At 39.9% G+C, this 122642-nt stretch overlaps 8 protein-coding genes across 19 annotated transcripts in view; 5 read left to right on the top strand and 3 right to left on the bottom strand.

The window, feature by feature from the left end:
• The first annotated feature begins 4248 nt into the window (after positions 1 to 4248).
• On the top strand, positions 4249 to 10032 carry ttll9 (tubulin tyrosine ligase-like family, member 9). Of its 2 annotated transcripts, none has more exons than XM_063885871.1 (14): positions 4249 to 4409; positions 4868 to 4914; positions 5214 to 5306; positions 5391 to 5502; positions 5629 to 5814; positions 5913 to 5981; positions 6055 to 6145; positions 6268 to 6308; positions 6409 to 6496; positions 6862 to 6920; positions 7156 to 7352; positions 7948 to 8061; positions 8247 to 8371; positions 8587 to 10032. In XM_063885871.1, the coding sequence occupies exons 1-14, from the start codon at positions 4395 to 4397 to the stop codon at positions 8655 to 8657; spliced, it is 1308 nt and encodes a 435-aa protein (XP_063741941.1). In that variant the 5' UTR covers positions 4249 to 4394; the 3' UTR covers positions 8658 to 10032. The 2 variants fall into 2 exon arrangements, with proteins under 2 accessions (XP_063741941.1, XP_063741949.1); XM_063885879.1 differs by having other exon boundaries at positions 4868 to 5120.
• Positions 8914 to 13104, bottom strand: fam217ba (family with sequence similarity 217 member Ba). Its single transcript, XM_063885861.1, has 4 exons — positions 12331 to 13104; positions 12118 to 12217; positions 11920 to 11984; positions 8914 to 11817 (listed from the first exon to the last, which is right to left on the bottom strand). The coding sequence occupies exons 1-4, from the start codon at positions 12435 to 12437 to the stop codon at positions 10323 to 10325; spliced, it is 1767 nt and encodes a 588-aa protein (XP_063741931.1). The 5' UTR covers positions 12438 to 13104; the 3' UTR covers positions 8914 to 10322.
• On the top strand, positions 13071 to 15074 carry ppp1r3da (protein phosphatase 1, regulatory subunit 3Da). 4 transcript variants are annotated; one of them, XM_063885890.1, is made up of 2 exons: positions 13071 to 13299; positions 13576 to 15074. In XM_063885890.1, exon 2 carries the CDS (start codon positions 13616 to 13618, stop codon positions 14525 to 14527), a length of 912 nt encoding a protein of 303 aa, XP_063741960.1. In that variant the 5' UTR covers positions 13071 to 13299; positions 13576 to 13615; the 3' UTR covers positions 14528 to 15074. The 4 variants fall into 4 exon arrangements, with proteins under 4 accessions (XP_063741960.1, XP_063741984.1, XP_063741977.1 ...); XM_063885914.1 differs by having other exon boundaries at positions 13092 to 13272; positions 13588 to 15074; XM_063885907.1 differs by having other exon boundaries at positions 13092 to 13299; positions 13588 to 15074.
• A 1064-nt stretch (positions 15075 to 16138) lies between these two features.
• On the top strand, positions 16139 to 35666 carry sycp2 (synaptonemal complex protein 2). The gene is made up of 43 exons (XM_063889750.1): positions 16139 to 16162; positions 16287 to 16427; positions 16517 to 16648; positions 16742 to 16846; positions 16947 to 16971; positions 17243 to 17328; positions 17419 to 17513; positions 17608 to 17642; positions 17729 to 17871; positions 17997 to 18049; positions 18336 to 18381; positions 18541 to 18645; positions 18732 to 18792; positions 19048 to 19196; positions 19296 to 19370; positions 19659 to 19742; positions 20433 to 20547; positions 21439 to 21593; positions 21841 to 21904; positions 22009 to 22054; positions 22191 to 22270; positions 22407 to 22840; positions 22917 to 23044; positions 23123 to 23159; positions 23243 to 23313; positions 23407 to 23452; positions 23549 to 23592; positions 23709 to 23766; positions 24009 to 24174; positions 24321 to 24385; positions 24508 to 24696; positions 26017 to 26175; positions 26463 to 26616; positions 27269 to 27576; positions 28352 to 28639; positions 28803 to 28854; positions 29111 to 29230; positions 29893 to 30083; positions 30857 to 30951; positions 31258 to 31357; positions 31514 to 31572; positions 34955 to 35117; positions 35321 to 35666. Exons 1-43 carry the CDS (start codon positions 16139 to 16141, stop codon positions 35375 to 35377), a joined length of 4803 nt encoding a protein of 1600 aa, XP_063745820.1. The 3' UTR covers positions 35378 to 35666.
• A 109-nt stretch (positions 35667 to 35775) lies between these two features.
• phactr3a (phosphatase and actin regulator 3a) lies at positions 35776 to 65493 on the bottom strand. 2 transcript variants are annotated; one of them, XM_063885030.1, is made up of 13 exons: positions 65241 to 65493; positions 47740 to 47904; positions 47000 to 47167; positions 46282 to 46497; positions 44755 to 44983; positions 43604 to 43651; positions 43221 to 43468; positions 42210 to 42363; positions 37999 to 38054; positions 37532 to 37593; positions 37269 to 37409; positions 36904 to 36980; positions 35776 to 36433 (listed from the first exon to the last, which is right to left on the bottom strand). In XM_063885030.1, the coding sequence occupies exons 1-13, from the start codon at positions 65341 to 65343 to the stop codon at positions 36418 to 36420; spliced, it is 1683 nt and encodes a 560-aa protein (XP_063741100.1). In that variant the 5' UTR covers positions 65344 to 65493; the 3' UTR covers positions 35776 to 36417. The 2 variants fall into 2 exon arrangements, with proteins under 2 accessions (XP_063741100.1, XP_063741108.1); XM_063885038.1 differs by lacking the exon at positions 43604 to 43651.
• Positions 65494 to 66378: 885 nt separating this feature from the next.
• Positions 66379 to 73550, top strand: pigt (phosphatidylinositol glycan anchor biosynthesis, class T). The gene is made up of 11 exons (XM_063885017.1): positions 66379 to 66841; positions 67443 to 67620; positions 67738 to 67865; positions 68051 to 68151; positions 68349 to 68523; positions 68666 to 68763; positions 69655 to 69811; positions 70394 to 70594; positions 71431 to 71596; positions 71967 to 72050; positions 72129 to 73550. Exons 1-11 carry the CDS (start codon positions 66391 to 66393, stop codon positions 72376 to 72378), a joined length of 1989 nt encoding a protein of 662 aa, XP_063741087.1. The 5' UTR covers positions 66379 to 66390; the 3' UTR covers positions 72379 to 73550.
• Positions 73551 to 74104: 554 nt separating this feature from the next.
• wfdc2 (WAP four-disulfide core domain 2) lies at positions 74105 to 75555 on the bottom strand. 2 transcript variants are annotated; one of them, XM_063884995.1, is made up of 4 exons: positions 75366 to 75554; positions 75076 to 75219; positions 74789 to 74926; positions 74105 to 74704 (listed from the first exon to the last, which is right to left on the bottom strand). In XM_063884995.1, exons 1-4 carry the CDS (start codon positions 75463 to 75465, stop codon positions 74571 to 74573), a joined length of 516 nt encoding a protein of 171 aa, XP_063741065.1. In that variant the 5' UTR covers positions 75466 to 75554; the 3' UTR covers positions 74105 to 74570. The 2 variants fall into 2 exon arrangements, with proteins under 2 accessions (XP_063741065.1, XP_063741074.1); XM_063885004.1 differs by lacking the exon at positions 75076 to 75219 and having other exon boundaries at positions 75366 to 75555.
• A 30506-nt stretch (positions 75556 to 106061) lies between these two features.
• The window catches only part of LOC134871758 (TOX high mobility group box family member 2-like), a 70513-nt gene continuing 53932 nt past the window's right edge, over positions 106062 to 122642 (top strand). For 2 of the 6 annotated variants that reach the window (XM_063894649.1, XM_063894634.1), the window contains exon 1: positions 106062 to 106644. In XM_063894649.1, the coding sequence (XP_063750719.1) occupies positions 106540 to 106644 (105 nt within the window). In that variant the 5' untranslated portion in view covers positions 106062 to 106539. Of the gene's footprint in view, positions 106645 to 110591; positions 110753 to 114310; positions 114378 to 118493; positions 118616 to 122642 lie in introns of those variants that run through there. The other 4 variants (XM_063894665.1, XM_063894641.1, XM_063894684.1 and 1 more) reach the window with 4 other exon arrangements.

Genomic DNA, 122642 nt, shown 5'->3' with positions numbered 1-122642 from the left:
CATAATGCTATCAGAAATGTGACTGTGTGGTTTAGTGGTCACATGATGAATGCATGCTTTCAAGGTATCATCTTGTTTTTTTACTGCTAAGGAGGTCTGGTGAATCAGATGTTGAATTGAGAGCCCAAACGATCATGAATGGTTTTTCACGCTAATATAAATGTGATGTATAAATATAAAGTATGGTACACAATCTCCATGGTGTGTTGGTTTGGCATGATAATGGACCAAGGCAATAAAAATGGATGAGGCATGAAACCTTATAGCCAGCCTCTTTTCATTAGGTTTCCCTCACTTGAGTCTCATTGAATTATGTAACGAATTCAACTAATTAAATTGTTTAACTTTTGTTTATTATCAGTGCCCTAAAAATCCATTCTTGACCCACCAAGTTTCCCACCAGGAAACTTCCAAAATCCCTATAATATTTTCACAGAATTGTATTTCTTTTCCTTTGGTTTTCTCCCTGTTTAACCTCAAGAAGTCAGCCATATGGTACACATTTTAGCATACAGTATCCACTGTACAGTATGTCTACTTTCCGCCGCAGCAGTAGTAAACTCATCACAATGAATGATCTGCTTATTTGTGAGACATGAGGGAATGTAATACATTTCAGGAGGATTCCAACTGCCACTATGTCCTGTTATTGTTGGCCTCCTCATGTTTTATTAGAAAAGTTTTGGGTTTTGCAAAGCCTTGGGATTTGCAGCGTCATTACCCCTGGAGCTACAGAGGTAGCGAGCGCAGAAACAATAAACAGGTGGCATTAACATCTCAGAGGCTTTAGATATGTAAGCCTGTTAAAATGAACATGAGGAATTGTAATGTAAAATGGTTCCTCAAATCTGATAACAACAAATCTAGCACAGAAAGGAAGTGTAATTCAAATGTGATGCAAAACCATTGATACACAAAGGAATATAGACTAAAGCCACATTACCTGCTCTTTATTTGTGTCTTGAAGTCTTAAAACCGGGTGACATGTATTACCCTCTGTATCAGCAGGAAATACCTTATTGGCTGTGGCAATATATGACAAGTCATCATTGCTCCCAAATACTTAAAGAAACCAGCCTGAGGCCATTCATTTCCTGAAAAAGTGGATGTTTCTTCTACCATTTCACCATTCAAAGTTTTACCCTTACTTGCCTTTGCTTCCTGGACCTGAATATGTAACATACCAGACCTGTTTCCTCTGTATGTGAAGAGGGGCTTGAACAGGGTAGACTCTGCTAAAACTATCTATGGCTGAGCTCAACTTTCCACATATATGAACATCATTCCAAGGTGAGGATTATTGTTCTAAGTCTCAGAGATGCCTCCATTATGAGTAACAGCTGATGCCACAGATTTCCTGCTCTGTGGTTAATGTTGAGGAGCAATTGGTTCATCCACTGGGAAAAGTATGACCTGTGGGATGCCTAACAGTAAGTGGTGGTATTGAGATGTATGCAAGATCCCAACTGTGTCTTCATGAAGGCCTTCCAAAGAAAAATCTAGATTTAAAATGACAATCCAAATTGGATTATAGAGTTGGAATTTCATTTCAGATCTATAAAAAATACGGGCTACGGGTTTAAAAGAGTCAAACCCATGGGTTGATCCTCAAAACAATATCCATTCCAAGATACTGGTGATCATGGAGTTGTGTTTTCATGTTGCATAAGGACAAAAGTGTATGTGGTTAGCAAAAATGATACGCATAAAAGGTACAGCTACTTATAATATAAATTCTCTGAAGGAATGGCTGCCAAACCATAAACCATTGCAAAAACACGAATGCAAGAAATTGCTGAAAGGTTGACCCCTGATCGGCACCTATGGTTTAAACTATTATTAGGGCTTCAGAGACAGGGCTTAAGAAACAGGGTTTTGCGGTAGGCAGGGAGTGAAAACATTTGTAGTGCTTTGGTGATGATGTAAATGGAAACTACTGGCAATGCAAGCTAGCCCAAATGATAGGGGGTAAATGCTGTGATTTTGAGCTATATTCTGTTAAATGAGATCTGTAAATAAACATAGACTTTGAAAGTGGTTTGCTGCAATGTTTTTATCTGCAAAAAATAGAAATATTGAATACTATCAGCGAAAAAAGGTTTGGGCCATTAAGCACATGTCTTAGTTTGCATCTTCAAGCTCAAAATATTCTGGGCTTGTCTCATTGCATTTTTAGTGAGCTGAAGATAATTGGATTTGGGCAAATATCAATCTCAGCTATAAATCCCCAACTTACCACAGTTTGATATTTTGAATGACTGCTACAATCACATTCTTGTTTATTCTAACAAGCAATCATTAGACATGTACAACTGATCTAGAGGTGATGGAAACATTTATTAACATTTTTTGGGAGACTAAATTAACACATGTACATCTCATCTGCAGAAAACATCGTCAAAGGAAAGATGCCAGAGTATGCTTTTCTTGTCTGAGGCCCGCCCAAGCAGATGTTGATGAAGTTTGAAAGAAACTGTTGCCATCTTATAGCCAGCTGTTTTTGATATGAAACATATTAGCGTTGCCATATTTCACTAGATTTTCTTGTCTGTTCTTAAACTTTGCTATAGTTAGAAATAATACCAACATTCCAATATGACAGCACATAGAAAGTCAGTTCTTCTAACCATATGTTATGTTTTGTAACTGGTATAATTTGTGAAATGACACTAATTAAGTTCTTGATTTTATAGCTTATGTTCATGACAGGGAAGCTTTGGGACTAGGTTTTGACTCATCTACAGTAGTAGAGCAATCCTATCACACAGTGCTGAGAAGCCTGGCCTATATGTTCTTTCTGACTGACCCAAACAAATTCAATTTAAAGCCCCCTTTCCTCAAAACTGTCCTGATTATTTATGTCAGAGTCTAAAGAATGGTTGATTGTTTGGGTAGTGGAGGAGTGCTGAGAACGTTAAAAAGGCAATAGGCACATAGGAAACAATAATACAACCCATTTATTTGGCTTTGCACAGGAATCTCACTCAGGTATAAGCTGCTTTTACAGAATTGACATCATGAGGTTTAAAGCAATAAATGTAAGGTTTTGTTTTTTTAACTCGGTATGTCTATATATTGAGCTGTAATTAAGCTTCATCATTCAGAATTATGGAATAATCTCATACCCTGGCCTTTATCTCCAACGCACCAAGATGTTATCACATAACAACAACCAAAGGATCAAATTGTACATAATATTGTACAATTTAATTTCTTTAAAGAGTAGGGTAAAGACACACAAACATTTGATGCAATCTATCACACCAAGTCAAATGCATCGTATTTGTTAACCTACTTGGCAATAAACCTGATTCTGATTCTGATCAACCATTAGGTAATAAGTGGAGCTGGGTATGCAGGGCAGTGTGGTTCCTCAATATGTCATCAAGGGTCTTATAGAACCCTAAGAGATCAAAGGTCAAGCATGATCCATCTCTCTCTACTACATAATCTTTGTTTCATAATCCTCCTGCCTTGGTAAATTGTTAGGGTCATTAACTTGGCCAAAAGTTCAATGTTTGCAACATGAATCCAAAAATGTTGATGTTATCTTATTTTTCAATATTTAGTTATTTGAAAGCTATAATAGTTAGATAATTGTACATTTGTGTTGATTTGACGTTTACCATTTGATTATGTTGGTCAAATGATAAATGTATCACATATCGCATAAGCCAGTGGGAAAGCATTAACAAAGTGTTGATAGATAAAAGACTAAAAGATTGGCAATCAACAAGTTTTGGCCCATTTAGCACTCAACTCACAAATCAAAAACAACAAACAATCTGATAGCTGATATCTGTCTACATAATATATAAGTAAATAAGTTGATGTGATAATTGTGTTTATTAAGCATGTAAAAGGTGATGCTTAAATCATAACCTTCTACATGTTAAAACAATATAAGGACATATGCTACAAGAAGTTAGATGTGGTTTTGGCGCCACTAAGTGGTGAATTTATTGTAAAGTTGAGGAAAGATGAGGGGTGTTTGCTAATGGACTTTCTATTACTTAACGCAATACTTTTACTCTTAGGTCAAACTTCTGAGAATTATTTGTCTGACGGAAGACACACTGATTTATTTCAAACTATGATAACTCTCTTAGCCTTTTGAATAAACTTTCAAATTAATATAAATCATTTATTCCTAACCCCCCCTCTGATATGTGATGCGTGTTTGTCTATCATAGCAGGTCATCCTTTTGCTTTCTACAGTAAGCAAAGGAGGACTTGGACCCTCTGTCATTCCGTGATGGTTGCCATGACAACAATTGTCAAACACCGTTTGGACAAGCTAGCTTAACTGCTAACTAGATGTTACTTATCATTACTACTACGCATATTCTGGTAATATAAACGTAGTTTTCCAATATTTCACAACGTGCACCTCCATGTCAAAGTATAAGGTAAGTGTGTACGCTTTGTTGTGTTGTAGGCTTTTATTTTACTGATGTTACGCTAAGGTTAGCTATCATTTGTGTGGTTGATTCGTTGTTCGTGTCAACTAGCGTTAAAGAGAGTAACTGCGTATCCATAAATTAATGAAGAGTTATAGTAGTGATAGGACTTAAGACTCTACCTGTATGGAACAATTAGAAAGTAAGTAGTTAGGTAAGGCAAGGCAAGTTTATTTATATAGCACCTTTCAACACAAGGCAATTGAAAACATGAAAGACATTAAGAGCATTACGAAATAGGGCAGCATAAACACATTATAAAAAGGCATAATAAGTAAGTTATAAGCAAACCAGGAATTACTTATTAAAGTGTAGTTTGCAGCTTTAAAGTGTAACATTTTTTTTTTAATCACCCAATACCACCTGGATTAAATCTAAATATGTATTTGCTTTTTTCATTGTTGCAGACATCTGGATACAAAGGGACATATGATTATGGCAAAAGTGAGGAGCGGTGAGTGCTCTTCTTAAGTTGGCTGTCAATTATCACAGTGTATTCCGTTGTGCAATTGTACGGTATAGGCCTACTACACATCTTGATTTCAGAATACCATTATCCATCCCACATAGGAGAAATGTAGTTGAAGTAAATGGCACGGAAAGGAAAGACTGAAGTAAAACAAAAGTACCTCGAAATTATACGTTCTTACAGTAGTAATAGTGAGTAAATGTACCTAATTACATTCCTCCGGTGAACAATAAACAAACCTTGAAAGTACTGGTAACAGTGGCAATGTTACAATGTCACTTCAGGGAGGGAAGGAGTTGTGTGCGTTACAAGTGTGGCCTACTCAACACCATACAGGATGTCCTGCGCCAAAGACCCGGTTGGGTTGAAGTCAAAGAGTAAGGAGTTTTATTTTCACTGTCATTTTACCTCTTCTGTCATATTTGTTGTTTGAACATAGCATTTTTTTTTTTCTCTCACAGTGAAGGGGAGTGGGACTTCAACTGGTGTGATGTGGGCTGGCTGAGGGAGAATTTTGATCATTCATACATGGAGGAACATGTGAGGATAAACCACTTTCGCAATCATTATGAGGTGAGCCAGCTTCAGTCCAGCATGTTTTGAGACTATAAACTGTAGATTTCAACAGTAATATTCAATATTATTCATATCATCAAATGCCATGATGTCTTTTTCTGAGTTTCTGAGCTTTTGTTCCAGCTGACTCGCAAAAACCTCATGGTGAAAAATCTCAAAAGATACAGGAAGAATCTTGAAAGAGATGTTGGCCGCATAGAGGCATCCAAATGTGAATTCTTCCCTTGCACTTTTGCACTGCCAAGCGAATATCATCTGTTCGTAGAGGAATTCAAAAGAAGCCCCGGCAGTACCTGGATCATGAAGCCGGTAAGCTAAAGAAGGCCATAGATGAAATCCAGTGCAGTAAAAAATATCTTTATTATTATCAATTCACTATAAAAAAATTAACTAGCAATGTTATTTAGGTGGCAAAATCGCAAGGGAAAGGCATTTTTCTGTTCAGGAAACTGAAAGACATCATGGATTGGAAGAAGGTAATGTTTGTGTAAGTTAAATGACTACATGCACATTCTCATAATTCAGATTGACCATTTTCGGTTAACACAGGATGGCACCCGCTCAGAGGAACAGAAGGATGCAGCTCAAGTGGAAAGCTACGTGGCACAACGCTATGTAGAGAACCCTTACCTAATAAATGGTAATAAACTTAATGAAAAATCATTTTATTGTAAAACTAAAAAGACGTTAATTAACAAAGAATAAAAAATGGACAAGGAAAAGGGGATTTTGATTTATTTCCCCGCTTACTTCCCCCCACAGGCCGGAAATTTGATCTGAGGGTCTATGTGCTGGTCACGTCAGTAAGTACTGAACCTTGTAAATCACAATGTTGTATTGAAAACACTAATGTTGCTACATACAGTACGTGAATCAGTGTATGTGCATGTGTTTGTGTTTCAGTACGTTCCTTTGAAAGCCTGGCTGTATCGAGATGGCTTTGGCCGCTTTTCAAGCACCCGCTTCTCCCTCAGCAGTATTGATGACAAGTGTACCCTTTTTTCACTGTCATAAGAAAATGTTCTCCCTAATTTGAATGTGGTTTTTTTGTGATCAAATATTTACTTCTAATATGTATAAGGGAGAAGAAGCACCATGACAGTCATAAAAGGACCATTTGCTTTTCATTAAATCAATTCATTTTAATTTATATACACTTATGTTATATTGTTAGTCAACCCTTAGTTTTGAGCCTTTGTCTGATGACATATTCAAGCAAAGTCTGCTTTAAATAGCCGGGGTTTGACCCAATTTATGAGACAGTTATTCTTAATTTTGTCGCTTTAATCTATATCCCCATGGAAAGTGTTATTACGTCATAAAAGTTCCCAAATTTTTCTTAGCACCTCTCTTCAGATATGCACCTCACCAATGTGGCTGTACAGAAAACAGCACCAGACTATGATCCTGAAAAGGTTTGTGATTCAAGAACCTGAGAAAATTGGTACCAGAGAGTGTTATCTTGGTGTGTGTTTCCCTGTTTTAACTCTGCTAGATATTTCTATGGTTCAGCATCCATCTTTTCCGGGGATGCATGCATTTTGATTAATAAAATATTCTAGCTACATATTCATGTGATTTTTCTTGAAACATCTCTCCTTTAATAAATCCTCTCTTAATTCCGGCATTTCTTTATCAATCTTTAAATAGGGATGCAAATGGCAGCTGCAACAGCTTCGAAGATACCTCACCGCAAAGCATGGCAGAGAGATGATAGAAACCCTGTTCAAAGAGATGGATAACATCTTTGTCCGCAGTCTTCAAAGTGTCCAGAAAGTCATTATAAATGACAAACACTGCTTTGAGCTCTATGGATACGACATTCTACTGGATCAGAACCTCAAACCGTAAGTACTCCTTTGGTCATACAAAGTAAGCATGGCATCATCCTCACCTACACGGATTTGGAAAGTTAAAGCACGGACAAGCATAGACAAGCAAATAGGCCACACGTTGCATTGCTTTTTCTTGCAAAAACAAAGCAGTAAATCTTCTAGTGTTATATAAAATACCTCGTAAATCTGCAGAGCATGAAAAAAGAAAAGACAGATACGCAATAATCCTGCTGTAAATTATAAAACACACAAGTGACAGTATCACTCTCCAGTGAAACTACAGCCCCGGAGAAAATTAAGATACCACTTCAGCATTATCATTTTCTCTTGTTTTATTATATATAGACATGTCTTTGAGTTAAATGATTTTTTATTCTTTTTATTGTATTCTATAAACTACCGACAACATTTCTCTGTGTTGGAATCCAACAGACACTGGAATGGCTGCCATACATGTAGAAAAATTTGGAGTGGTCTCTTAATTTTTTTCTTAATCTTTTTCCGAACTCAAATTTTTTCATTTGAGTTCTCATGGATTGAGGTGATGTCTGCTCGAAATACTAAGTAAATGTTTTGGTGCATATTATCACCCTCTATCTTTTTGCAGGTGGTTAATAGAGGTGAATGCCTCTCCGTCACACACACCCAGTAGTCAAGAGGATTATGAGATGAAGTGCAGTCTGCTGGAAGACACTTTGAATGTTGTTGATATGGAGGGAAGGTAAAGGCCTCATCTCATTGTGTGTTTGTCTTTTTGTCATTCACATGAAGAGGCTCTGTCTCTCCATGCATTATAGACATCAATTTCTATTTTGTTATTTAGGATGAGACGGTAAGATATGTTCCTTTTGTTTCTTTTAACACACCAGTGCTGCTTTCTAATACATTTGGTTTGTTTACCTGCAGGCTCACTGGCAAGGAGAAAAGGGTGGGAGGCTATGATCTGATGTGGAATGATGGGCCCGTCTATAGAGAAGACGTCAATCTAGAAACATTTGGCAGTGCATGTTTCTCTGCCAACACACACCTAGGTAACCTGACTGTGCTGCCAATACAAATGTTACACACAACAAATGTCTCAATTTCCTACAGATGATAAAACATTTGCAAGGCATTCTGCAATTAGGACAATGGATTGCCAATGGATTGACATTAGACCAAATATTGGATCATGTTGAAAAGTCTTTGTTGCGTTTTTATTAAATACATATTAATGCTGCCATTATATACCTGTTGTTTGTTGCAGGGTGTGTGAATGACAGGGAGAAGCAGCTGCGGCGGCTCCTGAAACCATTTCCAGGCCAAAAAAGGATGTAACACACTCATCATTTGTATGCCCCGCCACTTTACCACCTGGTATGGGCCTGGAAGAGGACAGTCAAGTAAACACAAAGAGCTAAACAAAAACTCATGTTCATAAAAAGTTAACTCTGTGATGAACTGATCAGAGTCCCTCCAAAAAGGTTGACATTTAAGTGTGAAAATAAATTAAACTTGCCATAATTAAAGTTAAGTTAAGTTTGGGATTTTATGTCATCATGTGTTGCAAAGAATGGCCAGAGAATGAATATCCTTCGAGTGCAAAACATTTATTTCTATGCCTTACAAATAATTGCATTCAACATTGAGAAAATACATACCACAATCTTTCTGCGTGCGTGTCAGCATAATGTACACATTTATAATTACATCGCGCCTTGTAGCCTCTTATCTATGGCTTTGATACTTACATGAATATTAAGTAAAGAGGTGCAATCTGAATACGTATGGTGTTATTTACATTGATGTGGTGTTCCCATGGATCAAGTGCACGTGGTTAATCACAACAAACCGATAAGACAATCTAATGTAAACACAGTGACATACAGATTTCAAGTTTGCAGTGTGATATGTATAACATTACCATGTTACGGCATAACAGCGAGGACGGTGGATCACATTGACTCTCAGGGATGAGCAATGGTACAGCACAGTAGACATTAAGTTACATTCAGTTCTTTTTTTAAAATTGTTTTGTGCATGACAATGTAAACATAACAATGCTAATGATAAATACAAGTCAGCCACAACACTTTTCATAAATATAACTATGGTATATAAAATTTGGAAAAATATGCATTTACATTCGTAGCAAACATTACACTTTCTTCAATGTCAGAGAGCTCAGCTCTATGCAAAATACACTATATCATCATGGACTACAATTCAAGCTGTTGAACATGAGAAGCCCTTGTAACGAAAAATTCAAACCATTGCACAAATATGTCTGAAACAAATAACAACACAGCAGTACACCACCACTCAATGTGCCTCTTTCTTTTCAGCCAAAGATGCTTCAACCGCTGCGTCTTAAAACATGAGGCACCAAATTAAAGAAAAAAAATGCAACATCAATTAAAGTAAAAGCATTAAAAACAAATACATCCCTACATCACAGACTCCACTAGTTACCGCTATGGTTGCATTTGATGACTAAAATGTAATGATGTGTTAAACTTCACTATGGAATATTTAGGCTGACAGTTATCCTATGGTAGAGTAGTTGCTTATTTTATGCCTATTGAACATCAGTAGTATACTTAGAGATGGTGATGTGCAGTGCAGCAGAGGAACATTTACATAAAATATGTTATTTAGGAATCATAGTGGTGCTTTGAGTCATAATGAGCCATCTGTCTACACACAGTAAAACATTATGATTGTATACCTACTGTACATTTTGAATGAAATACAGCGTGTATAGTTCTGTTCGCTTTAACTATTTCTCTTTGAAATAAATTGTTTTTATCTCTTTTATAGCAGCTGAACCTTTTGTTAGTTTTGACCTTTATAAGGATATACACCACTGACTGGTTTAGACTGCTGTTCAACAGTTACAACATGTTAGTATAACACAGATTACACAGAAAGCAAGCATAGGTTCAAGCTCCTGTACCAAGTAAGCACTAGTAAATAAAGCACTATACTGTAGGTGTATAGGGGTTACTTCGCAACAAAGTGCACATTTTTTGTTTTGCCATTCTGCTTACTACTGATTGAGGGTTTGGAGAGAGGCTGCGGCTCTTTAGCAGCTCTTCTCATGGCAGTTTTAGAGGCCTGACTTACAGCCTCTGTCCTCTGCCAGTCCTTCTCTATTTTCTTGGAGGATGTGACCTCTCTCTTACTTGCCGCACAAACCTGTTTCTCTGCACCACCTGCTTTGCTGCCACCCGGCTCCTTTTTCACATCTGTCTCGGAGTTAGCTCTGACGCGGCTTTTCCTCACCTGGCCTCTGCTGTTCGGGTTAGTTCCAGGTTCCTGGGATTGCTTACGGGCGTTGCCTGCGGCCTGCATGTGTCGGAGATGACTCCTTCCACCTGAGGGGCTAACTGGGGTCTGTGCTCCTCCTCCCCCATTTCCTCCACCACCATTTCCTCCACTACCATTTCCCCCACCACCATTTCCTCCACTACCATTTCCTCCACCTTGTCCTCCAGGGCTCCTACCTTCCGTTGAGGTTGCTCTGGTCTCACTGCTGCTCCTTTTCGCAGGTGCTCCAGGTCTGGCTTTACGCTCAAGCAGTGGACTAAGCCTTGAGTGGCGTTGGTAAGCATAGGCTGAGCAGCTTCCATTGCACAATGGGTAGCGGATATGACAGTGAGGGCAAACCGGAAAGCGGGAGTGCTGTTGCTGGGCTGAGGCAGGTGAGGGGGGGTTGTTGACAGGTGTAAATGGGAAGGATCGCTGCCGCAGCCCTTTAGGGGAGTTGAGTCGGGATGGTGGAGCCGTGTGAGGCCTAGGTGGATGAGCAGTGGTGGCTGAGGGGAAGCCCTGTGGCCTTGGGCGGCTCCCAGGCACACGGCTGCTTTCTGCTTGTCCTGTTTGGATCTGGAGCCACTCCAGCTGCAGCAGCCTCTCCAAGTACTTCTCTAAGGTCCCTACAGGCTTAGGCCGAGGGGCACCACGGCCATCCGTATGAAGAAATACTGCCAGCTGTCTCAGGCTCCAGCTGTTAAAGGGAGGTGGCAGAAAGTCTGGGTAACTGTAGCTGGGTTTATCACTCTCATCTTCATCACCCATAGTGCCATGAGGTCCTGGGAAGTCCGGGGGAAAGTCATTTGTGTTGATGACCTCAGCCCGGAGGTTAAGGTGAGGAGGGGTGCAGGGGGTACAGGGAGAGGGCAGCACTGGCAGCCTCTCAGAGTCTGACAGATCACTCGCACTGTCAGTGTCTACATCTTTCTGGTTGTAGTGTCGCTGTAGCGCCTCAGGGGTGGGGGCTGGGGAGTGAGTTAGGGGGTGTGCTGGCATGTGTCGTAACCCTGATATTGGGGAGAGAGGCAGAGAGAGGGCTCGACGATTTTTCCCCATCCCCCCACGATTGTGGTGTAGCTCATTGCTGCACTGTGACATCCTTTGATTTTCGCGTTGCTCCTCTTTTCTGTGCACAGATAAATGTTTGCGGAGGACAGGTTTCACATCTCCTTCTGCTTCAGGGCTGTAAAGAGACAGGCGAAAGTTAGAGAAAGCTGTTGGGGATTTAGAGATTTGTACTTGAGGCACAGCATGCAGTATTAACCAAAACCCTCACCACACATACCTGGAGAGTTTGGTTGTATTGCGTGTAGTGCCAGATTTGACCCTGCCACATTTTGACTGTGTGACCTAGAAAACAATCATTATTAAAAAAAACGTTTTGTCTTTAATTGTATGAGTAAATATCCCAGAACGCATCTTATACGAGGACATTCATTTAAACATTATTTCTTTTTAATTGACCAGGATACCAATCACTCACCTTCTGCAATGTGGTCACTGTGTCCTTATCCTGACCTGGCCCTGGGAGGCCGTTTTTCATCTGGCCCACTGCTTTCTTCATCTTGTTACCTTTCTTTGAACTGTGGAAACATGATAGTGGTTTGTCAGATTCGCCTCTAACGTACGTATGTCTGAGAAAAAACAGAACACTTTTAGTTTAATCGTTAATGTGTCACTGTAAAATGAGGCCCACCTGGTTACTGGTGCGCTGTTTTCAGTATGTTTTACTCGAATCTTCTCTTTGGAGACGACGCGTTTCAGTGTCGTGGATGCTGTGCGCTCCTGCATGATGGGCCCCATGTTGCAGGTCGCCAGTGGGAATGTTGTTTTGAGTCCAGCACTATCAAATGAAACGGTAGCTAAAGAACCCAACCGACATCTCGGATCATACACTCTATTCTGAGGATGATGCTAAAAACACCCATTTTCTCGAAAGTGCTGCAATGCATCATGCGCAGATGTCGACAGCCAATGCAGGTTAAAGTCGTCCTTCTATTTGCCGTCGACTCGCCTCTCAGTTGAATTACAATTACAGCGACTGTTTTTAACGATGTGTTGTCAGCAGACGTGCCTCTTTTAAGACGGTCATCCTCCTCGCTATTAAAATTGCAAGACGGTCTAACAGCACATACGCTTTGTTTGGCTCGCCGTCCCAGTATCAGATAGGTTTGTTTACCTGCTGCTGACTGACTCCCCGCTTGAGTCGAACTGGGCAATACAGATGCATTGTGGGAGTTGGAGTGAAGTCATACTAGCCGCTCCATCTAACGAAACATATAAACGCTCTCTGAGGATAATGCTTACTATTGAAAAATAATGTGCAAGACAGCAGCGACCCAGTCAACGCTAGATTTGAAAAAAACTTGTTGAACCACTTCACAAAAATGTTCCTTCTGATCTGAAATTACTCAATGTCCCATGTAACGTCTGTGACGTTTTGGTCCGTGTGAAGCTTCCTGATAACTGCGCGCATATTAGCTGATCTCCATGGAGGGCACTCTATTGACATGCATGTACGTCTCATAGTTGGGAGACTTTAATCACTTATAGATCAGGTAACGTGACTGCAGCCAACAGCGGAGACTCGTGACGCACGGAGGAATGGGGGATCTAGGCTACACCCTGAAGCTAAAATGTAACTAACGCTTCATATCTTTATATGGTGAGGCGATGTCGTTGTCTTCTTTTATTAAACCACGTTAAGGCAGATTGAGTAAAGCGTCAACTGCACATAGAGAGAGAAATAGGCTGTAGGCATTCAGGCACGTACTCCCAGAGTACACGCCCACTATCTTCATGACATGTTAACAAAAACGGTTCTTGTCAGATTTGCAGCTCAAATTCAGTATTGTTACAATTTAGTCATTAGATCATGCTTTAGATAAGAGTGTGTTTTACGCATGAATGGGACATATTACTAATAAATAATGCTTCACAGTTTTTCTTTCAGGTGAGCAGGACAACAGTTGAAACAGAACATGCATAGAGGGTGGTTTATTGGACATGAGAGGATTCCCCTTTCACACGATGAGACTCCCAGCTCATCCAGCAGTGTATCAAGACCCTGCATTACTATCAACGTTACTGAAATGCTTCAAGCTGACAAGCCTAGTGCTGCAAAGAAGCCAATACCAATCCGGCCCCCGAGTCACAGAGTATCTCTGACAAAAGCACCAGAGCTTCAACGCAGTCTCTCCTGTGAACCCAGGCCTAAACCCATCATCAGACAGCGATCACACTCTCTGCCTTCCACTGCAGAGAAGAAGAAGCAATTCAGAAATGTTGGCGTACGGTTTGTTGACGCTCTGGGGCTTGACCTGGAGGACATAAAGCTTTTCAAATCTGGTGATGATCCATCTGTACCACATCATGTTGCCTTTAGATTGTTGATGGGTGCAGAGTTGGCCGATGGAAGGCATCTGGAGATATCTCTGCCATACTTAAAGCCGGTTTTTGCCCTGCAACCTGGTGACCAACAAGGATTCATGCATCGCCTCCATAAGCAAAAAGTGTGCCTGGAGAGAGTCTTGTGTTTTGAACTGTGTGTAATCGGAATCACCCAGGTTCTCAATATGGACTTTGAGAAAGCTGTCATAGCTCGTTATTCATTTACAGAGTGGAAGAGCAGCACAGAAACTAAAGCCTATTGGGTATCCACCAAGACCTGGGAAGGAGATGAGGGTAAACTCAGTTGTGATACTTTTCATTTCCACCTGCCTGTTCCTCCATTCCTTCAGCCGGGAGCAGTGTTACAGTTTGCCATTCAATACAAAGTCTGTAGGACTGAATATTGGGACAACAATAATGGGGAGAATTACAAGTTAGTGTGCCATAACTACAAGCTTAATGTGCCCAAAGAATGCGAGGATAGCATGGTGCACTTCATTTAGGGTGCAAAGGTACAAACTAGTTATTTAGAGCACTTTATGACTTTTGTGAGATAAACACATTATATATGAATAACTGCAGTGTGACATATAATGTTAATTTTGGAGACTAACGGGATATCTTTGAATCAAATGAGATTCAATACAAACTGTCAACTCTTGAAAAACGTAGTATGGTTGGACATTCAATGCACTACCTGAAGTGCCATTGTTTCACTCTTGGGATTTAAAAAAAAATATTGCACTCTATTATTTGATATTTCTAGCTGAATTTTAGTAAACAGAAGTGAAACCCACTTAGCAATACGTAAATATTCAGTTATTATGAAATGAAAGCATATCAGTCCACCATTATCTAGCTCGGTGTCTGACTTGGAGAATCGTTTTAAAAATGTATAAATTGCAGGAATTTTGTCTGCAAAAAAAATAATTACTCTATTCAGAGTTTATCTTGAAGTCACATGTTGTAAACCAAATGCCATAACCCTGCAATAGATGAATCAGAAATGAACGCATATTTTGTTTAACAATAAAGCACAATTCCACATAATGTTCAGCTTGTGTTGATATTGTTGATATTGTTATTATTTCCTGTAGTTTATTTTATGGTTAACATATTTTCACAGGTATACAGGAAGGCTACACAATTGAAGAATAGGCATACATCGTTTTGTTTATGTTTTTGTGACGGGTTTTTACATGTTATAAGTGTTGAATATATATGCTTAGATTTCAATGAAATATAAGTTTGGCAATTTAAATAATTCATTTTAGGAATTTATTAAAATATTAAATAATATTGTATTTTGCTGGATCAATAATAATTGTTAGACTAATATTAACAAACAGTGTTATTTGAGTACACTTTTACTACCAAATTAACATTATGTTTTATGAAAGGCAAGACACTAAAGATACATACTGGCCGAACTGCTCATGAAAACTGCTGGGTGACCTATCTCGCGCATGCGCAATTCCTGAAAATATTCGCGCGTTTTGCGATGGCGCTATCAAAATTGTAAAAAATATTATATAGATAGTCACCATGTCATGTTTCTCGGGGACATTTGACATCACGGTAAGTAACGTTACGAGATAAATCAAATCAAAGACTTTAATTATTCAGTGGCCGCTGGACGTTATCGATGGAAACGAGCGTTAACTCGGTGGTGTTATATTAGCTAGTAGCATTAGCAGCAGGTATCTTTAGATCATACTTTCCCTGAGCAAACTACGAGTCGTGTTGCCATTAGTTGGACAGTATGCGTCATAGTGGTATAGCTAATGGAAAACGTCTGTAAACAGTAGTTAAAAAGCTTAGGTTGGTTTACGTTACGACCATTGAACAAATGTCATAAGGTAAGCTAGTCAACCGTTAGCCAAGTTGCATTATCAGCTCGGTTGAGTTTCCAAAAACACTCGTTTTTAGCCGGTAATAGTGTTATTACTGTCCACCCAGTTCGATAGACTGACTAACTAGTTCAACAATACAGTTATGTAAAACAAGTCATATTGGCGTTTTAATCGACAGCTTGATGCTGTTGATGTATATTTACAGTGGTTCTGAAGACAGCAGAGGCCAAGTGGCAGTAAAGCTGTATCTCGGAAGGAAACATGGCACCGGTTCAGGACACTCAGGTGGGAAAGCATAACTTCAAAAGATCTTGCCAACATTCATATCATTTAACGCAATGTCACTTTAATAGTTGTTGTTGCATGTAGTGGTGTAAAGTAATCTGTGATGAACCCCTTTCATGTGCAGTTAGAGAAAGTCGTTGATGAGGTGTTGAAGAGTGGGCAGGTCCAAGCACTGGAAGTATTCTTACAAAGGAACATTTGTGAAGGGACCGTCATAAAATGTTCCCAACAGTTTCTCACCAAGTTGGATAAGCTTGTCACCAGGGTAAGATGCAGCCTAGCATACTCAACAACATGCCACAATGCTCTGTTGTCTGTATGTTCAATGCAACCACATCTATGTTGTTAATGTAGAGTTTGGATAAAAACGATTCAAAGTCAGCCAGTTTGGGTCTCACTATCCTCTACAAATGTGGGAAAAAGCTAAAACGACCTGGTGGTTGTCAAGGACTGTCAGGAATAATCGCTCAAGGCCTGATCAAAAAGATAAGTAAACAATTAAAACTCACAAACTCACACTGTTGGTGCTGTATAAGTTATGTTTTTAATCAGGTGTTAATTATACCTGTTTTTGTGCACATGGTGCAGTGGTTTGAGAAATGCAGGCAACTATGGATTAAGTGTGGCACACAGTGGGACGAGACCTTGTTCAACCTCTCTGAAGACTTCTTTGATGCCTTAATGGTGAGCTGATGTGTAACAGTAAAACACACTTATATCAGAACAATAAACCACTATTTATGTGTCCATAATGTTAAACTGATTTATTTTCTCCCTGTTGCAGGTGGTTCATCAAGCCTGCAAAGAGGGTACGCTTGTACATTTATTGTAAAATAATATTGTATTCCATCCTCAGTTTGTACATTGATAACATATCTGGTTTTGTCAGTTCATTAAGCTATGTGTAGAATATTGTACTTGAATTATTACATGTTTAGAAGGTTTATTATACATTTAAGGTATAATATTGAATCCACAGTATTCTAAAGTATACCCAACAACTTTCATCATGGTTAGTATATAACATATGTAGTTTTGTTTCCATTCACAGTATTGCTGTCCCCCTTGTTCTTTTTGCAGGAACATATCAAATCACAGGGTCCTTTCTTTACCCTGTTGGTCAATTGGCAGCAGACCCAAGAATTTACATCCTGATCCAAAAAGAGGTTTTTTCAATAACCAGTTATTTGGAATAGCATTAAAACTGTGGCTCAGGTATTTGCTCATAAATCAACTTGCTTACAATGTTCTAACAGGCAATACGCAAATTCAACTTAATTCTGGACAAGATCCCAGTGGAGTTTAAGAAAGAGAAGAAGATCCTAATGTCTCAGGAGGCCTCAGATATCATGTATGTATTGGGAGTTTCCTCATAGTAAGGTTCATTACTGCTCTTTTTTACTGTAACAGTCTCAAACGTTTGCTTGTTCATTACATTTCGACAGGATCAAGCTGGCTGGTCAGATATTGAAGGGAGGTGGTAAGTATGATTAATGCATAGTACCATCTCTGATCACCCGGACCATACATAGACACAAAAAATACAACACAGTTTGTCTTTGTCAGATTACGACCTGCAGACAGCCCTGATGGAGGCCTTGTGCAGAATGGCTACTCCTGGCCAGAGGAAGGAGCTGGCACATCGATGGTTCAGCATGGAGCATGTGGCCAGTGCTTTTGTCAAGATCCAGGATTCTGAGTTTGAGACGGTAAGAAAAGCAATTAATCAAATCACCTTTGACTCTCATTTGCATTTACAATCATAAGTGGGATTCATTTCTTATAATATTACAAGAGGAGGACTGCATTTTAATATAAGATTGTGTGATTTCAGGATTGCCGCAAGTTTCTGAACTTGGTGAATGGGATGCAGGGAGACGGGAGAAGGTATACAAATAGCTCAGTTACTCCAAACACCATTAGGGACAGGAATAATTTAATTGATCTGTTATTTCATATACTTAAGTCTCACACAATGTGAGAATGAAGAAGAAAATTATATCATTTACCCATAGAATAAGCCATTTTCCAATCCTGTGCCAGCTATTTTTGAACTTTAGCATTAATCTCTAAATACAAACAGTATTTGGAGGAACTTGACAGGACAAAGTGAGAAGAGACATGCAGTGACAAATGCACATATCTGAATAATAATGCTCTCTTTCCACTATAGAGTGTATTCCTATCCTTGTTTGGAGGTTTACCTGGACAATAATGAGGTCAGTATCACCACAATCAATAAAAGAAGAGAAAATAGTAATAACAGCACATTCCAGGCAAAGATATAAAACTAATCAAGAAACGTATCGACCTTTCATTTACAATTTAGTCCTAAGTGTCTTTACAGATATGTGGAAAGGTTATGCTTATGTTGTCAGCTGCTGATGCCTGCTGATGAGAAGCTTGAAGAATTTTGGATCGACTTCAACCTGGACAGCAACAGCGTTTCCTTTTACTTCTCTTTGGCTGATGAGGAAGCACAGGTACCTCACAATAATTCCATTTACAGAATCAACACTTAGTGTATATGTGTTAAAGCCTTACAGAAAGATGTGTCCTCTTTAAACAGGAGAGCCAGTGGGAAACAATTTGTATCAATGAGAATGAAGTCCAAAGCTACACTGTTAAAGGTAATCAAAGCACAAACAATACATATTTATTTACTTACCCAGATAGTCAATACAATTATTTAATATGGATTATGATATTCAATGTTCCCACACATACAGTAGATAGATAGACAAATTAACTTGATTGTTGAACCATAGCATTTTGATTCATGATGTAAATTGATAGGAACGAAATAAGCTTGATAGATTATTTAAAATCATTAAACTTCAGGAAGATAACATCAACTCTTGAGTATGTGTGTGTTTTTATTCCAGAGGGTGGCAGGAGCAAAATCCTGCATTTGAAGTTGTCAGAGGTGGTGGTCGTGGGTTCGGTGGAAGGCTCCAGTCTTACCATCCACTTCAGCTCCTCCCTGGACATCCTGCAGGCTGCTCGTACTGTCTATGGACACAGCAAGAACCAAGTAGGTCACAGCTTGTCTACTCCATCCAGCTTTCTTTGACTATAAAATACTAAATATGTATGTTTGCAGTATGTATTAACAAACATATTCTCCTTGCAGGGATTTGTGGGGAAGACAGGCATATCTGTAGTAAAGACTACAGTTAAAATACAAATGGAAGATAGCATCTCCCAGGTAAACAATCCTCTGTTATCACAATGCTGTGGATATACAGCTAAGATCTGGTCATTACAAATGCAGTGATGTGTTTAACTGGAGACGGCTTGTGCAGCTGCCTGTGGTCGAGGCTTTTGTGATCAGCGTAGTTAAAATCTTTATGATTCAATGTGTAAGTTGCATTAAGTTAGATGAACTTTTAAAGTCATCTGATATTGTATCAAAAAGAACTGGTAAAGTGCAAACCAGCATGACAGCTTTGAGGCATTTGGTTGTGTCTACATCTACATGCTGCTCTCCGTGCAGGTTGTTCCAGAGAGTCAGATGTCCTTTGGTGAAAGTGAGAAAAACACTGTTCCCTACCTATTGGCCCCAGCTGCACCTTTACAGGTGAAAAACATTTCTCCTCTAATGTATATCACTGAAGTGTACCTAAAATGACAATCGCCCTCAGTTCAGGGGGCTCATAAAGATGCAAAACCTGGATCTCCAGGTCTATTTGATTTTTGTGGTTAAAGTGTTAAAGAGTACAATTCCGTCCAATAGTTAATATATATATTTTTTTAAAATGTATTGGCCTAGGAAAATAAACAGATTTCTTGATAAAATTGAGGTTGGCCACTATGTTTTTTTGCCTTTAGAAGATTACTCACTATTGGGTTTTTTTGGGAGAATAAATGTAAGGATACTTAAGATGACAAATAGGATGTTAAGAGTAATTACAAATTATATTTAGACATGTTTTCTAACATCCTTAACTTTGGCCACAAAAAAAAAAACCATTACTCAAAAGTGTAAGTGTTGCTTGCGGTTGTGTTGTAATAATATGCAGAGCACCTTTGGATTTTCAGCTACTATCTGAAGATCCAAGGGATAACAACTATCAGTCAAGGCCAGTAGGGGGCGTAGAAAGAAAGGGAACCAATCCTTCGGCTAGCCAGTATCCTAGGCCTTGTGTTCATATTGATGGCAGTATTCCTTTAAGTGGAAAGGAATACCTTTTTTGTCTCTTTTGAACATTCTTTTGAATGTACCATTCACACAAATGAATCGCAGATACACTCAGATTTGTACTTCCAGATGGTGACTCCAACCAGGATGAGGATTTCAGAGTCTACCACCTTCATCAGCAGTGGAGCAGGAGGAAGTGTGCATCTTGCTAATTCCCGCTCTGCTGTCCTGTCATCAAGTACGTGTCAGAAGATATTGTCCAGAATTGCTGTCACATCCGTTGAGGGAATGGTCATGAAAAGTCTTGAAAGTTAAAAGTTTGCAATCGTTTTGTTTTTGATGAAAGCACAGTTAATAGTACAAGAGTAAACATTCATTTTGCATTATTTATCCTATACTAAATTTGCCATCACCTGTGTCTTATTACAGGGCTTTTTTGTTTAGCTTTTTCATGTCAAGGGCAAATTAGCAGTGACATGTGATCAAGGTTTTAAGATTTCCCTGCAGTTATGCATGAGACAGTCCTGATATACTGTATGTCCTCTTAGGTCACATCTAGGGATAGATGTTCAGGGTTTTTCTCGAAAAACATAGTATGAGGGCACTAACGTCCCTTCCGGCCAAAATTACGGCCCCGCCCACGTTCCGGTTGAACGAAGCAGAAAATAATGGTTTCTTCATGTTTTAAAACTGCTGAGTGATATATTGCACCTCAAACCACAAACAAATCCCGACTTACGCTTTCTTTACTTCCTCTACAAAAAATGGACAGTAAAATAAACAATCTAATTCAGAAATCACAGTTTGAGTGTAAGCCTGCTGCCTGCCACTCGTCCACTGGCAGACCCTCTGGACATCCATCCCCTATTTATTTGGAGCTCTGTAAAAACGAAGCCTTCTATGCCGTCTGACAGTCTATGTGACACAATTGTCATATTTTTTGAGTAATTATACAGTTTTTGACAAACAGAAAATACTGTTTTCTGGCATCACTTTAACATTTTACCAGGAAAATCGGCCTTTTGGTGCAGCGCCCCTGTTACCCGGTTTAGAAAAAACACTGACGTTGTTAATTCAAACAAAGCTTGTTTTATTCACTATTTCTTACTATTTTTCTACCTTTTAGACAATTCAGCCAAGGGTAAAGTGAAGCCGTCTCTGGAGATGGTTCGTTCGTGTGATAGGCAAGGTGAATCTTACCTCGGAGAGCTCTGGATGGCTGCTAAGACCTGCACTAATGGCACAACACCTAACAGCACAATAACAGCAACAGATGGCATGACAAAGCAGGTATGACACACCCTTAATATTCTCCATGCAAGCCCAAAATGTGATTTTATTTAATTTCTGTGCTACATCTCAGCAGAGCACAGCTTATGAAGAATAATGTTGGATTGGATATACACAAAAAAGTAAAGTCACCAAATTAATGTTTAAGGGTGTTGGTGCTAACCTGCTTTTCAAACAGAATTCATCTTCAACTATGGTGCAAACTATCATCACTCTCTTGCATATGTTGTCTTCACTTGTCCTACAGAACATACCACTGGCAAAAGCAGTGGAAATGGTTCTATCTGGACAGGGAGAAGAGCAGTCTCTGGGTATGAAACACTATACTGATCTAGCCTTTAGCTTAGCCAGGAAAAAAACACTATCATTGTTCTTCCAGGATTCTTAAACCCACCATTGATCTTTTTGCTTACAGATCCTAGTTTTGTTCCTGACAGCCAACCCAAACCTGGGAAAAGCATGTAAGAACTGTAATAGTCCTCCGCACTGTTTTTAACGAGTGTATGATGCTCCAATTGGTAATGTTGTGTATATTTGGGTTTATACAGTATGTTTGTATAAAGTGTTTATCTTAACTTTTATTTGTTTTAATTGCAGATCTCTTAACTGGAGCAAACTGTCCGTTTCTGAAATGCTAATGATGCCCACACAGAAAATCAACTCTCTGCCAAGACCTGGTAAGTCCTCAATTATCTCCAAGACACTGAATGTTTTGCATATTATAAGTTGGTATCACACATATTAGAGAGTAAAAAGTTGTCAAACCTTTTTTTGTATTTGAAGTATTTACATAAAATGATTTCTTCTCTTTAGAGTCTCGTTCAAGTTCGGTACAACATCAGGACCGCCCTTCCTCAGCTCAGAGGTCTTCGGTTTCAGACAAACACAGCCAAAAGCAGCTCCATAGTGAACTCACCCAGCGCTTGCAGCAGGTCCTCTGTGAGAGGAACCAAGATCCGGCACCACAGGAGCCTCGTGCAGCACAGAGGAAAGCGTCTGATATTAAAGATGACGCCAAAGGCAGGCGCACTGCAGACCCGAGTGCCACACCACTGTGTGGTCCCAGAGAGCAGCAGGCCCACAAAAATAGCCTGGCCAAACGGAAGCGCAAACACCAGATGTCCTTGCAGGAAGATGCCGCTCCAATCAAAGCTCCAGACAAGGCCTCCACAAGTAAAGCTCTGCAGAAGAGAGAACCATCGGACGTTAAGGATAAAACCAGTAACACCCTTTCAGGCAAAGAGAAGGTAATCATTCTGTGTACGCTTGCTGTTTGTTCTAATGTAGTGTATTGTGATTCTCACACCCACTGTCTCTATGCAGAGGGATGCAGAGGTCACAGGCAGCATGGTGAAGCTCATCTCTAGCCGTTATGAGATTACCACCAAACCTTCAGGAAAAGAAACTGCAGGAATGATCCCTAAGAGCTGGATCCCTCCTCTTGTCAACAGGTACATTCTTCCTTTTCTAATTAAATGAACAAATCACTGGCATAACGTTTCCACTTATGCAGTGTGTTTTTGTTACAGGCCTATCTTCAATATGAACTGGTTATCGGGTGCTAAAGTAAGTGGTCATTATTTCCTCAATGGTGAGGAGTTCCTTTAAGTGCTGCTTGATTTAATAAAGATGATCTCTATCTGCTGTAGAAGGAAAAGTCTGGAACTGTAAGCCTCATGAAGTCCCACAGCAAAACCATAACAGATTCTACACGTCAGAGGTAATTTGACTCAGTTCTAGAGATACTTTAAGTCATTTCAGTGGCTTTCAGTGTATTTGAGAATGTAATAATGCCTTTCTTTCTGTTGCACAGAAAGGATATTTTTGCATTCAACGTTGATGCACCATTGAGTGCTCGGGTAAAAATGATTAATGTTGACTATTTCATACCTTGAACCTGGATCTATTATATCTAGGCCACTCTTATTGTTAAAGTCCTTTTCACTGTTCTTTAGGGAAAGAAGAAATCCCTCTCCAGCACTTCTTTCATATCAAGCAGGTAGGTCTGCCAGATGAGAAGGGCCTCTTGACTGTCAAGAAATGCAACCGTTACCTTATGTTAAGGTTTCTTTTACTAAAAACATTCCAATTCATATTCCCAATATCGATTCACAGTGGCATCCAGGACTCATCAGCACTCAGCGCAACCAAGAAAGGAGAACCTGTGGCAAAAGTATACTTTCATTTTACTGTAGGATATTATATTAGCTATAAGAAGCTGTTGGTAGAGACACAACATGCTTGGTTTATTCATGATTGTATACTTTTCAAATGTTATGGCTTACACTTGTGGTTAGGGAAATTATAATGCGCAAAATTTAAATAAACCATTTGCCAGCCCATAAACGTCTTCCTCCCTGTCTCTCTCTCTCTCTTTATCATTCTCCCTCCCTTCGACTACCTTGTTTGTTGCAGCAGAAGCGGCACGTGAAGAAGCATCTGTTCAGTGACACCGACACAGACTATATCACCACAGATGTTAGCTGGCTCAAGGAATCCAACAGGAAACCCAAGCCCAAAGTTACCACATACTCCAGGCAGGCTCCTGTCAGGCCTAAAGCAGGGTCCCCTCACACTTCATGTAGGCCTTCACAGCCACACATTCATGCTGCTCTTAACTTGAAATTAAGACTGAAGTTTGATACATTTATTTTAAGACTTTGTATATGTTTTTCCACTTTCCACAATGAGTGTTTTCACATAAAAAAGGGTTTTCTTTCATTACAGATGAATCACCAGGATCACCCCTACCCTCTAAACAACCTGTCAAGGGCACTACCAAACTGAAAAAGGTAAGCCAGTGTTGTTTTGTAATCTTTAAAGGTACAGTGTGCAGGGTTTGGCAGCATCTAAGCATGTAATCATGTCATGCACTATCCATTTCAGCCACAGTGTGTCATTGTTGTTTAATCAGCAGAAGCCTGAGAGAGTGGAGCAGCCGAAAAAGACATCGAAGCCCGCAGCAGCAGCAGCAGCACCACCCCGCAGAGCTCATGCAGCAGACAGGAGGCCCAGGAGAACTGCAGCCATCTCTACCAAGAGCTACAGGGAGCCCGACACTGATGACAGCCAGTCAGAGTCAGAGAAACTTGCATCTCCCAAGGCAAAAGTATTTCCATATATATTACTTTAATTTCCATTTTCACATTAAGTACATACATTTCATCCTCTTTTGAAAGATAACGGAACAGATAATATCATTTTTTGTTCTGAGAATAATGCGTGTGACCTGATCAGAACATTTCACCTCCAAGTATTGTGGTAATACCAATTGCTGTTTTGGAATGTTGTTAGTTAAAGTAATGCTACAGAACAGTAGTATTAAACTTGTCAGGCATTTCAAAGGAGCCTATGTCTTAACTCCAAATAATACAACAATTAAGGAGCCCATCTTTTATCCATTCAAAGCGGTTACATCACTTGTTACGCAATAAAATTGACAAGACATGCCTTTCAATATTTTGTGTTTCATCTTTAACAAATACATGGTAGGTGTTACTTTTTAAAAGGAAAAAAGAGAGTAAGTTTTGTAGTAGTAGTTGTAGTGGTAGTAGGGATCCCACGTACACAAGCACCATCACCAGTAGCCATTGGGAGCCGACTCTTGTCTTGCACCTAATGTAAATGTATTTTATAAAGAAGGCAGTTAATTATAGAGCTGTTGCAAATAGACTGAATCATACTGTCTTTGTTCCCATAATAAAAGTACTCCTCCACTAATCATCTGGACAATGCTGAGAAAACCCACAATGCTGCCCAAGTCACTAAGAAAAAGACTGCCAGCAAACCCCCAACCGAAAGCTACACGAAGCCAGCCAGAAGCGAGTCGGTGTCGGAGTTCCTCTCACGGCAGCGACCCACTTCCAAAGAGGTCGTTGAGTTTGTGTCATGTTGTGATCAAGCACTATCTATTTTGCATGGCATAAAGCATCTGGCTGAATATATCAGAAATCATATCTATGTCTCCACATGCTCACTCTTTGTTTAATCTGACTTTGGTAATGACATATGTTACGATTTTCAGTGTTTTTTCATTTTAATAGAGCCCTAGCAAATCTATTTAGTGGCCATGTACAGTATAAGGTGGCATCTATCTATCTAAAGAAATGAAAAAGCCACATAAGCGCTGATAGTGAGCGCAGCTGGATGCAGCTGTTCTCCAGGCATCTTAAAGTGTTATTAGAGCTTGTGTTTTTGATAGAAAGTAACACACTGGCAGGAAAATAAGAAGGGCTAGAAACAATTAGTATTCTGGCAGACAATGGCCGAGAAATATACAGCCATGAGCAACTTTTTCTCAGCAATCCACACACACTCTACTTTCTGAGAACTGTAGAATATAACAATGTTAGCCTGATGGCGCTGTATTATAATAGACTGTTGCGGAACATTTTCCATTCCTTTCTGGGTTGTCTGCCAACAGAAACATATTGTAGGCCAGCAGGGGAAGGTGGAGAAGAGCCGTCTAGAGGTTCCAGAGGTGAAGAAGAGAAAGAACTCCTCCTCTGAACAATCCACAGATACACACCGCAGACCGGACAGCAACCACCAGTCGGGTCTGAAAAAGCCATCTGGTCTGAAGGTGGGAGCCCAGCCCTATTAGAGTCATTTCAGCTTGCTTTTTGAAAAGCATAAGGCTATATAAAAGAAACATGCTTGACTTTTTTCATCAATTGCTGGTAAAAACATTCCAACATGTTTCAACCCAAACTTAAAAACACATAGCTACGTATGTATAGCAAAAGGTGAAAAATAACAAGATGTAACTTGATGCTGGGAATAAGCCACAGTCTCGAACTTGAAATTTCAGTTTGGTTCAGAATGACTTTCATGCTTGTTGACATATAATAGAGACTCTTTACTTTTCAGGAGTTGCGGCCTAAGAATGTTCTTCCAGAAACTTTGAAGTTTAACAAGAAAAATGACGCCCTTGCCAAAGATCAGATGAATGGATTGAAGGATTCCTGGGCAGCCCGCCAGACCTCTTTCTGTCCGTCCCCTCCTCTAATCGAGAGGATGAGATGTAAGAGTGGAAAGTTACTCGCCAAAAGTTAGATACCAGTCATCAGTCTGCTTCATAGCGATTCAAATGATAGGCTAATTCCATCACAGCAGCCATATTTATATTACTGATACTTTTGGAACTTGTTTCCCATTAATCAAATATTGTATAACTGCGGAGTGTTTGGTTTTCACTTGGTGTAGCCACGCTGCATGTTTCTTTAACTAGCTAAGACCTTTTGAGATGATTCAGCTGGTGGGAGGCCAACCTTATTTCAGTAAAGTCCTCATGTGGTCTTAAAGTGAAGCCCTGTGGTCAAACAAAAAAGAGTAATCAGTTTCAATTTTAAGACCAGAAGGAAGATTTGAATATCTGAAGTTCTTTGAACATGCACAAAAAAATATTCCTCACTCAAAAATCTGATATGCTGCCTGCTTGGTTTCAGTCCTGAGATATTTTGTCTTAAGCTCCGAAAAATGCTGATTTAAGCGCCAGAGGAATTTTAACTTTTAGCTTAACAAGATTTAAAACGGTTACATAAATGACCGTATTGGTCTCCAACCTTTTAACTGTAAATTGATATGAAGGAAAGCATGTATATTGACCTTATAGTCTCTGTCCAACTTCTGAGGCCAGCTGCTTAAACATCTGTGCTTACTTTGGACCCTCACAGCTGCCGAGAGGTCAGCCCCAACCTTGGGTTTGACCTGCTCCCCTCTCCTCAGCCCGCGGGGATCCCCACTCCCTTCCTCCCCTGACCCTCCCTGCGAGGACACCCCCTCGCCAATCCTGCTGCAACCCAAACCTCGCTCTACACTCAGCACTAAGGGGAACTTCAGGCTCTCCTCTTTCTGCAGTGTGGAAAAGAAGCGCAGCTCATCCAAAACTCACTCCATCCAGTCTGTTCGCTCTCTCCCTACACTCGCCCCCAAAGGTCAAACCCCCGCTTCTGGTTTCCCCACTGGACTTTGTGCAGCCGAGGTAAAACAGCACCTCTCTGACACCTTATGGAGGTCACATGGACATGTATGGATTCTGGATGTCAAGATGAATTGTTTTATTGGCATAATACCACATCTATATATTTATATAAACAGTGTAGCAGAGAAAACGTAATATAATTCAATCTCAACTTAATTATCCTAAAGATGTTTAACTCCATCGTCATATTCATCAGTTGCAATGACTGCTGGAGTTTAATGGTGTTTAACATCTTGGAGTGATACAAAGACACACCTTCACACCACAAGGAAGTTATTTACATTACTTCACAGTCATGTGAGTTTCACGATTGAATGGAGGTGTGAATTACTACAAAGCTGGAGGCCTTCATAACCAGGAGTTGGAGTGTGTCTGTCTATGACCTAAGGATTGCCGGTTGAAATTCCCAGGCCAGCTGAGAGAATGTGGGCAGAGGACTGACAGCCGCTCTCGGGGGTGGATGTGTCTAACCATTATTCTGAAGTGGCTATTTAAGAGTTTCAACTTCCCCAGATAAATACAGGAAGTAATTAAGAGTCAAATGGTGGACTTGCACATGATGATCCGAATCTTAAAATGACCTCTTTAACTCCAGGCAGAGCAGATAATAGCACTGCAACACTTCATCTGTGCCTCTTAATGTGTTGCTGAAATGTCTTTCTCATTGTACTGTCCCTAATCTATGACAGCCACGGTGATTAGATACCCATACTTCTCCTTGTCCATCATTTCCTCATCACTTTCTGTCCCTCTTCACTACTTTATTTGTTTCCAGACAAGTCCAATCCAGCAGAGTCTACACTCAGTGCCTCCATCGCCTTTGTCTCCGTCCACTGAGCCCCTGTTGACATCCACCCTCCTCGAGCTAGAGAAGCCGTACATGTCCTCTCCTCCTCAGTCTCCAAACCCTGAAATCACCGTCAGCCGCAGCAGCCATTATGGCTTCAGAAAAATGTCTTCAGTATCCTGGGTTTCCAGCCAGTCGTCCACTAAGTCCTCAGACCTCCCCAGTCAAGTGAAGGAAAGCCCCAATGATGCCCTGTCTCTGTCTCATAAAACAGAGGTATGGCTTTACCACATTCTGTTTTATGATCACTTGATTCTAATATGATGGATACATGGACTCACTGATTAGATCAATGAAAGTCCACTCTCTGTTATTGTGATTTTTAAACAGCTTTAACCAGTTTAAGAAATGGCTATTGCATTACCGTCCTTCCTGACAGAAAACACCGTCTTCAGACCGAGAACAAAACTCTGAACATCTTCTTATCTCAGGTAAAAAACCTTTTGTGTTTAGCTTGTTGTTGGATTCCCCAGTTGCTACACATTAACCTCTCAGCTAGGTCTCCTCCACACATAAACAACGTTGTAATTTAGTATAAAACGACATCTAATTAAATAGTCGTTATGAGAATGTATTCCCTCTAATGGGGCTCCATGGTCAATTTAGAGCCTGCTTCAGAGGAAAGCCCTGTGTTCTGAAACAGTTGTATACCGGGTCATACGTTATAGCGGCTGGTTCTTGTTACAGGACCATGTCGCAAGCGCCACATCTCATCGTCGAGTATTTCTGAGGAAGATGAGAAGAAGAAAAGCAAGATGAGAGGGCAGCGCTCTCCTCGGATGAAACCAAGGAAGCTGTTCAAGTCCTGTAAGACGTATTCTTGACTGCCAGTTAACCGCTGTAAAGTAAATTAGTTAGGATAAACATTTCCCACATTTCATGGTAGAGAAACATTTATTAAGGAATCAGTAGCTCTTGTCCCTAGAATAGAAGTGCACATGCAAGCCTGAAAAGCATTAACCACTCAAAGTTATTTTTTTGAAACTTTGTGATTAAGTTGAGGCCTCTTGGCGATACACATACTTTCCTCACCAGACCTCAGTCAGGCGCAGAGCTGGAGGGTGCAGAGTAGTTTAAACCAAAAAGAATGTAGCCAAAGGATAATATTTTAAAAGGTTTCAAGGAAAGAATAAAAGAAGTATATCAGAAAGAAGAGTAGGACTGAAAAACAAAACTCATGAACACATACCCTAAATACTATTATTGGACTGTTACCCTGTGTTCACTAACACTTCCATACACAAACGTTTAGTTGTTTTAAAATAAGATATAATTCTTACATGTAAAATACATTTTTAGATATTATGGTATACACAATATAACAATAGAAGAGCAGACTAACAAGCTTTTGTTTTCAATGCCTTCCTTTTTGGTTTTTGAACAACACTCCTATTGCAACCTGTATAAATAATATATATATTTTTGTGGGGATGTTATCTCTAACCGATCAGTGTGTCTGTTACCCTCAGTCACTGGGATGTCTGCTGACACTGAGGTGAGCCACGTGATGTCTTCCTCCCACACGCTGAGCTCCAGTCACTGCTGGGAGGCTGAGGTGGGAGATGGAGACATGGATGAGGACTTCGAGTTACCTAAGCTTGCTATGAACAAGAGTAGCATGTTCCAGCAGTTCAGCAACGACCTGAAGAAGAAGTTCAAGGTTTGACGGACACACACACACACACACACACACACACACACACAGGTTTAAATAGTCAAAAGGGGAGAGAGAATGTGCTGTAGTAACTTCATTACTGACTTGTGCATTGTGTAGTTCCCCTTTTCCTGAAGGAATTTCAGAACAATAAACTAATAAAAATATACATATTTAATTAACCAGGTAAGGCCCATTGAAATGAACTTACAAGAAAGACCTGGCTGACAAAAACACACAGATGGAGACAGAATACACAAAACAAGACAAGAAATCAAATGAAAAGGAACATAAAAGTGAAAATATGGAACTTAAATTTCGAAAAGAGAAATTTAAAAGTAAACCAGGTACATTGAGAAACGTCTGAGGGGGGCGGAATAACTTATTCCAATTTCTATTCAGGCGTATGCGACAGAAAGCATAAAGAAATCCTGACAATGCAAAGAATGTTGTATAGCACTTTTCTGTGAGATAAAGACATAATTAGAGAATATGTTATAGTAGTGAGACAGAGCTTAACAATTGGTACTGAACCTCACGGAGGCATTATAAGCTGTGTGAACTGCATTAAGACCCTGAGCTGAGCCATGCAGATCTAAAAGATCTCCAAAGTCGGCAGCAACAAGTCCCTCTTTACCTTAAAAGAAAAAAGTATTTAACATAAATAAAAAAAGATGACTGTTTTAAAAAGCAGTGAGTAAGCTTTAAATATTTTCAAGCACTTCTCAGTTATCTCTTGTCAGCTCTGCTTTCTTAATCCTGAAATGTGTTTTGTTCAGAACCGTCACAACATGGTGGAGGTTTACAACACGCAGACTCTGAAGACCGTCCAGCAGCATGTCTCCTCCCTCAACAGGCAGGTCACCAAACACAGGTCAGTTCATATGTGCTTAGTGTTGGAAAACTAATATTTATATTCTCCGTTCATATTGGCTAATACATTATATAGAAGGCTAGTTGCCCATTGGTGTAGTTCTTAGGTAAAATAAGTACAGTTAGTATTGATTCCCCATAACAATTAAATATACTCTGTTACATACATAATGTAAGCATGTGTATTTTATGGGCTTTAAGTCTATAGTATTCTGCCTCCCTGCGGCCTGTAAACACAATGTATTTATGGTCTGTGTTACAATTTAGATTTCCACTCTCACTGGTTAATTCCCTCTCCTGTGTTCAGGACTCAGAGGCTGGAACAGGTTCAGAAGGTCCTGCTGGACGAGATCGGCAAACTGGAGAAGAATGACACTGTGCTTAAAAGCATGGAGAAAGACCTGACCGTATGTCCCTCTATCTTTCAGGGTTTCACTTTTTGGAGAAGGATGCTTAAAGAAATATTGACAAAAAAAACATCCAACTATTCTGTTTAATGAAATCGTCATTAATGATGACGTGTTCTTGATGTTGATCAGTGTTTGGTCTCTGTTCTCTCACAGATGTACTGGAAAAAGCAGGCTGTTGCTTTCCACTCTTACCAGGAGCGGGAAACCATGAGGTGAAAGTTAGGCCTCTCTTTGTGTGTGTGTGTGTGTGTGTGTGTATGTGTGTGTGTGTGTGTGTGTGTGTGTGTGTGTGAATTCTGAAAGACCCATGTTGTTAGCTTGATGCTGTCTTCCTGCCATACTGCTCGGTGCAGTTCCCACAGGCTTAAACCCAGATCTTTTTAAAAAGGTTGCCCAACACACTTGTTCATCCTGTGTAACGTGGATTTAAAAGCTTGGAAAACTAATTCTTCCTCATACTTATGAAACCAGTTTTTCTTCATATGACTAAGCTGAGCTCACTGATGTTTGTTCATCAAACTTTCCCCTGCCTATATCCAGCCTTGCACTGCTTCCCTGCCTTCTTGTTATTTCCAGATTTGTCACGGTCAAAACAAATGGAATTCACATAATATAAATTCATGGTGGCTTTGACAAAAGAATGGCAGCAAAAGTACTTTTTTGTGTTAACATGGAGCGACCCACGCTCATGAACAGATAATTTAGATTCAAACTAGGGTTGAACGATTAATGCATTTGCGATAATATCGCGATATGACAAAACGAGATATTCCAACCGCAAAGGCTGTGATTTGACTGGTCACGTGATCTGGTCACGTGACTGCGAGCCGAGCGAAGCCGAGCAGGCAGGGAAAGAAGTCAACGCTGCGCTTGAACCTGTTGCACAATGGCCTCAGGCTCGTCAGAAGAGTGCACGGCTCTAAGTTTGGTACCAAAGAGGGGCGGCACGTCAGTTGTGTGGAATTATTTGGGCTTTAAAAAGGAAGATGCTGCGCAACGTCAGGTATTGTGCAGAACGTGCCTCGCTACTGTTGCTACCTCACGAGGTTCACGATTGTAATCGCGATTGATTTATTGCTTGTGTTTGTTGAAAAATACATGAGAAGAGGACCTTGAAAAAATAATCGCATATTAAATCGCAATTGCAATAATGAGGAAAAAAATCGCAATTAGATTATTTTCCAAAATCGTTCAGCCCTAATTCAAACATCGTTTCACTGGACGAAATAGTATCAGAAATCCCTCAGTCTGACTTTGCTCATCATACTGAGTTGTATCCATGCATTGTTCCTCCTGTCCAGATAAGAGTCAAATATCAGTGGGGCAAAGTATATTTTTATGCCACCACCAAATTGTGATAAGTTCTTGGGCATTTAAAAAACTGTAGAATGATTTTTATCATTGGTCAAACTCTCAAATTATAGACTTTGACTGTATAGCTGAACACCAGAAATCAAAGAGGTTTTTTGAATTAAGTGTTAAAAGGCCATGGTTTAATTTACATTGTATTTGGTCACTACCACAAGCACATTTTGCTCATACATTCCAGTACACTTCTTTTTATCCAGCTACCTGTCTGTACATTTTAACCTGTTGTGCTTGCACCTCTTTTGGGAATTCTTTCCAGAATAAAGCGAGACATGCTCCACTAACCTCACTAACAGTAATACTTCCACATCCCAGTTAAACAAAGTCAGTCAAATGGACCCATGAGACCTTAAAATGTTAGACATGCACAGGTGGTAAGAAGAAGTTCTGCATATAGGTTAATCTCTTTTGGTGTTGAAAAATCAACTTGTGGGCACTCTACCGTTATGTTGCCAAATGTGAAGGACCTTAATGATCTAGCATGCCTAATGTCCCTGATTGGTCTCTCAGCTAGTTCTTACACCCACGTGGGCTCTGATTTATAGAACGGTGAGCAAAACAGAACCAGTCAGGGACAGAATCCTCAGCAGAGAGTGAGTGGACAAGTACAGAGGTACCTTTCAGCGAGGACGTAAACCCCAACTTATCCTGGCATTTCATCGTGTCCCTCTCTTAAGCAGTAACATGCTCATGAGTCCGTGCAACGAGATATGTATGATGGGATGTTGTGAAGTATCAGATGAAGTATTTGGGGACTTGTTACTTTGGTCAGCAAGAGGGAATCCAAAAGAGGCAACTTTTTTGGTTGAAGAGCACCTGTTGAGTGAGAAAGCATGCTGAGATGTCAAAGTAAACAATGTATGTGTAACACGGCTGAACACTGCATGTTTGGGCTGTTTTTTCAAAGGGGACCAGGTTCGATTTATCCATGTGGATGTCATACGATGGAATTGGTGCCAATGTTGTGTATTTTTGTAGTGAAAATCTCCTTCCATAATGTTAAGGTCTTGAAGATGAGTCGTTGCCTGTGGTTTTCAATACAATGATCCAACAAAAGAACTACGCACATGGTAATAAATGATTTGCTTGTAAAACGCTTTACAAGTCTTGATGGACTAGAACAAGTTGACATAGATCAAGCCATTTCATAAAAAGCCTTATTGAGAAGGTGTTGAAAAGGTCGTTTTTCCAGCGGACATGACGTCCCCAATACATACTATGTCTTTATCAAGATTCTCCCATACGATGCCCAAATGCCAGCTTAACAGTATGTGAAAATTGTAAAGGGTTACAGAAAAGGTGATGCCTCTGCATTTCCAACAAGGGTATACACCATTGTCAATAGGAGTCATAACATAGTTAATAACAAATACTGATTGCACACAATATTTTGTTTCCTACTTCTTCAAAAGACCTCACCATGTGTTTCCCTGAGTTCATTTCGACATTCTGTTCTCTAGGGAACATGCAAAAATTACGCCTCTTCTCTTCTAATGTGGCATACACTTGAATTGTGTGCTGAAAACGTTTAAGACCGCTCAACAAAGGCTCAGTTTTACTCTCGGAAATGCAACTCAGCATTTTTCACAGAGAACATGCCTCGCTCTCATGTGGTGAAACCTTTGTGGGATACTGCATAAATGAAACTGTGAAGGGCATGTCTGAATTGGATCAGACTGCCTTCTCCCACACAAAGACTTTAGTGTATAGCAGTCTATTAATCAGAATGATAGAAAGTGTATTTTTGCATCAATTTAAAATGTTAGGGGCCATGGTCTTTTATTTAGTCCCCCTCTGTATTTATCAATCGCACAAGTCCTTTTCCTACAACTTACCAGTACATGTGATTTTTATATCCTCCAATTAAGCTCCAGAGAGTCCTCAATTACATTTTACAATTTCTTGTGCTCTTGTGAGCTGGAGTCCTCAAAAGACGTTGTGCCAATTAATCAGCATGACGATTCCGAACACGCACTCCAAATAAGTTGTCCTACGCTTGGAGTTGCTGAGGCATATTCACATCCCAGGTTAAAAACGTCACGTCTAATATGCGCCCCATTGTGTTACACTTCTTTAAAAGATGTATAAATCATGAGATCAGGTGTCACAGGAAGAGTTTTCAGTCATAGTTTAACTTTCTTTATTGTTTTTTAAAAAAGAGCTTGTGTCACCTCTACCAGTCAACCTGTCTGCCCAATGATTTTTCGCTGAGTGGCCTTAATGGAGTTTTGCTTATGTCATTGTCTCATGTGTCAACTTGTCCCCTGTTTGTCCTGTCTGTCATATTCTGTTACCACCTCTGAATCGTTGCTGCTCTGCCTGCTATTCTCAGATGTGCCTGATAAGGAAAGACATGAAGTCAGTTCAGGACAGACTCCTCAGCGAGATGGTGAGTGGACACGACGCAGGGGGCCTTTCAGCGAGGAGTAAACCCCAACAGTCTGGCTTTTCATTCTGTGTCCTTCTCTCTGTCAGCAGTAACAACGCTCATTTGAAAGTCCGTGCAAACACTTGAGATAATTTATGACTCGGATGATGTTGTGTAAGGTATCAGATGAACTGTCTTCTTTGTGCTTGTTTACCTTTTTTCAGCAAGAGGGGGAGATCAGCAGTGTGAAGAGAGGCCTGCATGCTTTGTTTTTCCCCTGATGGAGCCACATGTTGAGCTGAAAAGCATCCTGCTGAAGGTCACTGTAAACAAGGTTGTGTATTACACCACGTCCTGTACACTGCGCTGTGTCAATCAGCCGTTTCATTTCAAAGTGTTGATTGCACCAGGTTCTGATTTTATTCCATGTGGATGTTTTCCATTTATTCTGACCTGGAAGCATTGTTGCTCAATGTTTGTTTTTATTGGTAAAGTTATGTTATTCTAATATTTATCACCTGATTAAATGTTTTAATCATTTTGTTGTTCTTGAAAGTGGTACGTTCTGCTCTGTGGTATTTTTAATACAAATTCCTGATATATTCATGTAGATAAGTTAACTACTGGAACAAATACAATTGTTAAATAAATAATTTGCTTTTAAATACCTCTTTAACACAATTCTTGATTGAGAATAAAACAGTTGGAAATAATGAGAATAAGCCATTTTTTATAAAAAAGACCTTGTATTCTGAAGACAAGTAGTGCTTACAAAGGTGTTTCTCTTTTCAGTGAAGACATTGACGTCCCATTCAGATTGACATACTGTATGTACAGTTGATATCAAATTCCTCCCCAATACGACCTCCCCCAGACTGCACAGTCTTTACACAGTCCAAGTGACACATTATTCATCAGTTAAGAAAAGGTGAAGCTGGTCACATGCACAACTTCCTCCCACTACACGGGTTCACACCGCCTTGTCAAAGGAGTCCATAAAATAGTACAAAAAAACAACACTGACTGAATGACACGATTGTTTTTTTCCTCCTCCGCTCTCATCCAGAGAGTCAGAGGCTCCACCAGTCTTCTTCCAACCAGCCAGCTTCCATGTGGCGACATTCAGTAGTCTCCAGGACACACTGCCGCAAACATTACCGTCATCTTCTCTTCCACATCCGTGCTGTCATACACATGATATGATAGTCCAGGGTGCTGGAAGAACGTTAAAGAACCGCTCAAGACAAAAAGGCTCCAGGCTCTTTGAACTGTCCAGGAAATAACAAGCTCAGCATTTCTTCACAGAAGAAAGACCTCGCTCTCACGGCCGGTGAAACCTGGAGAGATAAACATGCAAATAAACAGAGTGTGAAGGGGAGAAGTACAAATTGTGAGAACAGAGGGTGCCTTTCTCCCAGCACACAGCCAGCTATCATTGCAGCTATTAATCAGATCTGTGAGGCTATTTTTAGCACAATCATTAAATGTGTGTAGGGGCTGGTCACATTTTCGCATCCAGTCCCCCCTCTGGGTCACTTTACAACTCGCAGCAAAGACCCCTGCTTTCCTAACAAGCTTAGCCAAGGACGCCGTGATTCTCTTTTATCATTTCTCTCTGCTTGGCAATAGGAGCCCTCCAGAAGGACGATCACTCCAACTCCCCCCCTCCCCGTTTTACAACCCATCTATCTTTAGCTCCTCTTGATGAGCGGGGAGAGCTAAAAATAGACTGCTGTAGCCCAGAATAGATCATGCATGCATTTCCCAATCACGGACTACGCACAAACATATATTTCACAATACTGACCTTGTTAGGTGTTTGCTTGAGGCATGCACTTCCATCTCGGTGCTCTTGAACTCGTTCAGCTCCTTACGGATTGCAGCCTTCGGTAAAGAGAAGAGAGAAAACAACGGCAGGAGAAAAGGGATGATATTCAACAACATCTTAAGAAAACAGGTGGTTCGGTGTGGTAAGCTAAATAACAGCAACATGTCATAACAGTAATCTTGTTGATGGAATAAGTCAGAAGAATTTGAGAATTTTGTTATCACACTGATCTAAATAGTGATATTGATTAAGGGATTATTCCATGTTATTGTTGCAGGTCACTAGCTGTTATTTGTTTATTGTTACCAAGTATTCATTACTCTTTGTTCCACACAAATGCACACCTTGTCTGCTGCCGAGAGCCGGGTCCAGGGCTTGTCCGCTCTCCTGTCATAGTCCTGAGCTTTGGCCACCTCCACATAGTCACTGAATCGGATCAGAATCTTTCTGTCTCGAAGTTCGTCTACTGTAGGGCGCTGGTTTAGCTGAAACACAAGAAATTTGAAAAAACATTTAGAGCAAGCTGACAATAGAGTCCCTGTGTTTTACTGTCATCAGAAACGACATAGATATATAGGGAGAATACACACATCACACAATTTGGTACCTTTCTGTTTAGTCTCTGCTTGATCTCCCTCCTCTCCTCTTGCTCTGTCTGGTCATTTCTCTCTGGAAAATGAAATCAACAAAATAAAAAATGTCAATACATCAGTAAGTTAACAATTTACAACTATTCTAAACACAGCAGGGGATTAATTCATTTAAAAGATTAACAAACTCAATGCCCCTAATAAAATTAAAGTAGTGTAAAAAATATGTGAGTCATAGAAAGTTTGCATAGCTATGGTCTGCAAATGCAGTTCCTATAACAGGGCATTGTAGCAGTGGAGAGGAGATGTGCACCCATGCGTTCTCCTGCTCCTGAATAATGTACACCGGACAATCTGTGCGATCACGAATGCATCTTCTTGCCCTGTGTTTTTCATCAGGGCTTTTCCAATTACATGTAGTAAATATTATTATTCCGGGGCAGCAATGTAAGTTAGGAGACAGAAATTGAAGTGTTAAACTTACGTTTCAGGATGTTTCGACCCTCCAACTCCTCCACATTCGGTCTCTGGCTCAGCCTCCTGCGGAGAAACACCAAAACCACGTTTTGAACCATGTTTCCCTCCACAGCCCAGCTCCTCTCCCTCCCTAAACAGGCTGTAGCTTCTTCACTGTGCGCGTTCTCGAGAGGAATCCCCTATGTCTCCATCTTGCATCCAAACCCCGGCTGTGGTGCTTCGGCAGAGGCGTTCCCCACATCTGGAATAGTCAAGAACCGCTATTCTCCTGTTTGAGAATCCCCCACCAGATTACTTCTTGCTTTCAATATGCTGCATCTCAGTTGCAGCTGCCGTATTGCGATAAATGTACTCCGCAGCATCAGCAGCTCGGGCTCTCTACTATCCGACAGAGACTACAGGCGCTTTTCAAGTGAGTCGTGACGGGCTGCCGGCGCGAGACTCCCCTAGTTTCCCCGGTAACTGCATGCATAATGAGGGGGAGGAGGCGGTGCCTGGCAGGTTGCTACTCACGGCATCCCCAGCATCCTCCTGTGTACACTGGGCTACTGGCACATCATTTACCCATGTTGTTACTACAGCTCATTTTATTTCTGGTCACCCCAGTTCTTACAAAGAAAGAAATTATCTTTTTTCAACGGAATGAAATATGTGATAAGCTATTTTATGGTCTGATCTTCTTTATTCTAATGTCTATATTAAGACTTTCAGATCAAACTTACACTACATTAATATCAGGCTGTTAGGTTCCTTCACCATCAAAGCATCCAAAAGGTCTCCAAATCAAATGTTTTCCCCGGAGTCCCCAGTGCGTGTGAACTATTCATATTTGTATAAATAATAAATGTAAGCAGCACAACAGGGCTCAGCCCGACAGCATGTGGCACACCCCACACAGCACACCTCCAGGAAGGAAAGGACAAAGAGGGCAGAATGCCGCCACTCAGCAGGACTCTCTTGATGCCTTCACCCAAGATAACACCTGACACTTTGTTGATCTGTCCTGTGAAAGATCAAAGTTAGGTCACACAGACTGAGACCTGGACACCCCAAGGCACGTGGCCCAATGCGTGTATCACTGGCGTGATGGGCACTGAAAAGCTAATTCAGTAATGTTAGCATCCAAACCCTGTCAAAGTTGAATTTGAAATTCAAAACCAAATTGATGTAACAACAGACACCTCTATCAAAACAGAAAATGCATCAGTACTAAACTGCATTATGTATAAGCTTTTAAGATTTGTTTTCAACATCACAACATTGGCAGAGGAAAGAGAGCAGGCTGTACAGACACACAATTATACTTGTCAATCTATACGTTAATGAGTACAAGAGCAATCAGTTCTGTGTTAATTAATACACGTGTGACCAGACATCCCAGAATAGCACGAGAAACAAAGCAATATGTTGACTCCCCTCTGAGAAATAAGATAAAAAATGTAGCACAAACAGAGGGTGGTCTAGAGCAATTTCAGTGTTTTCCTCGTGATCAGTAAGCAGGTGTTTGATCCATGTCTTTCTTCTTGCTTTTTTCTCAGGGAGGTTCCCCTTTTTATTATAGCAGTTCTCAATCAAATCAGCCACATTTTATGCTTCTATCATAAAACTTCATGAGGTGGGGAACAGCTCAACACAACGACTCTTTCGCTTCACGACTCTCCACTAAACTAACCAATAGACAAAGTGTTTCCAGAGCTCTTACAGTATTACATTTCAAACAGATGACACGGAAAATCACTTTTAAAGCCCCAGTGGATACAACCAGCCAATGTATTATTGACCTGACCACCGAGTTGCTAAGCAACAACACTTGGTATCCTTGAGACAATAGCATCTCCTCGCAGAAAATCTCGCTTCTCCCTAGCAACAGACTAATGGGGAGTTCAGGACTGCACACAGAGCTGTATGTGCTTTACAGAGAGTCTAAGGCTATTTTTAGCAACAGACCACCTCTATGCCGCGAGCTGAATAAATCAGAGATCGCTGCGAATACTAAACACTATTTTGGTCACATAGTCATATGGCCTTTGTCAGACACATGAATCAAAAACCTTATCACTCTTCTGCTCTTGGGTGACAGAAGATGGTTTATTATACAGAACCCACTGCTTTCCACATTTGGGTGAAGGATATGATTTCATAATACGATTTTGAAAGGTATCCCCAATGATGACGCTTAAACGCCTGTTGGCATGAGGGTTTCCATTTCCCACTCAGGATGTTTGCTACAAAATGAGTAAGAAAAGAAAATCCAACCCTATCCGCCAAAGGAAGGATGAAAAATTCAAACAAAGGAACTGAGAAAAACGAGTGGGTGGCAGAGGCTCTCAGGCTGTCCTTTTATTTCAGCTGCAATGAGATAAAATTGGCCATTTCCAGTGTTCTTCCTTAAGTACTGTAGCAGCCCCCCCAGGCCCCACCACCCCCGGTATTTCTGCTGGTATAAGTCCCTGACAACACATTGTGGAGAGAAAGGTGTGCATGGGGAGATGCATTATTGAACAGTGTCAGGAGCTAAGAATAGAAACAGCAGAGTGCGGCTGCCGCACAATCGCCTAAAGATAGAAAGGTCATCTGTCATTGATACAATGGACAGACAAGGTGTGATTATTCGCCATAATACCTGATGGCATTTTCTGCTTGATCGGCAAGAAATGCAACAGTAGGTCTTCATTGCGAGATGCAGACAGGACGCAAAAAAGAGCGGCAGAATCTATTGTGGAAGTTACCTTGAGCAAATCCAGAGGAGTGTGTGATAGATTGTTTTGTGACTCAGTATGAATGCCCAGGGGAAATTAGATTTTTCCTCCTCCGTACCATTTTGAGCTATTTTTAGCCAGGAATTCCTCCCAAAGTGGTGCAATATGCCTTTAATGTATGCATATACTGTACAGTAGGATGGAAAGGCATTTTCTTGCATAATTCTGATACTGTTTTAAATAATATTTAAATGTACATTTTTAAGATCGATAGTGCTTTACAGATAACAACAACAGACACAGCTTCAAACTTGGAACGGCTGCCAGAACACCTTTTACATGTACATACATTTAACACAGCCTCAGAGTCAGGATGAAGCACACAAATGTAGCTGCTTCTAAAGTCCTTTTATGTCCTCATACGACCATCATTTTTCTGTATTATTCTAAAATCAAAAACAGCTATTTATCAAGAAAATGGGTTCATGATCAAGTGAACCTGTTGCTGTGTAAAACCATCTTTATGTAACCAGCAGCTTCTCTCACTGCTGTGCTACAAGTGGAACTTCTCTGTCTTCAAAACAAAGACCCTGTTACCATAATGCACGTTGTGCTCCACCCTCATCCTTTATACAAGCAGTTTGTTGTGAACACTTATACATTTCACAAATAACCAAAACATTTTCTTCCAGTGAATCCAAGAATAGAACTGAGAAGCAGTATTCAAGGTTGTCTCACAGACAGATGATACATCTTGTTCTTAAGAAAGTGTGGGTGGTATTTGTGCCTGTTTGCCAGTTTCTGCACAGCAGGTTATGTAACGCTCTGGTTGGCCCCAGTTTGATATGCCGGTGTTAAAAAACGTAGACCTTGTGATACATTCACTTTTGATGTCACTATTTTCCCATTAAGTTCCGCAGTTGTGTTAGTAAAGCCAGTTATTCTATAAATATCCTGGCGGGGGAGCACAGGTACAAACATCTGCAGTTCTTCTTGCAGGGAGATTTCCTGGAAGCAGCGCCTAGAAGCAGATGCTTTTGACATCATCCAGAAATTTACTCACAGTCGATTCACATGTGGCCAGCTACTAGTTTGACTAGATATATCATTCCCCCCCCATTGGGATTTTTGTCAGTTATAGTGGTTAAGTTTTTTTGGGGGAATATAATAGTATGAGGATTGGACCTGAGCGTTACACTCAAACAGTCCTCAGAGCAGCAGCAGATTACACAAAATAAATCAAGTCAGGGCAAAACAATCAGATAATCCTTTTAAAACAGATTTTCTATCTCTCCTCCTCCTACTGGTTGTTCAAATAAACTGGTGCAATTAAGCATACAGGTTACCCTGCAAAGCATTGCCTACATCTGTCATGGGATTGCATCGTTACACCTCCAGGTGCAGCAATATATTATTTAGACAAGGACGAAGAGAAATTCTCGGACTGATATCTTTGTAAAGTTTAATATTTATAACACTTATACTCAGATGGCAACGCAGAAAAAGTTTCCTTTCTTACTTGGCAAGTTTCATCTCAATCTGCTGGCGTATTTCCTGGCGCTCCTGGTCACTCCTGGCTGGGAAGATATTCCTGTCTTCCAACTCCTGCTTGCTGGGCCTGTTTCGTAGTTTGACAGCCAGCAACTCCTTCCTTAGCCTGCGAGGAAGTGTGCCTGCAACCACACAAGCAAAAATCAACACACAGAAAATACTTACTTATTAAGACCCTTTTTAGGCTCTACTAAGAGTCCCCATGCTTGTGTTCAGTTGAATATATTCAATTTATGGAACGTCTATTAGGTTTGCTCTGTATTGCAGCAAACTTGATTTAAAATGACAAATGATCACATCAATTAATATCTATCGTGCTGTACAAATTGTAGCCCCTTCATCTGTAACTGCTAAAGCTGGATTAGCAAATGAGAAAACCAGGCTACTGTCCCACTCAAATATTAAATTATAAATGATGATCAGTATGTTTAAGCACTATATCAAATGGAATAGTAAAAAGCTTTGGATCAAACAAAGTTGTTCAAGTATATAGTTTTAAACCCTATTTATTAGAACTATACATACACACTATACATTAGAAGATACATAAACAATGAGCTGAAGTACACTGAAAACATTATGTTTGGCGATAATTCTCTGTGGGTTTTTAACTACGAGCAAACCCTTTTATACATATTAGTCGTGTCACCTATAGTTTTTGAAAAACATTGATTGGTGCAGCTTTATATTGTGGAATTGCAGAAACACTAACAAATACAACAACTGAGGCGACGGCAAACCAGGGTACATGTAGTGTTCAGTTTAGGAGTGCTGTAGGACAATGACGGGGCTACATTTCCTAAACTGATCAGCGAGTGTCGAGATGAGCACATCAAAAGTAAGCGATTGTCAACACTGTAACCTCACAGCCATTGTTTAATTTAAAAACCAATTTGTAAACTTCATCGCCAAACAAAAGAAAGTGTGAATGTGGAAATGCTTCGGACTGCATTGTGGACCCCTAAGCTCTTTAACCCACCAGAGATGACGGAGTCATTCCATTCTTCCAGGTCATTGGGGAGGCCTGAGGTGTTGGAGAAGCACTGGTCCAGCCGCATGTTCTCCTTATTCTCCTCCGCCTCCTTCTTGGGCCAGTCGGACCCTCCACCTCCCACACAGCCCCCGAAAGTTAAAGTGTGCTGGTTCTCTGAGCTGCAGGAGCGAGAGAGCCTTACGTCTGAACACCACAGCCTGGGAGGTGAGGCCTGCTCACACCCTTCATGGACACTGAGGGGGCACAGAGGAGGTGAAATGTTGGATTAACGTAGAGGACAGGGGGACCAAACGTCTGAAATTTAGAATACTTTAATGGTGCCACTCTACAAAGCAATACTTAAAGGAATACTCCACCAAACTGCTCACCCTGTGTCACCTGGAATTCCTGAAGAAAACTTTGTTTTTCTCACATGCCTTGGTTAATGAAGAATCCAAAAACAGAGATATGTTCAACAACAACACAACTATATAAAAAAGTACACATCAATATTTTCGCATTTGATTGTAATGCACGGGTTGTGTGAGAGGTTGTAATCTGTTTTAGGGATATACACTATATAGACAAAAGTATTGGGACACCTACACATTACACCTACAGGAGCTTTCTTGACATCCCCTTCCAAATTCTTAGGCATTAATTTGAAGTTGGTCTCCCCTTTGCAGCTATATCAGCTTCCACTCTTCTGGGAAAGCTTTCTACAAGATTTAGGAGTGTGTCTGTAGGAATTTTTGCCCATTCATCCAGAAGAGCATTGGTGAGGTCAGACACTGATGTTGGACGAGAGGGCCTGCCTCGCAATCTCCATTCTAGTTCATCCCAGAGCTGGTTTGGAACTCTGCAGTTATTGAGTCAGCAGAGCTTTGGCGACTGTCGCCTTTTCCCTCAGCACTCGGCGACCCCGCTATGTAACTTTACGTGGTCTGCCACTCCATGGCCGAGTTGTTGTGGTTCCTAAACGTTTCCACCTTGCAATAATACCACTTACAGTTGACCGGGGAATATCTAGGAGAGAAGACATTTCAGCAACTGACTTGTTGCAACGGTGGCATACTATTGCAGTACAACGATCGAATCCAGTGAGCTCTTTAGAAGGATCCATTCTTTCACAAATGCTTGTAAAAGCAGACTGCATGGCTAGATGCTTGATTTTACACACCTGTGACCATGGGACTGAATGAAACACCTGAATTCAATGATTAAGAGGAGTGTCTCAATACTTTTGTCTATATCGTGTAGTTGTGCAGTTGTTAAACCCTGCATTTACTTTAATTAATTCAAGACTTTTCAAAATAAAATCTTTGTTGCCCTTGGTTAGACACAGTTTGGGAACTTATTTTTACGGGGGAAACGTAAACATATGGTGGTATTTTCAGAAATGTCAGAATTGGTAGCAAAGTACATTAAGTACAATAAGTCACCAAAGCCAGCACACCAGTAACAAAGCAATATATTTGTTTTTGGCAGTCCCAGTGTCTGAGAGAAGTCGCTAACATGAACAGATGTTATTAGGACTCACCTCTCCTGTCTGTTTTTGGAAGCAAAGGCTCTCTGCAGTTCCTCCATAATGCAGCTAGGAGGCATGGGAGGATGCATCATATTGCCTATATGTGGGGACCCTGAGCTGTTGGTCAGGTGCCCTCGTAGTGGCAGGGTCATTGAAACCATGCTCTCTGTGGCCCTGGGTGGAGGCTCCTTGGGGAGGTAGGAGTTGGGCAGGTGGGTGGGTAGCGATGCAGGGCCTGAATCTGAAAGGGAGTGGGGAGCAGAAAATCTTCGGAGGTTAATTAACATAATTTCTTCTTTCTTTCATTTCCTCAAAACCTCATATTTTTCTGCAGGCTCATGGAAGCTGGAATGGATCTCACTGATACTGAGCTGAGCTTTGGGAAACAACTTTACATGTCTACTTATAGGAATATGGACTTCCCAGTACACTTGCTGTCTAACACATCTTTAAAATGAGCAGAAAACTGAACATCTGGAGTTTTCTTGGAAAGAAATTACACATCAAACCACTTTTCCAACCTGCCATCTGCACTGTATCTACAGCATGTATGTTCCTTATTTCATGTCTAAAAGGTTGGCTCGATCTAGTCTGTATGTGCACAGGAGTCTACATGAACCTGAATTATTTCCAACTTTGGCTTTCAAACAATGTCTGTGTACCAAAAGTAGGATTTGTCAGACTACACAGTAAATATCGTGTCGGGTCACCCTGACCCACCACAGCAGATACAATGCACTAAGCCTCTGGATCTCTCCCTGTAGGGATGAACACATTTCTTCCTGAAGATATTCCCTCATTTTTTCTATAGCTCCTTAGTCACCAAGTAAATATTGAACCTATTATTCACATTCTTCTTCTCTTAAGAGACATTATCCAGACACAAATAGGGGAGAAATGTACTTTGTTTGAGACCAATGTATCTGTCTGAACAACACACTTTTGTCAGATGTGGCAACACAGAGTGTAACTATGAAAATGTAAAGCAAACATTAACTAATGTCTGTGAACACCCTAGTTCCTTAATATTATATATTATATAACTTAAGTGGCAGGAAGTGTTTACCATGTCATACCATTGACAAAGCATGTAATGAATCTTCTTTATTTAATAAGTATCTTCTAATACATCAGTAACCTTTTTGTCATCTTTTGAACAGTGTCTTATTCCTTGTTAGGTTTGATGATTATGAGTTCTAAGTCATTTCATCACAGAGACACTTCTCCTCTAAACTTCCAAAGGTAACATAGTTAATACAAATTGGTGAAGAAGAACTTTATTATTCCAACCAGCAATCATCTAGACATTTCAGATGTCCCTACCGACCAAACTGTAAGGGTTTAAATTCAGTCACAGTATAAGGCTGCGTGACGTATCAGTTTCAACAATGTGTTATACTCCACCAGTCACAGGAGTACTGAAAGAGTACTTCTTAAACCTTCTGTATATTTCACAAAAATGATTTCTGCACTTAAGTATTTTTCTGAATGGAGGACATTTACTCGTAATGGAGCTTTTTTACATTCAGGTTTACTCACCATTGCATGGACTCAGCTGGTGCAATGGTTTTGGAGGTACTTGTGGTGGGGACGTTCCTGTAGTTATTTCTTCCTCTGTTCTTTCTTCCATCTGCTCGCCCCCGTCCTGCAGCCCCTCAGGTAAATCCCCGGCAGGGTGCAACTCCTCACCCCCCTCTTCCTCCGGTAGTAATACATTCTCCTCCACCTGTTCACAGTCCTGAGGAGGGGCGACTGCTGTAAAACAGAAATGAAGGAAAAGAGGAATTCAAAATTGAGGTTGAATTGTATTTTAGTAGAACTTTGACAAGCTGCATTGATCCTATTGATGATCATTTCTACAATGTTAAATTCTGAAATGTACTGCTTTTGTGAATATGCCTATTGAGAACTCTTATAGCAGATGAGAGTGGAGGCCAGGTTATTGAGTTGACTTTGCTGCCCTCTAGAGATACAAATGTAGAGAATCGACTCACATATAGCTTTGTGGATAACATAAACAATTAAAACGTTACACAATTGTATAAAACCTTTGCTTATGATGCATACATAATGAATTGCATTATAAAATGAAAGGCTTGTTGTTGGAAGAAAGCAGTACAAACCTCTTCATCTTCTTTAATCTGAGTAAAGACGCCACTCCATTTTACAAATATTCATTTTTGTCCTTATCTGTTGTTTTCGCTGCTTCTCTACATGATGTTCATTAATTAGATGACTCAGTGATCGATTGTCCTACCTGGTGGGGGAAGGTCCTCCTCAGGACAGAGGTATTCCACACTGCTGACTGTGAGGTTTGAGGTCAAAGACCCCCCGAACCCTCCAAGCAGGACTGCACCGTCTGAGCAGCAGCCCTGGATGGGGGAGCATGGGTCTTGGCATAGAAGACTGCTGGATAATGCTACATCTGTGCGAGGAAAGTAAGGGGAAAAGTATGTCAAGAGTTCTGTGTTGTGGATAAATACAACTTAGTGACATTCATATGTATTATCTCCATTCATAGAAAGTCATTTCTAGTAATGATGCTGTACCTCCTGTTGCTCACTCCCTGCTATTTATATTTCTCTGTTTACGACTGGCAATTACAATTTATCATTTGAACCCAACATATCCTTTGATGTGAATATTGACTTTTAAATCTACAAGAAACTATTAAATAGAAGTGGAAAAACACTCTCAATAAATAGCTATAATATGAATAGAAATAAATACATTTTTACATTAGAAAAAAAGGACCACATTCTGGGGGATGCTGTGACCACATGTCTCAATGTCCTTAAATTACATTCACCCACTATATCACCTTGATTCAAAAGTACACTTCATCTCGAATTTAGCCGTGGGATCAGCAATATAATGATCGAAAAATGTAGATACCGGCCATGGCTGCTTAAGATGACAAGGTGGAAATGTAGGCCTATCACGCTCTGATAATATTTAATTATCTTATTTTTTTAACTGGTGATCCAGCAACCATACCTGTGGAACTTTGCTTTAGCTTCTCATTTTTCTTTTTCCTCCACTTCCAGGGCTTGAAGATGCGCCCCAGGGTGGCCAGCTTGCTGTTACGGCGGATGGGTGGAGTGTGGACCCCGCTCACCAGACAGCCGCTCCTCAGCACTCTCTGCTGGTCCACTAACTCTACTACAGGGACAGTTGGAAGAGTTTTTGCAGGATGAATAAATGGGGTAAGGAAAAATGGGTGTGGGTTTGTAGAAGAGATGGATCAAAAGCAGGGGTGAAGGGTAGAGAGAGTATGGTGATGGGGATACAAGGATGAAAAAAAATAAGTAAAAGTGAAAGCAGGGAGAGAGAAAGAGGGAGAGAAACCAGAGCACAATTAGTACGCTCACCTTACTGAATAAACCATGATGGACTCCAAGTGCTGTGAACAGATTGAATTAGAAAGACTAATTTGATCAAGGCACACTCCCTCAATGCTGTTACTTCCCTGTGAATTGCCTCCCTCGAAGCCACACGTCACGCATCAAAATAAATATCTCTCACAATCTAAATTTGGAGAGATAAGAGCGCACAGACACAGACAGCCTCATAACGCTCCAAAAGATGCATTTCCCCGGAGACCAACAGGTGTGCCAGCCTCTCTGCTTTCCCAGAAACTTCATTAGAATTGACCAGTTAAACAGGGCTGATTGTTTTACTGTGTGAACCAATCTTTGCTTCTAATATACCGCTCCTCTGCTATTTACAGATTATCTCTTTCCTAGCTCTCACAGGATACATGTCTCCGAAGTGATCATTGTCCTCAGGCAGTGCAAATATCTCTGCAATCTGTTTCATAATGCCAAGAAAAGGTAGGGAAAAGGAGTATGCATTTCATTTTTTTTATAGATTTCATTCCACGGCGATGGGTGTGTAACATCTACTGTTTGTTAATGTCTAAGCATCAAAGTAGTTATGTTATGCACAGCGACTTAAAAGCAGAGGCAGTATCCGAACATCAGAAAATAAATTAGCTCACAATTGCTTACAATGAAAGTGATACAAATAAAACATGAAAAAAAGCATAAGAAAAAGGTCTAAATAACTAAGAAACGGATACATATATGGTCAAATCGGCAGTTTCATATACAAACAAATAAAAATGATTAAAACAAATAAAAATACCAGTATGCAGTGATGTATGACGAGTGCAGTCCATATGCAGTTCATTTCTTTATAATATAAATGAGCTGTACCACCTCTGCTGCCATCCTTTTCTCTCTCTAAAGGAAATGTGTGTTTCATTCAATGATGGCTATGACTCATATCTGGCTAAGTGTTGGCCTACAGATCCATGTGCGAACATTGCTGCTGGGTTGCAATCACTAAGAGAGCCAAGAAACAGGAAATGTAAAATATATTCCATGTATTGAAGAGCTACATGCGTCATTGTGACAAAAATGCAGCCATATCTGCCTTCAGGAGGCTGATATCTTTGTTCATATATTCAGTCGAAGACGATGCAAGGATTTGTAATGGGGGAGGTTTGGGAGAGGAAGGGATTGTGGAAGGAGGGTGGTGCAGAGTGGATCAGGGTGTGATGTTGAGTACAGTGATGGAGGAGGGAGGATACAGCTGACTCCTTTTCACGCCTTTTTTCAGCTCCTTGCTTTTGCCCTGAAGCAAAATGGTAAGGAGTAGAAAGAGGATGGTGGTTTTGTTTGGGGGAGGAGAAACGAGTAGAAGATGAAAAGGAGAAACAATGAGAGGAGAGTTGACAAGGAGAGGAGAAACAATGTAGGAGAGGAAAGGAGAGAAGAAACAAGTGCATAGGAGTAAAGGAAAGGGTTATGGAAAAGGAATAAGAAACAAGGACAGGTGGTCCATGAAAGAAGAGAGAGATGGGGGAAATAAGAAAAGGAAAGGCAGTGGTAAGAGGAAATGGGGACGGATAAACAAGCAGATGAGAGGAAAGGAAAAGTAATGCCAATAAAGAAAACAGAGGGAGTAAAAGGAAGTAAGTGAAGGAGAAAAGACGAGATGGAAGGAAGTCATTTCCAGTTTGACATTTGACCCTGAAGGTTATTTGAAACCGGTCAGTCGACCCTGCACACCCCCGCTCACTGTGTTATCATCACTGCTGTCACAAAAGCAGCGTGGCAGACGTAGCGGCGCACGCAGAATCCAGGTCAAGCTCGAAGGAAACACACCCAGAGAGAGAGAAAAAAGCTTAAGAGAAGGAGAGGGGGAGCAGGAGGGGTAAAGGCGTTGTGTCTGTGTGAGAGGGGAAAAGTGTGTGTGTGTGTGTGTGTGTGTGTGTGTGTGTGTGTGTGTGTGTGTGTGTGTGTGTGTGTGTGTGTGTGTGTGTGTGTGTGTGTGCGTGTGTGCATGCGTGTGTGTGTGTGTGTAGGGAAAGAGAAGGGGAGAGGAGGTGGGGTCAGGCCCGCTGCTGTTGCTATGGCGACCACATCCAGATGCTGCCGCAGCAGTGGGAGCCAGCGGGAGGAGCGAGAGTCGGTCTGTAGCTTAGAGAAGAGGAGGAGGAGGAGAGGGGAGAGCAGAGGAGCCCCCTACACAGACACTGCATGCCACATCTAAAGCCAGTAGCAGCAGTGCATTGTGGGTAGGGGGTGAAGCCACATGGAGAATGAGATCTGTCTGCGTTTTTTTGAAAGAGAGAAAGAAGGAGATGGGATGGTGCCGGGGGGGGGGGGGGTAAGAAAGAGGGGATTCCAGGGAGAAGCGGCGAAGAGGAGGGATGGGAGGGGGCTGTTGCTATACGGAAGAGCTTGCAGGAGAATCTGTGCTTGTCCAATCACGGAGCAGCTATTTATAATGCATATCAAGTAATTCTTCATTTTCATAGAAAGGGTGGTTTTTAAGAGAAAATGACAGGTGCACCAGAATTAGGTATAAACATGTGCACGCACATGGAGATTTATTTTATCCAACAGATGAGGATATGTCGAAATGTGTGTCAGACAAGCATGAATGAACTACATGCACCATGTGGCGGTTCTAATTAATATGGCAATGCAAATAGGATTTATTAAATCCACGTGTCATGCTGATGCAGTAGCCCCATACCCATTTGCTGTTTGCACATGGCCATCTCCAATAAGTCGGCACATACTGTAATATCAATGAGATGGTTGCGTCACGGATTTACACAAGTTAAAAGATTAAATTCTCAACAGAACACGTAATATAATTCAAATACCACATCCCGACTGCAAGTAAAAATATACAATTTGAATCCTACAAACTATGCTGCATTAGAGCTGTGTAAAGTTTAGGATTGTAATAAAGTAAAGTAAATACATAAAGACAATTTGATGATTTAACTTAGCAAGAAAACTACATCAGAGTGTGTTAATGTGCTACCAGGGACCACACCCACTTAACCAGCATGTCAGCACATTCAGGAGCCTAGGATCTCACCCCACATGTGTACATCCCCTCGCAAGGGCCTATAGTGAGCAAGGAATTTAAATAAAGAAAGTCTAAAAGCATATCAGTTCAGAAATGTTAAGCCAATATGAAAGGGACTCAAACTTGCCCCTCATAAACAGTGGTTTGCAACAGAAATTGTATACAGGTCTATAAGAAATGTACCATAGTTGTTAATTGATTTATTACCTCTGTAAGAATTATCCTAATGAGGCAAACAGTACGGTCTTAATCCCTAGTTTCATGTCTTCTTCAATACAGCATGATTGTTTGGTAAATGATGGTCCCATTCAGAAGGAAGGATGGAGAAAAGGAAGATGGTGACGGCCAAAACGTCAAACTTAGGACTTCAAAACTCTCACCTACAAATCATTAATAACCAATAACAAAGAATAGCTCTTTTATACAGTCTGTCTCTCAAATTCAAAGTTTGTTAAAATAGGAATGCTTTGTCAAATGAATAAGTGCCAAACTCCCAATGCTCCTGCTCTGTTGTAACACTGGCAATCACAAGGCAACGTATGTGAGTAAGCAATGAAAACAACTCTGAATACGTGTGAAATTACCTTTTTAGATTTTGCAATGAAAGACTTTAACACTGAGGAATAGGATAGTACTAATGGCATAGTTTCAGTACTGAGGTGGAATGAGCAAAAGCCTTGCTATGCAGGAGTGGCTTTGCGCTTTCTAAAGCTCTCTCTGTAGTGATAAAACACAAATCAGAACAAAACAGCACTTTATATCTTGCAGTTCACTTTCAGACAAATGATTTTATTAATATTTGCACTATTAGACTGCATTACAAAAACATCGAGGATTCAAGTATGTATCAATGTTAGTCTAAATTAAATGTAATGTCATTTTGAAAGCAGGTGTTTAAACCTCTTAAACACAATCAGCACTCAGATTTCTGGAAATGAAATGATGAAAAGGCCTTGAGGGTTTTAAAGTGAGTCATAAATTACAATTTTACTACTTTTAGGAGGCTTCAATATAAAACAAACACGTTTTACCTACTCAATGGAGTACTGTCTTGCACAGTAAATTCCAACCAGCCTTAGCTGCAGTATTTTTAGGGCTAAATAGCACATGTTAGCATGGTAATATATACTTAAATATTAATGGTAAACAGTATACCTGCTAAACCTTAGCACGTTAACTTTGTGAGCACATTGCCAGGTTAGCATTTGCAGTTTGCAGCCTTACACATCTGCTAGCAAGGTTTTTACTACTGTACCTTGCTGCAGGCAAACCTGGGGCTAATAACAAAACATATAAATCTTACTGTGCAACCATTCCTGCTTTGCGCTGTGCGTGCTACAGTGGTCTCATCACTGCTATAAATAACGTCAGCATGATCCTTGACTCTTATCACCTCTCCAAGCCCCACAGTGCCTCTGTTCCTCGCTAAAGTCGCTCTGCTCCTTCCACCAAGTCAACTGACAATGTGCCCTTGAATGGACCACCTTCTTACCCGCTGCCACGCCAGATAACCTCCTCACTTTACCCCCCTGGCTTTACAACTGTGCTGCCATCTGTGTGTAGCCCCGCAGTCAGAGGGGGCCAGGCACAGTCAGGGCACACAGCTCACAACTCGCAGGGAGAGAGTGAAGAACAGAAGGGATAAAGCACTGTGAAATTAAAGAAAGTATGAATGAGAGACAAAGGCTGGGTTTAAGAACGGCAGCAGTGATCAAGAGTAGAATGATTAATGGAAGAGCAGAGGGAGTAATGAAGAGCTTCACAAAATGACTCCATTCTGCCTCTGAAAGTGCAAAGACCAACTTACAATTCATTAATGACATCTGAAAGCCTTGTCTCATGAAGCTTTCTTTCTATGAAATGTATTCTGTCACAGCTCTAAACCTTGTCCAATCGAATATATATCCAATCACCAATATTCATCCTACCAAGCTTTTTTACAGCAATACAAAACAACAAAATTACTAATGTGTATTCGCCTCATAGCTTTATTATAAAATGCATTTTGGAAGACAGAAACTACCATTCAGGACACACAAGGTCATTCCCTTTTTTCCTTTTGTTCATGCTTATTAATGTCCATTCTCCCTACAACAATGAACCTCATAAGTCAGGGATGTTTCTCCAAACATGAAAGCGTCATTCTTTTTTTACAACCTACCTGGAATGAAATCGTTCCATTAAAGCTTTATTTTTTTCGGTTGGTTAATTAAAAAAAATCAGAGCATGCTCTTACTGACATCTCAAATGTGTATCAGCTTCAACAAATAAAACACATTGTATACAATTTTGAGTAGTCCATATTGACAGTAATAAATGCGTTCTGGTGTAAAGAAACTAAAACTAGCTCCTTTAGGAAACTCATTTCTTGGAAAACGGATTACCTCAGTGTAAGGCGGCATGAGTTAGCAAAGGTCAAGCCTCCACATCATCACAGTGATTACAGTAAAAATGTGAAACTCCAGTGAGTGGACTTCTGGCAACAAGAGAGTGAAATGATGTCAGTGAAGCCAGCAGCCAATGGGAAATGCCCGCGGCTCTTGTTTTTACCATATGTTTGTGCTGAGAATGAGGACTAGTGGGTGGCTTTGTGTGTAAGCCTTTGCTGAAGCATCAACAAGAAGAATGTAGTTCATTCTCAGTTTAGACACAAAGACACACATATGTTTCTCTGCTTTCACGCATCAGTTTTTATGAAATGTGGTGGACAGATAGATGTTGGGACATGTACACAACATTATTATAACTGTTTTGTCAAAACTTAAATAGCGACATTGGTTAAGCTACGTTTACCCGCCATGGAAGTACAAAGTGCTACTCAGCCTGTGATATCCCATCCTCTCTTCCCTCACAAGTTGCAGTATCTCAGATATCGATGGATTTGTATAGTATTCAGGTTAAAGCCCCTTAAAGTTTGGTTTTGAATCTCAAAAGTATTTTTATGCAACATTATTATCTACAACTTTGTGTATTTATGACTAAATAAGCAACAAATTAAAACCCCAAAACTCATTCTCTTCATCAGGAATGTGTGGTTGGAAACAACACATCTACTATCATCACTTTTCGATGTAAATGTGACTAAAGTGTTAACGGTCTACGACAGCACCCACATTTTTTTCCAACTGGACCTCGACCGCCTCAGACGAAGTGAGGATGGCACACAAAAACGCCTTACGGTAATCTCAGGTGAAATAAGAAAAACGGTACATTTTTGATTAAGGTAGGTTACTTAAGTGTGTAAAAAAAACAAAGGATTGAATGATATCAAGTTTGAGAATTGTTCAAAAAACAAAGGACTAAATGATGTCAAGTTTGAGAATTGTTCAAAAAACAAAGGACTAAATTATGTCAAGTTTGAGAATTGTTCAAAAAACAAAGGACTAAATTATGTCAAGTTTGAGAATTGTTCAGCACTGGTGAACGTTATTGCTTCTCAAATATTTTTAAATGGTTCCTGGCCCGGATAGTAATTGACAGTTCAAGCCTAAAAAGGCAACCCCTGCTATTTTATACAGAACTACTTACACACATGACACATTTACACACAGACACGCCTCTGCATTTTATCCAAAAAAAGACAGGCTATCTTTGACCAAGTGTGAAAGCCTCGCTACAGTCATCTCATCCACCCCGTGGGTCGAAAATGTTCTTGCTAAAAGTGCTTTTCCTGTCACCCACACAATAGGGTGAGCATCAGAAAATGTCATTCCAGCCTGCTCCCAGCAGCAACCACCAGAAGAAGAATGGAGACCGTGACTGTGTCCCGAAAGACTTCCAGGACATAGCTAAGTTTTGGACTGTGTTCCTGTTGAAATAAATCTCACACTGTTCCATCAAAAAGCTCCCTCCAATCAGGTAATGGAAGTTTTGGTTCACCCCTTGTACCCTGTGCTGTTCCTGCAGTCTATCACATTAATTTAACAAACTACAAGATTCATATTGATGCATTCAGCAACTCTTCAAAAGTGCTGCTTGGAAAAGAGTTCCCTCTTCAGAGAAATGATCTAATTATAAAGTTACACTTTTTGTCCCTGATGACAACAAAGAGGCGTGCAGCCTTGTGCTTTGAAAGACTTTCCCAGCAACACAAATGTCACAGCTTTTATCCTGCAGCAGTCAGTGTGTCTATCAACAGGATATTATTCAAACATCCTTGAACAATATCCAGAACTATCTCAGTCCTTTCTTATTCCTTTGAGAAAGCAGCGAATGCAAAATGTGAGCAGTCTTTCCTCACTGGTAGCAGCTCGTTTCTCAAAGTTCACGCTCAGGTGAATTAATCATCATTTCTTTGCCTAAAAGGCTAGTTATAGACTCCAGTATCAGAGTCAGGTGGGTGAGCGATTGTGTGTAGTTAGTTCTTGCCTGAAACATTGCTACAAAGCATTTGGAGTGTGTGCGTGAGACAAAGAGGGAGAGCAGGAGAGTAAATATTCCCTGCACCCACAATCTGTTTGATTACATGAGTCTGTCTACATGTTTTTGTGTTTACACTTGATATAGAACCAGATAGCTCAGTTCCATAGGGCTTCTCGCTCCACAGGGAGGAGAGCACATCACGGTCTCCAGGCAGGAAAGACAATAGGAGGTGCACAGAGGAACTGAACAAATCACCACTGTCAGCGCTATAATCTCCAAACGAGTTCCCACGGCAAGAATGCCACTCGCATTCAGATTCCCTCAAGTGTAGGAGCCTGGGACAGCTTGGGTCTACTAAAATCAAGTTGATGTCCCAGCCTAAGCAGTGGTTTAGGCTAAAAACCCAGCCACAGTGTACTGTGATGTGTGCAAAGCTGCCAGGGAACACAAAATAGCATGACATTGTCATTGCGTTATTGCTCGAAAAGCTGTATTTATCCCATGTTCTGGATATCATGCAGGCCAGGATGAACAGTCGCCAATGGCCCATTTTGTGACGTCAAACAGAACAGACACGAGTCAGTGTGCTAACCGTCCAGTAACCTCATTTGTCACGGACTTACAGATATACTTAAACAAGCCAGGCAGTACAGGCATTTATCATTAAACCATGTAATAACCATGTCAATAGCCATCTTGTGCACATGATGGAACATACTGAGGACAAGGGGTCAAACAAATACACTGCCTACTGGTTCTAATGAGAGATCACAGATAGGAAATGTAATGTGTGAGTAATATAATCACAGCAGTCATGACTGCACTTAAAATTATGACCTTAGTAATTAAAGCTAAGCTTCTGCTGCCAAATTGATTTTATGCTTCATCTCTTAAAGTATTGATTTTATGCATCCAACTTAATTCTAAACACTTGCACGTACATCTCCGTACTGTATATCTTTCCTGAAATAATATAAAATGAAATAAATGGTCTACTGTTTTGGTCGGGAGCAAAATGAGTCAGAACAGCAGAAACTGTTGTAAGCGCTGAGACTGGTGGCAGACGGGAAAACTGTCCACAACACACTTTGCCCAGTAACACAAACACATTTACTTGTGTGAGCACAAAAGCTTCCCTGTAGTTGCACAGTGCCACAGGGATGCTGCTGACATATATTATCTGGTAGTCCAACAGGTTTGGGTTATATGATGAATCAGTGTTGATGGAGAAGGTGCTAGAAGCCACTAACTCATCAATAATGACCACACTCTGTACTACAGGCTTGGCCTCAGTTCTAATAGCAGTTTTAATGGGATTGGATTTGAGCTTTTGGCTTACATGAATGTATGGGATGATTAAATTAATGGAATTTGTGCCTGGATCTGCACAATGTGCTTTCCTCACTAATGTGTCATCGGTGCAAGAGTAGGAGAGAAAAATGCGGGGTCCCCTCCCCGGCAGATCAAGAGCCCGGCTGAGACGAGGCTTCTGTGATCTGGGACAGACTGATCAGCTCTCAGAACACGGCTCCACTCGGCTCAGCAGCCTGCTGCAAGGCAACGGCTGGTGCTCTCCATGGTGCTGAAATCACTGCTAAAATACAGGAAAAACCCAAGTCCAGCATCACTCCCTATAGGCACCTCAGTGCAATATATTTCCCTTCCACTATTTTATTTAACTCTGAGTGTTAAGCATATCCACATTATTGCCACAGAATGTTTGATATTGTTGCAAAACGAAAGCTGTGTCACTTTTAATAAACCTTTTAGTGTGTCACAAATTAAGAAAATAAAGCTAATTCTAATAAATAGTTCACAGAGCACAGTGTGACATCAGATCAAAGGTCCAAAAACCAAATAAATCTATAATAAAAAAAAAAGAAAATTGCCTACTTTGCATATTATACACTTTTGCTTAAATTCACACACTTCCAGCCTTCCCCTTTGATAGATGTTAAAAAGGGCTACATCACATTACAACAATCAGCAATGGTTCCAAACGATGGTGTTCAAAACCTGAATTAACTTTAACTTACCAACAGTAAGCTGAGAATCAATATGTGACCCTCAAAATATCCTATAATGTTTGGTGTTTGGCTTTAGACAATACTATGTTCTTTCCCTTAATCAAAATCTTAAATACACACTTCAAAATATAAAGTGAACCAGTGAGTGTTCTTTCACTATGTAGGGAATATTGAATGATTTGACAATGGAGTAATTCAGAACACAGACTCTCTCAGCCTGCACTCACTTCCCTTAAATATTATTTTTTCTCCTCACACACAGTCAGCCAACAACACAATGAAAAGCTTCGATTAATTTCCTCTTTATGACCGTAATACTTCTTGTGCAGTTATCTGATCTGGCTATGTATTTAATTTACCATCTCCTGAGAGGCCCTGGTGGAGATGTTCAATAATACTGTATAGTGTAAGTGCCCATCAGACAGTCACTCTATGGAAGGCCTCACACCACTTTATCTCAACTCTGCGGTGATTTAAAGTCTGTCACTCTGCCTCATTATACCTCCTCTACTTTAAGCTCTACCTACCTCTGGTTTTTCCTCTTTCTCTCTCACACCACTCTTAATGTATGCCTCCTTCCTGCCTGTCCACTTTTCTTCTCCGTCCCAGACAGGAGCGTTTATCGTTTATAGGGCCGGGGACTCCCCTCTGCCCTCTTCATCTATCTCTGACTGAATCTGGCAGGTTTGTTACGAAAGTGGGACACAGTGGCTAAGAACAGGTGTGAGGGTAAAAAACATCGATTTATGAGTGTCTCTGTGTGAGAGAGAGACGGGGAGGGTGTGCTGCTGATGTTACACACTTACTGACTTGGGGAGGAGGAAGCAAGACATACTAAAAGCACTTTTTATATATTGATAGATCACATGAATACTTGAATAAGCTGCATGCAACACACACTGAATATAACCTAGCTTTGCAGGTCATTGTTTTTGTTTTATTTCCTGCAATTGTATTGTTTTGTTTCCCTCTCGCTACTGGCCTTTGGCAGCAACAGGCAGCTCTAAAAACTCTAAAAACACACTGTAGGTTACCTGCCCAGCAACAAATAGCAGACAGACACATTTAGAAACTAGCTGGTGAACATAGCGGAGCAATTGGTTGTTAAAGCAGCAGTGGGAATGGACCAAAACCAGAGCTACAGTCCAATAAAAGGAGAGTGAATGTTTTGGGTTGCTATTCTGAAAAATGTACAATACGATTATGGCTTTCCTAGTTTGAAGGACATAAATTGTGGTGTTAATATGGTAGCAAATAATTATAAATTGTCCACATCATACAGAAGAAGAGGAACATGTTCAATGCAAGACACTAGTGCTACATTACTTTCATTATTTAAATAATTAGTCCAACTGAAATGTTACCTATCTTTTCCTATTTCTGTAACAAAATAAGTAGTTCCGATTTCTATAGCACGTTAAAGTCTAAACAGGATCCATGGGAAACTATCCAGTGCTGCTCATGCTGACGCTTTTTCAAATCAGAGCCATACATCCATGGCCTTTTTGTTAATGGTCTGCTGTAGACTATCCATCATCTCAACATGGCCAGTTAGCAACAGGGACAGCTTCTTGGCAGTTTTCCAACAGAGGCAGCCTTCACCTCATCACTTTCTTTTCTTGCTCTTTTTCCCTCTGCCAGATTCCTGGTATTTTCCTTTCCTCCAAAGTGTGTTTCCTGTCTTAGCTCTTTACCCTTCACAGCATAGTGCATGCAACTTCCTGAACTTCATTTAACCTTAGTCTCTAAAGGCTAAATAGCACCATTACATATTTCCTTTATGCTGGGGAAATATGTTGAGTCTGCTTGGGTCCTAATTCTGTGTTCTCCAACTGCCTTTCTGTCTGGTTCCTGCATATTTTGGCTCTGATTTTGCGATGTCTTTCATTGCACAAGTCTGCTCAGGCCTGCCAGTTCTCCTGCAGATCAATGCACACTTGGATGCACCTGCCAAAAGAAGAAACATGCAGGTGTACGCACGCAAACAACAGGCGCAGACACACACGGCTCAAACACTGTCAAATGCCTAATGTGCTCCCACATCCACAGGGAGCAGGCATGATGTAGGGCTTTTGTAGTTCTTGTCATTTTTGTGCTCCATTTTCATGGGCGGCTGAAAGAGAGTTAAGGCGTCCGCAGAGAGCGGGGCTCAACAATGCGTCCAGATGCAGCTTATCCCCATTCACTACTCAGCGGTCGTGGATCCACATTGTGACAGTTCAGTTGGAACAACATGCAGTGATGTTTCAGACAGAAAGGAGAAAGATAGACTTACACAAAGCTAAACATTGGCTGGCCCCAGCTTATCAAATGTAAAATTAGGCTGCTTTTGTGTTTCACAACATTGTAGATTGAATACAGATACTTTAAGACAAATGATTGGAAAAACAGGACATATTAATTTGGGATGGTTATGGGCTAATCAATAGGCGGAATGGATATACAGTAGCTAGTTGCAGCCATAGGTAAAAGACAACAATAAAGATATTCTTCCTCCAGTAAATACATATTGCTATACTACAAAGGTATTATGCTAAATCCTTAAATGAATTAAGACAATGTTGGCAGTGTTGCAAATCAGTGATTTTATGGCACTGTTTATTTTATATTAATGAGACAAAGTGCCTTAATTGGCAAGTGTTTCAATTAACTAGTCAAAGAATAGACATTCCGAACTCATTATTTATAACATGCCATTTTTCAATTGAATCGGAAGAAACGTACTTATATAAATAAAAAAAGGAAAATACACTTTGAAACAGTAAAAAGAGAATAGATTCTCTAAGATATTAACCAGAGTGAATAAACTATGAATTAACAATATTCCTCAGGTTTATATTTAACTGAAGTATGTGCGTAGAGTCAACGCCAACATGTTGATCTGAAAAGTCTGAAAAAAGACTGTAAAGGTCACAGCATATGATTCATATCATTTTAATTAAACCATTTAGACTCCTTGTTCCCCATACAGAAGTCTGTGTTTTGAAATATTTTTGTTCATATTTTTTAGTGCCATTGACTATATGCAGTAAGGCAGATTCATACTGCATTTAATGTTTTAGAATACTTTTATTTATATGGCCTACCCTAATTAAAGCATCAGACTTTAAAATAACTGAATAAGTCAGTGCCTCTTGTCATGGATCAACAGATATGTATCACTTTCTCAAAGTGCCAGCTTTAAAGCATACAGTCTCAACCACATCAATTAATAATACTACAGTAAACATTTCAGGATAGCTCCTGACAGCAGATATCTTGTTACTACTCTCAGACTCTAGATGGCTAAGCATCTCTCCTTGGCCCCTGTGGGGACCTCTATAGCATCAAGAAAGATGGAAATTAATTGCTCTCCTTTGGCTACCACTAACAGGTGGCCTTGACTTACTCAGTCCCTTCAGGGTGACCATGAGGAGTGAGTTGTGATGCTTGTGTGAATTACAGCTCTGATACCGAAAAAAGGAAGAAAGACCTAAATCAGTTCAGGCTTCATGTAGTGCTGGTTCTTCTTCTGAAAACTAAATCTTGCTACGACATATGTGTGTATTTTCGACGAGAGCAACTAAAGAACATTTTATACAATGTCAATGTATCAATGTCAAATGTCAAAATACATTTATTAATGTGAATATAACTTTTCCAAATTCCAGTGATGTTATTAAGGGACTTGATATCCAACAGTCTTCAGTCAAAGATATTCAGTACAAAGGGATTTAAAGGGACATTGTTTAGGATTTGGTAGCATCTAGCTTAAAGTAAATACCATTCCTGTCTCCTTTACACAACTCTGGTAACTAGCCGCTGTGCGGAAAACCCTAGTTATGTGATAGAATTATTCGGGGCCTTCACCACGCTCGTGGGCCTTTGTTACCATAACACTATTTTAGGAGCAACAAATGAAAAGGCGGCAGGTGTAAGAAATAGGTGTCAGACAACTAGTGTAAAAATGTGGAAAGGCCCTATAAAGCCAGTGTTCGCATTGTCCTTGTCCTAAGCTACTGTTTAAAAATGGCGTTGCAACATGGCTGACTGTGAATGAGGAACCACGCCCAATAAAGGGATCATATCTGAAATCTGGATAGACGGACGGACGGACGGAGGGACGGAAAGACAGACAGACAGACAGACAGACAGACAGAAAGACAGACAGACAGACAGACAGACACACAGACAGACAGACAGACAGACAGACAGACAGACAGACAGACAGACAGACAGACAGACAGACAGACAGACAGACAGACAGACAGACAGACAGACAGACAGACAGACAGACAGACAGACAGACAGACAGACAGATAGATTCAAACAAAGCATTGGCATATGCAAGGGGGAAATATTATACAATACCCGCTGACTCAGATTTTCCCTTATTTACTCATGAGGGCACGAGTATATTGGAGGTATTATATTTAATACATTGCTCTGCTCTGATTTGGGGTGAGTCATCGTAACGCCTCAATATCCCATTTCACTGGGTTTGATGTGTCTACTTGTTCATTAGGGGGACTCCACTTAAACCTACAATCCTCAGAGATTCTTCTGATGTCAGATCTGACAGGATTACCCAGGTATCAGTCAGGCCAGCGGAAGAGGATGAGACCAAAAAGACCCCTGATCAGTGGGGCACTTGTGGTAAGAGACACTCTCCTATAACCGAACAAATTGGGTCCGACTGTTCAAGGGTTTAATCTGCCATGTGAGCTGAGATCCACCAGGCTGAAGTCGCCTTGAGCAAAATGTAGGCTCTGTGGACACTGTTCTTTCATTTACCCTGTGCTCTGACTGCTCAAGAGACAGGGCAAGTGAAAAGACATGAAATATTACAAGATTTGTGGGTTGCTGGTGATTTGCAGCTATAGTGATGTTAAAACCAAGAGTCAATAAATCAAATAAATAGATTGTCAAAAAATTAAAGTTACTTACAAATGTCCGTTCCTGCTTCTAAAGGGGGCAAAAATATACAGCCTTTCTCTGTTTTATGTCATTGTACAATACATATGTTGGCAAGCCCCCTAAAGACATCCTCTTAGACTATGGTAAATTGTGATAAGCACTTTTACCCTTCAATCTGAGCTGATGGAATAACTGATAGTTGCAGCGATGTCTGAATGTGTGTATATCAACTGAATTATTGCTGATTTTCCCATTCTACTCTCCTGTGTCCAATGTAGCGGTGTAGGAGAATATTGATACACTTGAGTATTGTGATATTGTGACAGTGGCTCAGATTGCACAAAAAGTAGTGCTATGATGTTGGATGTCGCCGGCATGGAGATACATTCTGATCCTAATGTGCTGATTGCAAAGAACAGTAACAGTTTTTACTCAGATTGTATGCAAACAGGTTGTGTTTTTTATACTACAGTTTACCTAAAATGTGATGATTAAAAATGTGTATTGTTTTACAGTATCACAATATATCCATATCTTTTTACCATGACTCGTATCTTATCACTAGCGTCTCGCAAACACAGCGCCCTGGTCTGATGTAACTATTTTCAAACTTCCTGCCGAAATATACCTCGCTTCTCTTGCTGTTTACATCTTTCTTTAGGACAGTGGAATGATGAAGTGGCATGAAGCTACAGGGACAGCCCTGTTTGGACACGCTCCCTGTCCGCAAAGCCTCAAGGTGTCCTCTCCACACCATTACCTTGTTCAACACTTTGCGCTGACTAAGTGTAAGTTGGAGTGAAAGTGGCATTTCATTAGCAGGACAATCTAAAAGGTCCTTGTCTGGACAAACTGACTTAACATGTTTTTACAATACAGCCCCTTTGACTTGACTTGTGTCCCTAAATATCTTTGATATATATAACAGCAACCGCTCAAGCTAGGATGTCTTGTATCAGATTTCAGGACAAAACCTCAGAAAAAAGTTATCACAACAATACTAGAAATCATAATGAGAGATAAACCTGAACATGATACTCAACACTGTAAATAAGAAGTACAATTGGATTGTTGTTAGGATGGATTTGTCCTGCTCTATTATAACTGCACCTTCATTTAGAGAAAACACAGCTAGGATTCTCTGATGTGCATCCGTGACTTCTGTCTCTATTGACTCTTCTCCTCAGTGATGAGTAAGGAGGATGAATACAGTGTCCGCCTCTGCAGCTGCAAAGGCCACTGTGTTAGGGGAAAAAGGCAGTCTTTGCCAAAGTAATCCTTTGGCAAAGACTGGTGTCCCAGACGCTATCGCAATGATGATCCACGCAGAGGGGATGGGCCATGTTTTTATGTACTTTGGGTCACCAGACACTGACTTTGTCCTTGCAGTGTATTGACAACTGTGTCCACATATTTGACAGTAGTGCAGTTGTGCATATTCGAGCGTAAGAGGAGGATATTCAGTGTTCCCCGATAGCTGTAGCTCTGAAGACTTGCAATGGCTGATCTACCAGACTGCCGTGTTGTTTATTCAGACCCAGTGTGACATTATCACATCCAACAACGTGTGAATTAAATCATCCACAGGAGGGTTGATTTCAGCAAGTGTCCATTAAAATGTGCCATGGGCAGTTGATGATTGCAGACAGGTGCGATTTAAGAGATGTGAAAAAGACCGGCCTCATTAGTAAACAGTTGAAAGTTGAGGGACAGTGGATATTTTTTTCTGAATCATCCAATCAAGCATTCTTCATGTGCGTAAAACTCACCATGCGTGGGAGTATAGCAAATGACTCTTTCTAAGCCCACACAAGGTGGCCACAAATAGCCTCACTTACATACAAATCTAACAATGTATTTGCAAGGGAGGAAAGATTGTGGAGCGAGAAGAATTCACAGCAAGCACATGAACCACCTGAAGTCTGTTTGCAGGAGTTCATCAGGGTACTGCCGAACTTGACTGCTCCCTGGTGTTCTCATTTTATTAATGAAAGACCAATTCATTATTCCTTATGCAAAGGGATGACTAACAGACCACACCAGAGATAAACAAATGTTCCATGTTGGAAAGCACACCTGCAGGAGGCATGGATTGGTGAACCGCTTGAAAGGCTGTGCTGAATTGGTGTATTTCCACCCAAAGCCTAAGTCACGTGGACGTTCGTTCATTGATCACAACAGTGATCATTTCAGTGTGGGGAAGAGTGAAGGGGGTGGGGGAGACAAAGCTGTCAATACCCAGGGTCAGAGCGAAGGGCTTCATTAAAAAAAAAAACCTGTGCATGTGCCCTTTGAAACACTAAAACCTAACACCAAACAACCCCCATGTGTCTCCTGAGTAATGAGGCGATAATGGTGGCTTATAAAACAACAAAAACACTCAGTTTAGCATCATGGACCACACATGCATGCGGATTTTGTGACGAGAAATTTACGTGCTACAGAGGGAGGTTATCATGTGGCAATATAGACTGAAAATGTTGCACGATAGAATTAGAAAGGCATACATGCGCGTTCATAAATACTACTTCCAGCTTTAACAGCTCTATGGGCTACTGGCGCCTTTATAATGCATGCAGCCATTCACAGACGCGCTGATATGGCACATTAATTTTCAATTTGCTGCTCCGCGGTTTAGTGTTACAGCCTGTATTTTACGTCCAAGATTGGAGGCATATGCGCTAATTATCCCTTACTCTATATCCCGGTGGGCAAGCGATGAAGCCTCCTGGAAACCGCTGCATCGTTAAAGAAGCGGAAACATAAAAACACTTGCATACATATGAAAATAATATCCAGACAATGACGCGTATATCTTACCTGTGCCATGAACCAAATCGATGCCTGGTTCGGTGAGTATGTTCGGGTCACTTTGAGATCTGCCTCGTTGCAGACAGCCGTCTAGTCCATCCGATGTAGCCATGGGGAGACAGCACAGGAATCCTGAATAAAATATTGAAAACCCAACCAGAGGCAGGCAAGGTCAGGAGGAAAGCAACGAGCGAATACAGATTTAATTCGCTCCGACAACCGCCGCTTTGAGCATCTACCAGAGAGCCATGGCTGAGCTGAAATTCCGTGTGTGTGTGTGTGTGTGTGTGTGTGTGTGTGTGTGTGTGTGTGTGTGTGTGTGTGTGTGTGTGTGTGTGTGTGTGTGTGTGTGTGTGTCTGGGCCGTGTGCGCGCGTCGATGTGTGGATGTGGGAGGGGTGATATGCCCCCGATGATGCCCGTCCTTGTCCAGCAAAACGACAAAATATTCAACACACACAACAAGCATGTTGCAAACATTGATGTTTGGAGCGTATAATTATGTACTTTATTCTGATTACATATTGGGAACACATCAGTACCCTTTTACGTCCCCCTCTCGCATCTTTTATTTTGTGTCTATAAGCTTTATAATAGAGATAAACAGCCCTAGTAACGCTATAAAATGACAGATTTACTTGAGAAATCATTATGATATCTTATTTATCAAGAATGAATGACATCGCCTTTAATTGGTTTATTATTTAAAATGCACCACATTGGCAGACTGATAGCATACATTGGCTTTACTCATGTGGAATTACCTAAAAGGTGCATTGATCAATTATCATGTGTTGTGATTTAAAATGTTAATCGAGGTCCAACACAACAGAGCATTTATTTAAGAAACTGCAAACAAAAGAAAACTATGAACAGTCAGAAAACATAATTTGCAAATTGTAGGAAGCACATTTTGTATAAATACCCTGTATCAAAAATTCTTTATTTAAAACATTATTAAGATCTACAGTATATGCTACCTCCTCTTTCACATAAAAAGGTTTTTGTTTAGAGGAACTGCTTAAAACAAAACATAACGATTTCAAAGTAGTATTTTACTCTAACACGTCAAAAAAAGGCAATATTTTTGCTTAAGACAAAGCAGGTTCATCAGTGACACAGAAATATATTTGGAAGCAGCCCATTGGCTTATTCCACGTATGACGCGTAATGCGGAAGTGAACCATCGCCGGAAGAGAAAGATGGCAGCCCACAGGTGCAGCTACTCGGCTCTGCTGCTGATTATTTGTAGTGTTTCAGTGTTTATTGTCGCATACAGTCAAGAAACGACTCCAGCGGTTGATCACCATGCTGCTGCGGTCGAGGATCATCCACAAGCAACCACAGACACAACGGAAAAAACGTCCCAGCAGCCCGCGGTGGAGGAGAGGAGCTGGGAAGAAACTGAGGTTGAGGAGGTGACACTCCATGAAGCTCCAGCTGGTACACAGGACACTTCTGCCCCTGAAACCGAGGCCCCCTCCCCGGTACCACAGCCTAAAGACGATTTCAAGGAGGAGCTGGTCATCAGACCGCTGCATTCAGGAGATATTTATGCCAGCTTCCAGTTCCGCACCCTGTGGGAGACTGACTTCATGAGAGGAAACAAAGGTAAGCTAACTGTTAGCACTGATTTGAGTCAGAAACACATATATTCATTTCTCTAATGGTTATTATTCAAACGCTCCATTTAAACGATTGTAGTGTTTGGTGGAAGTTGTGTAATAGTATAGAAGTGAATATCCAGGTTTTGAACTGGATCCCTTACTTAGTCTGGTAAGTATTGGGAAAATATGAACTCCTTAAACTGTAGGTTTTGTATTTAGATTCCTTTTTTCATTTGGACATTTGGATTAACATACTCTACTGATTGACATACGGAGGTCTGAAAAGACTTTACTAAAATCTTTCAGGCACATTTTTATATACGACAGGAAAGATGTGTTCATGTATAAACTATACTACATTTTTTGATCCTTGCATTAATATGACATTTTTAGTAAAGGTGCCAAGATCAGTGCTTTTCATTCAGGCTATTTTTTTTTTTTACCACAAATGTAGCCTTACACTAGTACAACTTGTAAACTGTAAATAAAGTTGAATAGCTTGATGATATTGATAAATACCTTTTTTTTCGTTCACATCCACATCATAAGACAATGGTTTTGCTCACTATTAGCCTACACTGTGTAATGTAATGTTTATTTTTCAGTGTCCCACTACCGGCTGTTTCCAAAGTCTCTGGGCCAGGTCATCTCCAAGTTCTCAGTGCGAGAGCTGCACATCTCCTTCACGCAGGGCTACTGGAGGACCATGCAGTGGGGGCAGCCATTTCAGCCGGCACCTCCTGGAGCTGAGCTCTGGGTGTGGTTCCAGGACTCAGTGACAGAGTGAGTACGGCCCTCTGGTGGCTGCAGGGCTTCAGTGGCAATGAGTTTTTTCAACTCATTGGACTTGCTTTGTCAGTTTTTTCAAAATGCTCTAACAGGTTTCTGCCCTTTTTATAGTGTTGATGGCACATGGAAGGAGCTGACAAATGTTCTGTCTGGAATCTTCTGCGCTTCACTGAACTTTATTGACTCCACCAACACAGTTCAGCCCAGTGCGTCTTTCAAACCGCTGGGAATAGGCAACGGTAAAGTGATGCTTTTTTTGAAAATCTCCCTTTGCATTTTGTAAAGCTCTCTATTGACTAGCCTGCATAAAAGCTAATGGTATAATTGCAAACTGCCATAACTTATGGCAGCATGCTTGTACTACAGAGACGTTCCAAGATGAATTATTTATAGACTGATTTTGTTTTTTGTGTTGAACTTGAAGTGACAGACCACCGTTTCCTCCGCTATGCCACCCTCCCACGAGAGATTGTTTGTACTGAAAATTTGACACCCTGGAAGAAACTCTTGCCATGTGGATCCAAGGTGGGCGACTATGTTTGTTTTGTCTTTTCTACAAAAAAGAACACCACACAGATTTCAAAAGCCACGTTGACTTCTTTGTATTATATACCTACTGACATCTTGAACCATGTCTGAAAAACCATATGAGCCCGACATTCTCACTACAGCTAACGCAGTTTCTTCTTCTGTTTCTTTTTGTGGCGGTGTTGCATTCATAGGCTGGTCTCGCTGTCCTGTTGAAGTCAGAGAAACTCTTCCACAGCAGTTTTCATTCCCAAGCAGTGCACATCAGACCTGTGTGCCAGGACTTGCAGTGTAAAACCACATCCTGGGAGCTGAGACAGACTCTGAATGTCGTCTTTGACCTGCACACCCCTGGCCAGGGCAAACGAGGTGAGAAAAAGTGCATTCTTTCCAGCATACACCCCACATTGAAGATTACTGTTCTTGGGTTATTTCGTGTTTTGTAATCGAATAAACACATGAGGACGCACGCCTCCGTGCCCTGTTTAACCTAAGCTGTTTGTTGTTTCAGAGTGGTCTCTGTTTAAGATGTTCTCTCGGACCTTGACAGAAGCTTGTCCATTGGCCTCCTCCAGTAAAATCTACATCGACATCACAGACGACCCTCAGGTTTGACTCTTACATAATATGCCAATAATCAGTCTTGGTAATTCCCCCAAAGCAAAACAAAATGCTTTTTCTGCGGTCAAACTGACCTTTGGAGTTTAATAATTTTTTGGGCCTCTGTGTTGAGATGACCGTCTGTTCATTTTTGTGAAGGCGATATTGAAGGAACACCTTTTTAAAGCCATTTATCCAAATTTGGTATAGATATCAACTTGGATTCAAAGAAGATCTAATTTGGTGGTCAAAGCTCACTGTGACATCACAAAACATGTCTTCGACCATAACTTAAGAATTATTATGTTTTTTCCTGAGCATTCACACAAATGTCTTTAGGATAAAATAATTAATTGATGACATTTTTGACAGACTTCTATAGCAAGAAAAAACGCAAAAAGGGGAAATACATCGGGCGGCGGATCAAAATTAAACCCAGGCCAGTAAGGACTAAGCTTTATCAGATGGGGCATATGCTCTACCAGGGTGACCCCCAACCCCTCTTTGAATTTGTTGACCTTTAGTAGCTATGGAGCTGTTTGTTGATGAGCTGGCAAAATGTGCTGCAATGCGCCAACAAAAGTGGTGAATAAGAAGACTGCTACCAAGAAAGCATAGATGTTAACAATGCAGGATATTTATTCAATACAATTAATCTTTGTAAAATAAACGCCATTCCTTTGTTTGATTAGGAAAAAAATGCACTGCACACATTTGTTTGAGTCAGGGATTTACAGTAGAACAATGCGTGACATTGAATGTAAACTCAACTTTATTTTGCTATAAGAAAACTCCACATGGTACCGTTAGAGGTGATTTGATCAGACGTAGAAATAGGTTTTATCTTTTACAGTGTGTATGGGTTTTGCAACTCAAGAGAAATTCGATGTCATTTTGCAGGGCGAGCTGTTTGAGTTGAGCCCGGCCACTCCCCTGCTGAGCCAGGCGATGGTGCTCGGGGACAGACGAACCTTCTCCGTCTACGATCTGACGCAGCCAACCACCTTTGGCACTGTGCGCTCTCTCAACCTGCTGATCCGCTGGAAATCCAGTGTGGGTGAGTGTGAACAGCAGAGCATGTCACCGCTTTTGACCAGAGACTGGACATACAGTAGTCTCACATGACACCAGACGGATTATAAAGGAGTAAACAAACATTTTTGAACTGCATCTGTTTGTCATCGCTCTCTTGACTACATCTTCTGTTCTGCTATTCAGTATTTTCTGAGTTTGCATAATAATTTCTATCTGCAATCTGTTCCTTTGCAACCTGTTCTCTGTTTTGGGACAGAAAGTCAGTAACGAGCAGCAGCTGAAGTCACTTTAAGATTGCAACATGAGACAGTTTTTAGAAAACATTTATTCATGCCAAAAAGGCAAATAAGAAAACACTTCTTGTGTCTGAGATAATTATGTTTTGTACAGAAGACACATTGTTTCTATTTGTTCCCAGAGGCTCCCTAATTTCTCAGCATTAGTCATACTCACAGATTTTTTTGAGTCATATTTTTTGATTTCTCTTTTAATGGTCATAAATTATATTCTCTAACTTTGCGAATTTAATTGTCTCAATGTTTCCCATATGGTTAACCATTAAACCTCTCATACTAAAACTCAATCTCATTCTCCCCTCCTTAAGGAGGGATGCTGCGTCCCCTGCTCCACGCTGAGCGCTATGTGGCTGGGTACGGCCTGCAGACAGGAGAGATTCACACGCTGATGTACAACAACCACCCATACAGGTCGTTCCCCGTGCTGCTGCTGGACTCCGTGCCTTGGTACCTTCGTCTCTACATCCACACCCTCACTGTGACCAGCAAGGGGAAGGACAACAAACCCAGTGAGTCACTTCGAGGAGGACTGTGCTACACGCCTTAAAGAGCTATTAGTCTGAAATTAACAATTACAATTGCGCCAAAGCTGGAACAATTTTTCTACGATTGGTACATTATTGATAGAAACTCACAAGTGTTTACTTTTTGAGATATTAGAAAACCAGGGCAGCCTTAAATGAAGAGTAAACATTAAGTGTGACATTTCTCAATGTACTTAATTTGACTATCCCAAATATTTTTTAGACTATTGTACTTTTATGTCAGAATGACTTAGTAGGTAGTATACGTGGTCTTGAGCACAGATATCAACAGAACATTTCTGCCCAAGATTTGAATTTATTAATTACACTGCTTTTATTGATTATTCACAGATGTGTTAATTATTGTAGCTACACAAGTTATACACTTGACATTAGCTTCCCTACAGGAATCATTGTTTTATGTAATTTCATGTGATTGCTTCTTTTCACCAGAGGGAGGAGAACATGAGCCCTATTTTCTTGCCACTCTCTTTCTCGTCCCTTTTGCTTTTTATTCACTGAGCATGTCGACGACTGAAAGTACTGAACAGTTCATGGATTTAAAACATTAAGTATTTTACGATCTTTCTTTCTTTTTTAATGGAAATCAGTGAAAAGAGGGACTTAAATAGATATGATCAAATCTTTTGCTTCTGAAAAAGCTGCAGTAATTTAAGAGCTTCTTTGTCAAAGTGAAAAGGCTCAGTCCTCTAGTTTCATTGTCACATTGTTCATATATGTATATAAAACATGTGAAACTGCAGAGGGTTAGCATAAACATTACAATGGTGTATTAATGGTCACTCTTCTTCCTGCACCAGGCTACATCCACTACGAGCCATCTAAGGATCGCGAGAGGCCCCACCTGTTGGAGATGCTCGTCCAGCTTCCTCCCAACTCCGTCACTGAGGTCACAGTGGAGTTTGAGAGGGCTCTGCTCAAGTGGACTGAATACACCCCTGATCCCAACCACGGCTTCTATGTTGGGTATGTAAACTTATTCAAAGTTATTGTTTCCAGAAAGAAGACGCAGCACAAGTTCTAAGAACTCAAAACACATCTGTTTGTCATGCTATCAGCCTCAATTAACTCAATCAACTCTCTACATCTCTGTGACCAGCCTTTGTTTATTTCTGTTGTTTTTGTTATCTTCTCATTTGTTTTCCACCAAGACCCCTCGTCCTACTGTAAGGCGTCCTTGGGTTTTTTGAAAGTTATTCTTACTGTTATGTCATCTGTGTCCTTTCACACATTGTGGTGTAGCGTGAGTTTAAGGGCTGTAAGAGGGAAATGTTTTTTTAATTAGTTTTTTTGTCTCTTTCGAAATGACTAACCTTTTTTTTTTTTCAACATTTAGGTCTTCAGTAATTAGCTCTCTTGTACCGAGCATTGTCGCCATGGATACAAACATAACGCAGGATCGGCCACTTTTCAGCAGCTTGTAAGTAATGAGTGTTTTGTTTTTCTGATGTTGAGGAACACATTGTACAGTCTATTTATAATTTCCCATCTCCCCCAGTTTCCCCTGTAAAGAGGAGTCCAGCTACTTTGTGCGCGTCTACACAGAGCCTCTGCTCGTCAACCTGCCAACTCCAGACTTCAGCATGCCATATAACGTCATCTGCTTGACCTGCACTGTGGTTGCCGTGGGCTACGGCTCCCTCTACAACCTACTGACCCGGAGCTTCCAGATAGAGGAGCCCAGCCCGGGATTGGCCAAGCGGTTAGCCAACATCATCCGCAAGATGAGGGGCGTACCGCCACTCTGAGGCTGGACAGAAGGCCAACTGGCTCTGCTTTTAGGAAGGACGTTCTCCTCTTGGTGAAACCACAGGTAAACATGTGAAGCTCAGGGACTGAGTCGAGCACTGCTATGAATGTTTCTTTAAACATTCATCTTGAAGGTTTGTTTTTTGAAATGAAAGACAACAAATCGTTTTTTATTTAACATAAAATTATTCGGAAGGATAATTTCATGCCGGTGAAGGACAAGAACCTAAAGACGTTTCTCTACCTGGACGGAAAGTAAGAGCTCTGTTTTTGTAAGGAACCAAAGCTATGCACTACGCTGCAGTGGATAGCGCGTCACTGTGGGTTGGTTAAAATATTTTGTGGGTTTTTTTTATGTTTAAGCCACAACTCCATTACATCATAATATTTGAGACATTTTGTTACAATGGAGGGTAAGATGATGTTTCTACAAATATGAAACTGATTGCCTGCCACATCATAAAAAGCCTTAGAGCTTAATAGAACAAGGAATGATGACCTTTGTTTTCATACTCTATTCCTACCTGTTGTTTTGTTTAGAGATTTAATTACTCAGTTCGAAATGTCACATCTCCCCAAAAGTCATTACAGAATATATAATGTAGACAGCAAAATGTTACTATGGGAAACCAAGTAGTATGCCCTTATATTTATTCTTCCCTAAATCATTTGTGGTATCCGACAACTGTTTTATAGTAGTTTTAATATATAAGAGAAGAAGACATGCCCACAAAATCTATGAAAAGTAATCAAAATCTGTCTTAACAATAGCATTGCTTGTTTGGAACTACTTGCTCCACAGAAAAGGGACAGTCTTCTTACCAAACATTTATTTGGCACTTGCGTTGGATTTTGGATGCATGCTTGAATGATGAACACGATTGTCTAAAGGTCTCTTCGTAATATATTGCCTTCTAGTTGGCCGGCCTAACTCACTCATTAGTTCAATGCACTTTGGGTGTGTCTAGCTAAAAGAAGTCCTACCATGGAAAAGACTTTACCCTACCATGAAACACTACCATGCATTTGTTTGTTAAACTTTTTGTTTGTCCGTCCTTTCTGGTACACTGGCTGGGAAATGTGCACCGAATGTTTGAAGCGGTACTTTGTGTGTTTGGCGAAATGTATGTTCTTTGTTGCTTTTACAATAAACTTAAACATCTTTCTTTGATTATATCTACATTTCTAACTGAAAAATAAGGTACTCCAGTGTAAACTGCATCAGAGCTGTGTTACTTCCCACCGAGCGCCCACATTTCTGTGTAAACAAACTTGGCCCCACTTCTGGCAGACTCCGAGAGAACAAACACAGACGTCTCTGTGTTTAGCAGGTCAGCGATTCTCACTCCTTTACATTTGGCAACATGGAACAAAAACAAAGGAAAGAGCAGCATTCCACCTAAATGATGTTAATGTCTGCTCAACTGTAAACTATGTTTTCTCTCCAATCAAGAAGATAAACACAGCCAGAGAAAACAGTCTGTTTAGGATGCATAACCTGAATGATAAGTGGCTTCTCACAGCTAGGGTGTGTTTAAGATTTTGTGTAGCAGACATTCTTGGCCATCTCTTTTAATAGTGTTGTTTCTGCCAGTAAGCACTTTCCATTCTTGGCATATTCCATCTTTGTTTATTCAGCCCAGCTCTCGCCTAATAAGTCCACAAAAGAGACCTTTTAAACCCAAGACCTATAACCAGCCGGGTGAGAAATACATAAGACATTCCTGAGTTCTGAAAACATGTTTATTGGTTGAAATACAAAAAATTGCCGTATAGTTGTACAGTACATGTTTCATCAATTTGGATTATACTAGTAGATATTATATCAAAACCCATATACACAACCTGTAAAAAACTCAGATGTTATTGATATTATAATAAGATTGTATAATATATAAAAGATAAGATGTAGGGTTTTTGAAGACTATGAATGGCACCCTGCCAACTACTTCACTACTGTATTTATTCTGAAGAGTAAAATACTGAGATTTTTGTAATTAAAGTACAGGTGCATAAAATAATATCTTAACGATATCTGGAGGACAAATTTCTCTCCTCCCAAAACCATTCAACTTTGTGCAAATCAATGCTGTAATATAGTTCCAAATGGTGCTTTTATGGAGTTGAAAAAGAGAACACGATACATTTCCTGTCTTGTTATCAACTACAGCTGGGTCCCCTTAATGTCCAATCAGCAGGGCTCGCTGCAGGCGTGGCCGCAAGTTGTCTTGCAGCACTTCTGCTCTCCTTGGCACTGACCGTCATGATAGCAGTACTCTGCACACATGGGGGTTCCCTGGGGAAAAGCGCAGCGACCCCTCTTCACTGAAGAGGCAAATCACAGTGTCAACACATTTATCACTCAAACATTGCCAGAGGAACATTTGGAGGATTTGGCTCACATCTAACCTGTGTACGGGGCAATGCACTCATGTCCACATCCATTATGGCAGCACTTCTCATCATTGGGGCAGTCACTGTCATTGGAGCAAAATTCAGCACACATTCCTGAGCCCCAGTTCCTGCGAGGGCACACTCCTGGCTTGGCTGTAGGAAAAAGAGAAAATAATATATACACAGAGGGATGAAGCATAATTTGTTACAAGAACCTGTCCATTCTTGGTTCCCATGTCAGTGAAAAAGTTAAACAGATGTTTAAATAGCTGTCCACTTGAGAAAAGGTTTGTAGCTCGTACTGAAAGCAGGAGGGACACACACAGCTCCACAGTCAAAGACACAGCATTTGTGGTCAGCAGGACAGTCTTCATCACACACACACCCCTTATGTGATGGGATAACATTCAAAAGGCGTGGGCAGTGGCCTGGTTTGGGAAGAATCGCTGAGAGAAAGAGACGGTAAAGCAGAAGAGGAGAACGATAAACTGTGGAAACTTGGAATACATTAATGAAATTGTCTTTCCTGTGGAATGTAGCGCACAAACAACACATTTGAAGATTGAACTTTTAAAGATTGAAAAAAACATACCTGTTAAATTGCCATCAGCATCTGCAAAAAAAACTATGTCAAAGTGCACTAATGCACTGAGTGCAAACATCAGTGCCCAGACTGACCACTGCTGCTCCATGTTACCGTCTTTCTCACAAGAATGTTCTCCTGTTTGGACAAATATCCCAGACACAACCTGCAGGCTGAGCAGCCCAGGAGCATGCTGGGTCCTTGTGCCTGTAGAGTTAAATTCATATATGTGCACTTCAGGGTCCTGAGATATTCAAAGCGGTGGACCTAATGATGAAGTGTTTAACTTTTTTAGGAAATTACATGATGTTTAGGTCATAGTTTGAACAAAGGGGATAAAAAGCAGATAAAAGCTTTCATAGTTTTGTCATGGAAACCAGCTGAGCAATTACTTACCTAAAATGCTACATTATTATAGCATTAATAGGCTTACAACAATTGAGCAAAATTATATTATCTTGAGCAAATTATAGTTGACGGTTATTACAATGCTATTAATAAATCCATCATGATCATGTATCCATTAATGTTATTTTAAGATAAAAACCTTGTGCCGTTATAACGTCTCTGCACTCGAACCAGCACTTTGTAAGTCAAAGTCAACTTTATTGTCAATATATCAGTTTGTGTGTACTGACAGTGTTTGAAATACTGCTTCCCACAATCCAGAGGATAAAAAAATACAAATATATATACATATATGTTGACAGGGAAGGAAATAAGTATTTGATCCCTTCCAATTTTGTAAGTTTACCCACTTACAAAGAAATGAAAAGTCTATCCTTTAATGGTAGATTTATTTTAACAGTGAGAGACAGAATATCAAAAAGAAAATCCAGAAATTAACATAAATATATAAATTGATTTGTATTTCATTGGGGGAAATAAGTATTTGATCCCCTTGCAACCAACAAGAATTCTGGCTCCCACGGACCGGTTAAATAAGACCCCTTGCTTTAAGAAAGTACTCCTGATATCAGCTCTCTACCTGGATAAAAGACACCTGTACACAGTCAATAAATCAGATTACAACCTCTCCACCGAGGGCAAGACCAGAGACAGGTCTTGTGATCATGGTGGAATTAATGTCTAAGGACATCAGGGACAAGATTGTAGACCAGCACAAGACTGGAATAGGCTACAACACAATCAGCAAGCAGCTTGGAGAGAAAGAGACAACTGGTTTGTTTATTAGAAGATGGAAGAAGCACAAAATGACCATCAATCTCCCTCGGTCTGGGTCTCCACGATCTAAGATCTCGCCTCTTGGGGTATCAATGATCATGAGAAAGGCGAGGGGTCAGCCAAGAACTACACAGGAGGAACTTGTTAATGATCTGAAGGCAGCTGGGACCACAGTCACCAAGAAAACTGTTGGTAACACACTGCGCCGTAATGGATTAAAATCCTGCAGCGCTCGCACGGTCCCCTGCTCAAGAAGGCACATGTACACGCCATCTGGAAGTTTGCCAGTGAACCTCTGAATGATTCAGAGAAGGCTTATGAGAAGGTGATGTGATCAGATGAGACCAAAATCAAGATCTTAGGCATTAACTCCACATGTCGTGTTTGGAGGAAGAGAAATGCTAACTATTACCCAAAGCACACTATCCCCAGCGTCAAGCATAGAGGTGGAAACATTATGCTTTGGGGGGGTTTCTCTGCTAAGGGGACAGGGCGATTCATCGCATCGAGGGAATGATGGAGGGGGCCATGTATCATAAAATATCGGCTGATAACCTCCTTCCCTCAGTGAGCACACTGAATATGGGACATGGATAGGTCTTCCAGTACGACAATGACCCAAAACATACGGCCAAGGCAACAAAGGAGTGGCCAAAGAAGAAGCCCATTAATGTGATGGAGGGGCCTAGCCAGTCTCCGGACCTTCATCACATAGAAAATCTGTGGAGGGAGCTGAAGCTTCGAGTTGCCAAGCATCAGCCTCCAAACCTTTAGGATTTTGAAAAAATCTGCAGAGGAGAGGACCAAAATCCCTCATGAGATGTGAGCAAAACTGGTGAACAACTACAAGAAACATCTGACCTCTGTGCTGCCCAACAAGGCTTTCTCCACCAAGTACTCAGGCATGTTTTGCAAGGGGATCAAATACTTATTTCCCACAATCAAACGCAAATTCATTTATATCTTTTTTTTTAATGCACATTTCTGGATTTTCTTTTTGATATTCTGTCTCTCACTGTTAAAACAAACCTACCATAAAAATTACAGACTGTTCATGTCTTTGTAAGTGGGCAAAATAACACAATTGGCAGGGGATCAAATACTTATTTCCTTCACTGTATATACATACATACACACCAGTACTCCCACTTGTATGAACACATATATAATCAACAAAATAAAAGGCACAACAGTCAATATATAAAATAACAGTCACTTCAAAGATAACGTTTTATGTGGCTTCAGTTATCGTTCTTATGCAAAATGTCACTTAAATGTTATCCTATGAAGCAATAAAATATCCTCTTACAATGAGTCTCTCAAAGCATGGAGTGTACTCAGCCTGACCCTGTGTTGCCATCTATTGGCAAAATCAGGAATGACATGTAAGCTGTTCACAGTAACACTAGGCTGCACACCTAAAGCCCTGTCAAGACAACATATGGCGACTGCTCACAATTAAGGTTATTTTTTTATTTAACTCTAGCTCTTTCTAAGTGAAACAAATATGCTGACCTTTTTATAGGAAGGGAGATGATCACACATATATAAAACGTATTTATAATATATATTTTACTATTATATGTATCTCGTTTTAATTCCCTTATGTTTGTTTTTTATTTTTATTTTTTCATTGTTTTATTTCCAGTATGAAATATGTAAAGTAGTATTTTTCTCCCATGGATTAAATCGGACTTCTTTGCTTAAGACCATGAAAAACAACAATGAGTCTACAAGCCATGATAGCAACAAATAACAAGAGGTGGTCTGCACAATTGCATTTTGTTTCTTATGAGTCAGCCTGCAGCTTTGCCTGTATTAGATTTCAGATGAGTCTGGCTGATGCTCCCTTTGCAGTGAGACTGGACTATCTGATCCAGTCCCCTGATCCTGATAAGATGATGCCAATGCATGCACTCTAATGTGCTGTGTAATAGTGAACCAACAGAAAGCACACCATATCAACATTACACTGAGGTCAAAGCTACAGATTCATGAACATTTTTTTTCATAATGACTTTTTCTAATAATGGAAAGACTTAACCTCCATATTATCAGGGAGGATGCAGAACATCCAGTGGTTGATACTGTATATGTAAGCCGCATTTACCGTCTAACTCTAACCGGTCGAAGGAAAACTAATTTAAACAATGCTGTAAACTTGTAGTCCAGTCTGTTGACAAGCCTAACTAGGAGGGCTAGATATAGCAACTGCATGTGGAAACAAGTGTAATATCTCCCTGTGAAAAGTGCTGTACTATGTGTTGAACTAATTTCGCTTACATTTAGACTAAATATTTAAGCAACTATAAGTAGTTTTTTTTATTTCACAGAACAATAGATAATAGTCACATGAAAAAGTCCTGATTAAAAACGAGATAAATGAGACACCTGGCCTGGTGCTAATAGTTATTGATTTTGAGTCAATAAATGCACAATAATGCAATTACATGCCAGGTGGTAGTTAATGCCTAACATTCAAATTATAAATAATAGATACTGTTAATAAATAAAGGTTGCATCTGCCTATATCACTGATTGTTATGCATCCTCCGGCTAATATGCTATGTGACCTAAATCAAACACTACTACAGGTGCATTTTGGATCTAGCTAACATGCTAACTGCATAAATGCCAAACGGTGGACCCTCCTGTAACTTCTGTGTTTACTCAGGAACTTTTACCTTCAGTGAGGTGTGTGTGAGGCCACGCACTGTTAGTGACAGCAGAGACTCGGTAAACTCAACATGTTTGGACACTATAAGGATTGCAGGGGGACACAAAAATGAGTGGACTGGATATAATTTGTTTTGAGAAAAAAGGGGCAAAAGAGTTTGGTTGAGCAAATTTAAACCAAGCAGCTTGTAGCTTTAACATGTGTGGCTGCAGCTTGGTGGCGTTATTGTTTAAACATCCCTGTGTTGTTTACCTTTGATATTTTATTCTGCTGATTCTTTAAAAAAGATCACGTTATTTTATTCTAATCTAGCTTTATGATGCCTATTTGTCCAAAATGTGTATCGCAGCCTATAACATTATCATCGTATCTTTTTTCTCGTTATCTTAATGTGTGTTGAAGTTTTCAACAAGGCGCAGTACCATTTCTAACCTCTAGGTGGGTGTCTCTACTTGAATATATCATCAGCCTTACCATGCTTTTGAATCTTCCACCAATCTATACATTATTACTAAAGTAAAATCAGTTTTATAATGAAACACTATCACAGTTGAACAGAAATTACTTCCTAACAATAGATATGGTTCAGTATGAGTCTGTTTGTATGCAGCCTGTGTTTACTGTGTGTCACAGAGATACAATCTGATAATATCTCACATTTTGGGTCAAAATCTGATTTGTTTTTGTAAGATTTCTCTCCAGTGTCTCTCAGATGTTGCAATGTAGTGTAACTATGTAAATGTATTCTGTCTGGCTTTGAGTTGATTGACAGGTATCCCCCAAACCTTACAACAGGGGGTTATTATACGAGGTGCAGTGAGCAGTTGAGGAGTAATTTTACCCCCAGGAGTGAAGAGGCCATGCAATTTACATGTACAACCCCATTGCTTATAGAAGGTTCAATAGCTAATGGGATGTCAGGTGGAGCTTTTTAGATCAAATATTTGTAGATATATTTATTTATTATGTTATTGTTTTCCTTATTTAACATATATGTGACACATACAAGTGTCTGTCAATGTTTAGATATACATGTTTAACAGGCTATAGAATAGTGTAGGCCAAGTAGTATAGTATTTGCATAATTTGGTGTATATATAACATTTGACATTTCACAGCACACCAAACCTATGAATCACCTTGTATGTGCTAGCTCCCCTTCCTTTTCACTTCCCCATTTTTTTTCTTTTTTTTTTCTCTTGTCCTTGGGAATTCAATCATGGAATAATGTTGCTCAAAACCTTTCCTCTATGTATTCATGTAACAAGTCTTGGCTAGTGAGTGTTATTGTATGTCCTTGAAATGATGTAGATGCTATCAGTTTCACTACTGGCTGTGAATGCTGAACATGCGAATGAGCTGGAGAAAAAAGATGGTTCTGTATTTACTGTACCTGAAAGTTGGAGCAGTTATATGGTGAGGACTAGAGTTTTGGGAAATCGATCCATTTTTATGGACTCCTTGTGCCTTTTCTTTTCACACCAAAGAAAGGCTCATAGATAGAACGAACAATAGTTATTTGATATGCTTGCATAACAGAACCAAGGAAAGAGAAAATGTGGCTGACAAGATGTACAATTGCGATGTGTCAGGAAGTACTAATAGTTGACCAGTTTTTTCAGCAAAATTCAATCTACTTCATGCATTACAGTTTAAGATCAAACAGCAAATATAAAAGCACATTATTCTTTTGAAGATATAGAAAAATGGCTTTGCACATATTTTAGAGCCATCAAATAAATGTAACATTAGTTTCATAAATGGATATATGGGTTTGTAAACACATTTTCCAGGATTCCTCCGCAATTAGAACAGAAATAGTTCGGGCCAAAGTCATATGACAAACATGATGAATGGGAATAATTCTCCACCCCATGCTCATATTATTTCCAGACTGACCCAAAACAAGTCACAACACCACCCCTTGACCTCAAGGCCCCTCCCCCCTGGGCTACTATAGTCAATCATGTATTACATTGTGCATTAACCTGCCATTGACCTCTGTATGCTAAACCCAATTGCCATATTATCTCCACCGTAATGTTCTACTCTTAGTTATCTTCCTGGGACTGAATCTGATTTTGTGTCCCACTTTACCCTCAGGCATAAAAAGGGTCTCAAATGACTGCTTGGCTGTATGGATGGATGTTAGGTTAGGGGGGGTTGTCTCATCTAAATCACTACAATTGGGATGTGAGGTAGAAGCTGTGTCAGTGAAGAAGGGAAAGGGCATTTCTTATGTTTCTGGAATTAAGTTACAGATGCGGGTTTTAACAGAGTTGTTATATTTTACCATTAGATTAAAACAATTTTAAAAATAGGTCCTTTGATAAGTGCCATCTGACACCTGACACTTTAAATGTCTCAAATTTTCACTCACTGGCTTGTGCAATTATTATGTTTGTGATGACGACCAATTCGCTTGACCGATGCTCCCACAAATGGGTCCACTTATCTCGCTAATACAGAGAATAATTATAATTCCATGATAATGTTTTGAAGTCGAAATAATGCTAATGCCTCTAATGATGAAGCATGCCCAGAAATCTCTCCCCGTCATCCCATTGTCTCCTGTGGTGGAGAAACCGGCCCCCCGCTGTCCCATGGGAAATCTGTAATGTATTCAGCAAGGCCTTGGGAGTAAAATGAAAACAAATGTGGTGTAATAAAGGAGAGAAGATGAAGCGATTCTGTGATGATGCTCTCCACCAGCCTTATAAATCAAAATAAAAGTGGAGCAGGTCATGTGCCCCCGCCCTCTCTGAATACACACACACTTATATATGCACACACACCAACATACATACGTATATAAATATTAGATGCATACGGATACATGTAAAGAGAAGGCCTACCATTTATTTGTAGACAATATATCTTGCTTATCCCCTCAAACCGATTCCTTCATGTGGCTGTCAGTCAATTACCTTTCGTGTATTTTAATGTGTAGAAGTAATTTCTTTACAGAATATAACTGAAAAAGATTAGTTTATTCTTAAACATGTGCAATCAAAATTCAGCCCAGCAATGATCGCATTTATAATGATAGCTTTGACTTGCAGATCTATAACCGATTTGGCTGCCATTTTTACCTTCTTACATTTTTATAAAGAAGCAATTTCTTATTGTAGGCATTTTGATTGGTAACCAGGTCAAACACAAATCATGAGTGTAAGTGTATTTTTCTGTGTTTTTATTTGAATACTTTTAGTTGCTTGAAGAGGTCAAATTCAGAAGAAAAGAAAAGAAAAGATTAGAAGAACATCAGCGACCAAAAGTATAATTGTGTGCCTTTTTACGTTTTTCTTTGAGCCTTTCTACTTCCTACTGTTTATCATCTCATGACCTCTTCAATTGAACTAGCCGGCATCTTTTGCAGGTCTCGAGCCCCATCTTGGAAACCACCATTACTGTAATTAACACGATTTAAGCTGAAGGCCGTGGTAGTACTGCTGTCCTCCTGTAGGAGCTGCTGTGGTGTCAGTGTACTTTCTGTGTGAAGTCGATGGTCCATCAGAGAGACCGTGGGCTTCCTGATGGTACAGTATAGCCATTTATCAGAAAATCCCCCAAAATTAAAAGTGATGGAAAAAATCTTACAAACAGCTGGTTATCTTGGCCCAGATTTAAGGCAGGCAGATAGAGGTAGATTTATTGACTGGGTAATTGGGGTTGATTTGAAAATTCTCACCCTCATATACTCGTGGGGTGTGAGGTTTTAAGTTCAACAACGAGAGGTGAGGTTTATTTTCCTTAGGATACTCCTGCATTTGAGACTTTCTCCGACAAGGTGGCTGCTTATTACACAGATAAAGAATAGTAAACAGAGAGCACAATAAATAATTGATGCCTAATAAGTTGAGGGAGAACGCGCCAGGGCTCTTCTTTTTTATTTTTCAGGCCAAGAATAGAGAAAGACTCTTGAGTTGTTTATTTCCTCCCTTCGTTCTTTCTTTTCATGTCCTTCTCATTTTACGAGCCATGAGTCAACACAGCACACGTAAATGATATTTTGACACAGAGAGCCATGAATAATGCATTTGAATTTACTTTTATGCCAGAGTTAGACCCCTCTCAGCACCCTTTCGCTCCCTCCCAATCCCTCCTTTTTCTCCCCTCAGTTCCCCCCTTACTCCCCACCTCACAGTCCCTACCCCCTATTGTACTTTACCCAAGCCCTCCTCCTCTTCTTCCTCTCTCTTCACTATTCATCCTCATCAGTGCTCGATCTAATTTCTCCTCTCCTGGCCCCACCCTCATTTTTCTCCTCTTCCTCCTGCTCTTCCTCCTCCTCCTACCCCTCCATCAGACAGTGGAGAACTGAAGAGCTACTGTATCAGTGTTTATTATCCATGTCTTGCTCAGGTGGCTGCTCACTGACACATTTTTATAATAACGAGATAGGAATTGGGACACAGACGAGATATTTTTGGCAAAAGTTGAGAGCAATGATTGACTTTGTTGCTTATGTATTGATTTAACAAGACACAACAGTCTAAAACGTCATGGATACAGTAAAAAAAAAAGAAAATAAATAGGAATAAATACTGATTATAAACTTGATTTAAAGAACAATATATTGGGTGATGTTTATTTTTTAAAGTAATCAACCTTTTTTAAAGTGGGAAAGCCTTTTTACATATGTCGCTTTACACCTCCTAATGAAGCCCTCTAAGGTCAGCGAAGCCCTGATGAAGCCAAGGGAACGCATTGATTCACTGTCTAAATTAATCATCAATAACTTGATCTCTTCCAATAAAGTCATCAGCAGCCGGCACACTGCATGATCAGCAGCAATCATTCTTCCCTGCCATGTAGCTGATGTTTGGCCTGGGGCCCACAAACCACAAGCCAGCCAGACCCAGCTGTGTTAAAGTAAATTAAAAACATTTATTCTGCTGCTAAATAGCTCAATGTAGTCATGACAAACAGAGGGAGCCGGGACTCAGTTCAGGGCACCATCCCATCATCATCTCCGTCATCATGTTGATGCTGTTTACGCTCCTCCACCTACACATCATCACCATCATCAGCGTCCTTAAGGCTGTGTTGTCCAAGCTACAGAGTTTTTTTCATAAGGTCCTCAGAAATATAAGCAATAGCTTGATTTTATTATTGATATTTTATTATTTTAGAGGTTTCCACGGGTTGAAATGTTGTTTTTGCTCTACTAACAATATTGAGGTTCCATCATCTTTCGTTGAATTTGTTTTATACTGTGGTAATCCACACTGTAGACAATGTCAAAATATCCTGGTGTCAAAAGACTTTCCTGGAAAAATAAAGGATATAGCCAAGACCTTCAAAAAATTAGGAATAGTTTAGTTACATTTTTTTATTTATTTTTTTTAACAATGAACAATTGTGTCATTACCTCACTTACCGTATTTCATTATTTGAGTCTATCACTATATTTGGTCCCATTTGTCTTGTGATGTGTTAATCCACACAGTATAGTTACATGATATTGTATATTTGCTGTTTTCTTTTTCATTTTTTCTGTAAACCCTGCTCTGTTTGGCCAGGATTCAGATCTCATGACTATCCAGATAAAATAAAGGTTACATTTAAATGACAGATAAGGCATCAGTGACACCACATCAACACCTACAGCTAAAAAAAATCTCCACTCAGCTACTTCAGATAACATCTTATCATGCACGGGCCTGTGGCTAAATGTATATCGATGTGGAAGTCTTTGACATTAAAAAGTTTGGGAACCCTTGATCCAGACAATAATCCAGATGGTGATAGCACTCGTTTGCTGCAGCCTGTAATCTACTTACTTTACACTTGTGAGAAATACAGTCCTCATCCCTCTGGTGTGAAATCCCTCTGCTGAGGAGTGGCTTCCAACGGAAGCAGGGATGAATAATCTGCATCATCCTCATCGTCCACAGAGTGGTTCTTCATTCATAATTTACAACCCCCACCATTACATTTGATAAAAGCCACTGACCTGAAAATACAGAGCGAATGAGCTCCTTCAAGAATGGCGTTAACTTTGTCTGTGTCCGCCCTGTATGTTGCAAACATCACTAGATGAGTCTAAAGACAACTCTGGGATCTGATGTAATTTCTGTGTTCACAGGGAAATAGGACACTGATTAAGTTTCCACCCTGATGTCTTAAATGAACATAAAGCAATGTCAAATTGCCTTAAAAAAAAAAAGCATTTATTGTTCGTATCATAGGGATCTGGCAGTCTAATTGGATGTTTCACGGCAAGATGCACAATTATTAAACTCCTGAGATCTGATCAAATGTTTTAACAACCCAGCAAATTTAGACTAAAGACCACATGCAGTGCTGATTTATACATGAGAGGACATCAAAGAGTGCTTTCCATTCAAAGGGTGTTTTTATACTCCATCATGCATCATATACAGTACAGTGTACACTGGTCCATGCAGTATTCGAAAGTCAAACGTATTAAATGCATCTCTCAGAGGCTTTTTCCCATGCTATGACCCAAAAACTTGCTTTTTCCCAGTGGTATTCGAAAAGTGCAAAGATGCACACTATGTGGTTATATTTATTTAAGTTGTGTGTATATTTGTGTGTATTTGTGTCTGCCCTTTTGTGTTTTTGTGTGTGTCTGTAAGACAGAGTACACATTTAAGGTGCATTTTCTTGTGGCCATACATTTTCCTGAGCTCAAAGCTCTTTTAGTAGGCGTCCCTTTGTTCCTCTGATTGGATTGTAACGAACAATGGAAAAAGCTTAGGCCACAATAACAACCAAACAGTAAATTAGTGCATCATCCCTTCCACACAATGAACTGCCCTGAACTGAAGACACACAAAAAAAATATCTCGATTTAATATAGTTATTTAATACATTTTTGAATCATATTTTTTTATCCTGGGTCTGCTAAAATAATGTTATATAAGCAGGTTCTCAGCCAACAACTTTGATGCTCTCACTTTCTTTCTTGTAAAACATGCCCAGTTTTCACATGAAATATATAGGCTGTTTAATCGCAGATAAATGCATTAGTCACCGTGTTGCCCCAAGGCAAGGACTGTGTTCACAGCGCATCATTTGCTGTGATATCTAAAGCTACCATATCCCTTCAAGCTAGTTTCACCAAGTGTATTTTTCTTGTTGCAGTTAAGTGCATATTGAACAGACTTTCTAGTTTCTCCTACACAGTTATTCATATCAAGGTTTTTAGAGATAAGCCCGTTTTTAACAGTTTAAGAACTTCCAACCCCACCCCCCCAAAAAAAGTTTAAAGTGGAACAGAAAGAAAAAAAATCTCCAACCTTGTCAACCCAAAACCCATCCTGTATCGACATTAGGATCAGTCTATATTGAGAACCTCAATGTTACCTTAACGCACCACATGAGTCATCTGGGATTATGAGTCATATTCTACCTCAATACAGTCAGAGCCCCAGCTTCACCGCACACCTACAGACAGAAAAACTTTTCTCAGACTGAAGTTACCACCTCAGCAAGCCTGTGACTATCGACTTTAATAAAAGTGTGACAATGGCTTTGACTAGAACAAGTTTAAACTGACGGATAGCAGTGCAGAAACAGTGTCTGATAGGAAGCTATTGACCTTTCAAACTTTGCATTGCTTTTAAAATGTTGTTTTGTATTTTGTTTTTAACTGCATTTAAAGTAGGTACATACTGTAGATAGATTGAATAGCCTAAATGAAATAGTTCTTATAAGCATTATATAGCTTAATTAAATGTCTAATTGTCGCATGCAGCATCCACCACACATAAACATAAACATGCAATCTCAACTCAGGCTTAATTAAGTAAACTTTATCTAAAGTTGCAAGCTCTCTTTGAAATTAATGCATCCACGCCAATATAGGAAAATAATTGTGGCCACTTTCATCCCCCGCGCAATTAGTCCCTGTTCTGTGAAGTCTTCAGTCAGATAAAGGACAAGAGCAGACAGAACCTTTGTCCCTTTAATCATTCCTATGTTTTTTTTTTCCACACTGGAGTGAAATTAGTTCCCTACAGTTGAATGTCAACAATTGGATGTGTCCTTCAGGCCCATTTCACATCATTAGTGCTCTCCTTTGTGTCGGTACTGTGACACTACCAACCTGCGCTGTATGGGCTGTATGAGTAGAGGCATTAGCAGCAGCCTGTGCCATCTGTATGTTATTTACAACACAGATTTTGTGGTGTTTGATCAAACAAAATGTTTTAAGATCATTGTGTAGTGTCACATTATACCAATATTAACATACAAGTGGAATCAGATCATTTGTTAATATAGTTGCACATGGTTTAGTAATAATGGATTACCTTTACACATGTAATCTGGGTTGTTTTCTGAAATGTAGATAGATTTTGTTATAGTACAACACCTATATAGGATTTTTTAAAATATCATGCATTATTATAATTTAAATGATCCTATAGCATAGAGTTGTTAAAATTAAATTACAAATTATTCAAATGAATGGATAAATAGATAAAGAAATAGTAATATAGTATGTTTAATGATCTATAGTCTCTGAAAGTTACTTTGCATTATAAGCATATTTCTTTATTATTTTTGCTAAAAATACCTTGACATTTTTTGAATGCAGTACTTGTACTCAAGTAAAGATTGTGCAGGATGTATAGTCACATATTGTTTGTATTTTCGCATATCTATTGCTGCCTTCAATTACCGTAAGTAAACCATCCTATTACTCAATCACGCCCTGACTTCCCAGATTGTGACTTCTTGTTGTGTGTCTTTGGCGCACACAGTCACTCTCCGACAACTGGCGACTGCCGTGAAGCCTAGTGAACCAAAGCTAGAGTTGAACCCCGCCCCCACCGCCCCCCACCACCACCTCCCAATAAAACTGATTTGCTCTGGCATGTATTGTTTTGGAAAATAAATCAGTCGACTCTTTCCACTTCATGCACTCATGACATCATTTGTTTCCCCTCTTAACTCAATTATTGTCACTTAGTTCATCTGTACGGCAACGATGACCTGTAGCTACAGTATAGAGGGCCCTTCCCTCTCTTCGAAGCATGACGGAAAGGACTAGGAAACTGTTACGCCTTGAGCCTGTAAGTTTGTCAAAGTTAAATACAAGACAGCATATTATCCGCCTTATTTTTCTGTCACCCAATCCTTTCTTTCCCGCCTCGAAAAATAAGCTTTAAGGTAATTGTGTCATTGTGTCATAAGGCACAGGGAAAAATGGTAATCCATTAAATTGTACTCAGTGTTCTCTGTTGCTTTTGTAGTACAGAGCGACATCACACGATTTTAGAAAGGTAAATTATGAATAATTTCCTTCGATCCCGAGAGCCTGACGAGTAATAACATTTAATACTATAGCTGATCAATGAAAGTGAGGTTCCATGTTTTATAAGTTCGATGAGACGGTTTGTCAGGAGGTGCCAGCTGGTTTATTATCACATCACAAAGGGATATTGAGATTTAGCACAAAGTTGATAAGTTAACTTTGGCTTATTTGACTCTAGTTTGACCTTTTAACCTTTGCTGCCTGACACATTTATCAGACGCTGAAACCTGACTTACAGCTAGTTTGGATGCAAAAAGTCGTCCTGGTGAATAATTGAACTATAAACATGAGAGGGGCCAGATGTTATTGAAAACACATTTGAAAAGGTCTTTGTTGTGTCAATTAGTTGATTAAGTATCATCTACTCTCCTGTTGCCACCTGGAAACCTGATCTTTTTTTAAACGGATTCATATTACAGTGACAGTGGAGAGCAAGAGAACGGGGACATTTGCAATTACGTGTCAGCATATTTGACCGACTGTCAGCCACCATTTGATCGGGCTTTTACTTTAATTGCTTGCATTTCATTAAGTGTAATCATTTATGGTGGAATTTAATCAGCGGGGATTCAGCGACACACTGTGTGGAAGGCAAACAGACAGCGGAATACGCTCAATTAAAGTATGAGAGGTTTTAGACAGTCTCATCATTAGGGTTAATATAACTCTAAAAATGAACGATACGTCGGTGTTTAATTAGGTTCATACCACTTAATTCAACATTTTCAAATTTTGTACATAAGGGTCAATGACATGAGCTCAGTAAGTGGACAATCAACTTTATTATTAATACTTGTAAGCACTGAATTACTGAATACAAATCTTAAATGATAAACTGAGAACATTTAAACTAGAAGGGAAGTACATGCCTCTCAGCGCTAAGATCTTGAAGGGTTTGAAATTTAAATCGTTTCATACAACTGAAACTCTTTGTCTAAAATACTATTTCTTCCCACATTTAATACCTTCTTGCTACACAACGTCTCTAAGATGCCTGCTGTATTGTAGATGCGATCACTTGCAGAAAGGAGGACAACAGCGGCAAGATACAAAGACACAAAGAATACAGAGTGAGCATGAGTGGGTATGAGGAAAGAGATACAACTATAAAATACACACCAATAGTGGAAGAAACATTAAGACAAGCAACAGCAAAGTAATAAAATCCTCAATCACGAGTAAAGTACAGAAGTATGACAAGGAAAAACAGTTTGAATCGCTTTAATTGTGATAAACACACAACATAGACATTAATGATATTTTAAATAACGCAGCTGTAAGTTAAGTAAATTGAGTTCTTATGTATTGTAAAAAGTATTAATGATATATTAATGAATAATGATTTAAATAAACTGTAGGTCAAAACTTACTGATTTTATTCCTGAAATGTAATGGATTAGAAGTACAGAGTTTTATAAAATAGAAAAAAAGGAACTAAGTAATTATTGGTTACATCAAAATAGCAGCGCTTGAATACATTTACTTGGTTACAATCCCCCCCTGTAAGTCACAGAGAAGAAGATTTTAGCCAAGCCTTATGACGAGAGCCTCCACCCAGCAAGAAGTCTTCATCCTCCTAAATATTTATCAAGCACCTGATCCTCAACTGATAGTCCGGATCGGGCCATATAGGGTCAGGAACAACTCAAGACCTGATCCTGCACCACCTGCCAGAAGGAGACACATGAATGGGGTCTTTTCCTCTGTCAGATTCTCTGGTTCACCTGCAAGAAATGATTTTGCAATGAGACAGATTATCCCTTCAACTGATGAAACAATATATGTCACCTGTGGATTTATAACAATCTTCAGTTTGCTGATCAAACACATCTTGAATCTGACAGAGAGCACATAATAACTCATAATGGAGAATTTGTGACTTATCAGCAAAGCAGGAACTAGCACTCTGACTTAATTGTTTGCCCAAAATGATTATCAAAGCTTTTGCTGTTTTTAAACTATATGGACATATGGAAAAGAAAGTTATATGACAAGAGTGAGATCACGCAAAATTAGATAAAATAAGTTGTCTCCTTCTCTTACAAGCAGTGCCATGCAGGCAGATTGAGATTAAAATGATGTGTCTGATAGTTATGCAGCATGTCTGTCTAGGAACGTATCTCTACAGAAAAAAAATAGTACCTAAAAATACTTTTGAGAGTGTGTTCTGTAGAATATTCAAAGTAACTGGGACACTGTTTCTGGGAAGGCATATTGCTGTTTAATTTTTAAATTGTAAAGTTTTCAGGGACTGATATTAAAAAACTGATATTTTAATACCTGGGCAAACTAAATCTGAATAAGTAACTATTTTTGCATCTGTTGGGGGGATATTTCTAAAGATTGATGTGAACCCTGTTAAAGGAAGAGCTATAACATTATTGAAAAGACTTCATGCAGAAATCAGTAGAAATAGCAGCTACAGCATTTTTACAGGACATTTTACAACAGACACGGCATAAAAAAACAATATGAATTAAAAACTGATGATAAGGTCTTCCTGCATATGGTTGAATATGTTGGCCGCCACGTTGCTCTGACTTTAATGAAAGTATCATTGTGCCTGTCAGAGGTTATTCTTTTTCGAGTTTGGATACAGTGCATTGCAGCAATGTGGGGTACCTGTTTAAAAGCATGTCATCATTGTCATTGTGAACCTGTTAGCCTCCTGATGTTAGCATTTTGTCGCAGTATGGCTGTGCTGCAACACAGGCACACAAAGCGGCCAGCATGGTTGTAGATTCTTAGCCTTGGTTTTATTGCATTCATTTTATTATGGCTGATTTCCATGTGTGTTTATCTCCACAAACCCCATACCAAGATTTTGGTTTCACTATCAGAACCATTTAGACTTTGGCTTGGTAAGGTTTTGCTCACTCTGTGCAGGCCGGTGTCTTCTCACCCAGTGTCAGCTCGCTGTTAATCTATCCAGTTTAGGCCGAAATGCCAAAAAAAGAGAATACAACCCAGCAGGAGACCGGCACAAACAAAACCTTCTCTTTGACTGCCTTCGCTGACATTGTTTCTCAGTGAGAAATGGGGAAAACCATGCGGGGATTTCTTTTATTCTGTGTGCATGATGAGGTGTGTGGGTGTTCACCTAACAGATGGACATCCTGATCTAAATTATAATCAGGTTATCCAGTGAGAAAAGGGACAGCTCATCAATGACGGGCATGTCATTTGCATAAAAGTATACACGGCTGTGAAAACCCCTAAAGCCTGTGACATATGCCTTCAGTTCACTTTATCTAGGAATGCACAGCGTCAAAATCACAGGGTGACAAGGCGTTAAAAAAGAGAAAATGATTCAGGAGCATCATGGAGAAGCAGTTCACTCTTTTTGTTATATTTGTTTTTTTATAAATACCGTGACTCTGAGGGCTGTTAATACTTTGTGTATCAGTTTGTTCCTGTTTGCCAGACAGTGTTCAGCAGCAGCCTCTGGGGCTTGTCTGCAGTCAAACAGGCTTTCTCCTCGTTCTCTGTTTTCTGTCAGTTTTAAGTGATAGAAGACAAGGGTGAGGGATGTCAGCAACAAGCAGTGGTACAACAGTAGTGTGTTGACGCTGGTCTCTCCTGGCACATGTGAGAGCTGTCACTTCTCCTCTCTATCACAAGGTCTCGAGTGTCAAAACACGGTGGCAGACGTGACATTTACAATCTTTGTCCACTATTTTAATCAGTTTCAATTGGTGATCATTATTAAGAATTACAAAAATGACAAAACTGGGAAACGTGTGTCGTTAAAAGCTGAATTAAACGGTTAAAGCATGCAGTGTTTATTTCAGCTTGCTGTGCTTTACTCTTTTGTATCGTAATGGCAATATTTTCACAATGTTCCCTGCCATCTGTGGGAATGTGATACCTTTCTATAGCTGAGTGAAAGAGGGGTGGGGGGAGGAAGTGGTGTTCTGTAATCCCAGAATCCCTCACATCGAATCATGCAAATTTGGTGCACTTTGAAGCGAATCCAGCTCCTACCATATGCAGAGTGAAAACAACAATCTATTATGCATGCATTGCACCAAGCTTATGGTAATGTTATTTCACTGCTTTTCCTATAAAGTCAAATTTGCAGATTTGCAACAAATCTGAAGTTTCTTTTTAAAATAATATTTGTCTCTTTGTGGCGTGTATTTATGAATAGCAAGCAAAGTGTTTGAAGGTAGCTGCTGATATCTGTTTGAGTCTTGCAGTGGAAGTGATACTTGGAAATTGGATGGTTGATATTTTCTTCTTCCAATCTGTGTTTTAGAGGTTGTATTTTTCCCGTATTCACTCTAAGTATGTTCTCATGATTCAAGCTGTGCTCTTCAAAGACAACAACACAATTGAAAACTTCCTTCAATACAATGCTGTTTGTTTTTTAATGGTGTCTGGCACTCCCCCGGCTCCGAGGAGCTTAGCGTTCATGATGTCTTTGTCATGTTATTCATCGGTAACAAACCATGTTATCCTGTCGGAGCAGCATGATGAAGTTAGAGATCCGCATCAGCCGGAAATAAACTTTTAATGACCAGGTATTTGTTTAAGCTCTCAGGCTGCACATCACAACAAACTGTTGGGCGCTCTCGCATTATATATTTCACAAGCCAAAAAGCTGTCAGTGCGTTTTGTTGCTCTCTCTACGGCTGGATTAAGAACACAACATCAATGATATTTCCATTTGTTCAATGGATAATTAGGGCCCACGACATGCCAAGAATCATTTTCCATCTTGGCTCATCCTAATTTGGGCGGAGGAATCATGCAAAGTGTAATTGGCAAGATGAGATGTGACTGGTGTCTCCCGAGCGGATCCATGCTTTGTTACAACATGAGTTTTTAATGAAGAGACCGGCAGCTCGCTTGATTATGTTGTGTTGTAATATAAAATCGTATGCATAAGCCAAGAATGTGTAAGTAAACTAAATTAAAATTTAAGTCACTACCTGCATCTTTGTCATCTACCCATCTGTGTTGGGTCTGTCCATCCGTCTGTCTGTCATTTATCCATTTGCTTTTATTACATGGCCGTCTGTCTTTCTGCTTTATCTATCATCTATTTATTTGCTTATTTGCTTACTTTGCATTTACTTGTATCTACAGGATTGGTGTTCTTTCATCTCTTGCTCTCCCTCTGAGCTCTGAGAAAAAAATAAACCTTACTGAATGCAAAATCAGCAGGTTTGAGACTGTCTGGGTCAGTGTGGGAGGTGTTGGTGGAGGGATGGTGCACCATTGAAAGAACACACATATGCAGACTTTCCACACTGTGCAATGTACCTGTGACACTACTGTTAAGAAAGATGACAGTGTGTCAAACACTTTCTTGTTGATTATGAAACCTTTTACACACTGCAGCACTGTTTCCCTGCCGTGCTGCATGTGCCCAAATCTTGTGAATACACTCACTTGTAGAGTGACACTGTCAGGGTGTCACTTTACACTCTTGATGGCAGATTCTGAGGTGGTAAGAAATATATTTCTTTCAGTTAAACACAAGGGGAATCATTTCAAAACCTATTTTCTCCCTTTAAAATCCAATTTCCTTTTCTTTTGGATTTTTATTTTTCTGGATGATGTTAAACCTCAGAGAAATACAAACCCTAAACCAATTGTTTTTTTTTATAGCTGCTGTATTCCATAAAATGGAAGCATACTTAATATCTTATTCATAATTTTTGTAAAATAAAAATAAAAATCATCCTGACATACCTAATTATCATCTTTGGAAACTTTAGCAGCTCCACCAGAATTTTAATTAACAGCCTTTGTGTAGTAAACGTATATAACGCATAACACTTACAAACAGTAGATGCATGCTGCAAGTCACACTCACATCCATGATACACAAAAAGCACCAGCATACACCTTATGAATCCCCAGGATTTGGGGAATAAAACGGTTAACCTAGTGTTGAGAGTGAGTGTTGCTCGGCAGGGCGGCTGCATATCATGCAGGATGAGAGACGGGACGTGGGGTGGCTTTATCGCTCAAACTGGCCTCATGGAGCCCGGTGCTCTCTTCCAGTCAGACTCCCAAGTTATTCTATGCCAGTGGAGCATTGATTTTCCACACTGTTAGCTCACATGATTCCCCCTTTCCTCAGAGGAAAATAGCTAGGATGGAAAAAAAAAGGACTCCCTGTGATCGATTGGTCCACTGCGCTACTGAATTCAGGTTACAAGCTGAGGGAGATGAGGAGAGAGGGAGAGCAGGGAGGGAGGGAGAGTGAGAATGAAGACTGTGCGCAGCGGGGGGAGGTTTGCATGTTAGTCTCACTGAGGTAAATCAGGACAACTAGGACTGAGGAGGCACAATTGTAAAGCAACTGCGATATAACGGTGCACAGGTACTTGTTATAACCAAACAGTGTTTTCAGTTTTTCCTTGTAGAGGCCTCAGACAAGAGACAAATTATGTATCAATAAAAGACAGAAAGATTGCTCTCTTTTATACTTTATTTTTTATGAAAACACGTGACTTTGGCTTATACATTCATGTGGGTAGGGTGTTCACATAAAGACGTTAAAATATCTGTGTAATCAAAGGCGCTCATTGTTTTTGGCTGCTCACTTTTTTTATGTAACAGCATTCTATACTCAACGTTTCACACATTAAACCTTTTTCTAAGAAGCCAGTAATGATTCAAAAAGTCCTGGATACAGAGCCAACGATGCCCAAATGCAACATAGCAATGTAGTCTCCTTTCATAAAGAAGAACTTGGCAACAAAGAAAGAATATGAAGTGTATTGAGTCAGTATGAAAATAGCCCATGCCATCAACAGCCAGTCACTTAGCCCTTTGCTATTAATAAATAATGCTCCGTCTTCCTCTTAGCCATTACTTCTACTAGTTTTAAATGGTATACATTTTCATTAACGTCAGTGACTTCTTCTTTATTGTGCCATCCTGCATGTTAGGTGAGCCTCTCTTTCAGCCTCTTAAGACCATTACGTTAGCAGTGATGCATATGAACTCATTTTCACATGATGGATGTGAAGGATGGGCACAATGGCCCATGCCGTAGCTCATTTCTTAGTGTGAAAAGAGAAGCTGCCCCCTTTGTTTTACATTGAAATATCATGTCATGCAAATATGTATATAACGTACATATTGGAGAGATTCTTAAACAAAGCTATTGGCAATTCTCTTCACTTACATTGTACTGGGTCGGTAGCAGAAGCTTTTCTATTTTCTAGAACAAACTAGAAAAGTGTCTCCTCTCCCTCTCTCCTCACAACTAATAATCATCCTTCCCTATTTACTTACAGTTAAGATAGCAGCAAATCTAGCAAAACATGGGAGTTATGTATTCGTATTGGGCGTTACTTTAATGGATTACAATTATTTTATATGGTTTTAATCTGCAGATGCTCAGGTTCGAAATGAGACCCACATTTTCCATAGATTTCATTTCAGCCAAAATGTCTTCAGCAACAGGCTTGTTTGAGACAAATGCCTCATATTTCTTTTGCTACCGTAGTTCTTGATCACTCACGGCCCATCTCCCCAAGGGGTTTATGCCTGAAACCTAAACTATATTTTGGTTGGATAGCACAATAGGTATAACTATTTAGTTACTTTGGGTGAAGCAACCAGATTTTAGCCCTGCAACATCTATTTGAGAGATTATGAAGTGGGTCCTTGGGGGACTATTTTCATACACTGGAGTTGCGAATAGCCCAGTAGATAAATATTAGCCCTTCTCCCAAGAGTAAAACCCGGATCCAAAGTATATGCCTTTACACAAAAATAAAGGACTTAAAAACCCTTAACATTTCTCATTTAACTGCAACACCCTGAGCCTGGCCACATTTCCATGTGTTTAGATGAATGGGTCAACGCGCTCTGCCAAGGGTCTTGTTAGGGTTAAGAGACTTCCATAAACCTTTGATGTTGTTTGATGGAGTTTCCCTGTTACCTTTAATAATTCAAATCATAGTGGCATCATGATTACACTTATAATGTTAAATTCTGCTTTTTGCATTTTTTCCTGTGAGAATAAACACATTTTTGTGTGATGGTCATAAGTTAAAGGCTTATTCTGTACTAAGCCATGTACTCATGACAAACAAAATGCTTTCATATTTACATAAAATATCAAAGTTCAATTTAATAAACCTTTATTCCATACAGATATTTAAAGTAATAGTTTTAATCAGTTTAAGAATGAAAAATCCTTATTTGTTCCCACAAAAGGGAAATTTACATGTTTAGTACAGCAGATTTTTTTTAATGTAAAAACAATGCACACGTTATTATTTACACGATAAGTAAAAACTAAAACAAAAAAGCAGATTTGTACACCAAGCTAAAAAAAGTAGCAGTGTATATATTTTTTTACAAGCATTACCAGCAACTGATGTAAATAATCCTTGAAATCCTTAATAGATTAGCTTTAAATTGTTGTTTATTAATCCTATGTGTGTTTTAAAGTCACTGTCAGTACAACTGGATGTGATAGCAACGATTCAAGTCCTTTGTTTTCACCTCCAGGATGACAGGTTTGTGTAATTTAGGTCTCGTATTTTAAAGAAGAAAGCTGTGCTGATGCCACTCACAACTGTAATCCCTGATTCTTAAATGTCTATTGTTATAAAAGGGTCATCATTAAATAATAGTAGTTTACAACAACATACAATCAGGTCAAAAGTTGTAGCTGATGTAAGAAACATTGTTAATACATGTATCTCCATGTATAATTTATTTTGAAGTTTAAAATCATCCCTTATCATAACACTATTTAAATTATCCACAGACGATAACAATATTTTACATCTCATCCTGATCATTGATTTCACATCTATCGAAACAGGGCATTACCTTTATCTTCTGGGCTAGAATGGGTGAGAAGCATTGCCACTTTAATTACATCAATGTAAATATTTCATATTAGCTAAATCAGATCTTGTGGCTGCAACATTCTTGTAAATGGAATTTTATCTGTAGCTCTGGACCATTAGTGGCACTGAGTTCTGAGGCAGCCTAGAGGACGGTAATTAAGTCCACTCAGCCGTGACTAAACATTTTTGACATTTTTCCTAGTCCGGAATGAACTGTCAGTGTGCAGAGAGAGTAACCATCTTGTCACTTTGTGTTTGTATAAGAATAGCAGAAAGCTGCGTGCTGCGCTACGAGTCCACAGAGTTTTATATCAGATATTTTTCATTATCAGAAAGAAAAGAGAATGAAATGCAGAAAATTGTGTGTGTGTGTGTGTGTGTGTGTGTGTGTGTGTGTGTGTGTGTGTGTGTGTGTGTGTGTGTGTGTGTTTGTGTGTGTGTGTGTGTGTGTGTGTGTGTGTGTGTGTGTGTGTGGACTGTAACCAATTTTTAATTATTTCCTCTCACAACAGTTCTGACGAAGGAGCAGCCCTAAATACAGTATGTGTAACATTTCTGAAAGCGTTTCGAGCTGAGCTAGTGCAGTGGAAAGTAGGGCACATTTGACTTTGCTTTGCATCATGGTTAGCTGATGGATCAAAGCTGTCAGAATAGCCCAGTTTCTCATGGGTGCTTTTGTCAGATCTTCTCTATATTTGTTTGGACCTTCAACCAAGGTGTGTGTATACGTGTCTCTGTGTGTGTGAGCACATTCATTAGCAGAAACTGAGGTCGATTTCAACAAAGTAACTGCATATTGTGAAACATTTTGCATTCCATATTAGTAAGATACCAGGCTACTAATACCTCTCTCCTCTTGTTCGTGCGGATATAATGAGTTACAGTGGTATCGAAGACAAAATCCAGAGATAACAAGGTGACTTTGAACTCGCCTCTGAACATATTCCAGTGGCATTCTTAAGACGAAGAAAACAACCAATGACTTAATAGCCAATACAAGCATTCCATCAATTTTGGTATGCTTGAGTAAATTGAATACCCTGCTTTGCCTTTTGTTCTAGAAAATGCATCAAATTGATTGAAAGAAGCAATTACGGTGCCAGGGAGCCGTATTGATTTCATGAAAGTGTGCAATTACTTTAATTGGAATAAGCGTGTCTCGATTAGATGTTAGTGGTAGGCTATGTTTTTAAAAAAATGTCCGCATTTTACATAGTTGTTTGGATTTTGAGCAAAATCCATTTCCAGTGCAGCCGACCCTTTGTACCTTATTAGCCTGTAAATTTTTCTCCGAGGATGCAAAAGAGTTTCAATCATGGATTCAATGGTAATGAAACAAGTCAATGGGAGCATTAGTGAAAACTCTTTTTAATGTCACATGTTTGAGTGATTCCTCTCCAGAATAACTGGATTTGGTTTGTGCATCAGGCAGACTGTGAAAGCCCTGTTTTGAGCAAATAAGAACTGTGTTTTATCCCTGAATGTTCTGGTAGCCAGGTATGATTCAAATGCAATACTGAGTTAGAGAATAAGTTAAAAAAAAAAGGGGTAAAAATGAACTGTGAAGTCAAGCCTTAAATCTGGCTGCATACCATGTGACTTGACATGGAGAAACTGAATAAAAAGAGAGAGATAGAAAGATAAAAAGAGTGTGTTTGTGTGTGTGTGTGTGTGTGTGTGTGTGTGTGTGTGTGTGTGTGTGTGTGAGAGAGTGTGAGAGAGAGAGAGAGAGAGAGAGAGAGAGAGAGAGAGAGAGAGAGAGAGCAATACCCCCATAAAACCATCTCTGCTTTCAGTTCAAATAGGTCCTATCATCTCCATGACAACAGTCGTAATGGTAACATGGAAATATATTAATGTAAAACCATGGCAACGTTCTCCAATTGAATTAAGCAGCACCTGTGCACATTACAGAAGAAGATAAAAGACAAAAGGAGCCAGCTTCTGCTTGCCAAGCAGCTGTGGCTTTCAGACCTTAAAAACCCATCTACATTTCCTGAACGCATTTGTTTTCCGATGTTTCTGTGCGGCAAATTACCGTAGCGTTGAGCGGTTTTCTGAGGGGTTTTCTGTCGTATTTGTGCAAACAGATGAGAAACTGGATAATTATGTTCCTGTTTTATTCCGTCGACTATAAGCCCAGCTCCTCTGCCAGAGTGGTGTAGCCGGATTAAGAGTATGTGTGTTTTACCATTAAATCACATAATGGTGGGGCAATCATTCTGATAGGTAAAAGGGCACAGTGTTTGTGCACAAAGAGATGTGTTAGACGCACAAACCCAGGACATTGTGCTCCCTTTCATTCAAAACAGAGGGAGTGTGAGAGAGTGAAAGTGGTTGTGTTCTGCCTTCTTTTCTCTGAGCTGAGCTGAAAAGAGAAAACATTATCTACATCACCATGCCATCAAATCTGATGGATTTTATCCCATCCCTCCCCCCTCCTCCTTTCTTCTCTGTCTCCCCTACCCTCTGTGTTCACTGGTAATGGCAATGTAGCATTCTCTCACCCTTGAAAATGTGAGTCTGTGTATGTTTGTTTGTGTCTGTAAAAGAGGAAGAAAGAAGGAGTGTGGCTGGTGAGGACACACAGCCTAAGTGAAATAACTCTTAAAAGAATATTGTTGCGTTGAACAGCATGTTCAACGGCCATATTTTATTCATGCGAGCAGTCATGTCCAACACAGAGACCCGTACAGTACTTCAGCTCAACTCTGTCTGTCTCCGGGAGAAAATCCTCATCCTGTTTCAAGGTAGCGTAGATAAAACTGCAATCTCCAATCTCTCAAGGGATCCTTGGAGAAACTATTCTCTACATCCTGCTTTCCATTGTGCAACAATGCCACTCCTTCCAGGCTGATGGAGGTCCAACCATCAGAACTAAGTGTGCTTATACATTATAAGGCACTCAGGCCTCCCTGGAGGTACCTTCTTGGGTCAAAATTGCATAACCATAGCTTTTAAATCCTCCAGCTGTTTAAATGCCAGGAAAATAAAGGGAAGGTGGAGATTAACAAGATTATAACACTGAGGGACAATGAGGAGTCAAGATTGACTTTCCATCAAACATAGAGTACATCAAAGTGCTGTACAAGAGTGTGCAGTGCACCAAACCTTGGATTTAAGTCGTTACACAATGGCCATGATGCTCACTTGGTTGAAAATTGCAATAACTTCGGATATATTACAAGCTTGTGATTTTTAGGTATTTGACCGTGACATCCATTGTTACCCACACAGAATCTAGTACTCACCAACATCTATCAGCCCATGAATCAACTTGTAATGTGTGATTATAGTATGATTTGTATTTTTGTAAACCAAGGTGAGAGAGCATTGAGAATAGCCTTGAATTGTGAATTAAATACAAAATTCATTCTGCACTCCAATGACTGCTGGAAAATATTTTTCTCAGTTTCTTTTCCTCAATTTTCAGTAACAGAAAAGACAAAACACTTATACAGTGTAGTTTTTTTTTTTACTTCCCCCCAGAATAAGGACTGAGTGTGTATTAGGTTTCAGATTAAAGGAATACTTCCCCAAGATTAGGGAATTAAATCTAAACTAACCGTTGCTAAACTATGATTGGACGTTTATGTTTCAAGGGCGTGGTTAATCATATGATCACTGATAATAATTGTAAGATAAGATTTAGTTTGATCATTGATACTTTTATGTTATCATCCTAATGGCCTAGTTAATGATTCATACTGGAGATGGAGTATTTTCACTACTTAGATTAAATAAAACCTTCAGACTTCATCCGCAGATACCTACCCTCTTGATGTATCTAATACATGTATCGTATTTGTTTTATTTCACAGCCTACAGGACCTGGATAGAGGCCAGTGCAGGCATCATCCTTCAAACCAGATAAAGATCAAGTATGCTTCATTTAATCAGTGGATGGAACATGAGAGGCAAAAGCATTGTTTCACCATCATGCGTGATGGAGATTACATAGGATCTGCATGTCTTGAGATCAAAAGAGAGTGAAAAGGGACGAAGGCTTTTATAGAAAATTAAATTGATAAATTGAGGATTTAGCAGCAGTTTACTGCAATGCTGTAAAGGCTTATGGTTCCTGAAACAGGACGATACACAAGTATAACACTGACTTCTTACCAAATAATTTCCAAAAATGTGCAGTCACTGGAAGTTAAAATGTATTTAATGCTTGTTATTGCTGTTAGGTCATGTTAAAAAGATGACTGAATTCAAATTACCCCCCCCCCCCCATTTGGTAAAAAACATCTATAATTTGAGCTACTCAAAAAGAATCCTAATTGCTCATCTGAAAGGGGCCATGATTGGGTGCTTGAATTTCTTTATATAGGAATGACTCACAATTCCTCTGCTTGAATGACAAACAATTTTCACTGGCAAATGATGCCATGTGTCTTGTTGAGTAGGAATAAGAATAGGTCCTGTTTTCCGACATGTGCACGACACAGGCACTCATATGCATGAGATAAACGGGATCCAAAATGCAACAGAAAAGATCCTGTGCAAATGTCGTCAACTTTTTTGGATCGCACAAACCTAACACAGCCAGTAAAAACTACACAAACCCTCGGTACTCTTCTACAAGGTGCAGAATATGAAACTTTAACTTTCACTTGACATTATCACCATGTGCAAATGTTGGCCTTATTAATGATATGAAAACACTGAGCTTAGCTCCTGCAGACTGCAATACATTCTTCCCCAAATGAGTGCTGAAATGCTATAGGCAATTAGAAGACTCTCTAGAATTTCCTTGAAATGAAGTGCTAAATGAAACGTGGTCGGACTGACAAGTCTGCTCTCTTTCTCACTGAGCTTCTCTGTCTTCCTGCAGCCCCTTATGAAGAGGGGAAAGGTATAAATGTCTCTTTAACCAAATCAAGCAGGCAGTGCATGTTAGCCCTGTGGTGATTTTCCTTAATTATGCTTCAGGGTGATTTGCAAGGTGTATGACACAATGAGGACATGAAGTCAGTCAAATCATACCCTGGCATGTTTTCTTCACTGCAAGCTGAGATTCACAGGCATACTGTACTGTTTCTGACTTATATAAGGAAGTCAGCATTTTCCATTTATGGAATAAAGCAAGAAAGAAACCACACATGGACATAATCTTTTAGTGGTTCAGATGTCAGAGGCTTAAAGTCCTGCAACAGAGTGGGGTTGCTGACCTTTGGGAAAACTAGGTCATGACCTCATGTCTGCAGAGCTGCATTGAGCACATTATAGGATCACTGCATATATTCCAATATGAATCTAGGGGAAGAATAGGTTGGCTCATGTCTCAGGATGTATCACTACGGCCAAAATCACTCTCACTATAGATACAAAATTACAACTATTTCCCACAAGGAGATGAATGATCCCAGAATCATTATCTTAACTGCTGTTTGTGCTCTTGGTCCAGATTGTTGACACACTCAGGACACATCACTGGTTCCCATGCCCTGCTGAGAAAAGCAGGGTCAGGGCAAGCTGGCACAGGGGTCAAAGGTCGGCACGATGGGCCAAAGAAATCTGCTCAAATTTCCTAAAGGTGAATTCTGAGACTTAAATTCTTTGTTTCTGAATAACAGAGGTGTCTCTATGTACGCTTTAACCTAAATCCACTCAAAAATCATTTACCTTTTTGCACCAGCCGCAAGTTTTAGTAACATAAATGAACTTACATTCATATAATGTAATATATGAATGACAGATAGCAACCTATTCAGAATGAGTTAGTTGCTTGTACCATACCATAGCTGTTTGCATGAAAAGGTGAATGCTAGACAGTAAACAACATGTCCCGCACTTCTATGGGTGTTGTGTACATCAGAAACACCACTGAGTTCAGAGAAACATCTTCTTGTGTTTAAATCCTCTGTCAATACTAACGGGATTTACTGTCCATGTGTTTGCTATTTTGTATTTGATCACATCATAAACACAAATATATGTGTAGTCAAAAGTATGCAAATTGCCACAAATAAAACCTTTAACAAAAAAAAGCCAGAAACTCCAAATATAAATAAGTTTGCAATTACGTTACATCACATGTGAGTCATAACAGTTCATTTAAAAAAACATGTGTACGTCTGTAACACTTGAGTTTTTTTGTGTGTAGCGCATGTGAGGCAGCTGACTAATAAGTCTTGATATAAAAAAGTATTGAAGCTTTGTCAAGCCACTTTCTGAATCTTGACTTTGCCGTGCCGCCGCCTCTTCAACATGTAGATAAACATATTGTCCAGCAGTGGCTCAGTAAGTAGGGGCTTGGACTGGGAATCGTAGGGTCGCCGGTTCAAGTCCCCAAACAGACTTGAAATATGGAAAGTGAACTGCTACTTGGAGAGGTCCCAGTTCACCTCCTTGGCTCTGCTGTGGTGCCCTTGAGCAAGGCACCGGACACCTCCAAACCCCCCTCCCCATTGCTCCCCGGGCGCTGCACAATAACTGCCCTTTGCTCCTAGTACTAGGATGGGTTAAATAGTTTGTTTATGTATGCTCTGTATAGAGTCAAGCAATATTGGATCATATGAGACTTCAGGCTACATACAGTTATTACTAAATGTGCTGAAATTATGCACAAATCAGGAATCATGAAAAAAATGTACAAGTTAAACAATGACACAGAGTTTTCCAGTGTGTTTTAACCTGAGATAATGGCTTTAGTTGATCAAAAAACAAAGTCATGTTCAAGTGAATGAAGTCAGTTATGATTGAGAAACTTCCGTTGCCGTATAATGTAAAATCTATTTTTCTAAGGAATGTACACAGCCACTATGGATGCCGTACAGCTCTAGCTGCATGGTTAGCTCTGTAGTATGAAATGAACCTGACGTGGGTGAAAAGCAATCAGTGTGCGACTCTACAAAGTTCTTCATTGCGAATGTAGTCTTTTTTATGATATCACAAACTGAAAGCTGTAACTTTGGGAAAGAGATGTTCAGCATTCACTTTTTTTTCAAATGTATCTATCCAAGGTCACAGAAATATCACGTGCAGATTCTGTTTTGAGATGATTTTCGGTTGAAATTAGCACAACCCTCAGCAGTTCTTTTGTTCTCCCACGCTTTTCTCAAATCAGCCGTCGTTTCTGCTGAACGAACCGAAAGCCAAATTATCTTATCTACCTTTCATCTTCCAAAATTTTTCATCTGCATCACATTTTATTTGAGATTAAAGTAGGGCTGTGTCTTTGTGCAGCACTAATTGCCATAGAGCTTCAGTAATTAAAGGACAATAAAGCCTTAGTAGTAATTAGTTTCTCTTGTTTGGTTGCTAGCCCATCAATTGTGCCTCAATAATACTGATCATTAGCATGCGCCTGGGCAGTGAGGGATGCTGGGAAAGGAGCCCTGCACACACAGCACTCCACATTCCATTCCCATGAAGCCATGGCACCGGGCCATGTGGTTAACCCTCTGAGTGCCGGGCCTGGGAGAGTGGCAGGCTGTGCCTAACAACGATGGCCCCCACTGTATATAAAAAAGAGGTGGCACTGTAACATAATAGACCTGCTGAAATAATAACCAGCTTTTTACATTTCTGAAGGTTGGGAACATAAGAGCTCCAGCAGTGGGCAGATGCTTCTGTCGAGGTTTGTGTGAAAACAGTTGTACCCTTCTTAGTGTTACTTTTTCCTCTATTAACCTAATGAAAGCCTCTCTGCAAAACTGTTGAGTGATAAAGTGGATATATTATCACCTTTTTTAATCCTAAAAAGAACAGATCAAATAAGGTTTCTTTAAACAGAACCACATCAGGAGAATAAAGAATATTTGTGTGCAGGCAGGGTGTATGGATTGTGCTGTAAACTGTGGCATAGTAATAACGCCAGGCAGCAGAAAATGTGCTCTGTTCTGTACTTTGCCTTGACATGATTGAAAGACAATGGTCCCATGGATAGGCCATTTCAACATCAAATGTGCATGCACATCACAGGGCAAGGGTGTGCTATCCATCACATTCAGTGGGCTGTCAGAGGCAGCTCTCACAGCCCCAGCGTCTCTCCGCACACATTTGCAACTGTATGGCAATATAAGATTAAACTTCCTTGTACATATTCCACTCTGCAAGTACAATCTTTCACTCATCTTTAAAAGTTAGTATCGTTACCTGCCCTTAATTTCTGTGTGAGGTAGCCACTTTAATTTGACGTTTTCTTGTTTGTTATTTTTGTGCACTTTCAAAATAACACTTAACTTTAAATGACAATCACTGCTGGAGACAAAAACAACCTTATGATTATTGAAATGTACTTTAAAAAGCAACCAAACAACACTAGATGTAAAAAAAAAAACTAGGAGAGTTGTATCACTGTTACCATTCATTGGCATTATGGTTAAACGAGTGAGGCCTATCTAAGTGAATTTTGCTCACTGCCTTGGGAAATAGGCTGTGATAGGGTATTGTATAAGCAGGTGATGTCGACACTAAACAGGTTCACTTCTTAGCCAAAAAGCAAATAAATAAAAAAAGACATAAAAACATGGTCGAACTAAACAGAGAATACGTGCAACCACATCCCATCAGTTTTGGCACAACAGTCCAAATGGAAGCCTTTATGAAGCACTGATGGAGGCAGAGTGCGCTTTATAATTCACGGCCGTGCACACTACTACATTTGCAGCTAATCAGAAGCGCGCAGTTGCAGAAAGGAGAGCGGTTGCCAAGGCAGCCAACAATCTCCCCTCCCCCTTTCCCTCCGTTCCTCTTTCCCGTTTATTATCGGCAGAGGTCGCATGGCAGAGGGAAGTCCGACCACTTCTGTATTGGAACCAATGCAAGAATATGCACCTCCATAACAAAGCCTGTATGGACTCCTGAGAGCAGTAGTGGGAAAACAGAGGCTGCACATTTATCCAGCCGTAGTAAAATATCTTTAGAAAGAGAATACTTTAAGTTGGAGGTTTGCTTTTATTTGTTTTTGAACAACGGGATAGTTTTGCAAGCACGTGTGTTTCCATGATATTTGTGCTCTCCGGTCTGAGTGAGTGAGTGTTTGTCTTCCCGGCGCTGAGAGGAGGACTGCGCATCTTCACCAGAGTTGGTGCCGAAGTTCGGCCGCGAACGGATGTGAGGGAAGAGTGAACCGAGTAAAACTCCCCCACTTCTTTTTTGTCTCTGCTGCTTCGGCGTTGTGTGTTTGCTGAGACAATAGTGAGTCAAAGACGCTGAAAGTGATTTCATGCCTTCAGTCTCGCACAACCTGAGATGGACGTGAGATTTTATCCTGCGCCCCCGGCTAATGTGGGTTCATGCTCCCTACCGACTGATCCAAGTTGTCTGAGCTCGTTGGACTATTACCACTCTAACAAGGTAAATAACAAACTGTGTTTTTCCGTGCTTTTACATGTTTAATACCTCACCTGTCCCTTCTATACGAGCCTGCAACAATCACGTAATGCATGCATTTCTTTATTCACTTGCCCCAAACATACACTTCATAAACATGTCAAGTGTCAGCAAATAAAGTGACCTGAGCTAGGATGGACTGGTTTTAATTTAGGCTGGAACGGGACACATAATTTGTATTCACTGTTACTTTTTGTGAAACCTGCAATCATTCTATTTTGCTGTTGAGAGAAAATCCAACTTTCTTTCCCTCCTCTAACCAACATGGTTATTATGTTATTTCCCCGGTGAGATTGTGCAGTTATGTTCCGCGCAAAGCTGGCATTAAGTGTCCCACCCGATGTGGAATACCAGGGGCTGTATAGAATCCATACTGCCCCACTCTGCTCCAACATTATCTTCCCTCCCAATGATTTCTTTTAGCTTACATGGGTTTTCCGCTGGGAGTTCAACGATTAAATGGATGTGTGCCAGTAATGTACTGTTAATTACTTTGTAAGTAGAAACCACAGAGTCTGGCTGGTACAAAGTATCACTCTTTTCTCTCTCAGTTTTGACACCCCGCGGCTTTGCTTGTGACCTGCACTGACTCCATTGCAAGTGCGCAGGTGGCATTTAAAACAGCATTATGACCATTTTGTTGTCTGACATTTTACAATAGAAAAAATATAAATCATTCTTTTTGGAAATACAAATAGTAATCACTATCACTGTTTTATAAATGATAACATATTTGGGAGAGAAACGTTTTAAAAAACCTCCACAAAGTTAAATAAGATCACCTCTCAAGTACTATTGACTACCAATAACACAATATATACCATGTGGAAAAACTAGGAGAACTATTGTTAACAGTTTTTTGGAAAGAATTTGACTTTGCTGTCATCACTTACCGTGTTTGAATAAACCAACTGGACCTGCTGTAGATGGAGATGGTCTGGAGCTTACTTAAAAGATGGTTTTCAGATATATGAAAGTGATGGGGAATGTTACACGGTTCGGGATGTTTTGCTTTTCTCTGTGGGTGCAATGGAAATTCTCTCCAACCGAACGGAACATTTCAGTAATTGACTCAAAAGATCATCTCCCAATTTAGATCTTTTAAAGTGATGCTACAATAAACCCTGCTCAGGTTTGATCGCAGGAAGCTTGTAAGAGTGCAAAAAACTTAAAGAAAAAGGAAACAGGAAACATTTTCTTTAGCTACTGTTGCATTTGATTTAATAAGGTGTATTTATATGAAACATTTACTGATAAGGCATGTGTACACCTGTGACACTCACATAACTGTCTCCTATCACAGGCTATCTCTTTTTAGGTAAAACAAATTAGGATCATCCTGCATTTGGATAATCTCAAGAGTATGCCGATATCCCCACATTGCATGAATCCTGGAAACAAAGCTACTAGATATAAAATGATGTAAAGTGCTTCCACAAGGAAAGCAACACCAATTGCTGTCACCGATACAAAAGTGTGACTCCCCTCAAAATTACAAGTGTTCATTTGAATTATTGAAACCCCTCCGCTCCCTTTCCATGAGGGACTTGGGGCTCTTTCTACAAAGGGAGGTCTAATTTGCTATCATCACATGTGTAACACTAACTACCTTCACTAGCAATGCAAATGAGGCCCGGGAGCAGCAGGGATCACTTGGTGTCCTGTTAACAGAGGGTCAAGTTCCTCTCCTCAAGCTTGTCAAACTGGCTGTGGCACTAAAGAGACATGTGATGGGTTGTGTAGGCATTGTATCTACGGATCATATCTGCTCGCTTTAATCATCTCTGACAGCCCTGGTTGGTCAAATTCTGCCCAAGTGTCTTTCTGAAGCAGCATTGAAGCAAAAGGCTAATCATAGCATTAAGGTCAATTGTTTTTTTATGGGCTGACTTTGCATATTCATTTAGACATCTTGGTTTGTGGCTGAACGTATTGGCCTCTAGTTTAGCTTGAGAACAATCCTCTGGGATAATATTATTGGAAAAGAGTCAAAATAATTTGAATAAAAATAACCTTTTTGTAACATTGTTGCAATTTGGCTACCAATGTTGAGTTTTATTACCATTATACTCATTTCTGGCTGCTCCAGTATCCCTGTTTAAAAAAGAAGCAATTTCACAGCCTGAGAAAAGATCTCTCCTTTTATCGCTGGGAAATTAACAGTGTTAATCTGACTCACACACAGGCTTAATTGGATAAAATGAGCATGTGTTGGTATTTTAGCTTCCTAGTCTGTTTATTTGGAAAGCTGTTTTGTGTGCTACTGACTAAACCGAATGCTTCCGTGGACACAAACATAGTTTTAGTAATTATCAAGTTTATGTCACATCTAGAGCACATGTGTGCAGCTGTCATGTTTTCAGCCGTTGTTACACTGCTCATTTGGCACCGCAGCTTGTTCCGTTTCTAACGTGCTACTTTCTTCTACATGTGTTCTCTCTCTCTGTTCTGATAATTATTGTAAACACTAAATGCTGCTTGAATCATTTCGGTTACCTTGGCAATGATCAACAAAAAAGTTTTGAATGTAGGAAACCTTTTTTCAGCCAACTTTTGTCACTGACTAGTGCTTAAGTAACATGAATCATTCTGCCTGCCAAATCAGTTTGTGCTGTAATCATTGAGAAGTTCAGAATCGCAGAACAGCAAAAGGTGAGTAACACTAAAAAGAGATGCATAAATTGAGCAGAGAAGGTACTTCAAGCGCAGATTGAGATGATTCAGAAAGATCAATAAATAACCCTGAAGATTTTCTACTTCAATGCTTTCAATACTCACTTTATTTCACTGTGAGTGTGTTTGTCTTTTATTGCTGTGAAGTTCTCCCAGATCCGTGGAGAAATGACACAGAATAGTACCATTATAACAGCTTTGCGCTCTAATGGTGATAAAAAAAACACGTTTTAATGCTGTCTGCTGCCTTACAGCATAGTACATATAGTACCCATACATACAGTGCAAATAGTAAAATAACATGTTCTTTGTGTATTGTATTGAAGTATAAAGATGCATTTTCCCTTACACAACATGTACGACTGTAAATATCTGGCACTTTTAGTTTGTACTGTGAAATGGGCACACAGTGTCTGCTCCTTTATTTGAATACCTTAATCAAACAGTGCTGCTGCTGGGGTGAGGTGCTGCATACAATATAGCAATAGCATAGAGTGCAGAGAGAGCCCTGTGTTTATACACTCAGGCCCCACCCAGCTCATATATCCTCCCAACAACTGATATCTGCTTAGATAGGGCATGACTGAAGAGCTGGCTTTGTTAGTTGGTGGTCTGCTCTGCCTTTAGATAAGCTACGGTATGATGCGCTCCATTTGAATGGCTTATCTCAGTTTTATTTTTTATTTCAGGACTGCCTGGTGTATAGTGTGCAAAGGTTTGACTACTTTGCATGAATATATTTGGTAGATTTCCATCAACTGGTCATGCTCAGGTGAAATAAGCTCCTAAACAAACACAGACATATTTATTGTTGGTTTTGGCTAAATGTACACATGTTATTTTTAGAACCTCATGTACTTAATCATGGACGACAAATTAACCGGTCTCTGTGATGCTGTGGTGTATGTCCGTGTTGAGTGGCGTTGTCGCTATTAGCTAATGACAAACTCTGTGGTATGTGACAGAGAAGCAGAAAGGGAGAATCAAAGGATGAGTGAGAGAGTCAAATGGGTTGAAGTAATCAGTGGCCCAGTATGGGGACAGTATGTGTGTGTGTGTGTGTGTGTGTGTGTGTGTGTGTGTGCGTGCGTGCGTGTGTGCGCCTGCGCATGCTAACTCGGGGCCATTCAAGCGTTTTGCTGACTACGGAATCACAATCACAATTGCTTTCATAGCCCCGTGCAGAGGAAGGCCATGCATACCTCAGTAAGGGCCCGTGACACACATTGAGCAGGGCAGAGCAAAGACAGCCACTAAATCATATTCTCCCTGCCCTGACACATGGAGGAGATTTTTAATATCGATTCCAAACATTTGAAATTATTTCATATAGCAGGAATTGGCTTGGACATTGGTTGAGTCACAGAGATTCCTTGCCTTACATTTTTTTTTGACCTAGGTGAGTCCCTGTAAAAAGTAATTTTCCCAACCAACCACAAGGTGTCTACTTTGGTGGCTGAATTTTGGACATGGATATTGAGATAAGTACATAAAACATGATGCTGCTTTATCACATTCTGTATCATGGATTGGTTTTTCACCATTTAAATGCACCATGTGTTTTTTTTAGTTTTTTTTTAAATGCAGTGTTTTTGTTTGATGTTGGTTATAAGAGTCAGAGTATGAATTTATGTGTGTGGTAGTGACTTTGGTAGGGGAGTAACCCATGTGCTCATTATTGGCCCCGGCAGTGCTAAGCTACCGGCTCGTTGGTGGGTACCAGTGCGTCCCCCTCAGCGTCTGCTACCATAATTAAGACCAGCCGCCCCACTGTAGTGTGCTTACATTAGTCAGCCCGAGCCATCCCATGGGGCAGTGCGATGGCATTCTTATTCTTACAGCGGAAGAAGAAAGAAAAAGAAACGACACCAGCACCTGCTGCAGAGGAGGCCCCCGGGTGTTTAGTTAAATGTTGATTATGTTTATTAATGGCTGCAAACACTCACAAGGAACGACGTGTGACGGCGAGGTGAAATTGATGTGCAAATAAAGCAGAACATCTATTTATCCATCTATCTTCTATCTATCTAGATATAGATAGATGTTGTGGCTGTTGTTTCAGTTTTCTGTTGTTCTTGCGTGGTTTAGGCTCAGTTACACTGACGAGATTATTGGGGCTTGGAGCTCTCTTATCATGGGTTTTTAACATGAGACGTCCAAGTAACTCCAATTTTATTTTGTCAAGCAATGGAAAACAAAGAAACCCCCCCCCCCCAGAGGAAGATAAGGAAAGCTGCAATATAATAAACCACAGATATTGCACATCTTCGCTTGTACCGAACCCAGCCAGTGTTTCAGAACTGGAGATAAACAAATGTAGACAAATAGGGTCAATAACAGTTTACACTGTATATGTCTTAAGAGCTGAAATGATGCCTTCAATCATCAATCAGTTGACAGTAAACGTTTCTCTTGTTTAAATAATTGTAAGTGGGACGTCTTTGAATCATTGTTGGTTCAAAGACGAACCAAAAAAATGCATTTTTAAGTGTTCACCTTGGGCCTTTGTACATTATGTTATATTTTACCACCTAATAATCAACAGATAAAATTAATCAATGATCACAGCCCTAATACATGAATACAGGATACCTACTGTATCTGTAAGGGTTTGTATGAGTTAGAATTCCAAAATGAAAGACGGCAAGCATAATGAGTTTAAAGAAAAAAAATAGTTAATGTATATATATATATATATATATATATATATATATATATATATATATTTATATTGTGGATTACATTCTGGAGGAGATAATTTACCTAGGGACAGCAGTCAGGAAAGATTGACCACTCATGTATGAATGAATGTTTATACAGTATGAACATACAGTATGTACTGTATGTATGTATGCATGGAAGAGGCTGGAAGCTGGACAAACATTCCCAGTTGTCCCAGCTTCCTGAGGTATGTCCTGTGCAAACACCATGGGCCATGGTATAAGCTCCTTGCCAGCGATTTAAGGCTTTTTCCCTCTCTTGTTTTCATTGAATATCCTTTACAAATATTATCGGCCTGGTGTCGGTGCCATGTTTGTCCTGCGGCCTGAAGGGACAGAGCCCCAATTAATGATAATAAATAACACATAAACAGCATCCAAATCTGTATGATGTGAAACGTTTTAATATAGAACATTTTATATGTGTGCCTGTAAATCAACCTTATTCTTTTTGAAAATAGATTATTAATCAGAAAACCTTTTTAAAGTTGCTATTTACCAGGAGGTCTTTAACTTCTAATCTGTGTGTTCGTTTTTTCGTTAATTTACTGACATGCATTGATTTAGACTGCCAGAGGTTTCCACTTGAGCAAGACAAGGTTGATAAATCCATATGATCCTGAATTTGCTCTCTTTCCTCTGTTCCTAGCTGTGACCGTCTAGCCTTGTCCCTTGTCTGTCAGGAGCATGTGTTTGTTATGTGTGACATATTTAGCAGGCAGATATAATTGCCTGTGTAAGGCTGTAATCGTCTGCGTCCAATTCAGTCAGAAGAGACTGCGGGAGCCCACAGTGCCACAGAGGTAATCAAACTGTGGTTCATTTTTCGTCTTTTAGAACTAATGATGAGCCCCATGATGGTTTTCAGTGGGCAGAGAGAGAAGTGACAGAAAGTTTAGTGGTAGTACCTCGATTTAAATTTCTGTGAATTTCTCTGATTTAACACATGGGAATAACCTGAAACAGAGAGAAATTGAGAATTAGCTGACAGTTTATGGACAGTAGGAAAAATAGATGTGAGGTTGCTAAAGAAAAAATGGAGCAGAGAATTTAGAGGAGACTTTAGTTTAGAAAGAAGGGAAAGCGAGAGCAAGAGGCCCTCTCTTTTTGTTCTCGACGTATTTAGTCTCAAGCTGGCCATGAGACATGTCGATGAGTGATGTCATGTAAGAAAAACAAACAGCGGGATGAAAAGTAAGATTTTGGAAATTATGACATAAGGTCGACACTGTTCTGCTATTGAGGACTCATTTCTGTAGAGGTTTCAAAAACCTCATAGCAGCTGAGTAGGGTTGTCAACACACAGGAAGGGGAAACTTGAGCATATCTTTTTATAGAATTGTTAATAACACAGTAGACAGTAGTGAAAAACCATAGCCTAAAGCAGCACTTACTGGCACAACCCACGTGAACCAAGCAATGTGTGTGTGCAAATGTGTGTATGCATAATTTGGTGTGTGTTGCTGGTACCTAAAGAGTGTTGGAGGAAGTATTCAGATATTTTACTTAAATAAATGTAGCTGTTCCAAACTATAGAAGTACTCAGTTAAGAGTGACATCCTTGAAGTAGCATTGTTTTTGTGCTTTTGACATTTTATTTTGGACGGGTGACTTAAAGTTAACTTTACTCAAATGGCACTTTTTTTTGCATAGTTGCATGGACTTGTTTACCCATGTGTTCAATAACTCCATCACTGAGATGCCAGAATAATATAATGGATGTGTTAAGGATTTTGCATTGAAAAATGACATTTAAGAAATACACACCAGTCTTCCAAGAATCAAAAGAGCACACTGCAAACAGTTTTCATAGGGTACATTTTTGAGAAAAAGTAAGTAATACTTGGTTGGTTAGGAAATAATTTATTTTGGTGCAATCAACCCAGATTACCCAGATGTTTAAGATACCTTGTTAAACTTTCATTCAGCAGCAGGTACAGTTAGGCCAGAGACTGATCCAGGGCACCGGGGAATGTCATAACCAGGAACAAATGTTTGTGGCAGCCGGGCAGGGAAAGGTAGTGAAACTGAGAGATGATCATGTTTTATTAAGCCTGATAATGCAGCCTAATCTGTGACTCGGGTTACACAGTGCTTTGTGGGTAATTAGAGATCATGTCGTACGCCTGGCCTGCTGAAAATTTGCACTCCGCCCTAATCCCCTCCTATCCGCCTTTCACCCACCACCCCCCTTCTTTTCTTTTTCGATTCAATCCCTTGCTCAAAAAAACAACATGCTTCCAAATGAGCTGGCTTCCTGTCAAGGAAATTAACAAATAAACAAACATGGCAGCCATACTTCAGGTAGGTAGTCATCAGAATGCGTAAAACTTGCTGTAAGATATTTGGAAATGTGCTTGTGTGCTCAGAATTCAATAATAGGAAGTCGACAGTGGAGCACTTTGTGGTTTGCTTTGTGGAACTTGTTAGATGAATGACTAATGCCTCCTGGCAAGTGCCCCAGGTTTACTATTACCAAAACAATGGCACTTGATACAGAGCACCGTAGCCTTGGTTTTCACACAGACTGGAGCTCAGGCTGCCGTTTTCTTTTGAACCCTAAACGCGGATGCCCATTCATGCAACATCCCCGAACACAGAGACACACACAGAGGAAATTCTCAACTGACACGGTGACATGTTGAAAAAAAAACAACGGCATCTCTCATTGCCTATTGTCCCCAATTTTTTCATTGTTAAAAACTGAGAAATGTTTCCTTGTTCTTGGTGTCTAGATTAATCTATCTCCAAATGTAAAATAGTCGAGTATGTTTATACACAAGTAATTCGTGGGATTAGGACAGCAACTGCATTAAATGGACTAAACATCAAGTGGAAAATTATTTTGCAATATGTTTCATTTTTAGAGAAAACGCAACAGCTGCCGCCCACCATAGACACAAGAAACTGTATGAGTGCAAAGACGAATGAGAGCGTGTTTAAACTCACTGAGTTGAATGCAGTGTTTCCCCTTCAATCTTTGTCGTGCCTGGTGGTTTGAGCTAAAAATCCCCTGTACATAAAAGAAGATATGAAAGCAACAACGAAAACCAACCATTTAGAAACAGTATGCATTCATCTCCTCTGCATCTCAAAACCATCTCACCTCAGCCCATGCTTATTGAGTCATTGACGAAACTGTATTAGAAAACGATTTGAATATGTTGAGTACAAATTACAAGTGGTGTCATAGACACCAGCCTTATATAATACACTATTAAGTGTGGCATTTAACACGTTAACCTCATCAGGGCCACCTTCTTATAAATGCTAAGCCACAGAAGTCATAAAGCACTTTGGATACTTGTCCATAATGTTCAGCCATGAGTAAAACAAGCTTTCGGACAGCTCATATACCATCATGCATTACATTTGCATAAAAATGAAGCAAAATGCAAAGCTGAGCTACATTCAAAGCATTCAAGTAGCATGGTGATTATCGACAGAACTAGAAGGCTTTTAAGAATTGAGGTAGTTAACAGCTACCACAGGCTCTTTATCTCAATTTGCATCTAAGTGTTTTTGTAGATACGGAAGTAGGTAGGAACTAAGGTGAAAAAAAGACAAAGCAAAACAACACAGTGAAGTTGTTAAGCAGGATATAAATATGATTTGGGTATTTTTTTTACTTCTACTGTATTGTTCCCTGTCTAATTGTTTGCTTTAGTTGTCAATCAATTAACATGTCCTCGTTACAGTACCTTACACACCATGCTCAATTTTAATACCATTAATAGTTTGGAAACCTGTTTTGCAGTCATTTCTGGATAACCCCCCCTGTAAAACCCTTTTTAGACATTTCTCATCGTATAGGAAACAAACCATAAACAAATAAATACTTTATTGCAATTATCCACATATCATTTTCTGCAGAGCCATATCATTATGTTGAATTATACAATCATTGTGTTCTTTTAGTCATCTTTTCGCACTGTTTACAAATTGTGACCACAAACGCATCATTGTGGGCCAATAGGTGCTATGATAGGATGCAGGTGATAAAACACAAATCCCATTATGGCCAATTAGAACTGCTCAAGTTCCAGACAAAATTAGATCCCTGAATGACTACTCACACACGCATGCACACACACTCAGGGTCATGTATACTTGCTCACTTTTACACCAATGAATCACTATCCAAACCCACACACACACACACACACACACACACACACACACACACACACACACACACACACACACACACACACACACACACACACACACACACACACACACACACACACACACACACACACACACAGCTCCAAGGCATTTCATTTCCTCTCCTCCTATGACAACATCATAATATAATGGGACATGGTGTCACGTGACGAGAGCAAGTACATGGAGCAATCAAATCGCTCTCTCTGTCTCTTTCTCCAGCTTGAAGGGCAGAACGGTCATTTGTTACATAAACTATAGTTGGTTCAATTACAGAAAAATGTGCTTTGTGTCCTTGTCATAAGCTGAGTGATGAAGCATATAAAAAACAAGTTAGTTATCTGTGTTCCTTCAGGATTTTTGATGAAATGCATTGCTCTCTGTGCTCACTCTGTCTCTCATGGAAACAAACTGTAAAATTAGATACTTCATTCGGGTTTGATGCTAAATTGAAGTTGCACTGCTTATGGTCTTTTGTTAAAAAATACATGTATTTTCAGCTTAAATTACTACCTTAGACTGATCCAAAATTGTTTTTCCAACCTGGCCACTAAAGATGGCATAGAGTTTGAATATTTGCACCCTTTCCTCTGTAGGAAGTGACAAACCAAAGCTATAAGAGCAAAGTACCAAACAGTTCCCCAAACAAGGAAACGAGTGCTTTGTCCAGATAAATCCGAACTCGCCAACATTTGACCTTTCGCCTACCTTATCCCGTCTGTTGTCCATTTGTAAAAATGATCACAGGCCAGCATGATTGGACTGACATTTTGTGGGTAGTTTATAATTTCTCAGTACTGAAATTGACATTTGATAAAGTTACTTCCTAAAACCATGACAAAAAAGCCACATAATACACTTTTAAAACACGTCTGGCTGACTATCAGCTGTTAATTTGCCATCTATTGAGTTTGTTGTGTCTGACCCTCTCTCAAGGTATTCAGTTTGTGCTCCTCCAGCACAGTCTTCAGACGAGCATGTAATTAAGTCATCTCGGAGCCTTGAGAGTGCGACTATAGCGCACTGAGCTGAGACCAATATGCCACTAATTGTCCCAAGTTTTAATTTCTAATGGAATAAGGGCCATGGGGAATGCGGCTTAACTAGATGCATTTACAGTGTGTGTGTGTGCGCTCTTTTATCTGTTTACTGTAACCGCTATTGGCCCCGGTGAATAGAGAAACAAGAGTGAGCAAAGCAAGATGTTCCGTTGTGATTTTGTGTCCTCTTTTCTGTTTATTCTACAAAGCACTCAGGATGTCTGTGTCTTTCCAAACTGTACATTTACACATAATAAATGGTAAATGCACCTTGAAACAAGGAACATAATTGATTGTCAATTGACAATACTGTCAGAAAACGCCTTTTAGTGATACCTACTCCCTTTTATACAAACTGGGGAGCGCCCTCTGTTAATAACTCCGTACAGTGGAGACCCTTCCAAAAGTGAGAAGTGCTTTTGCCCTTGGCACTCAAGTTATTGCTCAGACAGCATGGTTGTGGACTGGAACTGGAAAGGTTGTTTACATAGCCTTGGGAGTGTTTGTGTCATGATTTAGATTCCAGGCATTTAAACATCCAAATAAATCAGTTTAGACTTCTGAGGACAAGTAAACCTCCGAAAGAAGAGATGGGCCAGCTGTGTTTAAAATCTCTATAGCAGTTTTATCTCTGAAGCTGGAGCAATTTTGTTTTCAGTTATTATGGGCAAAGGAAATGGGGCTCAGAGTTCACAGAGCATATGTGCTTAGTATATTGACAATAGAGATGTTTATCTTTTGTTTATGATAAAATATTGCTTTTGCCATGTTGTGCCATGTAGAACTGTGGTTTTATAGGCATCACAAACACACACACACACACACACACACACACACACACACACACACACACACACACACACACACACACACACACACACACACACACACACACACACACACACACACACACACACATTCAGCTTGTCCTATGAAATTTTACACATGTAACCACTTTGGCACCAAAAAAGATGATAAAAAACAAAAACCCTGAAGACACATGACGGCATGCATCTTTCAAACACTTTGGTGACTTCACTGTAATTTTTCTACCTTATCGCTTTGACTGGAGTTTGCTTTTGCAACTGACTCAAGGCCCTTCCTCTTATTGTTTCAATATGTCAGAGCATTGTTTGAATGAGGTCACCCATTACCGATCTGGCCTGGGGCCAGGTTGACTTCAGCTGATTTAATTGAATCTTCGACATGAGTCAAATTCAAACAAGCAGAGACTGCTTTGCCATGACAGCCTCATTACTCCACATTAAGAACTCATTTCACAATGCATTGTGACTTTGGGCTTGACAAATGGTGAAAAGGGATGAAATCAAATAAGTGAGTACATTTTGGAAGGCTACTCTTGAAATGCTTTGGCTGAAAATACTTCTGCGCTGTACATATATTATAAGAAAGCCGGGAAAATAGTCTTTCTGCTGTTTTGTATAAGTTAATGTGAATGCCTTCTGGGTTCGAGTGTTCCCATGTTTGCCATCTGCAGTAATGGAATGACATTCAATGCCATTTTCCCTTTTAAATGGGATTTTTGTCAAAGTGTTATGAATTTAACCTGCCTTGTCACTCAAGCCACAGACAGTGCTGAGAGAGGAGAAAATATGCGAATGAAACCTTTCGGTGCAGATTTTACTGTTAGCTGTGAGCAGAGCAAATAATGACGCCTTTATCATGTCCACGGGACAACAAACAAAGAGGGCTTTCTTGTGACATGATATCAGGCATTATAATGACATGCATTGTGTGTATAACACATACACAACATTCATAGCATCTCAGCTGTGTGCTTGCTGAATTTCAGAATTTCACCAGCTCCAACCTCTACTAAATTTCTCAATTAAACACGCATTCTTTGAGAGCCGCTGGCAGCTCGGCCAGAGCTCGCGGAAAGAGAAAAAAACGAGGTGCAGGCTCAACGTGCCAGGGCCTCCCTTCACAATAGGGAAGGAAATGTTGAGACTGCAAGGGCTGTGGAGTTGAGATATGGCAGTGTTTGCTTAGGGCTAGGTATCGGGCACAAAAACAAACATGGCTGCCCTTAATGAGGTGGTTTTCCTGCCAAAGGTAAAGACAGCTGTTGTCTCTCGCCACAATAGAGCAGGCCTCAGTTCCACGGAGCACACAGGGCTTTCTGCGTCCCCATAGTAACGCTCACCTTGTGTGTACTCAAGAGGAATCTTATTAAGTCCCCTTTACAGATAATTATTGAGTAAAATGTAAATTGTGAGGCCATAAGGCACTTTCATAAGGTTGACTGTGAAATAAAAAGGTTTATTAAGTAAGTCTTCTCGACGGAACGCTAAAAGGGATATTATTGGACAGTTTGAGAGGCCATTCTTCTTCTTTTTTTGCATCTGTCCTTTGGTGCTGGAGATAAATCTCTCTAAAAATGTTCTGGTAAATAAAAATGGGCTTCTCTAAAGTACTATAATGCACAGGGATGTACGCAAAGAGGGATACTGAAACCTGGAAAAGCACTTTTCTCCTGTACGAGAAAATTAATACGTTCGAGCTGTGACTGTCCAACTGAATCAGCACTGACAGCTTGCTGCACTCCACGGCTAATTTTAGAGTTAAGAATATGAGTGAGATGACTGCACAAGCATTTTGTTGAGAGGAAAGTCGCCAGTAAAAATCTGCTAACATTAAAGGTCCAACTGTCATTTGCATCAGGGTGGCTCCTGTTGAAACAAAGCCCTTCCAGCCCACACCGCCTTCCTGCCTTTGTTAACGGTACATTTTGAACTATACTGAATGGATGACATTTTTTTCCATTATCATACGAGCTTCTGAACGAACAAACAACATTGTCACAGATAGTTTTACTTTGTATAAATAAGAAAGGGAAGTAAGTTAGCCTTAGTGTGACATAAAATTAACATAACATAGACAGTAGCTGAGAAATAACTCATTTGATTATAAAAAGAAATTAAGACATTTTCTCTTGATGAAAGAAAAGTTTTTGTTGTTCAGTCCAGACAAATGATAATGAGAGTTGAAACGTGTGATTGAAGAAATGTTGGATCATGCATAGATTGTATTTAATTGGTTCACTGACTGTGCTACTGTGCTAAGAGTTAACAAACGGATTTAAAAAATGGAAATCATGCTATTAAATCAGGTGATAAATGTTCTGAAACACAAAGAATAACAACCAATTTAAATGTTTAAGGACAATTATTGGAATTTTATTTATACTCAATAGTTGTACCTAATTCTTTAACATTATCTGAAATTTTCTTTTTTTCATCTTATGAGCAAAGCATTAACAATGCAATTAGATTGTGGTTTTCTCTCGTTTTGGTTCTATAAAAAAGGTCAATGCACATTTCCTGTTTGACTAGTTCAAAGAAATGCCACATAACTTAACTGCTGCAGTAGTGTGACTTGGTTCAAAATGTCTCTGACCACATGTTTTACAACAAAGGTCATGGTGCATGGCGACTAGTGATATGAATAGTTGGCATTATGTGTCCTACATCTTTGCATTGCCACCGCACATTGCATGTGACCGCTCCTCTTTGGTAATGCTGCTGAGGCAGCAATCTGGGGCTACAATTGGTGTTTTCTGCTGTGCAAGTAGGCATTCAGATGTATAAAATGTTTTAACCTTCTTTTGAAAGGGGAGATGATAATACAATTAATTATATCATGGCTATAGCTACACAGGCCAGGAATAAAAAAACTAAATTGAGTCTTGTATATGCAATCATTTCCTGAAAGAAGAAACCATTTTTACAGGTTTTTTATACAAGTGCCATTTATCTATATTGGAGTTTTAAGGGTTACATGTAGGTGTTAGCCTTTCTCATGGCCTGCTGAGAATTTGAAGTTTATAATACACTATGTTGTTGTTTTATACTTTTTAAATGTAGATTCAGCACTTGTTTTTAATAAACTTTAACACAGTTTTGGGAGTTACATATGGTTGCAAGGTTAGCTTCATTGAACCTATATATTGAGATCCAACTACTAGATCACATATTGGCTCTGCCAAACTAAACCTTAAACAATCTCTAATTAATTAACCGTTATAACAAATCACTGAAAAGTTCTAGCTGTAGGCATGCCTGCGATTCTCACCCACAATATCATCGTCTTTCTGTCAGAGATATTTAGCTTGATGCACGTCTCACAGGCTGTAATCTGTTTGCACTTCTTCTATTTGTTGCAGCAGTGTCTTTCAATTAAACAGCAGGGCCAGTTTCTTCAGAGATTTTTTGAGTGACTCCCCAGAGAGGGAGCAGAGGAAATGGCTGAACACATCAGACACATTCGTCTTCTCTGCTTAGTTACCTTGCAGGGGGAAGATGGTGATACCCATTTCCTCCGTCTAATGTGTTTGCTTTGCACCCTATGCCAAGTGTCAACATGCAGCTTCTTAACAGTCATTTTTCATTTGGAGCAAGTAGCTGGGATGAATAAGCCAGAGCATTGCACGGTTTTTGCTTTTTCCATTCTTTTATCAGCCGGCTGGTTTTTTTTAAGGTGGCAAACTTGTAATGTGTAAGGTTAAACGTGCAGTAGTCAGAGATTATTACTTAATAGCTTTGGCTGGTTGTTGATTGAGAATAAAAAGCCAATTATCATAATAGGATATGGGACATAATTACAGAATTAAATGAGTGTGACAGACACACAATAGGCCTGCTCTGTCATCGTCTTAGCCCAGCTCGCTTATTAGAATTAATCTGGCCTGATTAAAAATGCAAATGGCTCAAAGTCATTGACGGAGTTTACATGTTTTTATAACATTGAACTGATTTAATTACATGGAAAATGAAATGTGGGATGTGCGATTGAATTTTTCTCCCGTCGTCACCCTCCCGCCCGTTGCTACAGAGAAATGAATATACTCTCATGCCAGGAAGAGAAGGTAATGAGATTAGTGCTCTCCCTCTCTCTGGTTCTGTCCCCATCTCTGCCTTTCAGATGCTGATGGTTTGGTTCATCGAACCAAGAAGAGCTGTTTTATTGTTATCACTGAAAACATTTTATCTTGGTCTCAAAAGCACCTACTGTATTGTGTGGGCTGAGAGCTTCACAAAATTTAAAGAGTTTCCTCCTACAATGTATCATTTTAAAAGACCACTATATGATTTATAGCCGGGGGAAAGAAACATTTTCTGCTTCTTCCTGGAGTTGTTTTTCATACTCAAACAGCCACACAGAGCAAGGATCACAGGTCTTTACGGACAGAGTTAATTGTTTAAAGTGGAATGAAATGGTGTACAGCCTGTAGCAAGTCGTCATTGTACACAATATTGATTTGACATTTCTTAGTTTAACTCCAGGAAGGTGTTTCTCCCTTGACAGAAATTTGTCACAATACATGAAAGGAAAACAAAAC

The sequence above is a fragment of the Eleginops maclovinus genome, chromosome 1 (genome assembly GCF_036324505.1).
Source record: "Eleginops maclovinus isolate JMC-PN-2008 ecotype Puerto Natales chromosome 1, JC_Emac_rtc_rv5, whole genome shotgun sequence".
In the NCBI taxonomy this organism is placed as follows: Eukaryota; Metazoa; Chordata; class Actinopteri; order Perciformes; family Eleginopidae; genus Eleginops; species Eleginops maclovinus.
This window is presented reverse-complemented; position numbering and strand designations above follow the sequence as displayed.

Excerpts from the sequence above, each read along its gene's own strand:
- phactr3a (XM_063885030.1), bottom strand. The coding sequence starts at position 65,343 with ATGGCTACATCGGATGGACTAGACGGCTGTCTGCAACGAGGCAGATCT. Across the intron at positions 47,168-47,739 it reads GCTAAAGCAAAGTTCCACAG|ATGTAGCATTATCCAGCAGT; the intron begins GTATGGTTGCTG and ends TTCCTCGCACAG. Across the intron at positions 46,498-46,999 it reads GGAGGACCTTCCCCCACCAG|CAGTCGCCCCTCCTCAGGAC; the intron begins GTAGGACAATCG and ends TCTGTTTTACAG.
- pigt (XM_063885017.1), top strand. The coding sequence starts at position 66,391 with ATGACGCGTAATGCGGAAGTGAACCATCGCCGGAAGAGAAAGATGGCA. Across the intron at positions 67,621-67,737 it reads TTCCAGGACTCAGTGACAGA|TGTTGATGGCACATGGAAGG; the intron begins GTGAGTACGGCC and ends CCCTTTTTATAG. Across the intron at positions 72,051-72,128 it reads CGGCCACTTTTCAGCAGCTT|TTTCCCCTGTAAAGAGGAGT; the intron begins GTAAGTAATGAG and ends CATCTCCCCCAG.
- fam217ba (XM_063885861.1), bottom strand. The coding sequence starts at position 12,437 with ATGGGGCCCATCATGCAGGAGCGCACAGCATCCACGACACTGAAACGC. Across the intron at positions 12,218-12,330 it reads AACAGCGCACCAGTAACCAG|TTCAAAGAAAGGTAACAAGA; the intron begins GTGGGCCTCATT and ends ATGTTTCCACAG. Across the intron at positions 11,818-11,919 it reads AATACAACCAAACTCTCCAG|CCCTGAAGCAGAAGGAGATG; the intron begins GTATGTGTGGTG and ends GTCTCTTTACAG.
- sycp2 (XM_063889750.1), top strand. The coding sequence starts at position 16,139 with ATGGCACCGGTTCAGGACACTCAG. Across the intron at positions 21,594-21,840 it reads CAGATGGCATGACAAAGCAG|AACATACCACTGGCAAAAGC; the intron begins GTATGACACACC and ends CTTGTCCTACAG. Across the intron at positions 31,573-34,954 it reads CAGGAGCGGGAAACCATGAG|TTTTGCTTATGTCATTGTCT; the intron begins GTGAAAGTTAGG and ends GCCTTAATGGAG.
- wfdc2 (XM_063884995.1), bottom strand. The coding sequence starts at position 75,465 with ATGGAGCAGCAGTGGTCAGTCTGGGCACTGATGTTTGCACTCAGTGCA. Across the intron at positions 75,220-75,365 it reads TGCTGATGGCAATTTAACAG|CGATTCTTCCCAAACCAGGC; the intron begins GTATGTTTTTTT and ends TCTTTCTCTCAG. Across the intron at positions 74,705-74,788 it reads GTGCATTGCCCCGTACACAG|TGAAGAGGGGTCGCTGCGCT; the intron begins GTTAGATGTGAG and ends TTGCCTCTTCAG.
- ppp1r3da (XM_063885890.1), top strand. The coding sequence starts at position 13,616 with ATGCATAGAGGGTGGTTTATTGGACATGAGAGGATTCCCCTTTCACAC.
- ttll9 (XM_063885871.1), top strand. Across the intron at positions 5,815-5,912 it reads GTACCTGGATCATGAAGCCG|GTGGCAAAATCGCAAGGGAA; the intron begins GTAAGCTAAAGA and ends AATGTTATTTAG. Across the intron at positions 7,353-7,947 it reads CTGGATCAGAACCTCAAACC|GTGGTTAATAGAGGTGAATG; the intron begins GTAAGTACTCCT and ends ATCTTTTTGCAG.